This window comes from Numida meleagris, chromosome 1 (assembly GCF_002078875.1).
Source record: "Numida meleagris isolate 19003 breed g44 Domestic line chromosome 1, NumMel1.0, whole genome shotgun sequence".
Lineage (NCBI taxonomy): Eukaryota > Metazoa > Chordata > Aves > Galliformes > Numididae > Numida > Numida meleagris.
Window position 1 is genome coordinate 22,126,404 of NC_034409.1, and position 144,164 is coordinate 22,270,567.

Below are 144,164 nucleotides of genomic sequence, written 5' to 3' on the forward strand. Positions count from 1 at the left end.
TGCTCAAAATTTGTTTGATAGCCAGTGCATACAGCATGTCCTAACACACAGAAAAAAGGCACCCAGTTTAGTGTGCTGCTCAGGTGAGTGCAGTACCAGTGTTTCACAAAGGGGCTTATTCAGGAACAAATTATGTGCGTGTCACTGATCTCTGCAATAAATGTAGATAGTTTCATAGTGTATTTCATAAAACAATGTGACTTTGTTTTATTGTTCTTTTAACATCATTTAACTAAAATTTTATGTTCAGGATTGCTTTCTACGGTAAATGATAATGGAAAAGAAACATGGAAAAAATTAGATCTCTAGCAGGAAAAAGAATTAATAAAATGTGCTGGATGTAGAACTGATAGATGGCACCTGGCTCTGCATAGCTTTGGGTGACAGTTACATTATTCCTATGCAGGAAGGAAGGGAAACACGTCTGTGTCACTACTGCACTCATACTATTTTAGGGCTCCTGACATTGTGGAGTCTGGAGCTATTAGCTGTGTCTAAACCAAAAGTTAGTTCTCATTTCACTGTCACCCATGCCCCAGCACTGCTCCCATAGCCGGGAGGATGCTGTGCATGTAGGTCACATTACAGCCATCTCATGTGCCTGGGGTCAGGACAGCTGAGTACAGCACACCATGCCGCTCAATGCCCCGCAGCAAAGCCAGAGCACAACAGCAGCCTCCACTGCTCCATCTTGCAGGCAGCTTCTCAGGAGTGCCAAGAAGCAGAAAGCAATCCCAGTGTGGTCATACCACATCTTCACACCGTCCCTTCTTCTGAACCACACCTCATGTGGGACCTATACAAAGCACTATGCCATACACTACAGTCAGAGCAAGTGGACACTTGCAAGTGAGGGCACTGAGACCCCTCTGAGATTTGTGACCTTCTATGCAGATTTTCTGCAGTACTATCTCCAGTAGTCTAGAATTTTCTAACATTTTATGACCATATGCAGTTTCAGGAATAGGATGTCAGAGTTGACAGTCCATCCTTCCTGCAAAGCTATCGACTGTGACAGTAAACTCATCTTGAGTTAAGCCCATTTTGAAAGATGATTTGAAGGCAAGTCGCTGAAAAACACACAGGCTGCTTCAAATGCAAACAGCAAGGCCAGCGCCTGGGCTGATTTGCCTTAGGTTCAGATACAAGGTCACACAGTAGGAGAAAAGAAAAAAAAAATCAGCATATGCTGCATAATGAGATGATTTTAATAACAAAATCATTCATTCTCACTTCTTATTCACAGAGATTCATTCAATCAACCTGAAACATAACCTCTGTTCTCAGGCTATCTTGAGTTTCCATTGGTTCTTGGTAATGTATATACCACATACAGGAAGTTAACTTCTTCAGTCCTCTCTCACAGAAACACTACTTGAAGCAATACAAGGGAAGCATAGGAGCTACCACTGCTTTTATCACCAGTGCTCGTTCCAATCAACCAGCGAAGAGCGAGCTTCTCTAGAAACAGGACCTTGCATACCATGCTAGTATGGTGAAGGTTGCCCAGAGAGGTTGTGGATGCCCCGTCCCTGGAGGCATTCAAGGCCAGGCTGGATGTGGCTCTGGGCAGCCTGGTCTAGTGGTTGGTGATCCTGCACACAAGCAAGGGGTTGAAACTAGATGATCTTTGAGGTCCTTTTCAACCCAGGCCATTCTATGATTCTGTGATTATATGAGAGTATCGTCAAAAATCACAACTCAGGAAGGACATTGAGATCAGTGGTAGAGAAAAAATAGGCCCTCTGTCCATACTTCTGCAAGCAGTAATGCAAACATTTACAAACAATTGCAATGCCCTATCATGCTTACAGTACAGCAATCCTGTGACACTCAAGAAGGATTTTATCAAGGCTGTCCAGTTTTTAAGCAGCTTATCAGAAGCACTATCCAAAAAGCATTTTCAGACTTGACAAAACATGGTACAAGATTTGTATTTTGTGTTTTAATTACAAAAAACAGCATAAGCTACTTCTAACTTTTAATGCTTATAGCAGTTCATTAATCTATCACATCATCAGATCAGTATCTCAGAACTTTGCCCTCCCACATCTGCAAGTGTCCTTCAAACACTTGCTACTGAGCACCGATCTTGTCTAATTTTAAGTCTATCTATTATTCGTTGACAATAGCTTTAACAGAATTTCCAGACTCACAGAATTCTCAATAGAGTGCCTGTAAGTTAAGGTATTTGTAAGATGTGAGCAATGCATCAACATTTAAGAAGTGAATTGCTCCTTTAATCTGTTTGAGAGAACTAATCCTACTTCAGCACCCAGATATACTGGAAAGTTCTGCTAGATTCAGGAATGAAAGCAGTCATCCAGAAGCACACAGAAATCAGTTCAAGCATAACACTAATGCTTGGAAATACGTTAAGTTTGGGGGCAATAACGTCAGTTGGTCCATACAGAAAAACAGCAGATGCTCTCACCTGCTGTGTGCACTCTTCCCTCTCTGAGAGAGAAAAACTTCCACTGCAGCCCCTGAATCTTTCTTTTCCCAAGAGAGCAAAAGATTGCCTGGAATTAATTTTGATTTTTGATTCCCAAGGAATATTCGTATGGATCATTTATTTTTGTGACTGGAAAAACTAGGTAACTACAGATATATAACTTTGGAAATAACTTCTCACCGATCACAGTATTTGAAAGTGCTCTGATTAACAGCATTTTGTCAAAGAAAAAGTTTTTAATTATGGTTCTAATTGATTGTTTAAATTTAACTACAGGTGTTAGCAGGAGAAACATTCTGTATGAATAATTAAATGATACCTTCAAAAAAACAGTCATATCTGTTTCCACTGTGCAGTTTATTCAGTTTAAAATTAGAAAAAAAAGCAACCAAACAAAAAACACTATTTGACAATTCACATGCATAAACTCAAACAATTCAGTCCCCAAAAGCAGTAATTTCTTTCCATCTTGTATTAAGGCGTTCAGGAATTTCATCTAGGCAAATATCTGGATTTAAAAAAAAAAAAACTGAACCAAAATGCAGAGACAAGCAATAGTTTAGTTTTATTTCCATTAACAAATATGACCAAAGTGAGTCCTGGTAGTATGCAGCTGCATTCTTTTATCTTTTCAGTTGTATATAGCTGATAGGAGTCAAAGTGATTGGGAAAGAAGAGTTATCTTCGTCAAGTTTTCTTCAACAGTGTCTTGATTTGGAGTGCTGAATAAGCCACTGCAATGTTATGTCTGCCAGGATAGATAAAACAAAATGAAAATCTCAACAGCCTGTCTGCAGAGCTTAGAGGGACAACACAGCATAAGCAGGTTAATACAATTTTTTAAAAAAAAAGCAAATAAAGAAAACTCAGTAACCACAGGCCTTCATTCACATAATTAAAAATTAAATTAAATTTCATAATTAGAAATTGAGTACTCAAGACTCCAGGGTTGTTCTTCTGCTGTTTTTCATTTGTTTTTAAATTATGTGCATTTTTATATTCCTAAAATATGATGACAGGCATCAAAATCTCTAAGTTACAGATAAAGAACTGTTGGAAAGGTAAAGATTTAAACTGACCATAGAATGTACTGTAAAATCCAAACTGGAATGAAATGCAATATGAGAACAAAGGCAGAAATACATGACCAAAAGAAAAGGGCAGGCATCTGACAAGACATTAAGAAGCCATTTAAGTAGCTTCTAGGAGTCCAAGGTCTCTGAAAGACATGGAACACCAGAGTAAAATTTGACAGCTGAAATTGGTCCCCCTCCTGATACTAACTGGGCTTACTAACTTACAAACTGATTCATGAGCAGATCAGTTGTTTTTGCCTCGAGGCAGTAACATCTGTTGGGGTGGTAGGAAGGATGCCAGGAGGCAGAACAACTGTAGCCCTCAGACTTAAATCTGTTGCCCTATCTGTGCTAAATTCAGGACAGCACTCCAAGAATATCCTAGCAGACCAGCTTACGCACTGAGAGTGCAGACAAAAGCATCCCAGAGCATCCAAAGCTAATAACTATGTACTAATCTTCCTCAGTCTCTCAGGACACAGAAACTGACAGCCTCACACAGGCACTCCCTGATGAGGCTCGTTAGTTAGCTTACAGTTTGCACTGAAAAATGACTCTCTCGTTCAACTGCACTGACATCAACCAAAATGCAGAGCAAGAGGACAGCTCCCACTCTTCTCCTCAACAGCATAGTAGTTTCATCACATTAATAAGCTAAATACATTTTCATTACAGTTTTTCCATCATAAATGATATCTCCTGGTCCTTAGATCTCCCCAGGTTATTGCTCAACCTCTTTCAGTTTCCCAGGTCTTCCTCAAAAAATGGCACAGGAAAGAACACTGTGTTTGAGTAATGCTCACACAGTTCCAAATGCATGTGATACACATCATCCAGTCCATTTCTTTTTATTTCTCTATGCAAATACTCAAGAAACCAGATCAGCTTTCCTAGACACAATATTACACTGGAAGATACTTGACTGATTCTCAGACAGGACTTGTTTGTTTTCCCTATCTCTACTCTCAGGACTTCCAGAAGTAAATGATCTTATATTGTTCTACATTAGTGATCATTCTTTCATCAGTTTCCCATTTGCAAATTTTAGCATAATTTTTTGCATCCTTTTTTCCTCACAGCCATTTACAGTTTACAGTTACAATGTCACTTTGAGATCCTCCACTGCAGCCCTGATGATTTGATGAGGATCACATACTGCATTTATAAAACCTGAAGGCGAAGATGGTACATAGGTGAACTGGGGAATGTTTTCTGAGTTTTGAACAAACAGCTTACTTAACTGGAAGCCATGTAATTTCTGGAGCTATCCAGTTTCTGGTGTACTACGCTCTCAGTCTTTAATCTCTTGCCTACCCTGTATTTTACTTTCTTCATTTCAGTGCTAATTTAGGCCTGCCTCCAATTCAGTCTGCCCTTCGCTTCTGCAGATATTCTTCAGTCTATACTTCCCAAGTTTAACAATACATTCTGTGTATTCCCCTTACTCAGAAATAATGGTTACAACCCAAGCTGCAGCAAAACCAGGCCTGGTCCCCTTCAAACCAGTGCGCCCAAAGCCTATGCACCACGTCCAAGGGAATATATAAGTGATCTGCCTGACACTGCCTAATACACCCCTGCACTTAGCCGAAATCTCCCTAACTCTCTGAAGATCAGGTATGGTAGCATAGTCACCTCACTACCTCCGCTAACTGGTTCTCCCTGCCTAAAGTGAAAACTTCCCCTGCTGCTGAGAGAAGCTGGCTGCCCTCCCATTTTCACTCCCACTGTCTCTCACTCAGCTGAGTCCTGCAGAGCTGACCAGCGCTTCCAGCAAGCCTATCTTCCTCAAGAAGCAGCTAAAAATATCTGCCAGGACGTACGTCTCCCAGCAAGCACCACCTCTCTCAGTATTGCGCAGGGAAGATGGGTGGCATGGGCCACGCCACTCAATGGCTGCCAGTGCCAGCCTGGCCTACCTTCCCTCCCGCTCACTGCAGTGGCGAAGTGAGCTCGACTGTCTCCACAGGATAGTGAGGGGATAGGGAAAACATGACAGAGGGCAGGAACAGGAAAGTGAAGAAAGGAACAAAGAGAAAGGCAAAAAGCAAAGGTTAAATGAGACAACTTCATGTGGCTTTTATAGGTCCCCACAGACTTTAGGATAAATTCAGCATGCCTTCAGTAGGACAAAAGCACTAGTCACTCTATTTGAGGAACACCACCATAGTCATGTGCATCTAAGGCCTGCTTTAAAAGTAAGACCACACATGCAGAGAAACACTTGTTAAAATTTATTACATACCACCTAATAATTGGAAGGCCTTCACATCCAGTTACTATTTCTTTCAAAAGTAACACAGTCTTTGTGAGGGGTTCAGTTCATTTTGTACTTAAATCTGCTTTTCCAAGGCCCTTGCCAAATTTATTTCTAACTTCTTAGGAACTCAATCACCCTACAAATGATTTTTAAATTACATATGATTATATATTAAAAGGTACACCACTGAAAGCGATATTTGCAACGAAGTCTTTCAAAGTAATTTGAGATTTTCAAGCATATATGGGAGCTAAATATTCAAATCTCACTAATGTTTCTAAACATCTGATCCAAAGTATACAGTGATGAGGCTATAAGAAAAAGAAGCTTACCGATGTTATCCTTCTCTTTACAGGAAATAGAATAGCAACAGATTTCTCTGTCTTGAATAGCTGAAAGGTTTCTACAGAACAAAAAATATTTTAACGTCACAAAAACTGGCAACAGAAATTTCCTGCCTTTTATTCAGAGGGTTAAATTCTATTCTCACATATTACATTTTTAAAATAAGCTATAGCATATTAAATTATTATTTTTTAATTATAAAGACATTAAGGTTATAAAGTCATTTCAAACATTCACATTTCTCATTAAGTCAATGTAATAGTGAATAATAAAAAAGCAGAAATCCATGAGCTGACAGTAACGCTCTGTGCTGAATAACAGCACTTGGTTTAGTGTTCAACTTTTACTTGTTCAAAACTTTTAGCTCTATTAACTCTTGCAATCAAGCAACAGTATTCAGCATTATTCTTCAGGAAGCTTACTATATCATATACAAAGATATTGGATCCAATTCTTACTGAAAGGATGCCTCTACAGTTAGGAAGACGCTGCTTCTTAATTTACTTCAGTTTCATTATGGGAATTTCCCTATTCCTCCACAGCATTTCTGAACACTTTCCTGTTTTTTTCATTTGTTTATCCTCACACAAGTGAAAGAAACATGCAGGAAACAGATGATACTCATGGAGCAGATGGCAAGTAGAAGCACTGAGAAAATAAGAGTCTAAAGTTCTGCACAAAAGCACCAGGGAGTTCAAGCTGAACAGGAATCAGCAATGTACCCTTACGCAAAGAAAGCCAATGGCCCTGTGGCTGCATTAGGAATAGTGTTATCAGTAGGTCAAGGGAGGTGACCATTTCCCTCTACTAAGCACTGATGAAGCCAAATCTGGAGCACTGTGTTTGGTTCTGGGGTCCCAAATAGGAGAGAGACATGGAGCCACTGGAGAACCTCCAACAAACAGACAAGAAAATTATTAAGGGACTGGAGCTCCTCTCCTATAAGGAACAGCTGAGAAAGTCAAGGCTGTTCAGCCTGAGGAACATAAGCCTCAGGGAAGGCAGGGAATCTTATCAATGTGTACAAATAACTGAAGGGAGGCTGTAAATAATATGAAGCCAAGTTCTTTTCAGTGGGGCCCAGTGACAGGACAAGAGGCAACAGGCACAAACAGAAGCACAAGAGATTCTGTCAGACATCGGGAAACTCTGTTTTATTCTAAGAGTAACCAAGCACTGGAAACGGTTGCCCAGAAAGGTTGTGCACTCTTCCTTCTTGGAGATATTCAAAGCCTATCTGGAAACGATCCTGGGTAACAGGCTGTCAGGGGCCTGGCTTGTGCAGAAGACCTGAACTAGATGATCTCCAGAGGTTCCTTCCAAACATTATGTGATTCTGTTTTCTAATTCGCCATTGCTTTGCCTTTGGACCATCCTTGTATACTGAAAGCTTTGCTTCACTTCCTGATTAAAATTAGGTGATCTGAGATACAAAAACGTATTCTCCAAAATTATTGCTATACCATCCATTTTTACAAAAGTGTGTACTTCATTTAAAATTATCCCTGCAATGCAACAATTTAAGTCCGTTTCAGTTATACATGAATATATGCTTAAGATACATGTCAAAAAATATCCAAATTGGTCACATTTATAGACAACAGTTTGAAAAGATTCTGTTGTAATGCCCTTTGAGCACTGAACTGCCACTACAAAGTACTTTCAGAAGTGTTCCTATTACTATCTCTAGCGGTTCTACCTTCAGCAATGGGAAAACAAGATTATCTGAAACAACTTCATACAACTGAAATAATAATCAAGAGAGGTTCAAATATCCTGCAGTCAGTTATTAGCCTAGATTGCTATTTTAACTGCTAGCAGCTCTTGAAGTGGAACATCTGAGAATATAAAATGGAATCTCTTACAGCTCGCTACTGCCACAGACTACCAAGGACTTTCTCATATATATCTATCTTACCTCATAGAGATTCAACTTTTTATACAGGCCAGCTACTTACAATTTCTCAATTAACTGCTTTTCATCCAGTGCACCTGGGAGGTCTCTTTTATTTCCAAGGACTAACACCTGAAAGAAATAATTCATATTTATGTTAATCCATGGGATATAACAGTTTATTTCTATATTTTGCCACCTATTATTGCCAATATTTTGGATCTTGTAGCCTAATATGTATATGCAGCATGCAATAACTGACACATTCATATTGACCAATGTCTGCGTGAGCAACTTGGAAACACCGTTCCCAGTCAGGTACGTATCCTCTGAAAACTGAATGTGCCCAATCACCCGTGGGTGCATCACTATCAGAAGTTCCCTACATGGATTCCTTTAGTGTGAAACATAAACTTGGAAGAGAATATGCAGCAGTGCACACAAGCCACCAGTGGACATTGAATCTACAGGACCAGATCAAAAGTACGACCCCCGTAGTAAATGTTGAGTCCTCAAGACCACTTCATATTCTCTAGTTCTTCCCCAGTTCTTAACGTAGGTATACTAGTCAGGCAACCAAACCACAGCTCACCCTTACCCCAGTTAAATGACTGACTCCAAAACAGCAACCATTACAAATGAAGTCCGAGAAATGCAGAAAATTTACTAAATAGATGCTCAGACTTAAAATTTCCTACACAATACACTTAAAGCATCAAGTATATTTAAAGTCAGATGAGTGATTTGAGTACATCCTAAGATAAAGTAAGCAACAAAGGTTTTTTTTAATTACGGTTTCTTTATTGTTTTACAGATGTGTTTCAATTCCCAGCCAAAGTAAGCATTGTCCCATTACTTCCCAGGCAACTGGAACACATAAAAACCCATTACTTACACTCTCAGATTAATAAAGTTATCTTACAACTTATAATGCCAAAGCCTAATTAAAATAAACTGGAAAAAGTTTAACACTAGTTACTACCTACGAAATAAACATTACTGCACTTCAAAAATGACTGTGCTGGTCAAGCTGGGCAAATGAAATGTGGTATCATAACAAATAAAAGCAAAAGAATTTAATTAGGTATTTCTGATAGAGACCTATTCTGTCAAACAAGGGACACTGAAAATTAAAACAGGATGTGCAGACAGTACAACAAAAAGACATCACCCACCATGACTGGTCTGACTGTAGATTTCCAAAGGATTTGTTCAATATGTAAGTAACACATAAAAACTGAATAACAGCAAATTTTATAATAAAGATTAAGAATCACTTGAAAAAAATCTCAGATAAATACATTTGCCTTATTTTATTCTCTCGGTGATTTGATGTGGACTCCGTGTTGACTTTCTGTCCACTCACTCCTCCACAGATGACTTCAAGCATTTGAAGTGGGGCTGAGCATCCACATACTTGCTTACAAACAGGGTGGAAGCAAGAGCCATTAAGCTGTCAGTAAGCTCTCCCTGATCTGCATTATCAGTTTCTTTCTTACAGTCAAACATAACTCGTTTGGTGATGTCAGCATTAAGATCAACGCTAGATTGATTCATATCAGGTCTCAAATGACAGACTACGTTATTCACTTATTCACTGAATCAAAGAATCATGGAATGTCTTGGGTTGGAAGGGACCTTAAAGACTATGTAGTTCCAACCCCTGTCATGGGGTTCAACCTCACCGTTGAAGATTAATCTCCAACTCCATAATTCCTCAGGACAATTTCAGCAGGATTATTATTTGACACCTCATACTTGAGAACCATTATATTTTTGCATTTTTTTCTAACATTTTTATTTTAAAAATCCAAATAGTCAGGAAAAAGAAGTGAAAACAGAAAAAGTCGAGTTCCTCCACAATCTCTGGGGAAAGGGGTGACTATGTTAGCATCTGACAGCCTTCAGAAAGACAAATCTCACACGTCTTAAGATACTGCCAAAAACATATCTAGGTCAGTGGTTTAAACCCAGCCGACAAGGGGACTGACTGGAAATAATTATTAGCTGATAATGCCACATGTGAAAATGAATTTCTTCCAAATCTCTTCTGACCTTTAGACTAGAAATGTACAAACACACTGCAGCACTGATAAGATGATAAGTCCTGTGAAAAAAATATTACAATGTTGTATCAAGGCTGCATCAGATTTAAGCTACTATTTTCAAGAGTCCAGGAGAACCCATTCATATGGATTTAAGACTACACCATCTACAGTCAGGTAAGAAATAAAATAAAAATCAAAATACGTACTGGAATTCCATGCAATTGTGGTTTATCTATCAAACTGTGCAGCTCATTCTTTGAAGCTTCTACTTTTTCCAAGTCTGCTGCATCCACCATGTAACTGCAGTGGGAAAATAGTTACTTATGGTATTGTCTTCTACTTACAGAAAGCTGCATTTAAACTTCGGAGATGTGACAAACATGTTCACACTGACAACAGCATTAAACCACCCCTGATTTGTATAAACCCTGCATTTATTAATAGGGGAAGACACAAAAGTGGAACGTACAACTTCTTATATACCTGGAACATAGGATGTATAAAATACATTACTTGTATTGTGTTGGGTCCTGTCTCTGAATAGTTTGACAGATCTAAGCATCCTATCATAGACTTTTCTAGAAGCATCTGTTTCTAGTGGCAGTATTTTTTTAATCCAAAAATATAACATCAGCAAAGTAGTAAAGAGTAATGGACAAATGGATGGAGAGAATGGACTCTATTAAATACACTTCTATCTGTACCTATATCAAATACTAAGAATCAACAAGAATATTGCAAGCATATGAAATAATTTTCTGCCAGCTGCATAATGTAGTATCTTTCATCCAGATGCCAGTGAAGTCAAGACAAGTCATTCTAATGCGGTAAGTCAAGTAACTCACTATTACAATCCAAGTATTCTTTTCTTGAATTCTGCTTTATGCTGCTATAGTAGCCAGCTTCCAAAAGGAAGGCTGCTGCATATTTTATGCTTCCTTCTTGTTTTCACGTTATCACCAGTTCAGTTAAACATCTCACCATAAGAGAAAAGCAGCATAATTAGGAAATTGGTAAGCGATGGAGATAGTGTGCAAGCATATCCATATTAATAGCATGTATTTTAAGATTAATTTTATACAAGTGTACACAAGAAAACTTACACAACTGCATTGACTCCTCTGCAATAACGCTCCCACATGCTTCGAAACCTTGGCTGCCCTCCAATGTCCCATACCTGGAAAAAATAAAAACACACCAAGCCCAAAACTTTTTTTGAACTGTGCAGCACTAACAGAAAAGAGCATAACAAAAGAACTCTTCCATGCAACATGCAGGTTACTTTTACACTGCCTGAACGTAGCTCCTAGACTGTCCTCAAGAAAATTATATTCTCAGCTCCTTCTAGTCAACAAGTCAGTCAGTCCTGTGACCGTAACAGTTCCCAATGTCTACCTGGACACTTCTGCCCTTTTCCACTAATTGCAAAAAAAAAAGTCTAACTCAGATACCAAAGTGAATTGTTCAAACACATGGTCTACAACCCACAAAAAATAGCTTATTTGAATGAAAACATTTATGGAGTTGCATTTTTTATAGGGCTAGGGAGACCTGAGATAAGAATGCGTCAAGCCTTCAGTGGGGTAAAGAAGGATACTAATAAAGAGTTGGTCAGAGAGTAGAGCAAGTCCAGGGACTTGTAAAGGACTATGTACTATAGGGAACTCCAAGACCTCCACAGCTCTCCCACTTATTCATTAATTGTTAATTAAAAGGCACAGGAATTAGCTCATTAGAAGCAGAAAAGAAACAGCAGTGTAAGGTAGGCCTGAAGTGATTAATAAGTGAATCTTAAGAAAAGGAAACATAATTTCTGCTTGGGATTTTATAAAGCTCCAACCCTGCAAATGCTTATGCCCACTCTTAACATCGGACAATCACAGTGAATTCTTTATCGTTAAAGGGATAGCACATCAATTTTCTGTACAGGAATTACTTCTACTTTGCTTGCAAAAAAATTAGTATTTTTGGTAGATGAAAATAAACAGAACTATTCAGAACTATTTCCAAGATCAAAATAGCAGGGAAAGGATCTAAACTGCGGATGCAAGGACTACATAGTGATGCAGCTGCTGCAGCTACATCTAAAGGCAGTTGTATTAAATGCAACACACCTATTAAAATATTGATGAATACTGAAAAATAAAAGGAGTGGATTTGCTCCTATACCAAGGACTAAGAGAATTACCCTTATTTCATCTGATTTAGCTATCAAACTTACATGTTCCATACATCAAAACTAGGAGGCACATCAATTACTGCCCGAATTGAATTTGCAAATAATATGCACAGAAGCAAAAGTTTATGCCTTCCAAATTTCCTTAGGACTTGCTTTCATAATTATGCTTTCTAAATCCAAACACATTAAAGCTGCTGTGACAATATAAAGACTTGCACTCAACAGACAATATACCCTTGAAATAAGGACTTTTTCAATTAATGTGGACTTTATTTTTCATTCCACAATCCATAGATCGCATTCCGTGACTGATTATCTTACCACTCCTCTTGGCATAACATTAGTATATCACATAAATGCACACTGTCTTTGATCCCTCTTATAAGATTAAGAATTTTACACATTAAAGAGAGTTGGGTGAACATGAACTGGCTATCAATTATGATCTGCACTGACATCTGAGGTGCTGTTTCAGAAGTCTTAATAAAATAAACCTTTTAAAGCTTGAAAGAGATAAGTACCCTGTTCAATATTATATAGTTAGATGACAAACCTCTCATCAACACTAATTATTCTAATAACTCTTCAGGACCTTGAAACTAACTGTAGCCATCTGGTGACATTTGCATGTCTGGAGAAAGAAACTGAATTACTTTCTTGGTAGATCAGAGAAGAAAGAAGGGGCAAAAGGACAAGGAAGGCCAGTAATAAGATTAGATTTCTGGAGACTGATAGCCATTATTCCCAGTAGCCAGAAAAATCTAGAAGACAATGTGGCCTGGACTAATCACAAAACAAATACAAGGTAATGAAATACTGGTTTTGTCCTTGTTTGATGATATACTGTATGTATAATGTATTAAATTGCACTGCAGAACAAGTGTTATTCTCATTAGGAGAAAGAGTCACCTTGAAACAACAGAAAGATAAGTCATTTCCAGTTAGTTTCCCTCACAAGGCTTACAGCTATTCATTAAAGTGCAACATGAAGGACATGAGAGAGGTGTTTTTAATGGCACTTGCAAACCAAATTTCTATGATAAAAGTTATAATTATCTTAATTAGAGAAAGAAATTTAACTGATGAAGTAAAAAATTATCTCCGTATTTATGAAATTCAAACATTGCTAGGACTAACTTTCTAATAGTCTTTACTATACTGAATCTCTGCCCTAAACCGTTTTCTCTGTAAATGACCAAACAGACAGAACTGTAAGGGGCATCCTTACATTCAGGAAGGAAAAAAGGAATGTGCTGGTATTACAGATGTTTTCATGCATGAGCTCTGCACGCTTTGTACGTTACTTATTTTCGTATCCCAGTATGTAATACACAGGTGAAACATCTTGGGAGAGGTGGGAGACTACACCCTAACAACAGAATATCAAGTTAGCTGTAAAAAGAAAAGTTCATTTTGTCTTCCTGATTTTAAGAAGAGACTGGACTTCAATTTCTCCCGCGGTTTTTACTGATCCCCCAGGAATAAAGTTTTCACAACGTATAATAGGTAGCTTTATCCAGAGATCAGCTGATGTTAAGAAGCACAAAATGCCTACAGAATGACCAAAACAGATAGAAAGCTTCTTTGATATCCAGTGCCATTGTCTCAGAGGAGATTAACATCTTAAGTTGTTCTTTAGGTTAAATCTCATAGGTATATACCCTATTCCTGTAACATTTTATACATCACGACTTTATTTGTTCCTGTCTACACCTGTAGAACAGTAATTCCTACCACGCTTGCAAGTCTATGCTCTCATAAAGAAATGTTTTAATTTGTAAACAAGATTAATCACTGTACTTCAGAATCACCATTTACCACAGTCCTTGTAATTACCTGTTCAGTCAGCCCATTTTAAAACAGGAATCTCTTCGGGTACGTCTCTTGTTCATATGGCTCTAAGGCTCCTTACTAAGACTGCAGATATCAACTATGTTTAAGGAACAAATATTTTCCTTTTGCACAGAGGTGTATCACGACAGTTGAGAAAAAATGCAGTTATGGAATACGTTCAAAGGTTTTCAAAAGCTTTTCAGTTATGGGGAGGCTCATTAACACTCTAGTTGTGCTTCTTTTAATTATATTGTGGGAAGATTTGACAGTTACTGAGAAAGATGCAGGAAAGGATAAGTAGTATTTTCTAACTGTCAGTTTTTCACAGCTTTTTTTTTTTCCTGACACACTGGGTGGGATTTATCCTGCAGACAGAGATGTGTACAATGACACATTTCTGCCTTCGTGTCAATGCATGGGCAAAGTACCTAAGACCTCACTGTAGGCTGACAGCTGTTCAGCTATTCAGCTGACCAGAAGCAATGTTTTCTTTAGGATGACAGTATTTCACTCTAGGCTTGCCAGTACTGACTAGAGCTTTTTTCAGTATTAAAGGACCTTAATCCTCATGCAGATATAGAGTTGATGGCATTGAACCTACTAATTTGCAAGCTGAATCTGACACTATTCACACTTGAATTTAGAAGTATATATTTCTGATTGGATGTAGTCAGAAACTATCAGCCATAAAACCTAACCTACACAATACACATCTAAATACAGAAAAATATTTGGGCAGAATAAGGTAGCATCAGCAACACTGAACAACATGTGGTACATAGACAAATCCAGGTATACTGACACAGGATTTAAAGAGCTCACACATATACAGCAAGCACATTGACAGCAATCACAGCCAACTCACTGTGAAAGGACAAGGAGTAACTGGAAAGCAGGGGATTTATTTCCTGCAGTACACCTAAAATGTAGGCATCTAATCCAAACTACTACCATCTGTCCATGGTATCTGAAGCTCCCTGAGGGCACGTAAAGCAGAAAAAGATGTCATTTGTCTTACCCACCTCACCTATCAGGTGAACCATCCTTGCAAAGCACCCACTGCCTTCCACTGCATTTACGCAAATGGCTCAGGTTGGCTTCCTCCCTTTCACCTAGCCAAGGTTAGGGGAGACAAAACCTGAATAGTCACCTATTCTACAGAGGAATCTTCACTCAGTAACATTCTCCTTTCCTGTCTAATAAATGGGATGAATAAAAAGAACTAAATCAAGTACATCTTTTAATAAACTGCCTTGTGGATGCACAACAATAGAGCCTTTCTTGTAATATACTAATCATGTAGTTCATTACAGAAGTGAGAATACACTTACAGTTCCATTAATTGTAGTTAGTACCTATCTATTACCTTGTATTTTGCAAACATCTTAACAGTTGCCTTAGAGCTGGAAAAAAAAAAGGCACATGGCTACAGTTTCTGCAGGCAATACTTCCCAGAACACTCTGTTCTCTGAAATCAGCCCTGGTCCTTCAAAGAACCCTGCTGTCACTCCTCCCTGGTGATAAAGCCCAACTTTTAAACATTTTTGCAATTAGGTAATTTATTTTAGTCATGCCAGGCAGAAAAAAAGAAGTACCGTATGCACAGTTCACACTGCCCATAATTAATTTAATCACAGCACTGCACTTTCATGGAGAACTAGAAACAGATTTGCAGCAGAAAATGGCTGAAGAGGCAGAAGACACAGTGTCTGATGCATTTTAAACAGGACATGGAAGCAAAATCTGTTCTCAGCAACCATCTTCTGAATTTAGTGCTGCTTACATCTGCACTGTGTTCTAAGGCAGGAGGGCACCAAGGAGCTCAGGTTTAGAGATAAGACTGCAGCCCCCTTAATCAAGATGTCACACATTCCTAAATACAGAAAGTCAATCCATCCTGGCCTAAAAACTGTGTCCTGCCCCAAGCAGAAAGCCTTCATGCAGGGTGATCACAAACAGACCCCACATGATCACAAACCAGACTCCAGACATCAAAATACAAGAGATTCTGGTGAAGGTAAACATACAGAAGCCATAAGCTATGAGCAGAACCTGCATTTGGAAGATTGACAGTGAGGAGCCCAGAGACAAGGACACTGCTACAGCTCCTAACAGCCGATCGATAACTATTGTAGTAATTACTAATTTTACTTGTTCTTGAGGAACATATAACCATGATTGCAAAATGAGTACATGCTCAGCAGCAAAAACTATTGAGATGCATGACAGAGAATACAGTTGAAAAACTTACTCTAATATTGGCAGACTAGACAATAGGACATTCTCCCATGCCAGCTTTAACTCCATTGAACTCCCACTGTCTGCCCCCCTTGCTCTCTTACCTCTGGAATCTGAGCAATTATGACAGATTCTCAGCATGCATCAATGAGACAAAGCTGCTGAGGAGAGAACTAATCAGAGGCAGCATTTATGGTCCCCAGGCATCCCAACAGTATGTTGGAGTAGAACATATGTTTATGTAAGTTACAGAAAACTTCAACCTGGGAGTGGATAAAATAAGTTCAGAATTCTAAATTACCTGGACCAATTTGAGAGATGGTTTGAAATACAGCAGCTGAGATTTAAGACACACAAGTTCAACATGCCACATTCAGACAGAAGGAACCAAATGCACCAACACAAAATAGGTAATGACCAGGTAGATCATTATAATGTTTCCCAAGAACGGAAAAATGGGCAGCGTTCTTTACGGCTGCCAGACACAGAACAGAAGAACAAAGCAGCTCAATCTATGATGACAGCAGATCATTCTACATGCTACGAAAAAGCTTTTTAACACTGAGAGTGAAAAGGCGTAGTATAAAATAGGGTATAGCGTAGAAGCCCCTTTATGTTACTTAAGTAACGGTTATTTAGAGATATCTGGGTAAACGCCTGGCTCACCTCAGAGCTCAAGGCTGGTTTAGACAACTGAGACAGTTCCCTGAGATCAACTGTTAGTCCCCGTTTTTAGGAGTCCTAACAGTTGCTCTGAATGACTAGTGAGATGTTCAACACCATCTATCTTGAGGACACTGTTTTCTGGTCCTATGTGTTTGCCCAACCAGTGAAGCTCCCTCAACCTGCTGGCAGTATTTCTCATGTAGCCCACGTACCACTGTCCTTCTTTGTGGAAAAGACACACTGCTGACTCATGTTCAATTTGATGTGTACAGGACCCCCATGTCCTTTTCCACAAAGCTGCCTTTCCGGTTGGCTGGTCCCCAGCACGTCCTGGTGCCTGGGGTTGTTCCTTCCCAGGTGCAGACTTGGGACTTACCCCTGTCAAAGTGTACGAGGTTCCTGTTGGCCTGTTTCCCTAGCCTTCTGAGGTCTCTCTAAATGATGGGACAACCACATGGTGCATCCACCACTCTGCCCAGTTTGGCAGCATCGGCAAACTTGCACAGGCTGCCCTCTGTCCCATGAGACATTAATGAAGATGTTAAACACCCCCTAGTTACTCACTAGTGACTGGACTTCCTGATGTGGTGTGATCCTGACTGACTTGGCATCAGCCCAGAGATGGTACGGCCTTTTCAAATGGACCCAAACCATATGGAATAGCCAGTACTTGCAGAGAATCTGCTGGAGCTGTACTGGCAGTACACTCACAGGTTTGTATTACAGCACGATATGTGAGATGGTGTAATAGCAGCTGCTTTTAACTGTTGTTGAATAATAGCATGAAACATTAAAAAGCAGGAGGATTATGTATCTCTGAGGAAACTTGAAAACAGCTACTTAGAGGAGGAAGGAACACAGCAATGAAGGAAACAAGGGAGGAACACACAGAGCTGGGATCCTTCTCCTCCATCACATCAGAGCAAACAGCAAGCAGCAAGGTGCCTGGCTTTGCCCTCAGGCACTTGCCCAGGCTGCAGCTGCCATGGAAGGAGGCTGGCCTCTAGCGGTGGCAACTGGGGTGACTGCAGTCCGACCTCCTCAGCTCGAGTTCTCTCCAGGCTCCACTACCCGGTGGAGTGCAGAAACCAGCTGGTGGATGCATTTTAAGACAGTAAGTTTAAAGCACAATGAAAGGGCAAAGAAATGCAAGTTGCTTTTGTTTGTATGCATTTCTTGCGTTACAATATTTCTTTTTTATTTCTCACTCTAAAACTCATTCTAAGATTTGCGAGAATCGAAGGTTGACTAGTTTGAGTTTCACAAACATTTAAGATAACAGTTAGCAATATGTGTCTTCTTAGTCTCTCAAAATGCGGTATGTTAAACATTTTATCCATTCTCTAGCTTATTGAACAGAAAACCTCACTAGAGCAGAAGTATCAATAAAGTGCTGAACCAAAAACAGAGCAATACCACAAAATCAAATCACTCAGCAAATGACAAACCTTGTCTGGAATTAAAACCTAAAATTATTTAAATCACACAGTTTTTATCAGGGAAAAAAAAAAGCCATCAGTTTCATTATGGACTTCATCAGAAAAGCCTTAACAGATCCATAAGTTGCATACCTTACGCATTTTGATACTGGAATCCTGTAATTTAATACTTTGACCTCAGCCTTAAAATCCATAAAGCTTCCTGCTTGGATTCTAAGTGGTGTCTGTTCAAACATTTCCTCTTTTCCTCCCATTTTGTTTAGGAAATAATAGGTGAGAGGTTTTATGAAATACTTTGCCACACTAAGTTTGGCAGTACATGGTAAGAGCTGAGAGCTTTACAATTTTGATCACTCTCAACCACGTGAGCCACATTACAGACCACATGAAATTGGCATCTCTCTATTCTTTGAGCCAACATAAATTGGTGTTTTTCACTCAGTGTGGTTCAAATAAGTACTCATGTACACAAGTATGTCAGTCACCATACTTTCACACTCTAAGATGACTGATTAAATATGAGACTAATTCTGCTGGTTTCTGGAAAAGACTCAAAATAGGAACAAAGTAGACTGCAGGATCCTTAGCTTTTTTTTGTCTTCTGCCACTGTATGGAATCTAGAGAGTGAACTGCAGTCAAGAAATCAGACAACGATGCTGCACGAGCACAGTATTTCCTTCTTAGTGGCTTAAATGAAAATACGGCAAAAACACATTAAAGATCATTACCATCCACTTTTTGGTGGTGTAACTTCCTCTTCCTAAAGTGATCAGTCTTTGCCTTCTGGAATGCCTTTTTCTCCCTTGATGCCTTTTTGACCCAAATAGTTACTCAGCCTCACTCTTGTGAGGTTGAGGTTTAATTTCTTCTTCTATGCACTGTACCGAGACCTTTAAGAAAGGTTCTTGCGTCCAACCTATCTCCTTACTGTGAATGTTGCTCCTGCCATGTTTCAAGGACTTCACAAGTTTGTCAAAATAATGTTTTATCCAAGAATTTTCATAGTAGCTGATGGTTGTATATCACAGTCTTTTGGTGCTTGAGAAAAATGATCTACTTTGTTGCTGACACATCCCCCTCAGTATTCTCCAGTCATAAACTTATCAACAAATGATGTCATTCTTCCCATAGTAAAATAATTTTACAAATTTTATCTAGCAATTAGTAAAATTTTAACAATTTATCTAAATACAGGAATAGTGACTTGTAAGTACTTCTTGACAGGCTTTTAAGAAAGTAAGCTTTTAAACAGAAGAGCCATATCCTCTTATTTTCCCTACACACTGTTGTCACAGAGAGACCATTATAACTTGCTGGGATAAATTATTTTCCTGTGCGTATTGGTTTCCAAACTAAATACTGTTTTCAAATCTAGTGAATTTTTAATGATTTTAGTATTATCCTTTTATTCCTACCAACTGTGTTGTAAAACCTTTCATACAGTATGACTTTTGGAATCAGGCACAGTTGCACAGAAACTCACATCTCAAGCTTGCATGATGCTGATCTTGCCGCATCAATTCCAGTACAAATAATTAGTCATTTTTTTCACCTACTTCAATTATCCTGGCTCAAAAAATACTTCATTTTGGAGACAGTTTATTTGTAAAATATTTTGTCAACAACTTTCTCATTTTCTTATGTCTGACAATTCTGTAGTAGCACCAGTATAGCACTCCAACTGTCCTTATATTTTCTATGTATAAACACCAAATCATGGCCTTATTGCTTGTTGTGAATAAAAAAGAAAACAACAGAACTAAAAGGCAATTCATACTCTTGGATTGTTTATCCTACTGAAAACCTGTTATACGTTATTATGGCTTAATACTGGAACTTTTTATTGACTGTGACATTTGTGGACTTCTTTGGTAAGTGGTGTGACAAGGCAGATGTGATGAGAAGAATATAAAATGGATGTTCAGGAGTAATTAAAACAGAGAATCCTTTCCTGGATAAATTCAGAAGCAAACCTAAAGCTCAAGTGAAAGGTACTGCTTCACTATAAATGTACTTACTCTTCTGAAAACAAAGGGAAAGCTTATGCAGGAAGACAAAATTCCTGCATGCCTGAAAGAACAGTAAGAAAAAATTACCTGTTTGAATAAGTGAAAACTTAAAGACAGTTTGACTACTGAAACTAGAACAGCTTTTACTTGTGTGTCTGCATTTGCTGCTTCATACCACAGTATTAATCACAATTTTGTCACTGGTCTAGACCAGTACACACTGGCTACTGATGGTTAAAAGACTAAGAATGCCTTAGGATGCACCTGCACTTGTATGGGAGTACCTCTGATGTTCTTGTTGTAAATACATTATCTTGATTTGCTATCATAACTAGCGCATGTTCATTTGTGTATAGTAAGTAGAATCTTGGAGGAGAAAATCTATACAATTAGCACATCAGTCAGACTTTTGATATTGACAGCCACTGACTTCTCCAGAAATTCTTTTCTATAGCTAATACAAATTACGAATTAATCACAAGGATTAGAAAAGTTTAAAAGCATTAAAAGCTCATAATTTCTAACAATATACCATTAAACATTTATTTTAAAAAAATATTGTCACAATTGTACAAATTCACAGTCTATGTGTGCATACTGAACACACAATTCTGGCTCTAGTCATAGTCTGTTAACTGTACTTAAGAGATTACAGCTATTAGGGTGGAAAGAGGAAGGAAAATGTAACTTTTCTCAGCAACTGAAAAACTGCTTTATTCCTCTCCACATTCTATGCTCTAAACATGGAGCTCCACAACTAAGTCAGTCTACCCAGATTGCCCACACAATGCATGTCTGTACCCTGCTTTCCCATATCACAGTGGCAACCATGTACAAGAAATACAGTTTGGAAAGAATTTGGAGCCGAAACGAAAACTATATAGAAGCTCTGACTTTGATTAAAAGGTTTTTTTTTTTTTTCTTGGAGAGAAGATAAGCACGAATGCATTGAGCTACTATTACATTTAAGTATGTTCTTTCTACATTGGAGCTCAAATCTCTGCTCAGCAATAGTAGATGGCTATTGGGAGACATTTAATTAACAGAGGCACTCAAGACTCCTGGACATTTGCTGCTTTCTCTTGAATTCACAGGAGCAGTTACTTTGAGGAATGAGGAGTTTACGGACTGACCTTTGTGAGTATGCACAATGGGATGAGTCATACAGAAACAAAGCAGTGAAAGGAGGGAGCATGTCTAAGAGAAGATAATGACTGGTAAGATTTGGAAGGGAAATTATTCTGGGAGTTACTGTAAAATGCCTGAAAGACAGTGCAGTCACTGATCACAGCCAACACGAGGGCTAAGTCCTGTTTAACAGGACCTATATGATCTCCCTATATGATGTTACCCACCTAGTGGACCAAGTGAAACCAGCTGACAGGGCAACCCTGGATATATATACAGACTAGGGGACGAGTCTGGAGAACAGCCCCATGGAAAGAGATCTTGGAATGCTGGTTGACAGCTAGTTGTGCCCTGACAGACAAAACAGCCAGCTGCACCCTGGGGGGCACCAAGCCCAGCACCGCCAGCCGGGCGAGGGGAAGGGTTGTCCTGCTCTGCTCTGTGTAGTCTCATCTCCACCACTGGGTGCAGTTATGGAAACCACAATATAACAAGGAAACTATGAGAGAGCATCCAAAGGAGGGTTACAAAGATAGTGAAGGGTCTACAGGGCAAGATGTATGAGGAGCAGCTGAGGCCCCTTTGTTTGTCAAGCCCAGAGCAGAGGAGCTGAGGGGAGGCCTCATGGCGGCTGCAGCTCCTCACAGGGAGTGGAGCGGCAGCGCTGAGCTCTGCTCTCTGTGACAGCGACAGGGCCCGAGGGAACGGCATGGAGCTGTGTCAGGGGAGGGGCGGGTTGGATGTTAGGAAAAAGTTCTTCATCAGAGGGTGGTCGGGCACTGAACAGGCTGCCCAGGGCAGTGGTCACAGCACCAAGCAGCCAGAACTCAACGAGCATTTAGACAATGCTCTCAGAAATATGGTTTTATTTTTGGATGTTTCTGTGTGGAGTCAGGAGTTGGACTCCATGATCCTTGCATGTCCCTTCCAATGCAAGACATTCTATGATTGTATGAAACTCTGTAACAAGGAAACAGAGGAAACAGCGGTCTGCCTATCAGTGTAACTTCTTACATATCATGAATACTGCCCTATTCCAATCAAAGATGTTTCTATACATTGAAATTTCCCCTTACCAGCCCTACCTTACTTGTAGAGCAAGCACTGCCACAAGCAGTGCTCACTACAGATATGAACTAGCTGATATGAGGTATAGTTTGGATGATCTTCTGTATACTGTGACTACAAGACAAGAATATCCAAGAACAGAAGTTAAACCTCATCATGGATGAAACAGAGCATTCATATGAATTGAAGCAGAAAGCATCATGAAATAACAGCCTTCATTTACAAGAAAAAGCTGCATAATCGTTATTCAGCAAAATGTGCATCTTATGCACTACTTCTGTCTGAAGTTCAACTGGATTTCATCACCATGATGCCCTTAGTTTCTACATATTTACCTCATACTAAGCAGCAGCACATAAATATGAGGGCTTGCTAGACGCATTAGTAATACTGAACTCCATGAAAAATAATGAGAAATCTGATCTTTAGGAATAAACCATAAAACCAAGAGCCACTGCACAGTCGAATTTCTAGAGCTCTCAACTCATACGTGATTTCTTACTTACGTAAATTCTTTGAGACAAAAATTCTTTAAAGTTTTCTTTCAAAATTTCAGAAAATTACTCTCATGTAGTTCCTGCTTTATGTGCTACAATATTTTTTAATAAAAATATGATAAAGGTATAATAATTCATATTTATTTTATTAAATTGGACATTGCTTCCTGCCATCACATATTTTTGTGTCCTGTGATGACATACTTCAAAGGGCTTGGCCACCCCAACACTGACTTTTGCAGTGCTCATCACACAACAGATTGGTTTTCTTAAATCTGTAAATACACAACCACCATCTCTACTTAAAAAAAAAGTTTAGGCTTCTATCAATCATATATCTTCCAGGAAATGCCAGAATTAAAAATACTTCAATGATTCTACATTGCTTTCCTGCTCTACCTACTCTGTGATAAGAGTACGATCAGATTCTCCCTCAAAGCAGGCTGTACTCATGTATCATACTGATTATGTACAAAGACATAAAACATAGGTCACCACAGCAATAATGATTCTTCTCCATTTTACATTTTATCCTATTTTACATTTTACTCCATATTACTTTTAAGCCTTTACAGCCTTTACTGTGACCTAGTTTTAAGATATTCACCATCATTTATTTTTGGTTTTCTGCCAAAATGTCCTGGGGACTTAAAATCAGATCAAATTATGAATAGTATTCATCCAAAACTGATGTGAATCTCAAGAGGGCGTACTGGAAAGCAAGCTGGAGTGCTGCAAGTAAATAACTGTGACATTAGATCATTTTCAACAGATTTCAAATGATTGGTTTAACTTGGCATTATAATATATAGGTGGTTGAGGTGGAATATAGTGATTATGTCACACGCGTATAGCATAGAAGTAAGTACCCAATTTAAATGTTCAGCTGAAACGTCCTATAGTCATACGAGATTTTGAAAAAGTATACCAAGAGAGTAAGACCAGAAATGGACAGACAGTCACAGTATCTACATCCCTACGGTCATTTTAGGTTTTGGATGAGTATTTTACTTCAGCTTTAACATCTCCCAAGCAACAGAAGTCAGTTACCCCTTTTATTACCCTTTACTTGTTCATTGTTTAAAGTGAGCGGGTAGATAGTTTACAACTGCTTATTTTCACATTACAGGTGATTTTAGAAAACCCTTCCTGGGTACAAGAATCATACCAATCCAAAGGGAAAAGAACACCTTCAGAACTGCAGAGAACCTTTAAAAATGAGAGAAAATGAAGGAAAGGAAGGGAAAAGTCAAGGTAAGGGCAAAAACCTACATTCTCTACACCTAATTTTAGATAAAAGTTATGAATTTGTAGACTAATCAACCTGGCTCCCTTTGTAATCAAACAAGAGAGACTGCCTTAATGCTAGTGATTTATCTGTATTTTGATGCCTATGCTATGAATCAGAACCAAACTGGTAGCATCTGTATCTCGCCATACCTGGAGGCGTAAGAAGCACTAGGAGACAGTGCAGTGACAACTGACTTAGATTAAATGTTCTATTTCTTGATAGCTAACACAATGTGAGCTAAAACGCATGCACCACTGATATTCAAAAGTTAACAGGAAAGTTGCTCCAGATTACCTCTAGATTTGCGAGAAAGGAGGAGAGAGTAAAAGAAAGAGGCACCTCCACATTGTGAAGTTGGCTCCCTACGTATCCCTGAATTTTATGATCTTTCTAATCCAATGGAGTGCCAGCTTCCATCTGGCATGGATATCATGAAATAATATAGATTACTGTAACACAGAAATATATGACTATATGCTCTTAAAAGTATTTCTGAACTACAAAAACAAATAGGTGATCCTTTATCACCTGAAAAAATAACTTTCTATACAGTTTCATTACAAATTCTTATCACTCCGTCTTTTAATTATCCCCTCTACATTAATGCAAATATGCACACCTACCTTTATGGTAACGTTTCCTTTTGTTATTTTTCTCATATTGAAGCCTACTGTAGGAATCATATCTTCTGTGAACTGCCCTGACTGGAATACAAAAAAAATTATACATATTATAAAATAATTGATACAAAGCAGATGAGTTTCTCATTTGCAAAATAAATTTTTTATTTTAGAACACAGTAAAACACCACATTAATTTTCCACAAGAGAGCACTGGCCAGCACTTCAATTAATGCATTGTCACACCAAGGAAGACTGTTATTTCAGTCCCTTTAAATGATCTTTTATCCTCCGCAGTGACAAAGATCATCCCAGAAACCACGAGACTTCAGATAATTCCTCATCTGATTCTTGAGCAAATCAGAAAGCAGGATTGTCAAAATATGATAAAATTCTCTATACAAGAATTTTTCCCCATCATTTTCACTACTATTGCCACAGGTTTAACATCAGATGTAACAAATGGTGAAGGAGTACTCATTTAATGAGTACTCTGAGCTTTTGAATTGGTGAAGCAGTGAAGTTCTGCTATGGAACCTAAAAGAATGTCACTGAGACTGAAAACTTCAAAGAACTAACTCAGCATACCATAAGCCACAACAAAATGTTGAACGCCTATCTCCAACCCCCAGTAAAGACAAGTATATCTTTATTTGTCTTCTTCTGGAAGACAAATACTTGTCAGTATGACAACGAAACCTTACAAAAATTTACCCACTGCAGAAGATAGCTTTCAATGAGAAAGGTGAAACTCACTCATTCTTCCTGTTCAAAATGTATCATTTATAAGGGATTGTACCTCAACACAACTGGTGTATTAAGATATGACCCAGGTTACTTAACAACTCTTCTACCCAGAGGTCCAGGCCCTGTCTGCAATGCACACAGTAGTCCTGGTTTTCCAGTCACCCATAGAGAAGGAGCATGGTACTTTCTGGAATTGCCACTGCGCTTCTATCTTCTCACATTCCTTTCATTCACCACATCATCCTTTGTAACCTTTATTTTTTCAGAATGTGGGTATACAAATGAGGCAAGCAAACACTCTCCAGCAGGTCCCTCCCAGTTGAGAGGTGGGGGACAAGAACTGCAAGGTACAGAACAGCAGCAGCACATAGAATCACAGAATCATAGAATCACTCAGGTTGGAAAGGACCTTCAAGATCATCAAGTCCAACCACAACCTAACCATACTACTCTAACAACCCACCACTAAATCATGTCCCCGAGCCCCATGCTGCCACCAGCTATTCCTAGTGCTACTGCTGGTCACTGTACGCTTTCTGCAACTTCTTTCCTCACTCAAGGCAGATTGAGAACACACTATACCTCCGGACTGTGCTCATAAACGAAGATTATTTTTAATTTGGGATTAAAAACCTGTGTAGCCTTTGTCAGCTATCTGCTCCTCTCAACGATTTGAGGGTTTGGAATTTGATCCCTTAGGCAAGCACCAAATTCCATCAATTACTTGTTCAACCTTACCTATGGGAACTTCAGTCCTAAATTCTGTACTACACATCATTCTCATTTTCTGTCGCTGGAAGTCTCTTTTTCTTCACTTTCCTTGCTTCAGTGACTTGTCAGCAGCAGCACTGAAGACAAATGTACCAGCAGTCTCCTACAGATCCACACGTCCAGCAGTGACAAAAGTTCTTAATTGGACACAGTGAGACAAAGTCAATCACTACCAACCTGCTGCAGTGGGCTCTGGCCTTATTTCCTAAAATATATAGTACATACATCTATGGATGACAAACTTTGTGGACATATACACAGCTCCTAGCACATAAGCCCTGGGGATGTAGTATCACTATTTAGGAACTGGAAAGCATGGAAAATACAGATACCCAACTCAGCAAGTTATTGTTTAAGCAAATGTGTAAAAAGGCAGGATTCCATTTTGATCGCAAAACATATACCACACTCAATACACTGAACTGGAAGATAAAAACAGAAAACAATCTAGTTTGGAGGAGAGAACGCAATGTATTAATGTCTCCCTTAATGCTTTTAATCTAAAAATTCTCAGTTACGGTTAAGTGGATCCAGCTACAAACTATGTATTATGTTCACAGTTCTTCAGCTTCCCACACAACGAGAAAAGGAAATCAGTATTTCTAATCTTTTCCCCATATTAGTGCAGAAACACTGATTACTGTGCTCTGTTTCAACTGTCATACACACCACAAAGTAAAAAGTTTGGTTTTGCTTGCAAACAAAGTTTTACATGACAAATGAACTATTTTCCTGAACATTCAAGATGTACAATTTCATTGTTATACCTCAGTAAAAGAGATTGCATCCTAACACAATTGAAAATAACGAATGCTAAGATTGTAATGTCCTTTCTAAATGCTAATGAATATTGAATTGACAATGAATGCAGTCATTACACCTTACTCAATGAAAAACGACGGACCAGATTCACTTCAAAACATCAGTGTGCATCCACAGTAAGAGGCAGTGAACTTACCCACAGTTTCCACTGGTAACAGACAACTAAATATGGCTCTATCACAGAGGAGACCATTCTAAAGCATGTTTATTGGATGGCAGCATAAGAGGAACTCTGAATACTACTGCACAGTGGGAAAAATAATTATTTCCTATCATTTGTTTTTATGATTCACTGAAGTTTGCAATGAGTTCAAGTACTCAATATTTTGTAATGGTTATTTTTCCCTTCTCGCATGCTAACCACATATACACACACACCATCAGCAATCTGTCTGCCATCCTCCTATCATCTACCGCCTTATCCTAAATCATTTATTCCCAAATTCTTCAACCACCCTTCTTTGGTGTTTATCAGGGCATAGGAACTCCAGATTATTAAAAAATCCAAGAACTACAAAAATCTGTAATCTGTGACATTTCTCAAAGCAGGAAACATGGGTGCCTTGCACAATACTCTTGAGAGAGATGCTGACAAAATCAGACCTGCAGAAACAGGGAGTGTTATCACAGCTGGGTTAGCATGAGAAAGACACACATGTATGATGTCATTCCACAGACATAGTATGAACGAGTGGGCATTTACAAGCATAAAGTCTAACACTGCACACTACTGTTAGAGCTCTGAGGTCTTTGAAATGCTGTGTTCTCCCCCGCTCCCTTTACGAAATCAATTCGAGAAACAATACAATCTATTATATCTTCTTCAAGCAAAGCCCACTGCTTGGAGCATGCTTCCAGTGGATAATGAGAGTACAGAGGTTATCATGACCACCTGAGTAAAAACTAAAATGTTTCAAGTATTTTTTGTTTTTTGACAGATGTACCTCAAAGCACACCATCATTGTTAGCTGCACTTTCCCCATCCCATTCCTTTTTAACCTTCTCTCAACTTCTTCACTCACGCTAATTCACCATCTCCCTTTATTCCCCTTAATGCACATGAAGGAAATAACAAATGCCCTACGCTCGTGTTCATCAATGTCTCCATATCTCTGACTGCAGGCCTACTCCTTCCAGCCTGCTTTTGTCCAACATTTGGATGCTCCCACCTCGTGGCAGGTGAAGCTGTGATACAGCAACGAGCTGATGACCTCAGAGAAAACGGCACCGTTGACAAGCTTCATGATCAGCACGAACCCTATGTAACGTGCATTTCTTTGCATCTTCTGATGAAAAGCTTTAGGGTGGATAGGAGGGTGTACCAGAAGGGTAGGCAGCACAACAGCCAAAGATGAGAGAGTACTTCAGCATGAAGACAGAATGGAAAACGTCACAGCAGATGTCACTGCAGGAGCTGAACAAGGCAGCAAGGCCATCCCATCATTACAGAGGGAAGGGAATGGTGTACTGGACTTGAATGCTAGGGAAGGGCTGGCCATCAGGGAACTGTGGATGTGATGCAGCTGATGGAAGGGGAGAAACCAGTCAAGGGAAAGTTAAGGCCCTGGAGAAAGCACAGTGTATTACTAATTACTTTGGAATATACTGATGTGAACAGTCAGCTCTCACTGACGAGCAAGAGACTGGCGATCTGATTTGCAATGGTCACGCTGTGCGGTCACGACACACGAGGCATCTTCCTCCTCTCCCGTGTAAAATGCCACCCCCATCCGAGCCCGGCGTAAACGCTCGAGGCTGCAGAAGGCACTCGGCCCCCGACGGCCCCACCCGTCCCTCTCCGCCGCACACAACTGCGGGGATCTCATGCCAGCAGACGACCCCGCCGCGGAGGCGAAGCCCGCACTTGTTGCTGCGGAAAGCGGAGCGAAGGGGCCGGGGCCGAGCCCAGCAGTGCGGCCAGACCTCCGCCAACTGCGGCCCTCAGGGCGCTGCCGCTCCCCGCCGCCCCCCGCAGCGCCCGCCCGCCCCAGCCCCTGCCCTTGCCCCGGCCCCTGCCCGGCGGCGGCGGGGAGCGTACCGCCAGCACGGTGAGCAGCGTGGTCTTCCCCGAATACTGCAGCCCCACCAGCGTGAGCTCCATCTCCTCCTTCCAGAACAACGAGCGCAGCCACTCCAGCACCCGCGCCACGAGCGCCAGCATCCCGGCCAGCGCCCCCGACCTGTGGCAGGCGCCCAGCCCCAGCGGCACCGCCTCGCTGCTGGGCATGGCGGCGAGGGGCGAGGCCGCGGGGTCGCGGCGGGACGGGAGGGGCCGGCGTCGGCGGCGGACGAAGCGGCGCAGGCACGGAGCGCTCGGCGGGGCCTCACGTGATGGCAGCGCCGCCGCCCTTCTCCCGCTGCCACTTGCTGCAGACGGGGGAGGGGTTTGGCCGGGGCCCAGGGGGGCTCGGCGGGGAGGAGGCGGTGGCAGCAGCCGGGCTGGCGGTCGGGGAGGCGTCAGCAGCGTGGTGTGACGGGGCCCGCCCGCAGCGGGGGCAGGGCTGCGCCGCGAGATGGCGGCGGGGCTGGGGTGGGCCCCGGGGGGGGGGTGAAGGTGCGGGTGGGGATAGCTGCGAGGGTGACAGGCGGTGGCTTCTGCGCAGGGGCGTCCCATGGGGCCTATCGAGATGCCGCCGGCTGCGGGTTATCTGCCCGGCACCATCCGAGGGCAGATGTGCAGCACGTATGTATGAGAGCTGGTGGGCTTATCTCTTCACAGCTTCCGTGCTGTAGGTCCATCTCTCACGGTGACAGTTCCCACAACCTTAGTACTTCCACTCTTCCTGTGAAAGTCTGTTCCTTTTCCTTTGTATGGGGCTGGATTTTAAGTTCCAAGGCTTACCACATCTTTGTTAGGGTTCTCCTCTGTCTGCTCTCTTCGCATGCTTCCTTGCCTCAACAGGAGATGCTTGGTTGGTTGATCTGCGTAGTTGTCGGTGACAGGATACTCAGCGTCACAGGGAATTGTCTTTTGCCTGTGCTGTGAAAGTAACATCTCACACCTTCCCTTTTCTCACAGCACTGAAGAAAGGCTTGTTTTCCACAGAAATACGGAGCTAACACTTAACCTGCATCCCTCTGCCAAGCTCAGAAGTTGTTTAAATTTTGCATGATGCTCAAGGAGGTTCCAGTTCTGGGTTCATGGGTATACAAACTATGCACTTACAAATTTAATATGGATATTTCCATTTTGAAACCTAGCGTTTTCATCAAACTGTTCAGAATGTTTTTTTCCAGGCTTTTGTAGAGACAGATTTCATCATTTTAGAAAATGCCATTTGTGACAAAGCTCACTGGTTATGTCTGCCTGACCACAAAAACTTGGAAGATCTGGTGACGTAACTGTCAAGAGCAGCTGGTCTGGGCTAGCTGTAAAGGTGAAAGATTTTTATGTTTTTTCATGCCCTGATTGTACATACAGCCAAAATAACTCATGGTGTTATTTCTGTGATTTTTTTTTTTTTAGATACTTATTTACCCATGTAAAACTTAATTAAACATGTGAAGAAGAAAATGGGATGGAGAGCTGGCCTTGCCTCCCAGTGTTAATGCTAGGGAGTTGTTTTTTAACTGCTTCTTTTTATTAAAAGTCTGGAGGAGTACAGACATTTATTAAGAGGTGAATCCCAAGCAAACAACAGGAGGCTTTTTTTTTTCTTTTTTTTTTTTCAACTAACCTAAGGTGCTGCCCTTGATACAGGTAATCCCTTTGTTTCAAAGCTATCCCCTAGTTACTGTTGATCAGCCATCTCGGGGGCAAGGTGCTGGGCTAGAAAGAGCAATCATTGTATCTGCTACAATCATGCTTATGTCATTGGGAATTGCTATTTCTAATGCTTATTTTAATGGTATTTTCATGGCTTTGTATATTTATGAACTAAATTATCAAACTGGTGATTTGTTTCAGCAACTGAAGCAATTGTTTGCTCATACCTAAGTCTGACTATAGTTAAGGGTTTTATAATTTAGTGTTTTCCTGAATTGTGGAGTTTTTATTAGAGATTTGGCTGTTGCTTTACTTATTTCTATTTCTTCTTTTTATGGTAGTCCACAGGTCTGAATCCTTCATGCTAGATCAAAGATCAAGGTAAAATGGTAGAGTGTTAGCCTTAAAGATTCATAAATCTAAATGAACAATATGGAAGTCATGGAAGGAGCTTACAGAATAGAAGCAAAATTGATCTGTAAGAACCAACAAATATATAACTTTAATTATTTTTCTTAAATAGAGTTGTGTTCTAAGCAGAACAACTAGTGAATTTTGTTTCTTAACTAGCTAAGAACTGTAAACTTTTCTGCAGTAACTTCCGTTTTCGTCTTTATGTCTCCTGTGCTACCTTCCTGATCCAGAGCTATACATACACCGAAGACAAACTGCCTTCAGCAAACTGAATGCATTATGTCCAACTAGTTGGCCCAATAGAATGTATAGTGGCTTCTTGTTCCCTCAGAGAAGGGACTAATTCATGTTCCTCCCTCTTTTCAAGCCACCACCTCCTCTTAAGTCTGTAGAAACTTGTTAGGTGAAAGCTTCAACCCATGTTAATTAAAATTCTCCTGAGGTTTTAAAAACACTATGAAAATGGATGGTCATACAGAACCAGAAGACAAAACAATTTCATGAGTCTTTTTTCCTTGGGTAAGGAATTAAGTTAGAAAGTGGTGAGCAGTTAATTTTCAAACTGAAAAGATGAAAAGCTTTGGTGTTTCTGGTTAAAGCTAGAATTGTGGGTGTCACTCTTAAAACTGAAACAGTGATTGTCTGCAGGCAATTTCAGGGCATGGTACAGATCTTGGTAGCATGATGAAAGGGAGCCGCTTGATCAAGTCCTCCATTGAAGAAGAGGTCAGCTGTTTTACTTGCTTCTTGGTAGCAGCAATTGGCCATTCAGTATACACATTCTAGCCTCAGCCAGTAGTCACAAGTTTGCTAGCTGATTACCGTTTACTGTAAATGTAAGTGGGGTGATCACTGGAGACATGAGTGGAAGAGCTGGGGTAGGAAATAGATTATTCTTATTCTGGCTGGATGGGTAAAAGTGTTTCCGGAAATAATTTATAGGCAAACCACTGTTCTTTGCTTTTCTGCTATGTATCTTGTTATATTTAAAAACTTGTTTCAGCCAAAGCAATTATTGATTTTTTTTTTTTTTGAATGACTAGATTAAATGTTTCTGGCAGCATCAAAACTGAAAATCTAAGAATTTCTCCCATATCGACGTATCACCCAGCTGACAATGTGTGGAATAAAGACAGGCTATTTGTACAAGTAGTTTCTGAGAGTGAAGTGGTTCTGATTACTGTGGGGGAAAACACACATAAAATAAAGCAGTCAGTATTTTTGCAAGAATTTGTAAAATTCTGGAATAGTGCTTAAGGCTCACAGTTAAGCTTACATAAGCAATATATTACAGATATAGTAGCATATTCTGGAAAAGAGTATCCTCATAAAAGTCAGCTGAGGATAGGCATTTAAATTTTAAGACTAATTCAGTTACATACTGACTGAAGTCTTTCACAGTGTTTAGTTCATCAAAATGTAATATATTAAAAATTCTTGGAGTGTTTGTCCAAGTTCAAAGTTCTGTTATATTTAAAATCTGTTACAATACCCATACTGTTGTGACAAACTATGGGACTATGACAAGCAATTCCTTAGTTTACAGACTGTTTGATGATAGGATATTGTATGAGAATATTGTACGTGAAAGTATTACTACCTTGTTACAGTTAGCATCTCCAAGGATATTTGTTGTTGCTGTTGAAAGCCTGACCCAAGACACAGAAGGCCACCATTCGTTATTCCCTGTGACTCTAGGCAAGCTACTTAATCTCTCCAGGAAACATTTAACTGCTGATAAAATATTTCATTTTTCTGTCTTGCCTATTGAGATTTACACACTTTGGGACTGGTTTAGCTACGCTGTGGCAATACATAGCACCTGGTATAGTGAGTTTTTCAAGTTCTCTGTCTGTGAAGTGATAATAAAGCAGCTTACTATATTGTGGAGACTTGCTTGTGTTATTAAAATGATAGCAGCTGATACTACGTTTCAAATGATGATGATGGTGATACAGAAATTTTTTACCTGAACGAATGCATCAGATCCAAACATTTGATCAATACAAGATGATGGAGACCCACATGCCTAGTTCTGAATATTACCAAAGAGATCAGATCAGATTGTCCGTATCTTAAGCACGGTTTTTAGTGACAGCTGTAGATCTTAATGAAAAGAAGCCTTCAGCTGAATGAAATCAATCTTTAGAGAGAAGAAAAGAAGTGATGTCTCACTCTGGTATTTTCAAGTTTGTCCTGATATACCAGATCTTTGGAGAAAAAAATAAAGTAGAAACTATGCATCTTTTCTGCTACCGAGGCACTGCATTGCTAAGACACTGGTCTTGCCTTTGTAGGCCAGAGTTGAGCAGCTGCTTTGCTGACAAGAGAAAGGCTGTTTTGAAGGTCTCCGTGAAGGCATTGTAGTGCACCCCTTGGTGTCCGTGGGCATTAGTTGTGCCCTCTGCTGGCTGCAGCCTCAGAGATGAGTGTGCCTCTTGATAATTTTTCTCATTCCAGGGAAGAAAAACGTGAAATAGGATTTAGGTATGGGTTGTTAGACTGACAGAGTAGGGCAGGTTGAGCAAGAACTCTGTTTTTGATACCTATGTTTGGTATATTTAGCATGAAAACTGAAACAGTGCAATGGATGTACAGACAGGCAGTCTAATTTCTGCACATTATTAGTCCAGTGCCCTTAAGAACTTGTTTAACCCAGTATTAAGGTGCTTCATAGTTTGTTGTGTCATTAATATTATTGTTATGTGACTGCAGGCTGCCCTTAGCATCCCTTTAAATGGGTGCCTGCCTCAGGAAATCACCACTATACACTGGCAAGCTATCATCATGTCTCAACCTGTTAGTAGCTTGCGGGAGCAGCGTACTCCAGCAGGAGATTGCCAACATATGGCATATTTCTTCTGCAGGATCTTGAAATTCTCTTGTATAAATGTATTTTCTGAGATGGAAACAAAGTCAGAGAAGGGTGACCGCATATTGTCTGAGGTCCAACTGTGGAGCAGAAACAAAATATTCGATATTCAAAGTAGTGGCTCACATTAATCTTCATACTGTCTGTTTGTGTCTGATTACTAATCAATAAATACCTTATCAGTTATAAACTAAGGGATATACAAGCATATACTGGAAAATGTTATCTAATTACTACTGGCAAGGAAGAACTGTAATCAATAAATAGTGATGGTAGGAACACGTCAGTGAACATAATGATATCCAAAGTTAATCCCTTAGGGATGCTAATATCGATGGGTGTCCTTTACCTCCCTGCCCTTTGCTTTCTCATATATGATATGGGGAAAACAGATGCAGGAAGTTTTTGCAGTCCTGAGTGCAGCTGACAGTGAAAAGTAGCTGCTGAAGGTTCAGAACACCCACATAAAATAACTGTTCTCTGAAAATCTAGATCCTTGACTGACAGACACAAAAGCTGAGGATTGCCTTGAACACTTCATGTTTACATAATTTTTCCAAAAGAAAAATATTTCAGTGGAGTATTTCCAGCAAAACAGAAGGGTTTGCAATAGCTACATCGCAGGAAACATTTAGAAGTGGCAAGGGATGAAGTTAGATCAGTTAACCTTTTGAACCCATTCTAGCCACCTGTACACTGCTTTTCAGCCAGTGTGAAAAGGCTTGCACAAACAGGCTGTGAAAACCTTTCAAATATTTGTATTCTGTATGATTGAAGGAAATAATTTAGTTGTCTTCTTAAAAATCTCATTGGTGCTTTGTAACTGAATATGTTTTAAAATTATGTAACTGTCTGCTGTCTTGTTGCTTGTATTAATATTATGATGGATAGATACCAGTACAAATCTAGTATGTGTCTAGGAGTTGTCTAGTGCATATTGTACTGGCTTGAAATCTTTGACACAATTCTTTTCTCTTACATATATACAGCAGTGTTTTCCAGTATGGCTCAAGGATTAACACAAATTTTCCTGGATGCTTGGGATGCTAGTCACATCCTAGGTTGTTTGCAAAGTGGTCCTACCGGCCCATCTCTCAAAATCTCTCAGCACATTATAAGTTTTCAAACAGAGAAGCAAGAAACTGTATGGTAGGGACTGGACTGTGGTTTCACTTCTGTTCAGATTCTCTGAAAGCCAACAGCCATTTCTTGTGGAAGTGCCAGTATCTTTGGGTGTCCCACAATAAGCAACACAATAAGCCACATTCAGATTCTTCAGATGAACAGAGTTTTAATGAAAATTTTAGCAAAATTTGTACACACTGAAGAGGGGCACTGAAGGCAGTTGAACGTCTTTCATTTTTTAGACCTTTTCACCAAACCCAGTTTAGCATTCCCCATTCCCTGAGTATTACCAGCCTGAATTCTGCCTGGAAGGAGGAAGTACAAAATAATGAATGGTAATCAAAGTGAATAAATGCTCATCTAGTATTTAATCTTTTGAAAAATACAAGAACATTAAGGGTCGTAAGGAGGATCCGGGGAACTACAGGCCTGTCAGCCTGACCTCGGTGCCGGGGAAGGTTATGGAGCAGATCGTCCTGAGGGAGATCACGCGGCATTTGCAGGACAACCGGGGGATCAGGCCCAGCCAGCATGGGTTTGTGTAGGCAGGTCCTGCTTGACCAACCTGATCTCCTTCTATGATCGAGTGACCCGTCTGGTGGATGAGGGAAAGGCTGTTGATGTGGTCTACCTAGACTTCAGCAAAGCCTTTGACACTGTCTCCCACAGTATTCTCCTGGAGAAACTGGCAGCCTGTGGCTTGGACAGGTACACCCTTTTCTGGGTAAGGAGCTGGCTAGAGGGCCAGGCCCAGAGAGTGGTGGTGAATGGAGTTAAATCCAGCTGGCAACCGGTCACGAGTGGTGTTCCCCAGGGGTCGGTGCTGGGGCCTGTCCTCTTCAATGTCTTTATTGATGACCTGGATGAGGGCATTGAGAGCACCCTCAGTAAGTTTGCAGACGACACCAAGCTGGCTGGAAGTGTCGATCTGCCTGGGGGTAGAGAGGCCCTTCAGAGAGATCTGGACAGGCTGGATCTCTGGGCTGAAGCCAACGGGATGAGGTTCAACAAGACCAAGTGCCGGGTCCTGCACTTTGGCCGCAACAACCCCAGGCAACGCTACAGGCTTGGGGCAAAGTGGCTGGAAAGTTGTATGGAGGAAACGGACCTAGGGGTATTAGTCAACGCTCGGCTGAGCATGAGCCAGCAGTGTGCCCAGGTGGCCAAGAAAGCCAATGGCATCCTGGCTTGGATCAGAAATAGTGTTGCCAGTAGGAGTAGGGAAGTCATTCTCCCTCTGTACTCAGCCCTAGTGAGGCCCCACCTCGAGTACTGTGTCCAGTTTTGGGCCACTCACTGCAAAAAAGACATTGAGGCCCTGGAGCATGTTCAGAGGAGGGCGACAAAGCTGGTGAGGGGTCTGGAGCACAGGCCTTATGAGGAGTGGCTGAGGGAGCTGGGATTGTTCAGTCTGGAGAAGAGGAGGCTCAGGGGAGACCTCATCGCTCTCTATAACTACCTGAAGGGAGGTTGTAGCGAGCTGGGGGTCAGCCTCTTCTCTCTTGGAACTAGTGACAGGACGAGGGGGAATGGCTTCAAGTTGCACCAGGGGAGATTTAGGCTGGATGTTAGGAAATACTACTTTTCTGAAAGAGTGGTCAGACGCTGGAACGGGCTGCCCAGGGAGGTGGTTGAGTCACCGTCCCTGGAGATGTTCAAGAAACGTTTATATATAGCGTTGGGAGACATGGTTTAGTGGGGTTGTTGGTGGTAGGTGGATGGTTGGACTAGGTGATTTTGTAGGTCTTTTCCAACCTAGCTAATTCTATGATTCTATGATAAGAAACTGAAACTATAAGGCTACAGAGACAACAGTGATTACAGGAAATGCAATTAATGGAAGGTGGTGTTTGTTTGTTTGTTTGTTGTAGGAGAGTACAATTTTGGCTTTGAACATAAGGCAGTCCCCAGCAATAGAAGGAGTAGCTGTCCTTTTCCTTTTCTCCTTCCTTACTCCATGAAGACTCTTGCTGACTCCATGGTGACTCTTTGACATAGAAAGAGGAAAGACAAACATAATGCAGAACACCATACTGTATTTGGAAAATAATTATACATGTCAGTATACACGAATCTCACTATGGTAAGAAGTTTGTAGGATTTGAAGCACGAATTTCAGATACGTGTATGTAACATACAGATTCAAAATGAAAATTCAAAAGGTGCTTCGTAAAGCATTATGCATCAGAGCACGAGATAACTACTTATGATGGAGCTCAGGAAGACACATTTCTGTGGAGAGTTTATTGCCATGGTTTGCTTTCCCCCTCACTTTTCTTACACTTTTGTTATCCTAGCTGCTCTCAAGAAAAAATTAGGTGGGATCAGATAGATGTATCTAATCTAACATATCAGTTACTGTGTTCTTTTAACTTTATAGTGGGCATTGGGTAAAGGTCATCTATGTTAAATACCAAGTAGATAAAAACTGTGGTACAGAAAGGCTGATCTGTCCATATTCCCTTCTGCTTCACTCTTTCACTGCTGCAGTTCACTTCTTCTTCATCCACTGGGAAGTCTTGGATGCTCTGTCCTAACTCTTGTTTATCTTTTCTTTCCTACTTCTTCCCTTGGGATTTCACAAGAAATGCTCTGCTTGCTATTACTTGGTTGATAGTCAGTAATGTTTATGGCAAGACTTGTAGGTTTTGTGATGCTGCAAGCTCACTTATCACAAAGTAATACAAATTCAGTGTCTTGAAGCGAGCTAGATATTTACAAAGAAGCCTGACCTCACAAAACTTTTCCAGTACGTGACTCAACAAAGCTATGCAGCCTTTGAACTAAAACTCTATATGCCAACAGAAAGTGTTAGCCACGTTAAAGGGTTCTGCTAGAAAAAAGCAAAACTTAGTAGAACTCACACAATGTATGCTAAGACATTACCAGTGAAGTTTCCAGGTTTTAGAAATCCTTGGATAATCTCAAGCTCAGCATGATGCAGGGAGACCTCAGATGCAGCAATAATGCAGAAGGGTACCATGGCTTTTGTTTACCCACGGTTAAATATCCATTAAAAGTTGGGAGTGAAGAAACTACATTTTTACAGAAGTGATCAAAACCTGCTGGCTTCTTTTGTTCTGGATGGTTTGCTACAAATATATTTTTTACTTCTTAGTCTACTTGTGTCATTGATGGCAGGAGTAACTTTGACTTGTGGGCTCAACAATGTAAGTGCAGTGAGAAAGCCATTACTTCCTCTTAATAACTTGGTATCCAAAAGCCATAAAACATTGTTTCTTCTTCTTAAATCTAAAGTCTTCATCTATTTTTCTGCGCATCTGTTATGACTGACAACATGAACATTTGAAAGCATTAGATCTAATATGCATTTTCTGCTAGATTTAGGCATTAGGTTTTTGCAAGTAAAGGGCTACTATATTGAAATGATAAATCATTCTGTTATGTTGTATCTATGGGAGATGGTGATTTATTTATGCAGTTCATGCCTAGCTCTATGGAGACATTTTCAATCTATCAGTGCCAGCAGCCACTCTACCCATTAGAAGTCTAGCCTTTTATTAAGCTTCTGACTTAATAATTTGGAAATATTATTTTATCAAATGGACTGCAGTTAGTTGCTTCTGAATGCTTCAACTGGCTATACAGAAATCATAACTGGACTCCTGATGTGAAACTGGGAATGATTTTCTTCTGACGTATATATGTGACTTCAATAAAACAATATTAAGGAAAAATAATCTTACTGTAGCTATGCAGATGCTATTGTAGCTACACAGAGTGAGTATTGGCAGATTGTGGACTTGAATAACTGATTTTCTCTGAATTTCTTCTGAATATATCAGGTTCTTTCATGTCTCTCAAGGAAAGCATAAGCTGCCTAGCCTCTGCATGACAGCTGAGCATCTGCAGTGAAGTCTTAAATTGCAACCCACAGTTCTTGTGTGTTTGCTATTTCTGTTCAGAGCTGAAAGAAAATGGTTTCACACCATGGCCTTCCCTGTAGTGTCCTGGATGACATGCTTTTTGGTGTCTGTCTTCCACTAGCCTCTTCTCCAGACAGGCATATTTCTCTGTTACTATCTTTCCTCTCAACTGCTGTCTGCTTTCCTTCCTAGGTTAATGGCACTCACTGACTGCTCTCACCAAGAGAGTATACAGGGCACAAAACTTCCTGCATGCCAGGGGACGTAGTTTGGGGTTTTGTGAGCAGAACAGGTAAAAAAATCTGAGATTATTGATCAAATTGACTGGAAGTGAAGAATGAGAGTCCCTGATCCCCAATATCATATCCTCCACTGTTCAGTTTTCCTACAGAACAAACTATCTTCCACCAAATCGACTGACTAGGAAATAATCAGTATAGAAAATGTCCTATGCGCTCAGGCTGTTGTCCAGATGGCACAGAGACAGTGTCGTATGCACTTTCCAGGGCTTGCTGACCAGAGAAACCAGGACTAATGACCAGCGCCAGTAGGGACTGAAGAAGCAGATCCGATGAGTTTTGAGTATTGGCCAGACAAAACAATGGAGAGCCAGTAAGAGGACTTCTGAAAAAGGGAGAGAGCTTGGGAGGAGAAGAGGAGAAGAAAGAAGGAAAGACTAACTGCTACAGCTCAAATTTTGAATAATGAAGTTGTATTACTTAGAAGTCAATATTTACATTAAAATTAGTAACTTTTGAAGAGTTAGGGGTATATTAAATTAAAAGAAGAACCACAGTGTCCTTGTGGATACTGTAAAAAGTAAAAAAAAGAAAAAAAAAAGAAAAGGTACATTCATCAAAGAAACATTATGTTGCAAAGTTCCACAATATAAAGTTAAGCCAAATATTTTTAATAGCTAGTGTTCAGATGGAATGAACACAGAGCATTAAGCCTGTTAACTGTTGAGAATGAAACACAGATTGAGATGGATTTAACTGACTTAACTTGAAGTCTACAAAATGGTATTATCAACAAATACGTTCTTCAAATGCAACTGTTAAAAATGTCAACTATTAAAAAAAAAGCGTTCCTCATGCAGAGTTTTCCTTTCATAGGTATAATCAGTATACACAGACCAGTGTATCTTTGGCACAGATAGTAGTTTATAGAACTAAACTGGAGAAATACATTCAAACTGAAGTGTTACCTAAGGAATAGAAAAGGCTACCTGATACAGATAAGACCACAGAGTTGCGGCTGTTGTACACCTTCTAGAAATTATTTCTCTGTGCAAATTAAACACAGCCAGGAAAAAATATTCTCACTTCTGTGAGTCATTTACATCAAGGTTCTCAAAATTAGAATTAAAAACAATAGATTAAACACATTTATCTTATAGGGTGTAGAACTACCAAAACTACAAGTATCATTTGCTTCTACATCATATCTAGTGGTAGCTGTGACAGTGTTATATTCTGCAGTTGTTAGATGCAGTATATTATTTCCAGTGGCAGACTGGAAATACTCTGTTTCAGGATGTGTAGATAATGTCACCTTACTCTGAGAGGCAAGTGGATATACAGTTCTGTTAGACAAGTTCTTTTCTTTCGAAGAGTCTATATTAGAAAATGAATTTGAGGATATCTGAATGCAAATTTCTTCTGAAATACAAGCACGAAGGTAATGGATGTCATTGATATCAACTCTAGGTTCACAGTTGTGCCCTGCGTAACAGTGGCAGTCAAATTTTTCTACGAATGTCTGCAGATCCTGAAATGCTGGTTGCCCTTGCAGGGTGTATTTTCCATCCTTTGTCATTTGAATGACAATGTTCTCTGGGTTCAAGTGAAGATAGTCACTGGAATTCCATTTTTTCCGTGCACAGGCACCAGAGTCTTGGCATAATACCTGGCTGCAGATTCTGGCTGCCATTGTGACGTTGATGAGGTAAGGAGTCAAAGTCTTCCTAAGGTAGTTGTCCAGAGTCCTACAGGTGTTCTGTAAAAAGAGCATCATATCTGAAAAGTTTAGTACAGGAACTACTAAAATGCTGTTGTTATAGTAAGAGTACTGTAGTGGATATCTAGAAATGCTTTTCTTGAGGTTTTGATAATAGTTATGACTGGTTGCTGGAAGCAGATTTATCAGAGAAGTTGCTGTGTAATTCAAGGATCACAGTAGATTTATCTTAGGTGGTTATTGGAGATGTTACTAAAAGCACTTCTAGAAGAATGTAGATGACTTTAAGCTTTCATTTTATCTGTGTGAGATTCCCTGTAGCGCTTTGGATCAGATGCATTTTAAAAAGCTACATGAAGGATCAGTTCCTTTTTATGCATTTTGAAAATTTTGAAGGTATCTTGAGGGGAAAAAAAAACAACAAAACCAACTCACAAAACAATTCTTCAGCCTAAGCAAATAATTTTTCTGTTAAATCACCTTGTGATAATCTTCAGTTTTCCACTGAGTAGCTAGACTGCAGGAGCAGGGAGTTCTTACAGCGTTTTTGAATGGAAAGCATTTTGGGAAGATGGCCGCATTAAATGTATACCAAGAGAGCATCTAATTGATCATGAAGCTGTCATATATGCTGTATAAGCTTGTCAAACCAGAGGTTTGGGGAACTCTGTGTTTCTGAAGCTATGTGTTCTTAGGGCATTTGCTTAATACCATAGATCAGTAGACAGATAAAGCTAATATTTACATCTATAGACATCATCTGAGTGAATCTGAGGTATATGTAGTTGTTTGTTTTTCTTTTACAAGTATGTGAAAACCCTGCCTAGGAAATTTTGCTTGATGCAGTTTGTGCAGTTGCTCATAGCCAACACCAAAAGTTCAAAAAATTGAAGTCTTATTCCGAGTAGTCAGTGGCAATCTTCATAAGCCTCAAATGGGCTTGGTTTTTGGTTAGTGAAAACAGTAGATCCGCTGACAATATGGAGTCATCACTTTTAAAGTAGAAGATATGATGTAAATAATTGTAATCCTTTTCTGTATCCTTTTCACTTTATTGCTCTTTAAAATATCACATAGTAATTAACCTGGCATACCTTACTTTGTGTTAAATTCATATCACCCCAAATCACAATTCCAGAAGCACCCAGTGCAGCAGACTCTCCAATGGTATTTACCAGGTCATCCTGAGAGTAAATGAGGAAAGAATCGTACCAGCGTAAGTAAGCCTTAACATACAGGCAAAAGATAAAATCCATATAGTAAATTACATTGCCAAAATAACTACTATGAAAACAGCAAGCAATTACACACGATGCAAACATTCTGCTCACAATTACACTGTTTTGTTCCAGGATGGAGTTGAGCAGGTGATGCTAGAAAATATTGCCAACTGTTTCCAGTGTATACAAGGGCTGCTCTGAAAGTAATGCCTCTTATTTTATTATGTTGGCCCATGACATCAGAGGCAGATGTTGGAGGTATGGCAGCAGAGATTGAACCTTCCCACCAATATCCCATTACATGTTGTTGCTGTGTGACAGATGGCAGCAGAGGGGCAGTCTGACAAAATGGTGTCTGACATGGACGTGCATGTGAAGCAGAGTAGTGTCACTGAATTTCTCCATGTAGAAAAAATGGCACCCGTTGACATTCATTGATGCTTTCTGAGCGTTTATGGAGACCAAACAGTGGATGTGAGCACACTGAGGCAGTGGGTGGTGCATTTCAGCAGTGGTGACAGTGACAGTGGGTCACCTCTGCTGGTGCAGGTACTTACAAGCTCAGCATGCAGGCTCTTGTTCATTGCTGGAGTAAGTGCATAACTATTGGTGCTGACTATGTTGAAAAATAGTGTTTTGTAGCTAAGAATTTGCTCTATCAAATAGTGCTATCGCGCTCTTTACATCTGTTGTAGTTTCTGTGGAAGTAAATAGGAAGCATTACTTTTGGAGCGACCTATGTATATGGTTAGAAAAACAAGGCTTTACAACTGAGCCAGTGGTTAAGCCCATATACTCCACCAACCATTTTAACTTTTATTTTGCTGTATTGTCTCCTGACTGCTCAGAGCTGGTGGTAACCAACTTCAGTAATGCTGCCTGAAGCACAAGCTAGAAAGCACAGATGTAGGATTTATTTTTTTTTTTCAGTTCTGAGAAAGTGCTGGAGCAGAAAAGTAGCAAGAAAAGAGCTTTCACCAACAGGAATCTCTTTTCTCAGGAGAATGCCTCTGACCTTTTACAGAGATTGATCTGGGAAATTTGTTTCTGTTCAGTTCTCTTTCTAAGGAGAGATTAGCCAGCCCTAACAAAATCTTTAAGCCCATCTGGAATGAGAGAGGGCTATGAATAGAAAAATAACAAGGAAAACAAAATCTTTATGAGGGGCACAACATGAAAAGGCAATGTGTGAGTGTTAGAGGATTTAAAGGGAGTTACCAGGAACTCAGCAGCGCTCCTGCTGACAGAACCCCCTGCTCCTCACAGGTATGCTCGGAGCTGGGAGCAATGATCAGCAGTGCTCTATCCAGGATTTGGGAGGGTACCAGACACAAGACAGTCGCCAGGACCACAGCCTCTAATTTCCCTCTCCCTGTGGCCTGGAGGAGGTTCATCAAATTGGTGGTATCTAAGATAGCACAGGTAAATGAAAAATGCTCAGGAAAAAGTGTAGCCAGAACTGTAATAAGATGATTAGAACTTGATCAGAGCCTATCCTTGGCAGACATGTGATATGCTGAAATGCCATTTAGAGAGCTAGCATAGCGTACCTAAGGACAGAATTTCTTCACTAGCTTTAAAACTTATCAACCAAAGAATGAACTAGCAGTCTTATGTCCTTGTTTTGGTTTTTACAAATTTGTTTTTTTGCATCAGTACTTCAAAGTCTTAGGCAAGGAAGTTCTTCAATTCTGGAGAACTAATTAAACTATATCATCACAAAACTCAGATAACTGGGAGTGGAAGAAGGGTAATTTACCATTTAAGAATCCCTGCAAGAGAAATTATTTAGTTTAATATGCACTATGGAATTTCAAAAGAAGAAAAAGGTTAACATTTTGGACACGGAAGTGATTGTTGAATGACCTCTCATTTTTCAGCTGGAGGCTGAGGAGTGGGAGAGAGATCAAAGTATGAGAAGATCTTACAGTAGTCACCCGTAGGGCCCCTCCACAGTCTTCTAAAAAAGCCAGGAGAGATATACCTTATATTTATCAAAGGGAAAAGCAAAGAGAAGGAAACACTTATGTAAGAAAAAAAGAAAGAGTTGATTTTCTGTTTTTTCTTTTAACTTTAAGAAGCAGAAGTTAGGCCAGCCCAGTTTTATTAATTCTCTTTGGAAAAGGTTATTCTCTCTTCTGAATTAATGTACTTTAATATGCTCTCTGGATTCTAATATTTTCCTGCATGTGAGGACTGCTCAGAGAGTAAAACACAATTTGATAAATATCATGAGGAAGGTTTGAAAATGCACCTCTTACTGTTCAGTTTGCTCAAACGTAGTTGATAGATTTTTATTTTTTTATATACAAAATCTAGACACTTTTCTCCTGATACAAATTCATATCTTTTGCGCCCCTTGGTAATTTCTATTTAAATTTGAAATATTTAAGGTGTAACTCCACTCACCTGAGAGAGATATTCCTCATAGAGATCTGTGAATACTGGTCGTGTATATACAAAAACTGGAAGGGGATGAGTGGAATTAGATACATACGAAACTCTGATGGCTTCTCGAACTCTGTTGCGAACAAAAAGCTGGGCATTTCTGGACGATCTTAAAGCTGTTTCAAGATAGACAGATGGATAAAGTGCTGTGCTTTTCTCCCACAACCAATTAAGCTCATTATTTCTTGCTATTTCAATATTTAAACAGGTTCCCGTATAATTATGTGGGTTTTGTTTGTAATCATAGTTATAACAGTCTGGGTAAAGGTAGTATCCCCAAAGACGGTTTGGCTTCATTGCTATGCCTAGTTTTAAAGATTCCAACATAAGAGATTTTGCTGCAGCTTCAAATTCCATTTTAGCTATAGTCCTGGCTTCGGCTTCTGATAGACTGATGTCTCTCTGCTGAACCAGTTCAATAGATTCCTGCCTATAAATGTCTTTTGATCCCCAGTTCCTTATCCATACAGGTCTCCAATTTTCCCAGTCAATGACAGCCAACCCAAACTGTTCATCTGAAGGAATATAGAACTGGATATCCTCTTTGGCTTTTTTTAAATGATTTTCCAGCAGTGCGAGCTGAGGGATTCCTCCATTGAATGCTTCTCCCGTGACTTCATTTTTGTATGGATAGTAACCAAGCCTGTCTGGATAGAATAGAGTGATGTTTTGCCCAATGGATGTCTTCAGCGTGCTTCCAATGAGAGAAAAAAATGACATGTCCAGCTGCACTCCAGTCCTTTCAGTACAAAGTTCTGTAGGAGCATTCCAGATGGAAAGGAAAGGTGAATTAGAAAGAAGTGGACGAGCTCTTATGTTCAGAGATGAACAGCAAGAAACTAGAATGGTAAACACCATGCCAGAGGCTATGGGGTATGTACAAGTAACACAGATACCAAAATTTTGTATTTGTCTTAGAGTTTCCATTGTAGAATGTGCAGTGGCATTAGATGATTGTGATCAGACAAAAATTAAATGCTCTCTGTGTTGTTGAGAAGTTTGGTAGTCTGTCATAAGCTTTACCATGCAATAATATTCTTCAGGTTAAAGCTATTAAGCAATATTCCTGAGGTGCAGCATGGATGTGTCCTTTATGCGACCCTCTCTATCATTTCTGACTGCGGGAAACTTCTCAACAATTTCTAAGACCTAATGCAGAAAAAAAAAAAAAAAGGGAAAAGCAGATAAACAAGAGATGATAAATATTTATTTTCTAACTTTGAAACAAACACCATTTTTGGTTTTGAATATATTGTTATCTTTGAGTAAAACCCTCTTGAAGGAAAAGCACAATGGACAATCATAGAAGAAATAAACTTCATAAGAACAGATATAAAATTGTCAGTGAAATGGTACCCAATGAGTCATGGATCAGAATGCATATGCTCGATAGTAGTTTTGATTGTGGCTGTGACTGATGTCTGTAAACGTGAGCATTCTCACAATGTCTTCTCTTAATCAGCAGTAACTTATAAGTAATACTTCTCACCTGTATCAGAATAAAGTTTTAGGTCTTAATTGATTAATTTTACAGAGCTCTTAAAGGAAGATCCAAGACAACACAAAATTGCAACCAGAACTTTGGCATGCATTCAAGAAAACAATCCATATAAACTCATTTAATTCAGTGAGGTATCTGAAATATGATAGGCACTCTATCTTCTGTCCAGAAGTTTTTAAACAGATTCAAAAGCTGTGTATCATCTTGGCATATGGCCATCTATATGTTTTTTGAGGCTGTTTCAGATTTGGAGAAAAAGTGTCCAAAAGGCCAAGTGTTATCAGGAACATAATGCATTAGGAAACCTGAGGTCGTACATACGTACACAGTGAGCAGTCACTCTTTTAGTGAAGAACATAATGGTAGTGGTGGTGGTTGTGCTGGTTTCAGCTGGGATAGATTTGATTTTCTTCACAGTATCTGGTATGATGCTATGTTTTGGCTTTAGGAGAAAAACAATGTTAATAACACACTGATGTTTTAGTTGTTGCTGAGCGGTGCTGCACAGAGAGAAGAATGTTTCTGCTTTTCACACTGTCCTGCAATCGAAGGGACTGGACGTGCACAAGGAGCTGGGAGGGGAGAGAACCAGGACAGCTGACCTAAACTGGCCAAAGGGATTTTCCATACCATATGACATCATGTGGAATTATAAAACTAGTGGGGAGTTGGCTGTGGCGGCACCCTCATCATTAGGCCATAAAGTATCTAAAGCATATAAGAGCATGGAGGAGAGTAAAGGAGGCACCATTAAGCGGGCACATTGTCCAGATAATTAATGAAGATGTTAAATAGTTCTGGATGCAGACTGAAAATTTAGCATACATTGCCAGAAAGAGGCCTCCAGCTGGACTTTCTGGCACTGATCACAAACCTTTGAGCCTAGTAGCTCAGGTGGTTTTCAGCTTAATTTTTCATATAACTCGCCTGTATTTCATCAGTGAAAATGCTATGGGAGACAATGTTGAAAGTCTTGCTAAAATCAAGATCAGCAATATCCACTACTCTCCACTTGTCCACTAAGCCAGTCATCTTATTATAAAAGGCAGTCAGGTTGGGCATGCATGATTTCCTCTTCATAAATCCATGCTGACTGCTTTCAGTCACCTTCTTGTCCTTAATGTTTTGAAGCATTGTCCAGAAATGTTTGCTCTGCCTACTTCCTAGGGATCAAGGTGAGACTGTGCTGACAAGCCTATAGTTTCTTGGGTCATTGTTTTTTGCCCTTCCTGATGATAAGAATGACATTTACTTTCTTCCAGTCCTCAGCCATTAAAGATTGTCAAGAGTGGCCTTGCAGTGAGACCAGCCAGATCCTTCAGCACTCATGGGCACATGTCATTGTAAGCCATAGACTTGGGTATGTCTGATTTGTCTAAATGTTCCAAAAAGCTGATCTTCCTCCACTGAGGGTGAATCTTCCATGCAGTCTTTCTTATGAATGTAAGGAGCCTGAGATCCTAGAAGGCCAGTCTCTCCACTAGAAATTGAAGTGGAGAAGGCATTGAGTATCTTGACCTTTTCCATGTCTTTTGCCACCAGATCTCCTGACTCACTCCTCAGTGGATGTATGGTTTTTCTTGTCTTCTGTTGTTGAAGATGTACAAGGTCTTCATGTTGCCCGTCACACCTCTTGCCAGATTCAAGTCTGGGTGGGTTTTTGGCTTTCTTAACCCCATCCTTACACACTCAGACAGTATCTCTGCATCCACCCTCAGGTGTGCTTCCTCTTTTGGATTTAGCTTTTTCAGAGCTCCCTGTTTATTCATGCAGGCTGTCTCTTCGCTTGTTTTCCTGTGTGTTGGGAGCATTAATGAGAAGGAGATTCTTAAAGATTAAACAGCTTTCCTGGATCTGTCTTCTATCTCAGGCTGTCTCAAAGGGAAGTTTCCAAGCCAGTCTCTGAGAAAGCCTAAGTCTGCTGTTCTGAAGTCAGTGGTCCTGAAGTCAGTCCTGCCATTTGCCCGCTTCTCAGGATCCTAAATTCTACCACCTCGTGGTCACTGCAGCCAGTCCCCGAGCAGCGGCTGCAACCCCCAGCCTTCACCTTCCTTGTTTGTGACTATGTCCAACATTGTCTTTTGTTGCTGACTCTTACATTAAAGTTATGTTTCCTGACATGGTACAAACTGATGCTTCCAGGACAAAATACAATAATTCCACAGAGAAACTCTGGACAAAAATATTTTCCACTTACGCAAATACAACTTAATAAAATGAAATGAAATTATCACACATAAAAGCTGATCTACACTGGCATTTGCCAAGATAGTGGATCCTTCATGTAATAGACTCTGCCATAACAAAGTGAGGTCACCTAAAAAAAACAGCTGTAGAGCAGTTAAGCTTTCATTGTGTCTCTGTTTCTGGTTATGAAAGGTTTCTTGCTTCCATGGAAGTCAGAACTACAGGACAGAAATTCTTGTCTTTGTTCCTGTAAGCTTTTTCATAAGTGGCTATCAATAGCAACCCACTGATAAAGAGGAAAGTATCACTTTGAATATTGTATTTACTGATTTAGCTACAACCCATTTATTACTGGCTCTTCTTACACAGTTTGGTTTAACATTGTTGGGAAATAGTTATTCTCCAAATCCTGCTGTAACGTACTCTGCTGAGTATAAACTGATAGATTAGTTTATGTGATGGCTTCCAGTTAAAAGGATTGCCTTTGGTCCAGCCTAACGATGACAGCTCTAATAAATGTTACTTTTTCAGTCCCCTCGAATGTCAGTCTAAGTGAGCTGAGTAATAAAGCTGCTCTTGTCTTTGTCAAAAAGTCAATATCTTTACAATATACTAACACTAATTGCTCTGGGGCTAGAGCTATGTACTAGAAGTACATACTGATGGAGCTAAATGCCCTTAGTCTAGGGAAATAACTTCTGCTTTAGATTTTCCTGAATTTGGCATTTGTAAAGGTTACATATTAGAATCACAGGAATTTTCTTGGTTTAGTTATTTTATCCTTTTTCACAGCATAAACTGGACTGCAGAAACACACACTGTTGAAATTACAAGTGTGCTCCCACAGTTTGGTAGCTGCACTGCCATAGATCTGAGCCGTGCTACACGGTCCTGTTTAAAAAAAATGCCCCACTTGGCCAAAGACAGTTAGAAAATAAGAGGAATACCATATCCACGCTTCAACAACAGCATGTAAGTATAAGCCTGAGATCATCAATATAATTATCTATCATTTTGGATTATAGATAACATCATTTTCAAGAGCTTATTATCTGTTTCTTGCATTGCAAACATGTATGTTATTGAATACTAATTAATAATATAAAATAATAACAAATTATTGATATGAAAATCATTATTCTCCCTGTGCTGAGAAAAATACAGATAGGAGTCTGCATGCGGAACTGATTGCTCCTGACAGAGCAGTGCTTGTCTTTAAATCACTGTGAAGCTGTGGTGGAAAAAAATGTAGTCAAATACAGAGATGAGACCAGAGTATTGTATATTTAGCTCCTATTCTTTCATTTGCATTATCAGAACTCCTTAAGATAGTGTGACAGTAACTCCCAACAGTATAGAGAAGATAGAGTTCTTGACAGCAGAGCTTTTTAAGTGCTTGGAACAATTTGCTTTGCATCTTCCCTTATCTTAACACTGTGAAAATAAGAAGTTGTCTAAAGACTAACCTCAAGCTTCAGGGAAGAAAGCACCACTGAGTAACACTTAAGTGGAAGGAAATTTCCATGACTCTTAAGTAGCAGAGGAACTAAGAAGCACTAAGGATAAGTTTAATTTTGTGTTAAGGTATTTAAAATTAGAACCTGAAGTAGAATACAAAGCACTTTGTTGTGTTTGTTGTTGTTGTTGTTGTTTTGACAAACTAGAAAGTACCAGCAATACCAATGCAGTCCATTGACTCATGGTTCCCTGAATAGGATCAAAGCAGTTCACGCTGTTAGCAATTCACACTGTCAACTTCTCTACTTTTGAGGGATCAATAGAAAATACTGAATGTATTTGAAATTCCTTCTGCTCTGTTCTTGGATGCCTCAGGTAGTGGTGTGAGAAGTGGCCCCATTGTCTTACTCTCTAGTCTGGAGGAGTCCTTTTTCTGGAAGAAGGGGAAAGTGTATGAGAGCAACTGCTCTGCTGGAACTGTGTCCTAGAGAGGATTTAAACACTTTTAGAGGTGCATATTCTGGGTAAGAGGCTGTTCGCTTATCACAGGCATACATCAGAGACATGCAACTGCCACAGAAGAAAAGGGAGGATAATCCTGCAGTTGCCTTGCACTCCTGAGGTGAATCATTTTGGCATTTTTAAAATACAAGACAGTGATAATCAATTAACACACACACACAGGGGTTGTGAAAATAACACTTGTGAGGATTAGGTAGCTCCTCAGAAAGAAGGTGCAGCTCTGGAAACATGAACTATATGTGCTGCACAGCTGACGGGAAATTTAATGGGATCAGACATTAAGCATGAAGCCTTTGCATAGCAGGATTTAGCCTTGTTAGGAATGTATTAAGATACATTTGTTTGTAAATTCAGAATCTGGCAAGCATTTATTTTCATAATAGTTTCTAAAACTCCACCTTCACTTCCATATAATCTTCTCAATTGAACTACAACTATTTGTGGGGCCACACAATGAGTCGCTGAGGTTAAAAATGCCTCAGCCAAAAGAGAAGAGAGGAAGGGTTTTTTCTGACTAAGTGCACAAACCAGCAGAACTGGCTAGTTTAGCCAGCACCAATGATTTAAGAAGTGCTTGTCAGACTACGCCCCAGTGCTGTAGCTGTCCTTATCAGCAATGACTGACGAACCAGCTCTTTCGTGATTGCTTACTCTCATTCTTGAGTTCTGGTTTTGAGTACAGGGCAGCGCTGCATGAGGACCTGTAGCCCGAGAAAACCTCCAGACAAATTTCTGTGCTGACATTCCCAGCTGAGAGGAGTTTAGTTTGCCCGTGGAAGAAATCAAAATTATGTTGATATTGTTAAAGGTCAGTAGCTGAGCATCCAGGTTGTAGATAGCCTGCCTTAAAAATGTGTCTACAAAAGTCTTAGTCAAACTAATATTGGATTATTTGTGTGATTCCACTATATGTTTTTGCTAATATTTCCAATTAGTTTTCGTAGTCCTACCATGACTGCTCCCGTGTTCCATGACTAACTTAAAATGTTGGGAAAACTCTTTCCTCCTCTTCATTTCTCACTTCTTTCTCTTGAAAGTTCTAACTCCCGATTCTGTAAAGTTCTGTAATATCCTAGCAGCTTTTTTTTTCTGATGTTCTAATTTGTTGGGTTTGTTTAGTGAGGTAGCCAAATAAACTGTCTGAACACATTTTCAAGACTAGTTGGAACATTTCGTTTGTTGTATTGTGTATAATTAGGCTTGGCAAAACTCAGGCTCTGTAATGACAGTTTCTATTGCAGGGAAATCAAGGACAAAATAAGAATCTGTCACTTGTCACTTTGCGGAGAACTCTGTAGCAGGCTTTGAAATAATTAAAAATGTGCAGTACTAGTCAATATCCTATGAAAAAATTATATAGAATACTGGGCAAATCACAGCCCCATTTCAAAATGCAACAAGTGGTTTTATTTGGCCTATTTTTAGTTAAATATTATTTGCTACATCCCATATCCCACTGAACCCTATTGAATAACTAATTAGAAGCCTTCAGAGTAAAAGGTCAACTCATTTGCTCTGTTTTAGCCCATGTATTCAACCCGTTCTTCCCTCTAACTACGTGACAAGGCTGTAGGTGTAATTTTCATCGATTCTCCTCCTATCCCATGGGGACACAACTGAGTAAATCAAATAATCTTTGAATACTTTCATCAGAATAATGCTTTGCAATTCCACCTAAGATGTCCAATGTCTTCTGGTTTGCAGCTGAATCCAGTTTGTATTCCAGTATCATTTTAACTGTTTTGGACAGTGGTTTTTACAAGAAAGCTGTCGTGCAGCTGGCCATGTACTTGGAGCTGCTGTACAAAAACAGGCTTCTGAGGCAGTTTACTGGATCTTGCAAGTGAGCTCTTCCAGACAGGACAACATCATGTCTACAAGTTCATGGATAGTCTCAAAGGGAGACAACAGTCTAGAGGAGTATAATATGCCATTAATAAACATGTATGTTCATCATCTCTGATAGGAATATTATTTTGAAAACCAGACATCTGAACTGAGCAGAAAAACACATGATATTCTTTCCTCTTAAGTGTTCCGTGCAGCATGGAAATATAACTACAGTACACTGCTGGTCAAAGCAGGTGGCATTTCACATCTGTGTTAAGAATATTTTCCCCCAGCAAATCATTACCCTGTCCTAGTAATTAATACAAAAAAATGATCTGCACTGTACAAAAGTAGCTGTGCCTTTGAAATAGGTGTTTGTAGGTGAAATAGACTGTTGCAGACATCTCAGGAAGAGACAGAATAGGCTTTCATTTAATCCGTGTTAAGCAATGCAGTATTAAAATTACTACAGCAGCCAGTTCAGAATGTGAAACAGTTTCAGTCACAAAATCATGCTGTTTTTTAAAGAAGAGGATCTTACAGGAGAGACGATAGCGGCATTCTTTTTTGAAAGCAGGGGAGCAGATGTACCCCTGGAGTGAACCGTACCTGAATGGATGAAATTGTTCCCAGATTTTGGTAACAATGCTTCATAACTAGAGCCACAGGAGGGAGAAGTAAGGGGGTCCTCAAGTGAGAATTAGCCTTGGAATAAATATGTGTTATTAACCTCAGCACCAGTTTATAGGTTAGTATCTGTCTTCACAGTATGTGATTTCAAGATCTCTTGTGCTATACCTAAATGCTCTCTCTTTTTAAACTTCCTCTTCTGGGACTGTAACTCATTCTGTATTATTTTATTCCATATGACTATGTATAATCTGAGGAAAATATGAGACTGCAGTAAAGAAATGAACCTTCCCACAAGAATAATTTATTTCCTGCTGTTCCATACTGCGTCTCCTTTCACTCTGTTTCTTCCCAGTCCCCATGGTCTTTTGTTATTTTGATAAACCTCCTAATACCAAGGAGCCAGTGTAATTGCCACCCATCCCTGGAGATAAGTGAGAGAGATGGTAAGCAGATGTCAAAGTCTCAAAACAAAGGTGAGTACAAAGCTATGCAGAACACCGGTGATTTTATAAAGGAGAAATTAGCATTATCGAGCACTGTTTGGGGAAATGGTTATGCAAAGAATTAACAATTTTATCTGAAAAGAAAGAGAAGGCAGTCGGACCTGCCTGAGTGAGCACATTAGCATAAGCCTTAGAGAAAGACTAAGAAGAGGGATTTACAGTAAGGGAGCTGGAAAACAGAGGCTTGCAGCTCTCCATAGGCAGCAATTTGTTGATCTTCCAGTGCTAGGGAGGTTAAAACTTGTATGATTCTTGGAACCAAACAGGTAGGGTTCCTGACGTCAGCATCAGTTTTTCTTCTAGCTGAAATAACCTGCAAACTCTTAAAATCCTGGCGAAGCGGAGAAGTTAACAGACATAGTGTCACTGCTTTTTAGGATGAAAGACCTAATGTCTCACATGCTGAAAAAGTCAACTTGGACCATTTGCCACAGGGGCTATGACCTGGATGGCCCAGGCCATGCAGGCTTTGCTCTCAGTGTGGAGATGCCCCCACCTCCATGCCGCCCTCTCTGGGCTTTCTCCTCTCTGGTGGCATCAGGGAAACCCACGAGCACCTGTACCTGTGCAGGAGCTGCCCAGCGCTGTCTCTATTGTTCATAAGCAGCTCTGACTCAAACCTGTTGCCTTTGATATTTTGTGGTTTGCTTCACTCACCTGTAGCTGCATATAAAAAATAACTATTACACTGCATCGTATCATTTACCTGAGTTGAGTGGTTAAACACATTAAGGTCCCATCTCTTTTACCTCTGAGTAGAAACATTCACTACGGACAAATAGATCCTTACTAAGCTTCCCCAAATATAAGTTTATTCCAGTCGACTCAACATTCCATGTTAGCATACACATCTGTAAATGAAATCTATTCCTACCACCCCCAAAAAAATTGCCCAGATTAGCAACGTAACCTAAAGAGTTTGAAATTTAAAGTGAGATGGTTTTAGCAATTTTGTTGATATGTACACACAGATTTTAGCCAAAGCTGTGACAACTGTATATTTACTGCTTATAGGTAATATTTTGTATGTGTAATAGTCAAGGAATCACTTGGAATGAAAATATCAAAAGATGCTGAGAGAAAGCAAGCTGATAGTAGCACACAGCAACAGTTCAATACATGGTTCATCACAGCGGTTAGGTTGCTATGTGTCATGATTCCTCACAATCTTGCTGGAAAGTACTGCTGAAATTTACCTTTCCTTTATGGAGATTTACATTTCAAAATACTAAAAATCAAGCAACAGAGAAAAAAATAGTAAATACTCACCTACGTGGTACCACAGGTCAGGACTTGCTGGAATGAATGAACAAGTGAGTTGACATTATAATGAGCCTTGTCTGGAAAGGCAGGGCTCTGGCCCAGCCAATTGGGATTTGTCATTTGGTGTAAACCTTAGCATAATTACAGGGTAGCTGATTAAAGGTGTCTTCTGTCCTAGCTGATCGCAGTAACTACTGGGACAAAACATTACCTGTCAAAGGTCTTACAACTAGTTTTGTTCTATAAAATTTCCAAAACCAAACAATTTGAAACCTTTTATTTCCTAAAGTAAGAAATACTTTATATTTCAGCTTACTCTTACTTTTGGATGCACCCGTGGTTTGACCGGTGGAGACAAAATATTTTTCCTGGGTTTGCTATGCAGAAATGGGGTGGGAGAAGAGAATTGCATTCTCTGGTGCCCAAGTGTAGAGAACCAACAAGAGATGCACGTGTGGTGTGCGCCAAACAAGGCAGCAGGGGGAATTAGCCACTGGGGAGCAGATGCCAAGGTTGCTAGGCTGGGGATCGCCCAACTGAGCAGCACAGTGCCCTCTAATTGTTCTCACAGAGATTGAGGCAGGAGCGCTGGAGCATCCCTGGTGGATGCTGATGCAGAGCATGTTACCAGCCATGTGGAGGTACTGAAACAATCTCCCACTGTGTCATTAAACTCCTCGCTGTGATGACACTCAGCCCTGCAGTCTGAGGGCTCCCCACAACAGTGGGGTTGCAGGTGGTGCCATGGGTTAGAGCCGGTTTGAGCTGCAGAGGAAGTGTGGAAGTGAAGATCTCATTTCCACTAATATGGAAATTTAAAAATGGATCCATTTCTCCCTCAGCAGAAAAACAGTTTTGCCTCTGGAGTTGATTTCAGTGTCAAGATTTTTGTTTCAATATTAAAACATTTCAAACATCATATGTACTGGTTTCTTAGCGTATTATATTTTACTGTTTTCTGTACTGCATGACATATCCTTCATAAATGTATGAGTAAATAGAGCTAATGATAAATCCCAAAATGATGACTCAAAATACTCCATTATTTTATACAATCATTAAAGTCATCCACTATTTAGTACCAATATTTTTACATTGATTTTAAATAAATGTATAGAAGAATAATTTAGAAATTACAATTTAGAAAATAATAGTTTATAACACCATTGTAAAATTATGAGAAAAAATATTTTAAAGCATAGAGTTTCCTGTGATGAAGGAACAAGATGGAATAGAATTTACATAAATATATATATTCATGTTATCATTCCTTAGTAATATGCTACTGTACATTAGATAAGAATTTTAAAGCAATATTAATTGGTAAAAGCCTTGAAAAAAATCAAAGGTTCAGGTTTTTAAATGTTTATTCTAAAATTTGTTCTTGTCTGGGTCGAATTTTGTAAAAGAAAATATTTTCCTTCTTCATGGAAAATATCAAGCCAGCTTGGCATGTGAGATGAGCAAGGAAAATAAAGATACACAGTAATGAGATCTCGTAGGTTAATTTGCTGTTGAGAAACTCATGGTAAACCATGGTTTCAAAAACCCGCTGCTATTTCAGCCCAAGCTACAGATTGCAAGGCTCTACCACTTCACCTGTAGTACTGGTTTTCTCTCCTCCAGCGCTGCATCTTTATGGTACAGGATCCACTTCACAGGAGCCTTACAGCCAGAATCTCAGCTTGCACATTCACTACCTGTCTCATTGTCTACCATCCATTACTTGTGTCAAATAAGAATTTCATCCCAGAACGGGGCTTTCGCTGGCTGCAGTTTTAAATAAAGAAATGAAGTACCAGGTAGTTCTCAAAATGGGAAGGAAGCATTGGTATGCATGGTGGAAGTGATCTTGTGGAATAGAATGAAAGTCGAGGAAGCTGAGGAGACATGGAAATGGTTCTGCAGGACTATGGGAAACAAAAGTTAAGGAAGAGCTGCAGGGAACCTTGCCCAAACCATTTTTCACACCTCATTAACCTACTAGTTTGTTTTTTAAGACATTCAGTTACATCCTCTCTGCCTTTTACCATCAAATTCTTTCAAAGCAAGACACTCAGCTGCCGATACAGAAGGTTCCGTCCCCAGCAGGGGTCAGCAAATTATTTACTACAGTACTCCCGGGCTTCGCTATGGCCGCTGCTGGGTGTTACAGACAGCCCCACAGCCGCTGAATGGGTCAGCCCCCCTGCTGAGGCTGCCAGCAGAAGTGTTAACGCCGTTTGTGTTTTTATACTGCGAACATCTGTCCATTAGCAACTGGAGAAAAGCCACCAGTGTCACGCCCCACAGCTGCCGGCCAGTCAGCAGACACTCAGAATTTCCAGTTGCTACTGAATGAGCTGGATTCAACCCAATGACCCGGTGATAAATGTCTCTGTGCCCCTCCAAATTATCCCAGCGTGGCTGTTAGGTGGCTCTTGATTTCATTTTGATATGACACAAATTGCAAGGTGTACGTGCTGGCTGTGGGACAGTGGAAGAAGATAAAAAAGCAGGAAAGCGACAGCTGGTAACCAATAAGGGTGGAGATGGCTGAAGCCAGATGGGAGGAGAAGCTGGTAAAGATATACAAATCTACCACACAGTCTATATCATTGAATGCTACAAATAAAATAATAGGATATCGTAGAATTACAGAGTCATAGAATGACTTGGGCTGGAAGGAACCTTAAAGATCATCTAGTTCCAACCCCCTGCTGTGGGCAGGGATGCCACATGCTAGATCAGGCTGCCTAGGGTCCCATTCAACCTGGCCTTGAACACAGGGATGGGGCATCCACAGCTTTTCTGGGCAGCCTGTGCGACTGTCTCACCACACTCACACACCCCACGTCCTTCTCCACAGGACTGCTCTCAAGGAGTTCTTCTCCCAGTCTGTACACATATCTGGGATTGCCCTGACCCAAGCACAGCACCTTGCATTTGGCCTTGTTGAGAACCCCATTATGTTCATGTGGGCCCACTTTTCAAGCCCGTCCAGGTCTCTCTGGATGGCATCCATTCCTTCTATTGTATCAACTGCACCACTCAGCTTGGTGTCAGCCAACTTTCTGAGGGTACTCTCAATCCCACTGTCTATGTCATTTATAAAGGTGTTGAATAGCACTGGTCCCAAGACAGACCCCTGGAGGACACCACTCATGACCAGCCTCCACCTGCACCTAGAGCCATTGACAAGAACCCTCTGGCTGCTACCCCTCAAATCTATATCTCTCCAACTTAGAAATAAAGGATGTGGTGTAGGACCATGTCAAAGGCCTTGCAGAAGTCCAGATATGTAGTGTGCAAAGGCAGAAGTGGCCCAAAGCTTTTAAACAATGTAATCAAAACTGAACTCTGCTGCCTTAAGAACAAATCACTGACAAATTGATTTTTCTCCTATTATTGATTAGAGACAAAACCCCACATTGTGACTGGCAGAAAGGGTTGCAGGGCTAAGGACAGTTGGTGGCTGAAGAGAGGCAGAGGGCTGAGATGAGGATGAGGTGTCCCCTTGTGCTCTCCAGCCTGTCAGATCAGATGGGGTCACATTGAGATGAAGCTATTGTCAGCGTCAGTGGGATCACACTGAGATGAAGCCAGCCTCCCTTGCACCTCATCTATCAGCAAAGCAAAGCATTAAGGCACACGTAACCCATTTCTCAGCAGCTGCCCTCTGACCCTCAGCTATAGATCAGATCCTACCCTTTATACACTACGATCTCTTTTTCTAAGCCCACCCTTCAGTGAGGTCCCCTTCACTTTCTCTATTCCAGCAAAGTTTGGGACCTCCACCTCCAGTCTTCACTTCACCAAAGTGCCCATTGTAACCTTCATCTCCTCAGGAAGAAGGAGCTGCTATGTAATACCATCTCCCACCAGCTCTGTGATATGTGCTTCCATTTACATCAGTACTCCCTTCCCATCAAGTCAATGTGGTTCTCTCTTCCATAATTCATATCCTCTGTGGAGGCCACAGAGTTTTGGGTTTTGCTTTCCCAGTCTATTGTAAATACAACTTTGTCATGTGCCTTTGCCACAATTTACCATTTGTTTCCCTTTAGTCTTGATATTCAATATATTTTCCACACTACTTTGGTAGCCTCCAGCATTCAGACTGCTGTTTGGAGAACTGTTCCTTTACTCCACCCATGCGCCTAGCATGTATTTAGCTGCTCATGGAGCTGGGCTATCCATCATAGTTCCTGCCACCTGCTTTCTCTTCTGCTCAACAGAGCCACTTCAGGTGCTTCCCTAAAACTATAGGTTTAAAATTTTTTAGGACCTATGGGTGTGAGGCTGTGTGAGATCCGATCAACAAGTGTATGATATGAACATCCTGAAATCTCACTTTCTGAGCATCCAAGTCAGAGATTTGACCTGAGTTTATATGGTTTCTTTTGGCCTTTGTCACGGGTTTCCCTGCCACAGAAACCAGGGCACTGGGGAAGAGCCATGGAAAGCAGTGCATTTCCATTCCTTGCCCCAGGTTGTAGGTGACACATATAACGAAAGCAGGGATGTTGGGAGCTCACTGTGATTTAAACTGAGAAAATATTTTCCTTCATATGCGTGCATAAAATGTCCAGGTGGAAATGCCTCTTGAATGCTGGCAAGTCAGGTTGTCTAAGCACCAGAGCCCTCTATTGTACTACAGCAGTTACAGTCATTTTGAAAACTCCCAGTGCTTGAGTGTCTGCATCAAGTAATGCAGCCCAAAGAAGAGTTTCCTCTGTTATTTCCAAACAAGACAGTTTACCTACACAGCACAATCCAGTGCACAGACATGAGCCTGGGTCCTGAAAGCAGCAGAGCAGATTAACACATCTCACCTTTTCATGTGTAGCATTGTTCTAATTTGGAACAAAACGGTTTTAATTTGTCTGGAGTACTTTTAGGATCTGAGCAGCTCACTTCACGTGACAGTTCAGCACTGCACCTCCTGAACCTAAAGCTCCCATGAACTGAACTGGCAGGTTACTGTCCCACGCTCAGCGCTGCAGGACAGTTGTACTGTTGCTGCCTCCATAGAACTTGTATTTGGGAACAGCACCACATTCCCACAGTTTGGATTTTTCCTGTTCTGGGGCTGGCAGGTTTGCACGGCCAGTCTGCCTCGTGTTCCTCTGTGCAGGATGAGGACCTGTTCTGATGGGCAGCACAGCACTCCCCCAGCGGTTTGCACTCAGTGCCCTCCTGGACTTAGACATAAGCTGTTACAGGCCGCAGAGAAGGCTATTTTGCTTCCTTTTCTCAATTTTGCTGGAAATTAACTAATTTTCCTTTGAGAATGACATTTCTAATTTACATCTTTCTAAACCCTTGGAAAGCTGCCATGACAATAGGCACTATAAAAATTAGTAAATAAGAATTTTCTTATTTACCTGATTGCCTTTCATGTCTCATTGTCTTTTATGTCGATCTATGCCAAGCCACTTTCAAGTTGTATCTTCAGATGTGGAAACTAAAAGCAATCTAAATGAAATGGTTTTTTGTCAAGAAATATATACTCCCAGGGATCCTCTGTACATATTGAAAGCCGCAGCTTTAATAAGGAATTGTAGACAGAGACACCCTTTCCTTACCCATCCCAATTGCGAAAAGGGTTGGGAAACTCAGCTCCAGCTTACACCAACAGCATCAGCGCAAGATCCTTCTGAAGTGTATCCAGTCCCACATTCTCACTGCTGAAATTCACCGCAGTGCACTTAGCTCTCACGCGTCTGAGCACTGATATCAGCGTGCTCACATTCACTAGTATAATGGGTGCTTGGGATTGCATCTTTAGCAAGAATAAACCCACTGGCCTGTGCATTAACATGAGCATGCAGGAAGTGATCCTTTGTATACAGACTGGCTCAAAGCATAGGTGGAAAGAAAGAGAAGCAGACAGCTTCATTGCCCTTGCAGAGAAAAGGAGATACACCCCTATGGATCCTTTCCGTTGAAAAGAATGGAGAGTACAGAGAGCACTTTACAGTTTTCCCTACGCTCCTAAATCCTTGCCATTTGGGATACATGCATCACTGGATCCCAGTAAATCCTGCTTTTCACTATCACTTTACTTTTTGGTGCTAGCATGCATCTTGCAGTCCAGAACATTTCCCCTGTTATGAACATATGTTCCACCTGAAAATCATTTATGTGTAACATGTACAAAATCCAAGTTAATTTTCTCTATCCTCATCTTTCTAAAATCTTCATGTTCTTGGTAACCATGCTATAGGTACTGAGAATGCCATGGAGTAGGACGTATCACACGTGATCCTGACCGGGAACAAACCATTGTTGAGTAATACTGACCTCCACCCCAAACACGGTGACATCGTTGCCCCAGGCAAAGAAAGCAGCAGAGATGGGTAACACAGATGTGGGCAGCGTTCCTCAGCCAAAATCATCATCAGCACCATCTCACCATAACACAGCAGGCCCTCTTGAGTTGCAGCAGCCAGAAAGAGCCATGCAAGTGTTGCCATGGCATATTTCAAACTGTGAGAACGACTAGGTAATGTGCACATGCATAAATTTCTTTGAGAAAGCTATGGTTGCCATTTATTTTTTTAAACAGACTGGAATATTCTTTAAAACAAATCATCAAATAATTCCCATTCAGCAGTGCTACACAGTGTGTTTGATTGATAGGTTTTTGTTCTCTTCACATTTGTATGTATTGAACTTGATTAGGAGTTTGATCTCAAGGATTTTCTTCTGAGACTTTACTGCAGTTAAATTAGCTCTTTCTCCTGAGCATTCAGAACTTCCCTGCTGAGTCTGCTTTTTTTCCACCCTGCCTGTGAAGTCAAGGAGAGTAAAAACTCATTAAAGCTTTGCCATAACTATTCATGCACTGGAAGGGAGTTCTGAGGTGTAGGTACTAAGAGGTCCTAATTAATCTTTGTGCTGTTTTAAGAGAAGTTCAGGGGTTTCACAGGCTTCCCCCTCTTACTGTTTTATTTCACACGTAACTTCTGCAGAAATCAGATCCATTTCCAACTAGATCACTATGGAAGGGATCTATCTGGCAAAAGTTCACCAAAGGATATTCCTGATTTGCTTCCGCTAGGAGAGAGGAATCAGACCCAGGGATCTTTGCCTTATAATTTCTCTATTAAGAACAATACCAAAAGCAATTACAAATTCAGCCTGATTAGGGCTTTATGCACTTGTAAAATAACTTTGAAAAAAAAATTATTATTTCAATTAATAGGAATCTCAATTTACTAGGAGGCTTGAAGAAATTGATCCAGCTGTCTGTTAACTTCAAAAAAAAAAAAGTCCAATTTTCTGAGCCTGCTGAGAAAAGTGCTAATTAAAGCAGGTCATAAATGTTCTGCGTCTTAATGACTACCTGAATTTGAATTAAAGAAAGAAAGAAAGAAAGAAACCACGAGGCTTTTCACAGCGGCTGGGACAGGAGGTTGCTTACCAGCTACCTGAAGCTGTTGAAACAGCAGTGACTTTCCACACCTTCGAACACAGCTGGAATGCGGCCTTAAAGAGAATCTGGATTATAAACTGCCTCTGAAGTCTTTCACCTGCCTGTGAAGCGAATTTAAACGACTTCTAAAAGCTGCAAAGGTAGCAGTGCATTTGGATTGCTAAGCAGGATAGAAGCAGTAAGTGTCTTCTCAGGCTACTCATCTACATATTAAAGACATAAAAAGAACTACTTTGTGTCATAAAGACCAGTGCCAAAACAAATTCAGGAAGATCCATGGCAAGTGAAATGGTGGTTTTGGGCAGCAGTGTGAGCATTCAGGGGTTATTTATCATACGCAGTCCTAAAATACTGTTGAACGATATAAAAACTACACCACAGTTTGACATGGCATTGCCCACAGTTTATAGGCCCTGAAGGAAAAGCTTTAGGAAATGGCAATTTCATATCCAGACTGCATTTCTTCTTCCAATAGTTTCATTCCTTGCAATATAAAAACAGGTTTTCTGAAGAGTATTTTTGCTATTCTTCAACAAGTCATTTGAACACCATTACAGTTTCTTCTGTGCTCTACTTTGCTCTGCTGTTGCCTATATAAAGATGATATATGAACTTCCAGAATGCTTGTATAAAATGGAGTGAATCCATTATTTCCAGTTATGTCTTTCAGATCCCAACTACAGAGATCTGAACTTACTAACAAAACCATCTGTAATTCAGTCATTATGAAATAAACAGAATGTGAAGCTTTCAAACTTTTTAATCTGTAGAGTTGCTGTAGATGGTGGATTTCTTGCTGTTTTCTACCTTCTGTGTTGATGAAACACAGAGTAAATTATCTACGACAGATGTTTCTGTGAATATAAAGGAAACAATCAATTTACTGAAAAAGGATGATTTTGCAAACTTGGGAAGTCTTGTAGGAATTTCACCACGAGTGTTTGTTGGGATTTAACCCAGCAGGTGGCTCAGCACCACACAGTGTTCACTCATTCCCCCCCCTTCCCAGGGGGTTTGAGGAGAGAATAAAAGAAAAACCACAAAGTGTAACTCGGGGGTTGAGATAAAACTATTTACTAAGATAAATGAAAAGGATAGTTATTATGGCAAATATATATTATATATACGGCAAATATATATATTTATAAATATATATACATAAATATATATAATGAGCGATGTACAAGCAATTGCCTGCCACCCCCCAACCAGTGCCCAGCTAGACCCCTGAGCAGCAGAAGAGAGCAAGATGCCCTCCCATCCCTTTCAAAAACTCCTTCTCCATGATGTCATAAGGTATGGAATATCCCTTTAGCCAGTTTCAGTCAGCTGTCCTAATTCTGTTCCCTCCCAGCTCCTTGGGCCCTTTGCTGGGGATGGCCTTGTCTCCATACAACACTGCTTAGCAGCAACTGTAAACATTGGTACATTATCAACAGTGTTTTTCTCCTAGAACCAAAACATAGCATTATACCGGGCACCCTGAAGAAAACAATTCCCTCCCAGCTGAAACTAAGACAGTCTTACATCAGCAGTGCATGTATTTTAGAGGAACATCTCTTTCTCTCTTGTCACATTACTACCAAATTCACATGTTGCCAGACAAAGGAAGACCTTGATGATGGATTAGAAGATCATTAAAGGCACCTGTTTCTTAAAACCTTTACAGTGGAACTTTATTGTAGTAGTTTTTCAAGGAAAGATTAGAGAAATAATCATTCATTTTCAAGTTATTTCACGGATATCTGAGCCCAGTAAAATGAAGACCACTATAGGAATGTTTTTGTGTAACTTGAACACTTGTCTCCTCGATCTGCATTGTTCCTCTGGACCTTCTTCCACCAGAAGTACCACAAGAGTCAATCACTTCCTACTTCCATAGAATACACAACCATTTCACTATATTTTTGGCAGTCAACCTTTTATTCACTACTTCAGACAGTTTTGTAACTCATAATTATCTATAGCACAATGCTGGATACCTCAGGAATGGATTTACACTCAATTATTATATATCTTGCTGTGGTCCTCTGTCTGCCTTGAATACCCACTGCAGCTTAGCACAGGAGGAGGTGCTTCCTTGGTGGATGCTGAAGCATGCAGCACTTCGTCTACAGCAGCAGGTGGCACAGACAGGTGAGTCAAGACTCAAGGTCACTTTGTAAGAAATTGTCTGGAGCTACCAACTCAATTTCTGTCCGCTCAACCTGTGTCAGTCTCTTTGGGCTAGAGTAACGGTTGTGAAACCAAGATGTGCCACTCATTTCAAGTATGAAATTATTAATTTACAGCTTTCATTTGGCCTAGAACAGCTGCTTATTGCTTGTAAATATTTCTATGCTGATTAGATACGAGCAGAAAGATTGTGCTGAAGTAATCTGTTGCCAAAAAAAACCCTCACAACTCCACACTAGAAAATGATCAGAAAAAATAGTCAGGTACCAGAAAGATGCAATAAAGCCCCCGCATTGAGGGAATGAAGAATATTTCTTTAGTCTTTAAAAGAGAATACTGGGAAAGCGTGGTAATGGTTGTAATAGGCATGATAGCAGGAAGTACTAAAAAGCCCCTGTTGTCCATGTCTACTAGGAGTTAGACAAGGATTAATGAATTTCAATCAAATTAACAAAGACTTAAATTAAATATTAGAAATCTTCGTAACAGTAAGGGTAGATAAACCATGGAATGCCATGCCTTAGAGAGTTGGGAAATCCTTCCAGAAATTTATAATTAATCCTACCTTTGTAAAGCAGGGGATAATCAGACAATCTCCAAGGAGCCCCTTCAGGATTGTATTCTTCGAATTCTGCAGTATTTAAATATCTCTGACTTAAAATTCTTTTTCTGTAGATGGACCGATGCATAATGCCTTTTGGCTACAGATATGTCACAAAATAATAATGCAAGAGATAGATAAGACACACCACAGGAATATCTGCTGGATGGAGCCTTTAAAGGCTGTGCACTTTTTCCATTGGAAGTCAGTGTAGAGATAAGGGGACTGAAGTCCCTAGTTCCAAAGCTGCCCACCAGTTTCTGGTGCCACATATTTTTTCTAGAAGCATTAAAAGCTCTTTACAATGCCTCAGCCATTCAGAAGATTTACAGTAATCTTAAGGCAGGTACTTAGACACTGCACCAACCAGAATTAATAACTATGTTTAAAAATACAGGCCCATTTTTTTTCCAGCTGCTTGAATTAAAACATCACTTTTAATGCCGTTTATTTCCTCCTTGAGCAAAACCAAACTGAGTTTCTGCACACTGCAGCCACTAACACCAGAGTATGGTAAACTTGAAGCTCACTCTTGATCTTCCTTCTGCACTGAAGAGTGCATCCCAGAGCACATCAGCCAGTACTAAGCCACTCCTCCAGCGCCGGTTTGTGCAGCCTTGTGAGGAATTTCTCAGTGTAGCAGCCAGCTGCTCACACTTGCATGAAATATGATAACAAAATCACAAGGATTTTTAAAGGACTTTAAATTCTATAAAAGCAAAGACATAGAAAGCACTAAAAATCCATTGCAGGCATTATTACAAAAAAATAGGTGATCAAGGCTTAAGAAATTTAAAATCTTCCTGAAACTTGTAATCTTTATCTTGCATTTAAGCTATACTGGTCCTTTCTCTCCATCCTTCCTCTTTAAGGATTCAAAGTATCTACAGTGAAATCTATGTTTTCTTCTATAGCATCATCACAACAAAGTTGAAAGCTCAGCTCCACTCTGTCCTGTTAATATTGTAGCTTCCTGCTGCATTACATAAAATTAGTATAGTGACTGTTGAGCTCTCTGACATAAAATTTACAGTACATCTGAAAGTAATTGAGTTAATGGCAATGAAGACTGAGCTATTTTCCCATCTTCTGGCAAGTCAAAGACTAGTAGCTCTGAATGGTTCTCACAGAACATTACAGGGAAGTTTGTATCCTGCTGTCTGTTTTATCCTATTGGGAAGCTAAAAGATTACTACAGTCTATTGAGCTGCCAAATGGACACTTTCCTTTCTCACTTAGGAAGGGATTTCTGTCAGACATCTAAAAGTTAGGTGACTACTTCAAGATAGTCACTCCAAACACTTTGTCATTGACAAAAAAAGAAAGAAACTGCTAAAGCACGATTCATCCCATCTATGTATGATACCATCTAGTAGATTTATCTTTGCCCTTCTCCCTCTGATGACTGAATAAATAAAGGACACATAGCAGGGTCCCGAGACTTAACAGATAAATGGTTAAAACTGCAGAAATTAATTACTACAATGCAGTTTACCCAGGTAGTTTTGGGTGTTTAGCAGAGGTGCCTACTGGAGGAATGCAGCCATCCCAGATGGTCTGCAGGAACCTCTCACATTCCTCTCCAATCCCAGACAGTGGGTGATGTGGGAGGAATCACCCTGCAGAAGTGCCTGCCTCTCTCCATTGGCTGCAGATGAAACCTAATGAGAGTGGGCCTCTAATTAGTGCAGGAGAGGTTAAGTATGTAGATGAATTCAAATGAAAATAGTTATTCATAAAGAAAATGAAAAGCAATTTCTCTTCCTTGGAGATGGAAGCACTTTCTGCACTATATTGGTGTACTTAGGATGTAATAAAGGACACTGTGAATATCATCATAAAAAAATTACTTGATTTGAGAATTAGTGCACGGTCTGAAGGTGTTCTAGGGACCCACTGTGGCAGAACTGTGTATTTTAGAAGCTCACCAACATTTTCTCTAAGATACAGCATGACTGAATACTTGCTGTATAGCCTGAATTTCATTAAAACTGTATACATTTTAATAATTACTCACTTAAGAAGGGTAAAACTACAAGAAGGAAAATAACCATGGATACTAATGACTTTTTCAAAATACAGACAGCATTAGACAGTTTAATCAAAGCACAGCCTGTACCAGGTTAGTTCTAAGGGTGCCTACTGTATAAGCAACAATGTATATACTACTGTATATATCAACTTGCTGCAGTAATACACTGCACAAGGTAATTCAGTAAAGAACATATGAGGCGTATAGTCATCATCAATGGGATCTGAGCAGCAGCCACAGCAATTTCAGTAAGGAGTGACTCAAATAATCAATGCAGACACCACTATCTTCAGGATATAGACACATATAAGCTGCTCAGTTTTATTTGTTACAGCAGCGGAACTAGAAAATGGTTTTGGAAAATCAGGAATGCTATCAGGTCCCGAGTGTTCATTTGTGCCATCCCCAAGCACTTCTTCATTGCCCCATACCACGAAATAATGGAACAGCTCAAAACTAGTTCACATTACAGATTACCCAACGGCAGTTTTAAAATATTTTGCAAGCAAAAGAACTGCCTTCTTAACTTGCTTTCAAAAACAAATGTCAAAGCAAACCAATGTAAAGGAGCTTCCCAGCAGAAACCCAGCAGCAGGTATCGCCCTTATCTATTTGGATGGCCGCCCTTCCAAATGCCTGGCTGTGAGATGTGAATGAGCGCACATTAGGTCAGCTGCTCATAACACAGGGGGAAGAGGAAGGGAGCCAGGAATTCTTCAGTCCCTTCTCTGCATCACTGCAGGTGGAAGTGTGTCTGTGAGAAATCACCCTGGTCTACTACCTATGATTTCTCAGCAGCATTTGAAAACACAACACACATTTCCTGTAATATATGTTGTATATTGCAATGAAAGAATATATCTATAAAGCAGTGAGAAAAAATACTTTTTTTTATTATTCACCTAAGCTATAAATTGCCATTTGAAGTCAGACTCATAAAATGTAGGAAAAGAGGTAGTGACAGCAGGCAAGCTCAGGAAGAAAAACTGCTTGCACCATCCCCAGTGCTCCCAGACTGGGTGCCGGATCTCAGCAAGGTGCAATCTGTCTGGGAGCTGTGGGAGCACACACCACTCTGACAGCAAATTCTTCCTTTAAAAATTAACTCTCTACCCTGGGTTAACAGCTGGCACTTAGCAAATAGTGTGTATGCTCTACTGATTTTACTTCCCTTATAGCTTCTCTGTGACTGCCCTTGAGTTAATGGTTACATCATGCATTAGTGGGATAGCGCCAGCCATTCATTTCCCAACACAGCGAACACCGTCATGTGCTGGATGGTAAGCAGGTCTAAGCCAGCCTAAGTCCTGTGTAATTAACTTTGGCCCAGCACATGGAAGTGTGTTTGACAATGCACATCATTCTCCCATCGGTTCTGCAGTGGGAGGATGGGAGGACTCAGATGGATGACACAAAGCAACCTGGCATCTTTCTGCAGATAATAGCACTACAGCTGCAAGGGAATGTCTCTGCATCACACTGCAGGGATTAGAAAACTGCAGAATGAATTGTGATGGCCTAAAATACATCGGCTCTTTTCCCGTGCATCCAAAATAATTCCAGCAATGATAATTTACATATTAAACAAAATATTATGCATTTTACTTTTGCAGAAAGAAGGTCAACCCCTTTTACTGACAGTATCGATGAACTTGAGGTTAGTGAAATTTCGTTCTCTGGATGTAGCTGTGCAAGAGAGATGAAGTTCACTACGTCAGTCAGTGTGTTCCTTAATAACAGATGTACATTCCCTACTTCCCATATTCTTTACAAATAATTCTCACAGAGCAAACTACAGCTTATAACTTTCATTTTAGCCTACTATTCACCAGACATTCTCTCCTCTCTGTTTTCTATTGTTGGCTTTTTTTTTTTTTTTAACAACCTTTGACTCCATACAACACGGATCCTCCCTTTCCTTGCATCTACAGAGATGTTTTAGCCGTCTGGGATTTTGTCCTTTCTTGCCAGGAGTCATTGTATAATCTATCATTTTTATCTTTTTTCTAATGTGTACTGTGATCTCTTCATTTCTTGTTCATCTTCTTTTCCCCTAAACTGATCATAATGCTTAACAGATTTTTGAGGGAGAGTCCTGCTCAGAACAGTGGGCAATATTGCAGATGCTGGGATACTGCTTCATGAAGTCACACTGCTACATAAAAACTAGATTTTTTTTTTCTTTTTGCATGTAGATAAAGCCACTATTTTGTCAGCCACTGATATTTGTTATTCTCTTTTAATATTTTCTTTCTTAAATGGGTCTCTTTCACTGAGCCAGTGCTTTATATTATTTTCCTTCAACTATCTTTCCTTCCCTGAGGGAGAAAGATTTTTTCTTCTGTGATTGTTACCACTAAGTTTACCTTCTAATGCCCATTGGCCTATGAAACTTGAGCAATTTACTACAACAAATCCCCTGAGAGCAGCTACTAACTCTGAAAATGTACTCCTGTGCCCGGTGAATAAAATTTACTTAATTCAGTGGCTCTTATTGTCTCCAAGGGGAAATCAAGCAGGGAGATATCTTTTCTTGCTTAATTTGTGAATATCTCTGAATTTATCCTTGCAATGGAAATTTAAACACTGCAGAACAGAAGCATAGGTTGAAAAGAATCAGCACCTTCTGATGCCTAAAATTTTCTGATGCCACATATTTCCTTAATAAAGGGGAAGAGGAAGAGATCTCAGCCTTACGTAGGATAATTCAAGGAAAAATTGAGAAATAGGATGGAGGATAAAAAGAGCCAGCCAAATGGTAAAAAAAATACAGGTTGCTACTGGAAAGGAACAAACAAAAGAGATGAAATTTATATTGACTGAGGAGGTCAACTAATTATGTTTAACTAACTAATTATGCCTCACCTAAGGACTCAATCTTGTGCCACCAAAACTAATGTACTTTTTTTCACTGACTTTAATACGAATAGGACCAGGCTGTATAGCTACGTAAAGCTTTAGGATCTAGAGAATTTAATGGGATGGGGCTGCTCAGGTGGCCGTGAGCTGAGCGGGAGGATCGCTTTGTGAATGGATCACGGCAACAGTGATGCAGTGGTGCTTTTCTCTGGTGAAACTTGGAGTGAAAATATTTTCAGGAGCCACAGGAAGGCAGTGTATAACAACTTGATCGAGTTTCATGTCCCATATCTGAGGAAAGGACGGGTGGCATCTATCAGCTGTTCTCCCTGAGCTCAGTTTAAAAGCTGGTCAGATATTTTTCAGTGGCACATTATTTTCAGGCAGAAAATGCTGACTTTTGACTTTTTGCTGAATTCTGACCTTCTCATTTTGATTGCTACAATGTAAATGACTGATACAATGTACATTTGCATGTAAATACTCACAGAGGTGTTTGACATTTATTACATTTCTATCATCAAAGCGAAGTCAGCCTGCTGTGAATGCCCTGAAGCAACTGCAAAAATGTGAATTTAGGTCAGTAGAAGATGAGATGTGTCAGGCAGCAAACTGCCTGAAGCCAGAAAAGTTCGAGCATCTCTCGCAGCCACAACGGCTGCCTGCCCCTGAGCAGGGGGGACAGGGATATTTGCTCTTTGAAGTTTCTTCACCACAATCAGGAGCTGCCCAGGACCATGACTGCCAGCTTCAAGCACAGCTAATGTGGGCAGTAAGCAGTAATTCAGAGTCATAGAATCATTTGAGTTGGAAGGGACCCTTAAAGGTCATCTGGTCCAACTCCCCTGCAGTGAACAGGGACACCTACAGCTAGATCAGGTTGCTCGGAGCCTGGCCCAGCCTGGCCTTGAATGTCTCCAGAGTTCCTTGCTCTCCTTTTTGGTGCCATGTTTTAATAGCTGGGTGCTCAGATCACAGATCCAGGGTATTTGGGGTGACCTGTAATTGTACTCCTTTCTGTCCCTTCAGAGGAACTGGTAGGCAATGGGGGTACACACACACACACCTCCTCACCTTGCACGCAGTAGAGCTGCAGACAAAATCCCTGTTCTTTCCTGCCCTTTCAGAAACCAAAGAGGAGGATATTTTGAAATGAACCACTCCAAAGCTGCTTGAACTCCTCCTTTCTGGTTCTGTCCTTTCTGACTCCTCTAATTTTGTCATTATCTCATCTTTGTCCTTATGGATAAGTCTAATGGGAGCTATTAATCCCCTGATGAGCAGTGCATGATTTATGTTTATGCAGGGAAGCAGTGGGGCACTGGTGTGTAAAGGACCCTGGTAGAGGTCCTGAGGCTGGCAGGTGTCTGGAGCAGGGATCAAACCTGTTGTCCTGTCCTGCCCATCATCAGCGCTCACTCTGTGCTTTATCCACCTTTAGAAATCTGCCCCTTCCAGTGTTTGATCCTGAATGAGCCGGTTTCTCTGCACAACTGATAACCACAGCTCTGACATGTTTGAATGCTAATTAGTAACGTAAAGGTTACCATGTAAAGAATTCACAGTACTTCTGGATCCTTTGAAAAAGTTTCCTAATGTTTGACCTATGTTTTTCTTTTGAATTGCTGTATTTCCTTACAAAAAAAAAAAATGCAAATTGTTTCCCCCCACTTGAGCCCAATAATCAGCTGTTTTTGGCAATAATTATATGAATTTCTATGTATTTTACTACTTCCAAAGGGATTAATGTATTTTTTTTCAAGTATTATTTTCCCAAGTTAATTAGTTAAAAACAGATTTTTCATTATGCAGACAAGCTTACAAACCCACTAGCTACTGTGACTCTACTTTGTATTCTTAACAGGCTTAGTCCTGCAAAACAGACTCACACAAAGTTTTCACCACAAGAAACAAAACCGTATTATACTGCTCACCTCACAGAGATATATCCCAGCCAAGCAGACTGTGTTTGCCAATGGGTGAATGTCTATCACTGAACTCAGCTGGATATAACCTCTGGCTAGGGAATATGGAGAATTCTTGCAGAAGTAAAGCAGATGATAGAGAGGAAAGAAGAGTTTTGCTGTAGTAGTGGGGGATAGCAATGTTTTTCAGCTGTGTTATAGAAAGGAACAGCTGGCTTGTGACCCTTAGAGAAGTACTTTGAGGTTTTGCTCTTTTAAAGTGCAGAAAACTAACAGCATTGATGCCCCAGAGGGTAGAACCTTCAATTCTGCCCAAAGCCAGTAAACATGGTTTTTGTTTTTGTGACCTTTTAACATGACAGACTTACCATGTTGCCTAAATTGTTGTTTAAACAATGATTTAGTTATATACATATATAGTATATTAGAAGATATTTATATAAGTAAAAGTATTAAAAAATAATGTTTTCACGAATAAAAGAGAATTCAGAGACCTAAATATTCAGCAGGTTTGTCCAACCTGCAAACAGCTATCCAGCAGTAACTGAAACTCACAGAAATTTCCTGAACCAGACAACTTTCCTAGGTGAGGTTTTGTAATGCAATTGCCAGTAACTTCTCTGTTCATGAGGTTGGTAACATCATCAGATGAAGGCTGTTTTGTGGTATTTGTTAGTACTTCTATTTCCAATTTTAAAGGTGAAGTTATTGCGAGGTGCATTAACTGTGATGGGCTGAAAGAAAACTCTGCTATTTTCCAGAAGTTCAAATTTAGAGCTTTTTAAGTTTTGGGCAAAGATCACTAAAAGGCACAGGTTGCTTTTACTGAACCAGCTTCTCAAGTTCTTGCTCTAGTTCAGGTGCTATTTCCCTTTCTATTTTCAGTGCTGTAACTCCTGAATTATCATTATCAATATAGAGTGAAGGGAGTAAGATTTAGGTTTCCTGAACCACTTAAGCATGTAGGCTGAAAAGCACTCCAAAGCCTGAGTTCTGTTTGAATCAGTTAGAGCTGGTTGGTAAAATACATTCTTAAACATATCCACAGTGTAAATGTTAGGAAAAATATGACCACTGCATGTTTATTTGCATTCTAAACATCTCTGGCTTTGAGATGTTAAACACTCTCTGCACATATGGAAATGAGCAGATGATATGCAGCATTCTGCAGAAAATGTCTAATATATGCTTTAAAGAGTAGTTTGACTAGTATTTCAAGTGTGAGAGGTAGAGCTGCTAGAAAAGCTGCTTTGCATTAAAAAAAACACTACTTTTAATCAAATATAGTTTTAAGATGTATTAAATGATTTACTTTTTGTCCAACATAAAATTTGAAGCTTGAAACGGTCTGGAAAAAAAAGTTTGTCATTTGAAATGACTTTTCATATTCATGTTGATATTGTATTTAGTTAGAAGTTAAAAAGCTGAAGGCAAAAACGTCTGTTGAAATGAAACAGCTATAAAGGGATTTTTTCATTTCCTGACTGAAAAAAACAACACACTTTGGAGTCTCTAAGGTGATAGCCAAAGAAGCATCTGGGTTATATTATCTGAATCCCTTGGAAATAAGAGGACATAACTGCTGGAAAATGCAGTTGAAAATTAAGATCTCTCTCAACTGTTCCTAACCTTTTTTTTTTATTCCCCACCCCCCAAGGCCTTGCTGGTTGCTTGCGGGCTTCTTTCAGAAGCCCTGGAGCTGCCCTGGCTCTGAGAGTCAAACCTGGCCAGCAGCAGTGACATCTCCCCAGGCAGGAGGAGGCTTGGCTTTTCCACCCGGATACTCCTCTGCAGCTGGTGGCTGCTCATGGTTACCCTGTGGCTGGATTGCTTCCCTTCTGGGGAAAAAGCAACTGAAATCCTTACCCATAGATTTCTACTCTGGCTGCCCATGGCCTCCGTCCAACCTGGCCTCGAGCACTTCCAGGGAAGGGACATCCACAACTTCTCTGGGAAATGCCTCACCATCCTCTAAGTAAAGAATTTCTTCCTAAAATCTAGCCTAAATCTGTATTCTTTTAGTTTAAACCATCACCCCTTGACCTATTACTGCTTATGAGCAGCTTTATTCTGCTTACATGTTGAACTAATGGTAAAAAGTTTACCAGAACCAATGGCCCCCCAACATAATGATAAACAGGGATACAACAGGCCTTACTCTGGCACTGTAAGATGTTTTTCTATTTTAAAAACAGGTGTCATAGCAGCAGAAAAAAACTATTCTATTTTGTATAAAATCTTTTTATTGCCTTTATTTACATATTTTCAAGAGAGAGTACTTTATTTATTGCCATTGGCATGTGCAAACACAGTGAGGTGGGGGAGATTCATAGGCTCTACCATGTTGTACCAATTGAGTCTGTCTACCTGCCAGCATCACATTCTTTCCCTAACTTTGTCTCTCTGAGGAGAGAACATGACTTTTTGGAATCTCACTACCATTATACTGTCATTAATGTCGTGGGTAGACAACATCTTGAGTATGTGTCAATTCTGAGAGTTATTTTTAAAATTGTATCGCCCACTTATGTCTGTTAAGTAGCTATTTTACCACATATACTGCCAAACCAGTGGCAATTAATGTACACAATAAAATTCAGACACATAGTCTTATCAGCTCTGTTAAGACTAGTAACCAATGCTATAGTGTTTATAGAAGGCCTGTCTGAGTAAGTGTAAATAAATTGACAGACAGAGCAGTATATTTGTGAAATGATGTTCAGTAATCTCCAGAACATTTTTAAGTAGGCACTTCTCACGCTGTTCAGCTATTTTTTCCAAAAGGGAGCAAAGTGTATTCTGAGTTCCTTGCTGTTTCTGTGCATAAAGCTCTTTGGTTTATTTATTTATTTATGGCTAGTTAGAATATTTGAAGCTTTGTGAAAAATGTGAAAAATGAATCAGAGGACTGTGCATAAACAAATGGAATTTCCTGGCTTTTAGATGCTAAGTGATTTGAAAGTTTTCTAAGCCTGTCAGTGGAGATTCTGTGTGCTAACTATTCATCTGCCATATTTAGCTTGTTACTAAAGGAGGTTCCCTCAAATCTGTTTTCATTTTCCTTGTATTTTTCTTTCTCTACATTCCTGACCTTTCTCTATTCAATTTTAAAATTAAATGAGGCAGACAGTGCTTTAGTAAATATGTAAATACCGGTCAGACAAAGAAATTTTTTTAGGAGTAATTGGTCTTTGTGTTTCTACAACAGATCTCATAAAGATGATGAATTAAGCAATTCTTTGAAAGTGAAAAACAGTCACAGACTTTCCTATAACCACAAAATATTTTAAGGAGAGAAGCAAGAGCAGTTCCAACAGATCATAATCCAGCACTTCAGCCATATTGTCAAATGTGACAGTGTTATGGAAAAACACCAGTGCTTCTGCATAAGGTTCACCTATCTGGAAAAGTGCTCAGAGGTGAGTTAATATTCATTGATTTAATGAAGAGGTAGTAACATCACCGGTGGTGGCTGGTGGGTAAAGTATCTGCCAAGTCCTTGTTACCTGAGGTGTTATATACACTTACTGGTGGTGGTGGCTGGTAAAGTGTCCACCAAGTCCTTGTTACCAGTGCCTGTGGCCAACAGAATGTCCACACTACTCCGCAGAGCAGGGGCCACGTATGTATCATTCACATAAGCAAGGTACAGCTACAGAGCAACCTCCCATAGGCAAGTTACAGCTGCGGGTAGGAGCCCAGGCCAGGGCCACCTGCTCACGATCCCAAGCTCCCACACTCCCTTATCATGTGCTAGTTGCAACTTTAGGCCATGATCTGTATTTTTCCACACAATCAGCTGTAGGTTTCAAAAAAACTCTCTTGATCTGCCTTTCTCAAAATAAACATCCAGCTAGGGAGCATTAGTGGGAGTTCAGAGAACCTAAGTCTTCTTCCTACTACACAAAGATTTTAGGACTGGTACATATGCCACAGCTTCCAGAGCTTCTCAGCATTGTTCATCTCATGTCAGCAGCCCTTATTTTCCATGTCTTGGTGACTGTTCCACAATAGAGGGTCAAACACTTCTCTGTCACAGCCCTGATGGCACTAATGGACTTTCTATCCTTTCCTAGCCTCACCTGGAACATCCCTCCATTCCTGCCTACGGCCTAGGACCCCATTTCTGCTCAAGCCAGGGCTGTCAGTTCTTAATTCAGCAAAATTACATGAGTGCCCACTTCTCCAGCCCCGTCCCCGTCTCCTGGACAAGGAGCCTTCCTTGGGCTCACCCTGTCATCTCTGGCTCCACCTCCTGATGCTTCTTACTGAGCCCCTTGAACAGCCCCTGGACTTAGCATATCATTTGCCTCATCTGGGGCTGTTGATGAAATTGGCTACCAGCATCCAGGTTGGCCTGCCACATCAAGCTGCTATGGGACTGCACCCTTCAGTGAGGGCATAGCCCATGCTGGGGTCACCTCAGCTTCCATCTGTCATGGAGCTGCTGGACCTTGCAGTTCTCTGACACTCTCATCTTTGGCTTTCTATTCTGAGCAACTACAGTCAACATCACATTATATGTATTAAGAACAAAAGCTCTTAATTTTTCTCATCACTGCAATGTTTCAGCAAAATTACTTACTTTGGGTCACTACATAAAGATCTGCTAAGCTTAAATATACAGTGGGTCTAGGTATAGGTCTCTGCTCCTAGACAAGATCAGCAAACAGAACTTTCAGATGAATTGTCTACAATATGAGGCTATTGAATAAAATGAGATACAGTTGACGTTCATCAGGATTAGCTGGCTCTTCCTCAGATGTCCAGAACATATACTCTAATGACACAGCAAATTATTATCTGGAGGTCAGACAGATGAGAATTCTAGAGAACCCCACCAGTTACTGAGTGTGAAATAGGTCTCCAAGTAACCATGTGGCAAGAGGAGACTGGTCATGATAAGAAATCATTAGGAAACATTGACGTGCAGAAGGAATGCAGGGGCCTGGAGAGCTAAGAGATACCCGAGTAGAGGATTTTCGGAGTTAGGTAACATCTACATGTGAGGTGTAAGCATCTTATCTCATTATGATTGCTACCACTGCACCTATTAATGAACCTAGCGAAACAAACCATCTTTGTGTATGTCCCAACACATTAAAACACAGCAACTTCTTGACTAAACATACATTTATGCAGACTGAACCCCAAAAACCAATTAACCAAACAAATCAACCAAAAAATATCAACAGTGGAAACAGTTGTAAAAAACCTATGGTGATGATCCAGTTGTATATTTACAGACATGTAGGTATTGCCCAGTTCTGTCCCAGGCATCCCCATGGGGTTGGCAATTATGACACAGGAAGTACAGGAGTCCCACCTCCCACTGGGGGAGCACCCTTAGCTTAGGAATTACCCAGATCGAACAGTAGCAGGCTTAAACCAAAACAGACAGATTCATGCAGAGATTTTACCTGGTTCTGGTGAGATCTGCTGCTAACAAGGCTCTGCAGGAAAGAGCTACCAGAACTACCTGTTCCCAAGTTACCTTAGCTTTATACTGTCTGGCTGAAATCCAGTTCTCCCCGTCCTTCCCTGAGTGGCACAGAGTGAAGTTTGTGGCACACCACTTATGCCCACATTCATTGTTACAGCATGTACTCTTTAGCAGGACAAACAAAGCAATCCCAGCCTCCCCATAGCATTTGCAATCAGGAGTAGGTGAGAGCTCTTAATAGGCAGACAGAAGCACTCAGAAGTTTGTAGAAACTCAAGTCCGTAATTGGGGATGTAAACAGAATGAAATCTGGAAAACTCTGCAAGCTTTTGAAATGTAGGCGTGAATATGAAGTCTGAAGGACAGCCTGAGGCTTGGTGTGAATCTGTTTATACTTTTTACGGGACTCTTCTTGAACTAGTGCACTAGGCCTCCATTTTCAAGTTAGTCATAACTGTCTGAAAAGCAATATCACATAAGAGCAGGGTGTGGGGATGCTTTGGCAACCCAGGATAATGTGTGAAAACCCTGCTCATATGCTGCTGCAGACCCAGTTTTTGTTGTTGTTGTTGTGTTTTTCTGATTACTTATGAGGAGCAGCTGAGGTCTGTGGGTTTGCTCAGCCCAGAGCAGAGGAGCTGAGGGGAGGTCTCATGGCGGCTGCAGCTCCTCACAGGGAGCGGAGGGGCAGCACTGAGCTCTGCTCTCTGTGACAGTGACAGGGCCTGAGGGAACGGCATGGAGCTGTGTCAGGAGAGGGGCAGGTTAGGGATTAAGGAAAAGGTTCTTCACCACAGCATGGTTGGGCACTGGAACAGGCTCCCTGGGGCAGTGGTCATGGCACCGAGCTGCCGGAATTCAAGAATCATTTGGACAATGCTCTTAGATAAATGGTTTTACAGTTAGCTTGCCGTATGTGGAGCCAGGAGTAGGAGTGGATGATCCTCATGGGTCCCTTTCTACTCGGGAGATTCTGTGATTACTCTGTGACACACCTCATACAACAGAAGTGGGGCAAAGCTGCTGAGGATCTGTGGAAGAACTGATCCTCAAGAGCCAAGGAGGTGCCCACCTCTGTCACTGTGAATGGGCCCTGTTTCTAATTCCCTCTCCCCGAATAGCAAGCTAATTGCTCAGATGAATTCAGTGTGTGGGTCCTGTTGGTGTGCTGTATGGGATCACCACAGTCACCCAGCACCATCTCACGAGCTTCCCAGGCTTCTGCCCCCAGCCCCACAGCTGGGAAGGGGCTCAGAGCCAACCAAAAAGCCAAACTGAGCACTGGAAGCCGGTACGTGGGACTCAGCGTTACTAGGGCAAATACTGTTGGAAAGCTTTTTGTTTCCTATTGAGTCATCTTGAAGAAAAAGTTTTGAATTGCATTGCATGAAAAAATGCTGAAAAGCAGGCTGGAATAAGGAAAGGCAATGTCACTCTTCTTTTTTCTTTCAGTTACCGGAAAGACTTACCTTATTTTGAAGTGGTCCTTTCCCAGGAGATACTAATAAAAAGTCATAACTTCCACTCTCTTTGGTCATTTCTGTACTATCAAAGCTTCTGCTGAGCAAAGAAAAGATCAGAAAGGTTGTCTGTCCCTGTTTTTCAATGCAATGAATTGATCAGTGCTAAAAAAAACTATTTGAGAAATTAGGTGATCAAATTCCTCTAGGCAGATTTCAATAAACTTGTGGTTCTGTTCGTGACCCTTTTCTCTCTGTTTCAAATTAATATTTTAATGAGCGCATTTTCTTCAAAGAGCCTCTTGAGGAAGCAGCAAATTTTGTTTCGGTTGATAGAAAATCTCTAAAAAGTAAATTTTATATTTTTCCATTAACACTTGCCTTGGAGCTTGGTTGAAAGAATTTGATTGATCTGGTCAGAGAGATCAAGTCACTCAGAAAACCTAATAAAATTGTGAATATTATTCATTAACCTACCCTGGAAAAGGGCAGAATATAGGAATGTAATGATGATGACATAAAATTCAAGTACTGCATTACATTCAACAAGTAGGCAAACCATGTAAGTAAAGCTTATCTGGTACAGATAAAGCAGATTTCTATTTCGTAGGTTCAGTGGCACTATAAAGAACTTTATTTTCACAGGCATAGTTCCTTTATGTTGATTTCTGTGTATACAGTATCATTTTCAGCAAGGAGACAGTTCTCACATTGCTTGTGCCTGTAGCTCAAGCTTTCAGACAGTGAACTAAATAAACGTTAACCAGGCACCACATGAGAGGTTCACAGCTCTTCTCCCAGTGTTGTCATATGCCCAAAGGCATTTGTCTGGAGAGACTTTGGTCCCACTGCTGAGGACTGGGTTATACAAGAGCAGCACTGATGACTGTGAACAGACTGTGAAACTGTGTCATGTCACCAATGCTGGTCACTTTACAAAGTGTTGAGAGATTTTTTTTTTTTAATGTTTCCTACTTGCTTTCCAGATCTTCAGCCCGAGGATCATGTTTTGCAGCTTGCTTCAACAGGCTCAGGAGTTAGTAATTTAGGATTTTCCTATTCAGAAGCTCAAACTGGGAGTGGACTGATGAGGAGAACTGGGAATGCTGCTCTAGGCCAGCTAAAGGTATTCATTTAAAATGACTGGGGAAGGAGTGGAAGAGGGTGCAGGTAAACAGAGGTGGTGACAGTCCTGAGTACCTCGTCAGCACTGCTCGCCACTGCCCTTACTGCTCTGCCTTCAAATCCCACCACAGCATACAATGCCACCTCTACAAAGCTGTGTTGTAAACGTGTTCTTCCAAAACTCTGGTATCTGCCAAGATTGCACAGGAACGGTCACACTGATGGTTCATTATAAAGCTCTAATATGCATTTAATGACAACATTTTTTCTGCAATGTGCATTGGTGTTTTAATAGCCCTAATAATAGCACATAGTAATGGCATTACTACTTGCTTGTCTAACACCCACCTTTGCTATGCTACGCCAGCAATAACTAATGAATGCACATTTTAGGAAATTCATCCACCTAGGTATGACTTCTCAGAGTAGGGTTTTAACCTCAGGGAGAAGAGATGTGAGTTCAGGGTAGGTAAGAGAGAGATTTGAGGCTCTCTTGGAGTTATATATCAGCTTCCAGATTGTGCTGATGCAGAAAACAGCTTAAAAATATGTAGTTCCACCTGGGCTATTCCTGTGCCTGCTGCTCCAGACTTAGCCAAGAACAGAAGACTCACTGCACAAGCCAAGCTGCCAAGAGGTAGGAATCCAAGGTAGGGAGATACCAGAGTGATATCTCTCAGATGGTCTTTTCTATCCATCCTGCATGTGTCTGTGAAAGTGGTTTGCAAGAATACATGAACAATATTACTGGGTCACTATATCACTTCTGGAGTGTCTAATGAGAGCAGCTTGCCAGCAGCCTCATATATTCACGCACTAGGAAAAAGTTGGAAACCAGCTCTAAGATTATTTTAAGACTTTTGTCTTCAATCATCTGCTTTACTCAAAATACCGTAGGCCTAATCAACCAAGTTGTCAAGATACAACTGTAGGACAACAGACAACAACAAAAGAAGATGAAAGCCAAATTCTTCATCTTCCTACTGAGGTCAGCCCTGACCCTTGTACAAATGCTATAACCAACAAGGCTACTGCTCAAAAGATAGTCATCAGCACCTCTGATAGGAGCCCATGTTCCAGTAATACTGTGGAATCCCAGTTAGGGGAGACATTGGCCAGCCTTGTGCTGAGCACTTGATTCGGGTTCAGCATTTATTTTCAGTCTGCTTGAATCATAAAATGGCTTAGGTTGGAAGGTCCCATTCAATCCGGCCTTGAACACCTCCAGCAACAGGGTATCCACTGTATCTTTGGGCATCCTGTTCCAGTGCCTCACCACAACCTGAGTGAAAAATTTCTTCTTAACATCTAACTGAAATTTCCTCTCCTTTAGTTTAAAGCCATTCCCTCTTGTCCTATCACTATTAGACCACATTAAAAGCTGGTCACCCTCCTGCTTACATGCTCCCTTCAAGTGCTGGAAGACTACAATAACATCTCCCTGGAGCCTCAACCTTTTGTCACAGGAGAAATGCTCCAGCCTTCTGATCATCTTCATAGCTCTCCTCTGGACCCACTCTAGCAGATCCACGTCTTTCTTGTGCTGGGACCCCTAGCCTGTACATAGTACTCCAGGTGGGGTGTCACAAGGGCAGCACAGAGGGAGACAATCACCTCCCTCTTCCTTCTGGCCACCCTTCTTTTCATGCAGCCCAGAGTACTGTTGGTCTTCTGGGCTTAAGAGCATACTGCTGGCTCATGTCCAGCTTTTCACCTACCAGGACCCCCAAGTCTATTTCCACAGGGCTTCTCTCAAGGAGTTCTTCTCCCAGTCTGTAGACATATCTGGCATTCCCCCAACAAAAGTACAACACCTTGCACTTGGCCTTGTTGAGAACCTCGTTAGTTTCTCATGGTCCCACATTTCAAGCCTGTCCAGGTCTCTGGATGGTATCCCTTCCTTCTGTTGTGTCAACTGTACCAATTAGCTTGGTGTCATCAGCAGATTTGGTGAGAGTATTTGCTATATCCTTGGTCCACACATTGAGCATCAATGCCTCTATGTCCTACATAGATCATCTTTCACTGTCACCACACTTCTTCTTGTTTAGAAATCTGGTTAGAAAGGCTAGTGTTAATTTTAGGCACTCTGTTATGTTGAGACCTACCTCAACTGATAGCAACTCCAAGAATGACAATAGAACATAATTTTTATACAGTCATCCTGGCCTCTTTGACTCTATATTGATAGTTAACCCTTTGACCTTCGTTACTCATCTGCTGAGAGAAATGAACCCAGCACACAAATCTCATATGGCTGTATTTCCATTTTTCTCCATTTCATGTTTTCCCTGGTTCCATCTCCTCTGCCCTGAAATATATGTGAAGCCACAGCAGGTGCTTTCAGCAGAACCTGTTGCCACTACCTGGGCAGGCATTAAAACTACTGAGGCAATTTTCTTAGCAAAAAATTCCTCTGGAAAAGCCAAGGATTGAACTGGAAGCTGAATACTGTTTTTCACATTCCAACTGAAAGTTTTTCCTATTGATTGGCAATTAGCCTGTTATGCAACACTCATGGTCAAATTCCCAGCTAGTATAAATCAAAGAAGTCCCATTGAATCCCTCTGATATATTTTCCAAATGGTTTAAAAATTCAGCAGGAGCTTTAAAATGCCAGTGTTAAATAACTGGCTAAAATTCACAAATACAGCATATTTTCTATAATGCTTTTTGACACTAAATATTCCTTATGGACTTGACAACTACAAGTGCTGGAGAGACATTCTGAATTTTTTCAAAAAATAAAAAATAGAAAAAGAGGGAGATCTGATGAACATAAATTTTAAAGATAAGAATCAAAACACGGAACCAAATTTGACATTTTGAGCCTTTGCTTTCTATCATAGAGGTGTGTTAGTTACCATAATAAATCTAATTTCAGTTTTGAGAGTCCTGTACTTTTCTTACATGAAAGTTTGACACTGCTGTCGTGGCGACTGGAAGGATTTTGCCAGCTTTCAGTGGGAGTGGACTGCATCCATTGTGAAGCTCAATTCCCCAGCAGGTGCAGATATTGTGTATGTGCAAGCTCCATGATACATTTCTACTCCATTTCTCTTCTCAAAACATTCAGCACATTGCCATCCCAGACAAGTGTTCTAACAAAACTTAGGGCCCAGGAGCTTAATGTTCTTGGGGGAATTTGGGTGGTGAATGAAGGCAAGGGAAGCTCCATATTCTGCATTTTCTCTGGTAGCAGACAAAGACATTGTCTTAGGAGATAAAAGATCATTGCCTGCACTTATTTCATAACTTCCGAAAAATCTAATGTCGGATTTGCCTCTAAGATCCACTTGTCTTAGGAAACGTGTAAATCATGTAATTCTGACTGCTGTTTTTCATATGCTTCCTTAGTTGCCTAACTAAGTAGAACTGGTTCAGGGCTGTACTTCAGGCTACACATCCTATTTCTGAACATTAGTACAGCCATACTTAGTTTCCTCTATCTGCTCCACCTTGTTGTGGAAGTGAGTCACCACTACTGAATTCCATATCATACTGAGAGAAGAACATGATCTATGTGATTTAAAGAGATGCTATTTCATTTTAACAGCCAGAAACTTTCATAGGACTCATGTAGATACTCATCTGAAACTCATGAGAGATGTCCCTGCCCATAGATTTGGGGGTGGACAAGATGACCATTAGAGTTCCCTTCCAACCTGTTCCCTTCTGTGAGGGCAACAGCAGGCTGTGAATGGCACTCGGCCTTGGTAAAAGGAAACATGCCATTCATGTTTTCTTTTATCTTCCACTTATTTAAGATATAACAAAAATCTTTTTTTATTTTTTGAAATCCTGTCTTTTAAACTAAGGACTTTTCTTTCAATGCTGAGCAGCCATTCCTCCTCTCACTCCCTGGATTAAACAAGCACATGTCCTATTTCTCTTAACACAGATTTTTCTTACAGTTACAGGAACAACTAGGAAAGTCTTTACCTTCCATACTGTGATCATTTCCATGGCCTACGCCTGAAGATCTGGAAAAAGTTCAGGCTTTTATTTTCTGGATAGCTCTGTGAGACTTACCTCAGATTCCCCATGCAGTAGGAAAACACAGAGCTGCTCCAGCCCTAAACAAATCTAAAGAGAACTAATTCTTAAACCTTCAGCAGCCACATGCAGTGAGGGTTAAAGAAAGAGCTACATTTTCCACAATTACATTGAAAGTGCAACTGCAGCCAGTCCCATCAGATTTCACTGTAATTTTGATCGTCTGCTGAGAGAGAATCCGTAAAAAAAACCCACAGATTTCAGGAAGAATTAGTAAGTGTCTTGTTCTCTGCTATTTATCCAAAACCCTAGCAGAAACTAGATTCAATGAAATCATTAGCACGTGGAGTTTTGCTATCTTTGGAATAACAGAGCCTTGACTTTCTATCCAAGAGGCTTAACTTAACTGAACAACAAAACTTGTTTTTGCTGTTCAGGATGAAGGATCAGAAACATGGTGTTTTGATTAGATGGTCATGGAACACCTGTATCCACCTATTCCTAAGGAAAGAACTTGAATCTTAATCTTCTGGCTTGTGTGTTAATAAGTGATTACCAGCTGGTTCATATTATATTTCTCCTTTCCCACCTTCTCAAAACGGCTACAGAAATTCTCAAAAATAAGAAGAACAGAAGTGTAGAACAATAGTTAATAAGTCACTTCAAAACACTGAGGAATTCACATGACTGAGACTTTGTTTTCTGTAGGGAGACTGTACTGTGTGAAAACTCATCTGAGTAAGCAATCCCATTGACGAAGATCACATAGCAAAGGAAAGCCACAGTACTTCTTAATCTGCTACACCTTTGAATCTTTTTTTTTTTTTTTTTTAATTTAAACTGTGCCTGTTTTCAGAGGGTCCTGCATTAGAGTGGGAATCCAATAGAGAATTCAGCTGCTAAGGTTAGAGCAGGTTAGAGCAAAAGGTGAATTAGGATTAAAATGTAACTCTGTAATTTTCTTAAAATGATATTCTTTAGACTTCCAGCAATCAAGAACAAAGTGGAAGTATATGCAGAAAGATACAACGTGTCTGTAGTTTGCTCCCTTATTCTCAAGACAATAACTACGATGATTAAATTATTCAACGTAAACATAAAATAATCTGTCATAACTGAGAGTGCTAAGGCTCAAATAGGTAAGTAAGCTTTAATCCCCTCTACATTAAAGTAATAATAATAGAAAGAAACATCTAACTGATTAAATGATTTTGGAAGTTCTATTCCCATCAGTTTCAATACAAAATGCAATTAAAAATGAATGTGTATTGCAATCTGTACAGTGCTTAAAATGCTGTATTTAATTTTTTTATTGCTATAAATTTAACCATCATTTCTGGGAGCAAAGAACCTGAATTATGCCAAGGCAAATCTATTTTGAACTTGACTGTCAATCTGATATGCAGCAAGGCCCCAGCATGGGATTAACATCAACATCCAGGCATCTGGAACAGGTTGAAAGATAATGAAAAATCCCTATCTTAAGATCAAGCAGCAGAACTGGGCAAGAAGGTGTAGCATTACCCTTCAGCTGCCTCCAGGCTAATAGGAGGAAAATAGCTTAGTACTGAATAAATTAATATGGATGACAAAATGTCTGCCTCCATCACATCAGAATTTCTGATTAAATTTGAAATATTAACTTAAACTTGCTGTTGTTTGGATCTTTTCCTTCAGAACAGAATTTCTGATGTAATTTGAAATGCCTACTTAACCTTGCTGTTACTTGGATCTGTTCCTCATAACTGGCTACACATGCAGATGGGGTTTGCCTGATTGGATCTAGATGAAGGAACAAGACCATGAATTTTACAGCCTCTTCACCGTATGACTGTAATCAGGTGCCAGCTTCAAACATCTGTCCTTTTCCAAGACAACACTAAATGGAAGCAAAAAGAGAAGATGTCTTTACTGACATAAAGCCGGTGGGAAATGTGGTACAGTTTTTTAATACTAGACATTACTATGAATGGAGCTTCCAAATTACCTGAAATTCAGAATCAGCGCCAGATTTCCCATTTCACAGTGATACTTGAAACAGCCTATGAGGGTCATCAGCAGCTGATAATATCAAAGCAGTATGTCCTGTTCTCATTCACAATTACAAAATCATTTCAATGAACGCAGTTGCCTCTGTGAAAAGACTAGATGTACTGAAAATTGTACACTGTTTCAGTTGTTAGTGAGACACATGCAGATTTTAGCTGACTGTTAAATGGTTGTTAATCTTTTGGTTAGTTGAAAGAACATGTTATTCTCATACCAACAAATATTGTTAAATATAAAATCACAGAGTATTTTCTAGTTATCTTAAATGCTTAGTAGCCTATCAAAATCTTGAACAATTTAGATAATTAAGAAGTTATTTTAGATGTTTCCAATATATTTTCTGCATTTAGTTAGGCCTACAGGGACATATTTAAAATTTGTTTTTGCTTGTAATGTGTGCCTTCATCTATCTAATTTACCATCTGGATATTTCAACATGGAAGAGGCACCCATCAAAGTCTCAAGACTCTTGCAGTGTAATTCCTTAGTAGACACTGAGCTCAGTGCAAGGCTATAGAAACCAAAGAAAGCCTAACATTGACTTCATATAGCTTTGGCTCAGACTATCAGCTTTCCTCTGATTTCAATTCTTTATGTTATTATTTTCATGTGCTACTACTAAGAAATGTTTAACCTCACAAAATATGAGAGAATCACAAATTCTACTGTAATAAGGGAAAGTATATTTGTTATAGTTAAACCATCCATTTTTGTGAATATACAGAGATTTGTAAATTTCGTCACTATCATTTAATGAGTAAAATAATATAAATTGATCTCTAATTCTCTCCAGAGAAAAAGCCTACAGCTAGAATAATTTGTTTGAGTTTTATTATCAGGTGCTGCATTATGTTCTACATACCACGTGTGATAGTTTTAATTAGGCAGCTGATGAGAGCCAAGGCACAGGTTCTCAGGGCTATTTAGGTGCCTAATTCCTGATATGGTCTATAAAGTAATTCAGTTACTGGAGCTCTCAGTTTTGGTGTGCCTAAATCTGAAGGGCATTGACACCAGAGAGGAACACACAGTCCGGAGCTTAAGCAGTTTCACTTTTTATTGGATGCTCTATGACAGTTAAGTCCAAGGCAGAAATTTGCAAATACTAGCACATCACTTGGGCACTGTGATACACGGGCCATAGAAAACACAAAGAAAAAAAAAAGTAGAAATCCAAAAAGTTATAAAACTGAAATCATAAATATTTCTTACAGGAGAACAGGAGAGAGGTGGTCTGATCTTAGAGAATTAGGTGATAGGAATTGATACCAGTTCTCACATAACCTGAATCTCAACAGGAGAGGGATGCTAGCAGAAGAGTCATAAGCTGGATCAGTTATTCCAATGAGAACAGATTCAGTATGTGGGTAGGGTAACCTGATATGATTTGGAAAGTACCTCATCACTGTACCATCCTGCAGGTGACAGGTGATCACATCACACATCTCTGACACTTTGTGCTCACAAAATCATCTGTGCTTCCTTTACCCTTTATGCAAAGAAAGAGAAATTGGAACTTGATGGATACTTCTGAAACAGATGAAAGCCTGACATTGTTGTGCTGGTCTGTGCTTTGCTGGTTGCCTTCCTGGGCTCGGGGGATCTTGGATATTCAGGTCTTCCTCTGACAGTGGAGTAGCTGGAAAACATTTGAAAAATTATTTGAGTCACTGAAAGACAAAACAAAACAAAGCAAAACCATGCATATATATCTCAATCACAGAATTATAGAATGGCTTGAGTTGGAAGGGATCTTAAAGATCACCTAGTTCCAATGACTCTGCCATGGGCAGGTAGCTGCCTAAAGAGAAAATAGGGCTCAACCACCTTTTTGGTGAAGAAATTTTTCCTGATCCCCAACCTGACCCTCCCCTGACACAGCTCCATGCCATTCCCTTGGGCCCTGTCTCTCAAAAATTCCACAACAATCAGCACTTTAATTTTAACAAACTGCATTTTTCTGAAAAAAAGTCATTCTATCAAAAAAAAAGTCAGTCAAAATATTTCTGCTTTTCTTCACTATCAGAAAAGTGCTTTTGAAAACATTTATTTTTTGAAAGATAGTCTGAATTTCATATGTGTATTTTTTATTTTAAAGAATGATCATTCTAAACTCAATTTATTTCTCATTAATCGGTTCTGTTCTAGTCACAGTCCCCCTTAATTTAAAAGGAATTTAAAATATTTCATTCTGCAAAGGTATTCTGTCAAAAAAAAAGAAAGTTTAAAAAAAGATTTTTTCACTTGCCTTCAAATGCTCTATTAACATAGCATTTATTCACCTTACACTAATTTGTTTGAAATAGCTATTATGACTATAACTTGCTGAGGTTAGATAATGTTTGAAGAATTAAAAGCTAGGAGTTGCAAAACCTTCCACACAGCAGACAAATGTCTCTGCCTTTATTTCTAGATCATCATTTGATCTTCCTCTTCTCACAGTGAGTCTGTGGTCTTTTGAGGCATCTGTCTCTTAGGATTCAAATATAGGTATTATAGAATCATTTCAGTTGAAGGAGTCCCTTAAACTCTCCAGCTCCCCTGCAACAAACAGGGACACCTACAGCTAGATAACATTGCTCAGAGCTTGATCCAGCCTGGGCTTGAATGTCTCTTGAATGACTCCAAGGACGGGGTTTCCACCACCTCTCTGGGCAGCCTGTTCCAGTGCCTCACCACCCTTACTGTATCTTCCTTATAGCCAATCTAAATCTCCCCTTTTTTAGTTTGAAACCATTTCCCCTTGACCTGTCACAGCAGATCCTGCTAAAGAGCCTGTCCTCTTCCTTCTTACAGCCCCTGTTAGGTACTGAGAGGCCGCTCTCAGGTCTCCCTGGTCTCCCTGAGACCTTCTCTTCTCCAGGCTGAACAGCCCCAGCTCTCTCAGCCTGTCTTCATAGGGGAGGTGTTCCATTCTTCGGATCATTTTTGTGGCCCTCCTCTGGACAGGCTCCAACAGCTCTATGTCTCTCCTCTATTGAGGACAGCACATCTGGATGCAGTACTCCAGGTGAGGCCTCACAGTACAGAGTAGAGGGGCAGGATCACCTCTCTCACCCTGCTGGCCACGCTTCTTTCGATGCAGCCCAAGATACAGTTGGCTTTCTGGGCTGTGAGGACACATTGCCAGCTCGTGTCGAGCTTGCCATCCATCAGTACCCCCAGGTCCTTTTTGGCAGGGCTGTACTCTATCCTTGCATCCCTCAGCTTGTATTGATAGTGGGGGTTGCCAGGACGCAGATGCAAGACCTTGCACTTGGATTTGTTGAACCTCATGAGGGTCTCCTGGGCCCACTGCTCCAGCCTGACTAGGTCTCTCTGGATGGCATCCCATCCCTCGGGTGTGTCAACTGCACCCCACAGCTTGGTGTCATCTGCAAACTTGCTGAGAATGCACTCAATCCCACTGTCAATGTCACTGATGAAGATGTTAAAGAGCAGTGGTCCCAGTACAGACCCCTGTGGGACACTTGTCACTAATGTCCATCCGGACGTTTAGCCATTAACTCCTCTCTGGGTACACACTTGCAACCACTTCCTCATTAGGGCTCTCCAGATTCTTTGTACACTTCATCCATTGCCTTGAGCAAGACACCTGCTGCACACCTCATCTGCTGCTGTGGTATTGATAACATAGGGCCCAACTTCAGGATCCATGAATTTTTGTACTTTTGTGCAGTTGCTCTGTAAATGGTAAAAGTAAATAATTTTTTTTATGAAACTCAACAGTCTATTTTTTTTTTCCTTTTTCAGTCTGAAAAATATGCAATATGTAAGTAGCCCACGTTACTGGAGTCATTCAGGCTAACTTACACGTGACTGATTTAAAGGACTGCTAGGAGACTTTACACAGAAAATATAACCAACATAGTGGATGTACAGAGTTCTACAAAGGGATTTATCAATTTGCATCCCCCAGAAAACACCACAGCCTGTAGAACTAGAAAGAAACCATGATATATGCTAGAAATGCAGGTGATGATTGCTGCCAGGCTGTGTTGCAGCCTGGGGGTCTGGAAACGATGAAGATGCTCCGGGGGCTTGCCTGTGTCATTTGACCCAGTTGGAAGGAAGTTCAGCCCTCCTATTTACACTGAGTCTGACGGAACCCAGGCTGAATATTCACAAGGGTTGGGCAAAGTAATTGAATTTGCTGAGGATAACTGAACACTTACCTTAAGCCATCCATTCTGATGCTGGCTGGGTTTTCTTTACTATCTGCCAGGAGAAAATTGGCCCAGAACACCTGCTTCACACAGCTCTAAGGACACATTCTTTTCTCCAGACAAAATCTGATACGTGTTTGTCTGAAAGCTCCAGGACGTGTTGGCACCTCAGGCATTAATCTCTGAGTTTACTGCGGTTAGGTCTGATATCATCTAATACAAAGCATCTCCACCTAATCTCACCAGCCTTCTTCACTTCAATTGCCCACACAGACACAAATAGAATTCCATAATCAGACACCTTGCTGGGCACCACTGTTATACCCTACTGACGGGCCAGTCGGGCTCTAGCTGTTTTTCTGGTGTTTTATCCAACTGGAAAGGAATCTGACCAGGATGATAAATATTGTCTTACTGAATGCCTATTATTAGCCATTGGCTTCTTTCCTTACCATGGATTGCTTGGCTTTGCTACACACAACTATGCTAGCCAGGAAGAACTGGATGTTTCATAGTCATCCTTACTGGGAGACAACAAAGACAGATTAAGCAGTCAATTCTGCTGGTACTGAACTGGTGCACTTTGTGTCTATTTAATAGGATAAAATGAGGATCTTACACATTACATTTAATTCAGGCACAGGCTTACCTTACAAAGTTAAATTCATCTCTCTCCAAATAACAATGACTGCGGCTCCCAAGGCAGCACTTTCTCCAATAGTGTTAATAAGATCTTGCTACAGTGTAAAGAGATCACTGTCAGGCTAACTCAGCATTTCACAGCCCTTCTGAAGCAATCCAATGGTTATATATGTATCAGGCCTTTGAATTGCATTTTCTTTTCATCCTGGTTCTTATAAACTATTTTTTTATTGTGGCTCAAGATTTACTATCTAGAGTACAAAGATTATTGAGCATAATTTGATTCTTGCAAACAGATACAGCCTAAGATGTTGGTAATAAGCAAGTGTACAAACACTGGGAAGAGTGCATTTTAATTCACTTTGATGCAGAATGTAATTGTAATTATTTGACATCTCATTATTACTAAAAACCACTAAAATCTTTTAATTAAAGTGGGATTTTTAACATGAGAATTCCCAGAAGCACTCCATCAGTTCTGTTTTTGCTGATAAGGAGGAGGGAGCCATTCTGCTATGTCAATCAGCTATTTTCCAGTCCCACTCCAATTTGAAAGCTGTGATTCCAAAGTCATGCATTGTTCATAGTGCTTTCCTGAGGAGCTCACAGCTTCTTATAAAAGTCTTAGAAAATGTTACTCTAAATAGTCACACACTACAGGAGGGGGAATGCGAATGCTGGCACTGTGCAACATTAAATGAAAGAGGAAATGCAGCACTTGGAAAATCTTAATAATTTCAAGTTTTCATGCTCTTTATGTGTTTGTTTCAAAAAGATGTTTTTCAGTGCAAATTGCAGGCTCTAAGAGAAGAGCATGTGGTGCATGGATCTTTATCCCTAATTTGACCAGTGATTTAGGATCAGCAACAAGTAAAATACTGTGCCACAAGCACTGAAGATGAAAGACCATTGATATGCAAGTGAATCCCTAGACACCACCACAGATTTAAGGGAAACTGAGGACCACATCACATCAAGATCAAAGTAGAAAAACTTCACAGGAATTAGCTGCTTAAGGGAAAAAAAGTGGCAGAAACTGGGCATAAAAGGAGTTAAACACCAGCCTGCAGCAGTTCTTGACACCAATCTATCTTTTTGCAAAGCTAAGGAAGGGTGAGCTGTATAAAACCAGCAAAGCAAGTGTCTTGATCCTTCAAGTCTAGCTAGGAGCCAGATGAGCAAGTAACTCTTCAGCTTTGCAGCATACCTCATCCTGAACAATCCACATCTGTCAGGTCAAGAAAGTAGACACATATTGGAAAAGAAACTCCCTAACTCAAAAGAATTGCCCAAGGAAGAGACAGCATAGACAGCCACAGGTGCAAAATAGCATTTTCTGTCATCACTCTGTTTTGTCCAGATGTGAATTGCATTGTTTCCATAGTCTGCCGCTTGATTGAGGTGTTGTACCCGGTAAATCAATAATACAACCTGTGGATGACCACAGAATATATATTAATGGCAGGTTTTCTCCTCTCCCCCAGCCCTATTCAGATATACAGTGCCCTATCTTTGTTGTGAAATCCTTTCTCATTTCTCCCATCCCCAGCAGACAACAAGGACATTGCCTCACAAGACACAAAGAGGCCCAAAGCCAGGTCTTCAGCAAAGGAAAGTCACATGCATTCTAACTGAAGTGTAGTGGGAGATGGCAATGTTAAGGGAGTAGTGGGACCTAATAGGGGGAGAAAATTCTCTTTCCCAGATTAGCTGCTGGCTTCAGATTCTGTACCTTGGCTGAAAAGCTGAAAATGGCCTTCAAAAGGTGATTACAGCTCATTTACTAAACTCTGAAAGACAGAATTTGAGACCTGCTGGTATAGCAGGAGAATGAAGCCAGGGTTGTAACAGAAGGGTTATGCTGCTTTTTCACACAAAACCTGTTGTCTTCATGGAATTTCTGAGAGGATGTCCATAATTAAGTAATAAAGGACTACGTTAAGGCATTAATCTTGAAATATTTGCATGTGTTTCAGCTGATATGAGCAGTAGTCCTTGCTTCTGGTGCAGTATTTTTCTACCCCAAGGTAGGAATGGAAATAAATGACATGTTTTTGAGATGGAGCGATGCAGAAAGGCTCCTGGTTTCAATATCTAACCTGAATAATTTTCTAAGCTGTAACAGTGAACAGGTTGCTAACATCTCTTCCTCAGTTTCTCTTCTATAAAAGGGCAGCTATCTGGGGATTAGTGATTGCATACCTGAGCAGAAGAAAGTACATCAGAGAGGATTAATGTATTAAACTCCTCCTGCATACTACATCAGATTGGTGAAATCCTTTCAATGCATTCAAATTCATGTTTGAGTATAGCATAGTGATGAACTAAAGCAAAAAAAAAATTATTTTAGACTGCACTTTTTCTTCAAACAATGAGCTCTTTAAGCATAGAGACAATTAACATGAACCAGCAGAGCTGGCTCAAGCTGGAGGTTTTCGATCTCAATGTACTGTCTGCAAGAATGGTTAAAACATAAATGAAGCCCACAACGTTCCAGCAAGAGCTTACAACAAATAGAAATAGTAAAGGTTTGTCTCTATAACCTAATCAAGTATGCACAAATATGGACAAAGCATAACCTTGGGGTGTCATGGAGAGTATACTTATGGATTCATCTGCTCTAAGCTGAGAAAAGTGCAAAAAGATGTTACTGTTTCCAAGGCATCATTGGCATTAATGCCAATGAAAGGATATAGGGATGCATTTCTATCCCAGAGCCAGGAAAGTTTATTTTCCTCAAAACTTCACTCTCTGGGCAGGAACTGGTGCAGTTCTGATCATGGAAATTGTAATTGTGATGGACAGGGTATGAATAATATCCCCACAAGCCCTTTGGCTTGTTTTCTATTCCTAATGCAATTGTTTCCCCATAACAGATTTTGCACTTTCTTCAAAGGAAAGTCTGACTAAATGTTCAACATCAGCTGCTGAAATATTCTCTTCCATGTCAGAAATTAATTTCCTGGACTTTCTCCTGTAAACACCGTCTGCAACCCAGTTGCAGGCCCACAGAGGTCTCCAGTACTCCCAGTCCATGGCTGCTGATCCATGGAAGTTCTTAGCTGGAATGTCATAGCTAATGTCACAGTTGGCTTTCTCCAGATATGTCTGAAAACAGAAGATCTGGGGTAGGCCACCATTAACAGGGATTTCCTGTGACACATACCAAAGATATAACCAAGCTCATTAAAATAAAACATGTTAATGTTCTGCCCTCTTGCTTTAGCCAATGTACTCCCAGTTTTATGAAACATTTTCAGGTTCAGCAGTAGGTTGTACCTTGGGGTGCACAGGCCTTTCAGTGTGTTCTGGGCAGTCATCAAATGTTTCTTCTCCAAAACCAGTGGTCAGACTGGTTTCGCAGCAAGAGAAGGCCAGATGAGTGTTGTGCACACTCATGGCAGGGGCTGAAATGTGAATGATGCATGATAGTATCCCATTTTCAGGCAGTATTTTATGACTTAGAAGACAACATTACACAGATCTTCCAGTTTGTCTATAAAATATACCAGAAGAGGCATGAATACTTACTCCATATATAGCTGTGTCTACCATGCTAACACTGAAAAAACAAATTAGGCACAAGCTAATTCAAACAAAGGGCTAGATTTTCAGATGTAGTACCTCAGAGTATGTGCATCAGCTTGTCTCATCAGCTTAGATCTTACTGAAATCACTAAGGATGCTACTATCACTCCCATGGGCCTCAAGATGTCTTAGTGGCTGGGGCTGTTGTAGTTGAAAAGATGGATAAAGAAATGGTTTTCTTATTCTTCAAGCTCTCTCAGTAATAATAAAGGCAACTATAAAATCTAACCTGAGCTTCTATCACCATCTTCATAGCTTTGTGAATGCCCCTGACCTGGCTAGTACAATGTCAGCCAGAGATACTCCAAATAGCTCTAAATAAGCATACATATTTCATTGTCACTGTGCAGTGCCATAAAGGGATACAAGTTCAGACCCCTGACAGCAATAAAGCAGATCCATGAAAGCTTGCTCTGAGCTATTTATTAGCCTGGCTGCACTATCACATTGAGCTAGTGCCTTCCAGACCAGCTGTGATAGCTCTGCACAGCACTGCATTGTGCAATGTGGACTTTGATGCCAAAGCCTGAGACCACTTTTATGAGCAGAATCATTAGTCACACAGTCATTGTTGATTATGTGTGTGTTAAGCAAGAAAGAAACCAGGCAAAGAGCAAAATAAGTATATGTAAGAAGGAGGGAGGGAAAGAGTGAGAGAAAGAGGGAGAACAATGGAGATCCCAATCAACCCATCAGAAAAAAAAAAGAATCAGCATCTGACTATTGGTATGCCTGGACTTAGATCAGTGAGCCTGAGATTAATACATAAGAGTATAAAAACCACAAAGAGCTTACAGACTTTTGTATGTCTGTACAGTTACAGATTGTTAAGCTGCAATAGTGTCTTTGCCTCTACTCTCTGTGATCATTTGCTCACACAGTAAATGACTTCTAGTGTAAAAACATGTCCCATGTACAACGAGAGTGTGAGCCTCTCTGTGAGGCTCGGCTTTGCTCTCTCACCAGGACAGATGTCACCCGCTTGCTCTTCTGCACTCTCCAACCTCAGGCTTCCTCTGTGTTCAAAACCCTGGGGAAATCCCATGTAGCCATACAACCAAGGGATGATCCTGGATTTGCATTTAAATCCTACTTCTTCTTCTTCCTCCTTCCTTGCCTATCTATTCATTCCATCTGGGACTGTGACTCACTGGAGGTGAGGACTGTGGGTTTCAAATGGGCAGTCAGATGGTTACATGTACTAATGGGAACAGCAAGTGCATTCCTACCAGGCAGCTGTGTTATCCTTTCTTAATCTCCATCTTTATTTTAGTTGCAACCCTGCACTCAGCAAGGGGGTTGAAACTAGATGATCTTTGAGGTCCTTTTCAACGCAGGCCATTCTATGATTCTATGATCTCAAACCAGAGAATCAATCAGATATATCTGTGTATCTGGGGTACTTTTATGGACCTCTCCACACTCCTATTTCTTTGGTATTTTAGGATAGGACTAGCACAATTTAACTTTTGGTGCCTGCAAAAAAAATGTCAACATCTAAGGCAACCTAGGTACTTTTAATATGCCATGGATGGTTTTAGGACACAGTCATCTGATGTCCTAGATATGCCTATTCCTTCTGCTGAATCCTGGCAGTCACCAGGACTAACACGGAGCAGAATTCAGCATTTCATTAAAGAAATCCCACCTCTTGAGATTTGCTGTGTGTTTAGTGAAGAGAAGGCCCAGGTGTTTGAAACAACTATTAATGTATCCACAAGCAGCGTATTGGCATTAATGGGCCTCTTGGAAAATGGCTTTAATGAAAATTAGCATAATTTGCGAAGTCTCTCTCTGAAAGTGTGTGCTAACCACAAAACCATACTCAGCAGGGCCACTCAGGGACTCTCAACATTAGAGGTCAAACTGAATTTTCTCTCTAGAAGGATGAATGGTAAAAGCTGGAAGATGATGGTGTTGCTCTTGCAAGGAGACAGCCAGCAGAACTACCAGCCTTAGGGCCAGCCTTGCTGCCCCAGAAAAATAGAGAGAAGGGACAGGGGACTCCTGCCAGCCCAGCAGCTCTGCCCTGTACCCCAGCCCCTGTCTGGGAACAGCAAGTGCTTCTGGCTTTCTAGGAGGGAAGCTGCAGCAGTAGTACCCAGCTGGGGCTAGTTGCTCTGCTTTGGCTCCAAGCAGCCAGGAAAGGCAGGGAAGCCTTCAGATCTCTGCAGTGTCCAGGTGCACCCCTCTGTGAGCAGAGACCTTCCTGCTCAGCACCATCTCTGAGCACTGCACTTGGATTTCGCAGAGAATCAGAGCTGCAAGAAAATCCTGCCAGAGGGCAGCAAAACCTTACAATTATTTTTTCTTGAATCGCAGCATGCAATTTTAAATGGCAGTTTTAATTGTGCCCTATGAGCCCTGTACCACCTCCTGCCCTTCTGCTCCCCTCCCGTCCCCACCTGGAGTGAGAGGTGTGGGCAGCAGGGCCAGACTGGGAGATGCGTCCCAGGTTTCAGCGGGGCCTTCTCACACAGGGCCTGTACATGCTGGATTTTCACAGGCAAAGTCATGGCACGCAGAAGAAGCATTTGCCGTAAGGGAGTTTCACGGAAAGATATTTGTGGCTGCTGCATTGTTAAGGAGGAAGCCATTGCCATTTCATATTCCTGTGTGAGCACATGGTTGGCTTCTGACTCCATCCCGTTGGCAGCATTCAGCCACCACAGGAGCACACACACTCCAGCAGGAGCAGGCGCTCCAGTCATTGTTTGCAGCACACAGAAAGGAAGCCCTGTGCCGGGGATCTTCTCAGTATTTCTCCCTTCACCCAGCCTGTTCAGATCTGCTTTTACTTGTCTTGAATGACAGCAAGCACTAAAATATTCTCCTGGTTTTTCTTTAATTTGTACGCATTCTAACTGACAAAAAGCAGGATGAGTGTATCCAGTCATACCCCTTCTGCTGATAACAGTTTCTTCTGTAAACTAAGCCAGTGCAGAGGCAGCCCATCCTGGTGTCCGCTTACTGAGTGCCCAGTAAGCAGCCCTTCCCAGCAGAGAGCAGAAAGTGGGAGATCTATGTCTTTATTGGACAGCACGCAGCTCTCACTAGGACTAGTGAAACTGGCTTAAAACAGGTGGTTCAGAACCAGATGGACATACAGGGCATTAATTGAACCAGATCACAGAATACTGCTGAAAATAAAGAACTGACTTAATGATAAAGAAAAGCATTCATCAAACTATATTAACTCCACATTTCTCTACCCCAGTTAATCTAGAGCTGAGAGATGTACTTTCAAACCTTGGCATTTGTCTTGTAACAGAAATGTTGCAAGTGATGTTATTTTATTCATATCAAGGGATTGGAAAAAGTACAAACGATGACAAAAGACAATGATCTTTTCTGCTTTCTGGTTAACATTGTTACTCAAGATGACATTGACTCAGCGCAACCTTGTTGGCTTACAGCAGGCTGTCTCAGCAGGCCACCAGTCACTAAACATCCTTATCAAAGACATGCATAGTTTATAAAACAAGTATTTTCACGCCTCTGAGATCCAATACACTCCCTGGATTTTTACAGAATGATCCTTTTGCTGACTTTTTATCAACAAAGCTCAAGCTGATGCACTCAAGAAGTCTGATGAGCTGGAACAAATTGTGCCTGCTTTAAGTCATGCTGTCAGAAGTGAGCCTTGCTTGCTGTGCCTGGTCTGGATTTGGAGGCAATATGCTCAGAGATGCCCAGAGGTCAGTGATGAAGGAGATGAGGGAGATGAGCCTGAAAGCTCCAGAGCTTGCAGCAGCCTCGAGGAGGACAGAACAGGAGGATGCATTGCTGCCGGCTCTTCCTTCCTTCATAAGGGTGGGGACTCATTAGACCAGTGAGTGTGTCCTTTGGCTATTTGCCTAGATGAGATTTTGCAGGGTATCTCTGGTCAGTAAAGGCAGGAGAATGTGCTGCATAATGATTAATAAAAATGGAGCAGGACCTCATTATCTGAGTGACTCAGTGGCACTGGTGACTGGTTGTAGCTGAGATTCAAACCTTTTTAGCACAGCGCTTCACTGATCCTGATGAAGGTGCTGAATCCTAAGTACTGTGAATGGCCATGGGACATTTTATAGTGTTTTGAAGCCTGGATAGGGCACCTTCCAGTATGAATATTGCAGCAGAGATATTTCCCACAGCACATTTGAGGAATAAGCTGAATAAAGCATCAAAAGCTCTAAGCCAACGTTGTAACACGCCTACAGCACATTGGAATATAGGTACTGGGAGCAATTTTGCACTAAAGTTTAATCTATTAAGAGGAAAGATTGGGACTGCTGGACAGAGGGGAGCAGAGCTTAGCAAACAAGCCACCAGCCTGTGTGGGGCTCAGCATTTGTCTGCACTGATATCTCAGCTCCTTTCGCCACCACAGTAGAACTTCGTTGTTATCTACTGTGAGAGCACTTGCATTCTGGCGGTCAGCTAGACAGATGGAGTCCTGAATATCAAAAATGAAGAAAGCTGATCAAGTGCCCACATATCATTTACTTTTCCTCCACTTTGTGCTGCATAGATGTCTCCCATCTGTAGGCAGTTACACCTGACAGTATTCCAGCCTGAGACACGAGGCTCATAGCCCTAGCAAAGAGGCAGCTGGTTTGATGGATTGATTTAATGGCACTCTGAAACATCCGTGTAATCAGTTTATGCTTAGCTCTGTGTTCCATGATGCTCTTGATGCCAGTAACTGGGTCCATTTCTGGCATATACTGAAATAATCAAAAGGCTTTTCTGGCCTAGGTCCAGCCTGGCTGAGCTCCCTTCTGCTTCAAGTCTAAAGGTTTTCAGTACCTCCCTTTGCCAAAGAGGGTAGCGTTTGCACTCAGAGCTATATTTTGGATGCTGATGTTATAGAATAAATTTAATGGCCTCAATCCTAGAATAGCCTGAGTGGTCTGCATTTCTATCACATTGTCTTCATGTGATAGTGCATTAGAATATTATAAAGATTATACCATGTGCAAAGCAAAGGAGTTTCACATTCTTTGAGGATACTTCAGCCTCTAGATGTGAAGACTGTGGTCAGACTGGGAGCTTAAACTCCTGGGACACCCAGGTTTCCTGTCACACTGCTCATTTGTGGATCAGAAGTGGTCTTCTTGGCTTGTTGTCATCCTCTTTTTCCTGTTTCTAACACTACTGAGAGGAAATAGCAAAAAAAAAAAAAGATGAGCGCTAACTTATTCTGAGTCCTCATACCATTTTGAACTGTGTTCAACTGATTCTTGTATGAAATAGTTTTCCTCTCTATTATCCTAATTCAATTGTAAGGTAAGTCATAACTGAAAGACCAAGCAAATAGTGCTTGATGTTCTGATCATTCTCACAGAAATTAAACAAAAGGTTACCCTGCACAACAGGAGGGAGCTAACTTTCCTCCCACCAAATTTCCTGCAAGCCCAGCAGAGTTCCTTTGCATTTGCACTGGGGTAAGATCAGACCCCTGGACTGTGCAGAACACCCCCACACACAGCAGTGATTACAGCTTGTACCCAGCACCCGCGGGTTCAGGAGACATTCCTTTCTTCCCACTCCTACAGAATAACTGTAATGCAACAGCAAGAATTTAAAAAGGCATTTGATTCATTCCCAACCCGCCCCTCCCCCCCAAGCTGAGTATTTCAAGTATTTCATTAGAACTAAATGTTATTGTTGGAGGAAACACAACAATTCAGTGTTGTCAGTCCAAGGGATTATTGCAATTATTTTAAGACAAGAGTCATGTAAACCTCGGTAAGCCTCGTGTAGGGGTTGGATTCGAACAGGGAACTTTGAACAAACCTAATGAGCCTCACTCTGTGGTGATGCCCCAGTGCAGCCTATCTATGATCTGCAGCCATATGACCTGCTGCTTTTTACAGTATTTTAAGATATCTGCTATTTTAAGGAATTACTGCAGACCGTCCTTGTAGCAGCTGGTGGGTGCTAGGAACAAATGGACCAGTGCCAGCCTGAAAGGAAAAATCTGAGGATGAACAAAGCACACATGAATATTTCATGTCTGGTTTTTAGCTACTGCAAATTAATGATCATACACCATCTTAAATCAGGTGGGGTTGTATCTCTGTAGGAGCACAACAAAATAAATAGGAGATTGCATTCTGGAAAATCACAGGTTGAGTACTTGCAATCAAAAGCAGGGTAATGATCACTCCAGTTAGCACCTTCACTGAAATCAGGTCAATTTATTATCAGGATTTGATCCAAGAGTACTCGAATCTGAGTATTGCTGCTGAGGTATGAATGCAGCAACATGTAAGTTCCTTCCAGACCAAGATATGCCAGTACCTGAATTGCTACAGGGGCCCAGGAAGAGTTTGACTTATTTCTCCCTCCTTCTAGGTTAAAAACAACTGCTGTTTGTCTAAATTCCACAAAACAAAGTTCAGTGCAGAGACTTAAGAAGAGTACTTGTCTGTGGCATTTTCACAGGGCTTCAGTTCGAGCATGCACAAATTAAACCCAGCGCAGTCAACATCACCTACTCAAGGACTTTGTGGGACCTTTGTGCATTACTCAATTCCACCAAGCCTGAAGACATGTGTGACAGAGCAGCAAGGTGGCACGTGTTAGCTCTGCCTCCATACCATGGCCAGCTTGTATCTGGCTCCCACTGCAGCCCAGTGAGGGTGATGAGAGGCAGGAAGAATGTCAAAGGTTACAGTTTTACCATGTCCTGCAGGAACTCCGGTCAGAAATGAAAGGCTGGACTCCCCTAGCATCGATAAATGTTTTGCAGCTCTCTTCCACTCTACATGGATAGATATATACCTCTCTAGAAGGTGAGGGGTGAGGGAGGGGGGAACAGTTTAGAAACAGGATTTGAAGGCAAATGTCAGCATGGGAAAATGAGCTGCCCTCCTTGTACATCACTGCCCTTACTGCTGTCAGGGACTGACATGTTGGTCCCATAGGGTTTCCATGGAGTAACACCCTCCTACCTGAGGGAAATATTGGGCAAATGGACCTGCAGACAAAGTAAGAAGCAACTTCATTAAGGACTAAAGAAAATGCTTTTTTTTGTCTGTCTCAAAGCCCAACATATGAAGGAGCAACGTAAAAAATGCTCTGAATAATCTGCCGTCTAATCTGCTGAGAAGTTTATTACTATCATGCAAACAAATGTCATTTTTCAAAAGCTGCCCAAAAATGTCAGACTGCTTGGCTGACTGAGGAGAAAAAGCAGAACCAATATTCCGGGCTGCTTTGCTTCTCACAGAGAGAAGACAGCGCCTTAAATAAAAACCAGAAGAATCTATGCTGTAATGGAAAAATGAGAAAGGAGCTCTGCCTCTCTCAGAGAAAACACATTGCCAGTGTGATAAAATACCACCTTAGACAAAAAATAAAGGTCTAAAAAGATCGTTTCTGTTGTTGAAAGAGGAGCTGCCGTACGAGAGAAGTTTAAAATATTGTCCCTTGAAATTACAGAAGTCTGCTTATTTTTAGCTTTTTAGATGCTGTCAGCTTCCTGTATAAACGTGGTTACATAATGGACATAATCTGCACCTCAGCGGGGCCATACGTGCCAAGCTATAAGGTTACGCAACGGCCTGCGGCTCGTTCCCATGAGACAGAGCACAAAGACTCGTGCCTCTCCTCACTGCTCTGCTCCTTCTGGGGCAAAGTCAGGTGTACAGACACGGGCAGACACATGTATCACAGCATGCACATACTTACACACGTTTGTATGTGTATTAACACACACATACCCCCTTGCTTTCCTCTTGCATGTTATATGGTATATTCACTCAGTTGTAGAAATGGTACATTGGAACTCTTCTGGTGACCCTAACAGAGAATATACAAATGTGCTGCAGCTATTAAAAGCAGCAAAGTTAAATCCCAAACACGTACTGACTTTCTGAAGCTACCAAAAAGTTCCCCCTTTCCTAATTTGACCTCCAAATGCTCCTTATTGCTGCATGCAGCGGTATGTGGAGAACATGCAGTGCCACTGCTGGGTGAGAACAAGCTTGTGGTTTTAAGCTCATTAAGCAGTGTGTGACATTGTTTTTCTGTGATTTTTTTTTTTTTAAGACTGGATTTTCACCTTTGAGAAGCTGCACGGTTCCCGGGCTGTATCATTCTTCAAAGAGTACAAAACTTTATCACTTCCAACTTATTTTTAGAGTAACCTGTGTTTGCAAATACTCCCACCCTATGAGTCTGGCACAGATTGACGGGAAATTACTTTTCCTGAAACGTAAACACAACAGGAGTTGTGCCTGCCACAGTATCTTAAGTCTATCAAAGGTTCTCTGGCAAAAAAATTTCATATATTTTCTTATTGCACGACATGCAATTTTAGTTCACTACCTACACCAACTGCCTCCAGTGCCCATCTGAGGTAATTTTTAATTTAAGTGTTTTTTCTTTTTTAGCTTTGTTTTAAGAAGGAGAATTTAACACAGAAAAAAATACACGTGCACATTTATTCATGCACAGCTTTCCAAAGCCAAACTGGTCCGAGATTTCATTGTTAGTTTTGTCTTTGAGGGCTTTTAATCTCTTTTTCTCTAGCATTATCCTTCCCTTTTTTACAGATCCACTGACTCCAGGAGAGTGTTGCATTTGGACAAAGCCAATGAAACACAGAAATGCTGGTATGGTTATGTTCAGCCTCTTCTGTTTTCATCTTAAAGACTCAGTAGTGAAATGGGACTTCAGAAAGCACAAATTAAATTTCAATTATTATTAAATTTAACATTCACATTCTCTGAATTACCCTGTTCCAGGTGAGGTTCATGCCCTGACTTTGGGATCTGGTGAGGCACCCACATCTGTGCTGGTCATGAGGAGCCCACAGTTCTGCAGGCCCAGAGTGTGCCCCAGCATCCCAGTGAACCTTTCTTGGGCCATGTACTACCCCATGTCCCACACAGGGTGCCTGAGCTGCTCCAGGAGCTGACGATGTGATGTGGACCTCCATGAGATGGGCTGGGTGAGCCACAGCTGGTGCTGCCGCCTTCCTACCGAGGGTAATTGTTCATGGTATATTGTCTTAAGTGGCAGTACTTCATTTGCAGCATTGCTACCACTTCCCTATTGGTTTTGCCCACTTCCTTAGCCTGGGCTCAATCACGATGTGAGTCAGATTGAGGAATTAAACCAGCTTTAAAAACATGCACTGTGGGGGCTATCTATTTTATTTGTTTGTTTTTGAGCTGGATGGCTTCCCAACCCAGACCACTGGAGTCACTCAAACAGAAGTAAGGGGAGAACACACGGTACAAAAATGGGAGGGAAAGAAAAGTTTGAGAGTGGGAAGAAGATGTCAGTGGCACCGGGTATTGATGTCATTGGCCCATCAGAATGGACTAGAAAAAAATGAGTCCCAACCTTTTCTTTAGTTGCTCAGAATGTGCAGCCACATTTTATAGGGTATAATACCCAGCTGAAGTAGCTCTATCTATTTCTTTCTTGTTATATGGCTTTCCCACTGATCATTTAAGCTTTGTAATTCAAAGGCTGGTGTTTGTTGTATTTCCAGATATGGAGAAGAGATAGCATACAGAAATAGAAAGCTCTTACAGGTGTCCTTATAGGTGACCTAAGGTATATTCACCAGTTGGGCTAAGGGGGTAGACTGCATCCCAGCTTTTTTCCTTCTAAACTTTAATTTTAATCCATCTTCTCTCACACCAAAACAAGGAAGATTTTACCTTCATTTTTCTGTTACCCACTGCAGTTGCATGCAGAAAATTAAAAGCTCTGTGGCAAACCTCTCCTGCAGCTTCTTAGCACAAGTCATTACAGAGCGACTCAAACACTATAGCTAGCTCTAAGGCCCATATCAACAGCAGAGCAGAAAGCAGCCCCAACGGAGCAGTGACACTAAGCAGCAAGGCAGAGGTGTAAGGCTGCCTCTTTCCCAAGGGCTCAGAGGAAAGGAGAAGTATTATCCCTTCATCTGCCTTTGCAGGAATGCTGCAGTGTGCCAGCATCTCTCCGTGCTCAGCAACCCCTGACCTAAACATGTGTATGTTCTGCTGGCTGTCCGCTGCTATGGGAAAATGACCATTTGACCCAGTGACTGTTAATTGCAGAGATTTTCAATCAAACTGTACCTTTGTTACTGGTGGCACAAAACTTACACTGGAAATACTGATACTTCTAGAAGTAACAAGATGCAAATCAAGCCTTAAAACACCAAAATACACATTCTGTGCAGAAACACTGGGATCAGTGAGTTGTGATGGATGTGAATCTAGGCACTGTGATGCCGCTCATGCAAAATGCCATTTGACTTCACCAAGTGGTACAGAGAATGATTTGGGCTCCTTGGTCTGCATGAAAACTCTTCCTCATCCACCTACATTAAATCATCCAGCCCCGGAGCAAAGAGGTTCTGGCTCCTTTTTTAAGTTTCTACGTGGATGATTCTTGGTGCCATGTTATTCAACCATTTTACTTAGGTAAAGTTTCCACTGGAGCAGCAAAAGCTTTATCAGCTTAAAATGTAAGTAAATGAACTGATCAAAAAGAAGAGGCTACTCAAAATATATTTAATTCCTGGAGCTCTTCCAGAAGGACTGGGACATGAACAAGACTGAATAAAGCTATTTAATCAACAACATCTTTGTAATAAAGACTTGCTAAAAGTCCAAGTGGCACCATTTCTGATTTCTTTGCACTGCCTCAGAAGAGTTTAATATGCAGTATAAAGGAGAAGAATCTGCATGGTTCCTAAGAGGAAGACATAAAGCTTCTGTTTTCTTGATCTGCTGAACACAATATGAACCCAGTGCTCCATTACAGTTTGGTCAGGCAATTCACAAAATATTCCCGTCCATCCTCGATAACACTGGCACATGAACCTCTGCCTCATGGCTTCTATGTTCTCCGGGCTGAGTTCACCAGTCACCTGCAACCGTGGGCCCCTTCCTGAGTGACGGGCTCGAATCTTAAAATCACTGGGTGGCAGATGTAGGTAAGCAGAAGAGTCACTGTTTTTGCGGATGCATCTTCCATTCTTCTTACACAGGACTTTGCTACAAAGTTTGGCAGCTGAGGTCACATTAATGACATAATGTCCTAAGGGTCCATCAATGTATTGCTTCACAGTGGAACAGCTCTCCTACAGGAAGTAAAGGACCATGACACATTACTCAGTAGCTAGCACTGTGTCTAAATTTCTTGTGTATAAGAAGATACTAGCACAAAACTGCTCTCAGCTGAAGTAATCTGTTGAGATAAACGTGTTGGATTTGCATGCCTCCATTGGTAACATTTGGAAAATACTAACCTTTACCATATCCTCTGTTTAGGACCTTGGTAGCAACATACAGGGTTAGACTGGGGATGAGTCCTAGCAAACAGAAGAGAGCTTACATGCTGATCTGAAAGTCACTAGTTCATTGAGTAAAGATTTCTGGTAACTGCTGACAAGGACCAGTGTGTGTGACTAATAGGTTTTAAAGCAATTATTGAGCCACTGCTTTGGTCCAGATTACTCCTACTCCTTCGGCTTCCTGGAAACAACATCATTCTCAGAAACCAGCACAGAAGTTGCAACTAGAAATTTCTACGTGGATCCCTCTTCCCCTGCTGAAGTCACTGGTGCTTTACCAGAGGCTTCAGGAGGAGGAGAGTAGACTATGCGAGAGGGAAAGAACCAGAGTCCAGACCAGGTTTAGATTCATTATTCCAGGCTGGTACAAATGACCTGTTTAAATCAATGTGCTCTCAACAACAGGACTTCTCAGCATAATTGAAGTATAGAACTAACAAGAGATGACAGTAATCCTGAACCACCATCAATAAAGACAGACAAGTGCTATGATGGTTGTGGTGGCACAGAAGAGGTACTGAGGTGATTCCTGAATAGTAATAGATCAGTGGAATCTACCTTTGAGCTGGCATATTGCATACTGCCCCAGAGAACAACTCCAGCTGCTCCCAAAGCCGCACTTTCACCAATGGTATTAACCAGATCAATCTGAAAGGAGAAGACCAAAGCAGACATCATAAAACCAAAGATATATAAGTAAAATTTAAAAAGTACTGGGATATTGGCATCACCTTTTCCCCCCTCAGAGGAGATCAGGTTGAACATTAGGAAATACTTCTCCAAGAGTGTGGTCAGGCACTGGAATGGGCTGCCCAGGGAGGTATTGGAGTCACCATCCCTGGATGTGCTCAAGAAACATTTAGATTTTGTACTGAGAGACATGGTTTAGTGGGAAATATTGGTGGTAGGTGGATGGTTGGACTGGATGATCTTAGAAGTCTTTTCCAACCTTGGTGATTCTATGAGTCTATGATTCTGTGATCACAGTTCACATTAGAAAGATTTTCTTTGTACCTCCAAAGGCTTTCACAGGGTTTTATTAACAGGAGGGAATAGTAAATAATAAAATCATTACAGTACATTCACAAGGGGTCCTCCAACCAAGCTAGTGGGGTAGGAATTGAAAGCTATGTTTTATCTACCAGTCTTTGAATGATCAGCATAGATACATAGGCACCATATTTAGCAAGCGATATTAAGCATGATCATGTGATTGAACTGCCCTCACAGAGCCTTGCTGCATTTGATAGGTTTTAGGCAGGTACCTGCCTTGTGCTGCTTTAGCCGTATCAATATACTTACAAAGCTGCTTCTCCTACCAGCATGAATGACATTATGCTGGGAAGCATATCACTGAAATACAAGCCTCTCTTTCTTCTTTTTAATGCCAATCTGGAAAAAACATACTTTAATATACTGTCTTAACCATGTCCATTAATACACCTGCACCAATGTGCAGTCAAGTTGTATTAATTAGCAGTAATGCAGCTCTACCAGAACATAGACCATGTGCAGAACAGGAGTCACTTTTCCAACAGCATAGCAATGTACCTTCCATGTATTAGGGAGTGAAGTTCTTCTTCCATTGCCATGTTTCAAGGCATGATCAATCACATCTGAAACCATTTATACCTACAATAATTGATTACTGAATAATTCCTGAACAGGATTTGCAGTGAAAGATTCTACACTCTTTCTTGATTTGGAAGAAAGAGTAGAAAAAAAGAAACAGTGAATTCCTTTAAAAAAGTTACAGATGGTCTTCAGTGCAGTCTTTTAATCTCTTATTGGGAGAAAACAATTTAAGAGACCAGACATATTATCACAGTATGGTGGTGTATTAGAAATGCAAACTCAGAGAATGGAAGAACTGTGTTATTATTGTAAATTGCTGCTATACGATTTATTTTACTCAGTAAGTGGGCGTGTTGATTTACCAGTGTATAGCACAGAGTTCTCATTCCTGAAACTTGTATGGCTTAAGCGACATAATAGAAGGCATAAATAAATGCATTGGAAATAGGAGATTCTGCTGAAATGTTGAAGATTATTACAGAGTCAGAGTAAGTGATTTTGACCATTAACTGGAGGTCAGGCAGAACAGTATAGGGAAACCTGCAGAAGTCTGAAAGAGCAGAGTTAGCCTGCTCTTAGTGTAGGGTTCAAAGTGATACAGAGTATAATTGGTCTTGCCAGAGGATCATGATGCTGATGATCATGCAAGCAATCTTTTAGAGAATATTACTCTTAAAAGAATATAGTCTAGTGCTAGCAATATAAAGGGAGAGTGGTGATTGCTGCAGGTGTTATTTTTAAGCGGGAAATTGTGATTTACTTCTTCTTTCCGCTTCTGGTGTTTGTGTGAATTTAAAAAGCAAGATATCAAATGTAAAAATAATATAAAATATAGCCTGACCTCTTGGTAATGAGGGTTCCTAAGCTGTTCTCATCTACAAAGCATTTTATGAAGATTACCCAATACAAAGGCTAGATGTTCGCCAGATGGTGGTTCTCTGATTTAGTACCACCATAGTTCAGATCTCATTAACAAATCAATGAAACCTTTTAGAACAGTCAAAATAAATAATCAATAGATAGCTAGCATTTCTGGATGGACTAAGACTTGAGAAAAACCCGAAGTGAAGACTTTAAGTAGTACACTTTGGGATTAGGAAGCTTGACCACAAGTCAGTAAATTCAGTTTTTACTCCCTCATATTCCACAGCTTTCTTTGTTATTTGTAGATTTCTTTTTTAGATTTAGAACCACAAAAGTGTTTCAGCACTTCATGTATGATTTGTATGGACATAAAATAATCAAATCCAAAAGCATGAACCTTGGAGTTCACCTAATCCTCTGGGTGTGTGAAGTTCACTGGCACTGGTAATTTCACAAATGAAATCCTGAAGCAACTTAGGGCTTCCACCTGTAGTTCACACCTAGAATCACCACTTCGCCAGTGCTGAGAAACTTAGCACTTTTTTCAGATTAAGGTCAAGATGTGTCATTTGACTGGAAGGTACGCTCCCTTACAAATACTTGAAAGACACTCACAGCACCTGCATAGCTATTAGATGCTGGAGAAAACAGTAGCTCCTTGGGGGAAAAAAATGAAAAAATCTGCACCACGTAGGATTTTATTTAAACAAATATTCCCTTATATTTCCTGCCTCTTCTTGTGTTCTTTAAAACAAAGGTCAAGTGGTAGAAGTCTTCTCCAGGAGGAAAGAGAATTAGGAAGACGTAAGCTGAATTTTTCTGTCTTCCTCATGCTTAAAAAATGCATCATCTCCAGCTCTGTGGGGATTATCTTCACCATGGGGTCACAGACAACACTTAGAAGGAAGTATTTCTCTTTCTGATGCCATTCTATTTTGCACCAATTAAATAAAGGCTCAAAGGAGAACAGGAGAGACATATGTGAACCTGACTACAGCTTATGATTAATTCAGAGTAATAATTACATAGCTTGCCCACAAGGAAGGAAATAAAGTTTCTGACTGTCATTTCTAGGCATAGCCATGCCTTTTGCTGAAAGACTGATTCGTGTGAAGAATCTCAAAAGCCCTTAGCACAGAATGGCTCTTCTTTGAATAATCTATGAACACAAGGTGATATCGTCTCTTTCCCTTTCTCTCTTCTGTGCTTGCTCTCTTTGGTCTTTCCTAGTGTCTGACAAGACTAAGAGGGTCCTGGATCCAGTCCAGTAGGCTGGGAAGAGACCTGAACTGAGAGCTCCTGCCTCACAGGTAGGTACTCTGACCCCTCGTCAGCTACACCACCACCACCCTCCATTGCCATAGAGCTGGTCAGAAAATAAAGCTCTCATCCCTCATTTGGATATCTGGAGAAAAAAAAATGGAATCATAAGTGTGATTCCAAAAACACAATCTACCTCTCACAGTAAGTGACTCTCATAACTGCTGAGAGTGGCAAACTGGAAGCATGATAGGGAGATGCCTCCCTGAAGCTCTGAGCAAGGCCCACACACTCCAGGAGGCCCCAAAAGCTTGCATCCATTCCGCAGCAGACCCGCTCCTGGATCTGAAGCTGCTGCTGTTCCTAACCCAGTACAGCTTGGCATCAGTGGACCTCACTGCCATGGCTTTTCCTTGTGAGTGTGAGACAAACAGGTGGACTGGTAAGAAGGCTTTCTGGCCTCTGCTACTAATCCCTCTAATCTTCCTCATCTGGAAGAAACATGAAAGTTTCAAAAATTCTAGTAATGAAGTTCAATATGACCATCTTAACACATTTCTAGGTGGGGAATCTTGTTTTACTCTTTCCATCAGATCCTCATCCATCCACGTTACAGGATTATGCTGAAGACACAGCTTTACAGGTCAGCTTCCCTTCGGTATTTTCTCCAAGTGATAAACAAGTGAACAAAGCCTATTCCCTTCTGATGCTTGTCCTGATGCTTGTTCTTCTTCAAGCTACTGAGGGCAGTGTGCAACAACCAAAGGTCCTTAAGGTTATGCTGAGCTATCTCCTAGTAGACAACTGATCTGGCACAGAAGAAGAGAGTCTAGTTCCTATCAAGACTTTTCCATTTTTTGGCCAGCCAAGTCACTGCACTGCACACGAGAAAAGCAGGAGGTGAGCTGTTTCCCTTTGGAGCCTGAGAAGAAGCAGAACAGTTTTTCTTAGCTACTTGCTGAGAAAAGGAAAACAAGTGTATCTGTAATCTTTCTTCATAATTATGAATAGTCTCGGTTTCAGACTTGCTTTCTTTATATTCAGGAATGGCAATGCAAGCCTTGAGTGGTTGTGGACAGTGCTCTCTGGACACTCTGATGCACATCTTGGCATCAGAGACTACCTGCATGTGGATGAGAGAAGTTGTCCATTTTTCATTATTTTTTGGTAGTCATCCTCCTTTATTCATGACTATTAGTCTTCTAGTCAGAAAGCACAGATGCCACTGTGTAACTCTTCTCTCCACATGGCTAGTAGTGAAATGTCAAGGCGAATAGTTTCTAAATGCCCTGCAGATAGCAAATTGCTTATATGCATTTCTAGCAAATACAGAAAACTTTCATAATGACTGGGATCTCAAATCACAATTTATACATTCCTTTGAAGAAAAAAAAGCAGGATGAATTTCTCAGCTATCTTATGCACAGCTCATCTGACTTCTGAGTACAGTAAGGTTGAAAGCTACAGCAGATATAGCTACAGCAGCTGTTTGGGACCTGTGCCTTTTGTCTTTCTGAAGGTCTGCTAGACCTGTGCCTCTCCCCTAGTGGCTCTGACTCACAACTGTAGTTTTTGCTTTCTTCCACTGTGATGTTTACTGAATTTATCATACTGTGTACAGAAAGCCTTATGCCCAAGGCTTGAATGTGTCACCAGTTCTTTCTATTGAACTACAATGTCACAACTCTTCCTTGGCTTGATGGGACAGGATGGTGGTTGTCACGGCCCAGACTTGTCAGAGCTCATGTGTCTGTAAACCTGCTGCCCCATTTTTCCCCTGAACGACACTGGTTCCATTTGTAGTTATATTCTCACCCGCCACTGCCGGGACTCAGGAGTTGCTTGGTTTGTGAGCTTCACCTAGGGGCATGTCATGGGTCAAATGACAAGCTTCAACCTAGCCTAAAATACAAACACAGATAAACATACTTAAAATGCCTTAGTGGCTTCAGTGCCAAGGAAAACAAGTTTATTTTCTCGGTCATTCTTATTTAGAGCTCCAGGCAGTCCCCAGGCTGTTCTTTGCAGACAACATGTATTCTCTGGGGATACTGCAGGCCCTGTCCCCTGCCTGCAGAGCTAGGTGCTGTCCTTGTTAGAAGGTATGGAGTACAGCACAACCCAAAAATGTTTTTCTGTCTCTGCATGGATCATCACTGGCTGCTGATTTGTAAAATGATCTTACAAACATCCAGCAGTAAATGTCCATATGCAAATGAAAAACTGAGTTAAAGAGTATAACTTACCAGGAATATTGCAGTATCACTGTACTGTTCAGAAAACAGCGTAAGGTAAAACAGTAGCTTCATAGCACCACAGATTTTGAACTCGTGTATACTCACTAACAGCTTGATAGTTTTCATAGCTTTTGGTAACAATCCTGGCATTTTTATATCTGTCAAGAGGCTGGTTTGTATTAAAAAAATGTATTATTACAGTCTGCATTTGCAGAATGCTCATCTATTTCATGGCCTGTTTTGAGTTCTTCAGTGAAGGCATTTTGGGTGAAAGCCTTCCTGTGCAGACCCCAGCAGCTCATTGCCTTCACTGCAATCTGGCTTTGCCTGTCTGTACATGGTCCTAGCTGAGACAGCTAGGACCTGCATCTTCCACATCACAGTAAAAACAGTTGCTAAAAGCAAGGGAGACCAAATTCACAGTTGCTCCTATGCACCATTTTCTTCCTAGGAGCACCCTGAAACATCTCTCGGACCATTGGGGCTCTTCCACCTCCCCAGTGCCAGGCTAAAGTCACATGCAGCTCATGGCCTACTGGGTTGACTGCTGCTTTTTTAACTTGTCCCTTCTTGCAGTGGCATCTATATACTCACTGCCCTTTGTCATTGGTTGAAGTAACATTGCTTGACTCAAAAACTTGGTTTCTGTGTTGGAAAGACATTAAACATTAAGTGTTTGATCATGAAGACCTGTGAATGTGTTGTGCCTCTGAAAAGTGTATGCTCATCAGACAGGAGTTGAGAACTCCATGCCAGACCAGTTTATTTGACTACTTTATTTCTATACTAATGAATTTCCACTTGGATAAGGAAACAAAAAAGCCCTGAGGTTCCTTTCTCATGAAAGTTTGTCTCTCCATTATACAAATTAGTTTTAAACTTCACAAAAATTGTCAAGTTAATTTTACAAGCTGTCCTGAAGAATTAAAATATCAGGATGAATTATTTCCTTAAGGAAATGATTTTTTTGTACTTTCTTTCTAAATTACCCTCATTGAAAATATACATTGTTATCCTACAGAAATAGACCAAAACACTGCAGTATTAACTACTGAAAGGAACGGTGTTTTATATTGTGTTTATAGCAGTAGCCTACAGTGAGTAGAGGAGTAGCCAAAGAATAATAGAATGGCTTGGGTTGGAAGGGACCTTAAAGATCATCCAGTTCCAACCCACTGGCTCAGGCTGCCCAGGGCCCCATCCAACCTGGCCTTGAGAGCCTCCAGGGATGGGAATCCCACAGCTTCTCTGGGCAGCCTGTTCCTGTGCCTTTTTCTGAGTTAAAAATTGAAAAATATCCACAAATGCTTTTATGTAAGTACATTTTCTAAGAAGTTGTTTCTAATCTCTACATTTCTAAAGACATTTGTGTGCTTACCTCTGTTAAAACATGAAAAGTATAGGCATAAAATGGTCTGGAGTAAACAAAAACAGGCAAAACATAGTCCTTTCTAGCAATCGAGGCAACACGTATTGCCTCTTTAACCCGATAGTGAACAAATTTTAGTGCATTTGGACTTGACTTCAGTATATAATCCAGATATATTGAAGGGTAGAGAGCGGTACTTTCCTTCCACAGCCAAAGAAGGAGATCGTTGCGAGAAGATTCAATGGCTGGGCATTTTCCTGTGTATGTTTGCCAGTGCTCTTTGTAATCATAATTGTAGCAGTCCGGGTAAAGATAGTAACCCCACAAACCATTTGGCCTCATGTGTTCAGCCAGAAGGATAGTGTTGTTCATAAAACTCTTGCCAGCATTTTCAAATTCCTCTTTAGCAACTTTCCTAATTTTATCCTCTGACCACTGTGGATACCGTTGCCTAACCATCTCAAGAGACTTATTTCTATAAATGCTTTTATTGCCCCAGTTCCTATCCCACTGGGGTCTCCAGTTTTCCCAGTCAATGACTGCAAGTCCATGAAATTTCTTCATGGGTATGCAATAGTCAATGTCAGACTTTGCTTTATTAAGATGCTTGATTAGACTTTCATTTTGAGGCACTCCTCCATTCACGGGGTCACCGTTATCTGAGTAGTAGGGATAATATCCCAAATGAGTGTGATAGAAGATTGTCACATTGGATCCACTCAGAGTCTCGTTGGTGTTCGATGCGATGTCAAAGATGCTGAGATCCAGGTCCACCTTGTACCGCAGCCGGCATTGCTCAGTGGGAGCATTCCAAACCACGACAAAGGGCTTGTGCAGAAGCAGGGGAACCTGTGCCTGCTTTGGAAGCTGGGCATCACTTGTAATCAGCACTGTGACTGCCAGCCATCTGATCCAAAGATCCATGGTGTGTTGTTTACTGGGAAATTGTTGTGGTGTGTCCTTGAATACAAAAATTAGAGATGGCATTTTATGATGTCTGACAGATAGGATGACAAAGAGATATCTTTAGGCTTGATTTTCTTTTGTTAATGTTATACTCTTTGCAAAAAGAGGAAACAGCAAAACTGATCTTGGAAAAAATAAGACTAATTTCAAATGTTCAGAAAGACTTCTTACAGCCTTCCCCTTCTGGAACTGTGGTCTGATGTTCAGTTTATCCTGCTTTCCTCTTCACCCAGAAACCTCATACACTTGATTCAGAACTCAGCACTTATTTTCTCCTTCATGTTTACAATAAATGAGTTAACAACAGAATTACTTAAAAGAACAGTATAGAAAAGGTCATGCTGCTCATTTCAAATGTCATCTTGGAAGCAAGTTCTGCTACAACCACTCTGACGTGCTTAGAACTTCATCATAATGGACTAAGGACATCTTTATTATTTGTATATACTAACGGTCATATTAAGGGTAATTTAAACAAAAACTGGACATGTCTTTGTCAAGTGGATTAATAAAAAGAACTTAGAAATGGCAATTTTCATCTGCAAAAAAAGTTTTGCTACCTACCCCTGAGTTAACTTTCATTTTCTAAATGAATGATTGCAAGAATGATAATCAATCGGCAGTCTAGAAGGGCAATACTGTTAATGCCTTAATGATTTAGTAGTTATTATACTGAAAGTAAATCAAATATCAATTGTGAAAGAAATAATTGTATCAAGCAAATCTGAGCTAGCCAGAAAAGCATGACAATTCTTGGATAAATAGGGAATTAATCTAAAGATATGGGGCCATATTAGTGTTATTTTTTTCCTTCCTAGGCTGCTGTTTCCCCTGGCTGTTAGGTACAATGGCTTAGGGACTAAGTTCTCTGGCGCTGCTGTTGCCTGCTGCACCCACATCCATGCTTGGCATTCATGGCGCAGATGTTCACCTGCTGGCTCCTCCAGAGCCTGCCCCCGATCCTGGCTCTTCCTCAAGAGGCACAGCTCTTTTCCATGCAGAGTTTGTGATCCAGTGCCTTTGCTGGGAAGTACAGTACCTATTCTTTGTACTGCTGTCCAAACACTTCAGAGGGATCATAGAATCAGAAAATCATAGAATGATTTAGCTTGGAGGGGACCTTAAAGATCATCTAGTTCCAACTCTCCTGCCATTGGCAGGGTTGCCAACCACTAGATCAGGCTGCCCAGGATCCCATCCAACCTGGCCTCAAATGCCTCCAGAGATGGGGCATCGTCTCTGGTCAACTTGTTCCATCACCTCACCACCCTCGGAGTAAAAATTTCTTCCTAATGTCTAACATAAATCTACACTCTTTTAGTTTAAAGCCATTCCCTCTTGTCCTATCACTATCAGATTATGTAAAACGTCAGTTCCCCCTCCTGCTTGTAAGCTCTCTTCAAGTACTGGAAGGCTGCATTGAGGTCTTCCTGGAGCCTTCTCCAAGGTGAACAAGCCCAAATCCCTCAACCTTTCTTCATAACAGAAGTGCTCTAGCTCTCTGATCATCTTCATAGCTCTCCTCTAGACCTCCTCCAATAGCTCTACATCTTTCTTGTGCTGGGAGCCCCAGGCCTGGATGCAGTACTCCAGACGGGGCCTCATGAGGGCAGAACAGAGGGGGACAATCCCCTCCCTCTCCTTGCTTTCCACGCCTCTTTAATGAAGCTTAGAATATTGTTGACCTTCTGGGCTGCAAGAGCACACTGCTGGCTCTTGTCCACCTTTTTGTCCATCAGGACCTCCAGGTCTCTCTCTGCAGTACTGCTCTCAGTAAGTTCTTCTCCCAGTCTGTAGATGTGTCTAGGATTGCCTTGACCCAAGCACAATACCTTATACTTGACATCAGCTTAAATGCATAGTTCATAAAAACATCTTCTCCTTATGAACATTACTGCACCTACACTGCAACATGGCTCATCCTCTCAGTTGTTACCTTTTGTCATTCACCTGTCCAGCTTATCTACTTCATTCACATTAAATACAATCAAGCTGCAGTCACTCTGCATTGTGGGTTCTGTTTGTCCACTAGTCATGTGAATTTGAAATTACATGAATCTGGATATTTAGCTATTTTTACATCCATTTTTAATGATTCTTTTCCTTGACTGTGATGTCAAACCAAAGTTATCCTACATTAATTAACCTAGCTTCACTTGCCCCTAGTATTTGCTCACTGTTATAATCAGTTAATCACTAATCTCCTAGATAATGGAAGCTCTTCACACCTACCTGTCTATTAATAAATCATTAGCTCACAGTTCTCTAGATCTCTAGATTTATTGCTTTCCAAATTTTCAAATACACCACTATAAGTGTCAGATGTGGTAGTACTCCTTGGATACTGTCTTTTTATCTGTGATGGGACGCCAAAGCTAAAGGGAGGCTGCAAGTACTCCTATCTAAGTACACCAGCAGACTTATTAAAGAAAAAACTTTTTCTATTGTTTGAAAAATTGCTGGCTCTCAGAAGTGGTATAATACAGAATTAGTCTCCCTGCCATCTCTCCTTCCTTCTCCAATTCTTCTCTCCTTTGCATCTGATACTTCCTTTTTCAATCTGCCACTGCTCTCCTGATATTCTCTGCCTTTCTCTTCAGTCTTTGAGAGAGTGCTTTGTCCTTTTATCTCCTACAGGACAATCTCTCCTCTATCCCTACCCTTGAGTTTTTCCGTCCTTATTCCCTGAAAAGGATTGAGTCATTCTGTCCAGTGGTCAATATCATATTCCTAAGAGGTGAAAGAAGGCAATTTGTGCTAAGTGATAGCTAGAAGTAGTGCACAAAGAGCAGCACTGCAAAAAGCCACAGTGCTGGATTTCCCAGGAGCAAACTCTCATTACAAAGCTAGAGATTTATTCTCCCATTATTTCCTCACTTGGTCTCCAGCTGATGGCTTTTCATGCCTAAGTACAGATTTAGCACCCAAATTTTAAAACTGTGCTCGCAATCCTTTAGATCCTATTAATGACAACGTCCTTGAGTGAACTTGGCCATTGCTATAGACCATCAAGCTGGCAGTATGTGCATGTGTACGCATTGGGAAAGGATGCTAGGTTATTTTCACTTCACTCTTCTACTGGAAGGAGCTCTTATGTTTGCGCTCTTTTGATGCAGCAAACTGATGCAGTACACTTAGGTGCTTTTTCATGACTGGAGCTGGATTGCTTTAAGAACAAGCCCATAATATAAACAAGGATTTTCATGAGAAGTGATACTTCAGATGAAGGAGGAAGAGCAACATGAGTGAATTTCTGTGGAAGAAAAGCTACAGGAAAAGATCCCAGCTGCTTTATCCTACAATCCCAATGCTCTCATTGTTTAATCCTGTGTTATTATGCATGTATAACTGAGTATTTCTGTCATATATTAATGACTAGCACATTACAGTTTTTGTCTAGGTATGACACTCATAGGCATTAAACATTGTTGATAATAAGCTCTGTAGATAGGCCAGGAAATGTTTAATATTGCAAAATCAATTCAGGTTAATTTTTAATTCTATGCCAATTTGTGTCACTGTCCTTGACAAGGCTTTAAATCAGAGAATCATGGAAATTGGGAAGGGTCTTTGGAGGTGACCTGGTTCAACCCTCCCCTGCTCTAGCAGGGTCACCAAGAGCGGGTTGCCCAGGACCATATCACTACAGGTAACAGAACAAATCTGCTCATCTCAGGATGCATTGAATAATTCTCAAGGGAATGTTGACTGCATTGACCAAATCTTCAGTGAAGTTCTGGAGGAGCCTGGACACCTTGCTCAAATGCAGACGTGCAGGTGTCTGCATCTGCAACTTGAATCCCAAGGTAAGGGTGAGAGGGGGAATCTGTGTAGTCCTGCTGAAGCTCTTTAGAAGTCAGGGATCTGGTTAAGAACAGTAATTCACGCTCCTCAAGTGAATAACGAACACCTTCCATGATTACTATGAATTCTTTATTTAGAGCTGTGTGGAATTAGTCACCCAGTTAGCTATCTCTGTTAGCCTAGAAAGAGAGTTGATAACTACCAAGATAACATGCCTTGCCTTTTAGACGGCTAAAACTGGAAAGCATCTCACTTTTCCTGCTACTCTCCATTACACACAAGAGGCAACCCTGTATAAACAATTCCTTAAAGGGGAGATGATTCCTAAAAAAAGGTCCAGTGAAAAAATTCCAATCCAGCTGCATTAATCTGTAAGTAATTCAATATTATTGACACAAGGGAATTTAACTACAGGTGCTTTCTTTTGCTTCAAAAAGTCATTTGAAACCAAGTGAAGCAATTTTTCAAAGAAACATGTAAGCCTTTAATTCTGAAAAAGAATGGGGAAATAAGTTATTTCTTGTTTCACAGGAGAGAACCTCTAAATAAGAACAAAACATCTTTTTATTGCAATTTCCACTGCTGTATTTTAGACTATGATTTTTTTTATTCTCAAGCAAGGGCACTAATTGGGCTGCTTTAATCCCTAATTTTTTAATGAATGCAGACACTAACGATTCCTTCTTGAAGCTCATTATCAACCTTGATTCAAATCCTCCCATTTTTCTGATTCAATGACACATTGTTATGGTTAATTTAACTTCCTAAAGATGCTCATAGCTTTCTGAGGCATTGTAATATTCTCAGAGCAGAATCTGTTCCCAGTGTTTCTGCTCTATATTCTAAAAACAAAAATGAATTCCTCACAAATGAAAGAACTGAGAGTCTGACTAGAAATCCATTGAAGTTGATGAGTTATTGCAGTAAAGTCTGGATCATGCTCTCACTGCTCTTTATAACATGGACTTTTCTATCTGCATCAGCCTCCTCCATGCAGTTCAGTATGAGGCATGTTATGGCTGATATTCAATATATCCCTTAAAAGGTGTCATGAAATATACTGCTTCATAAAACAAGTGAGTACATTTCTGCATACTCCTTTCCGCGTTTCTGTAAAAAGAAGCAAAAAAAAAATTGCTTTTTCCAAGCAAATTCTCTTAACATAGCCCGACTTTCATTATCACTGTGTTTATTGGCCAGAATTCCAGTACGTTTCCATTTCCACATATCTGATTGCTGCTGAACCAAACATCTTAATTGTACACTTTGGTTTCAAAATATACAGCTTAAAATTTATAAAGATGTAGATCTGTACCCTGAAGAGACCTATCTGCATAACACAGATTACAATACAGTCCAGCGGTGTTATCCAGATGGCAAGTTCATCTTTTCTGACATTTATTAATTAATATGGGGTTCTTTGCACCATAACATGCTACATTACCACTTGTATTTTAGATTATGATAGATGTGTTGGCTATATGATAGCCAGCCAGTGCAACTTTGTAATAGTTGACAAGTGCATCCTCTCACTATACTTCATATGATGAAATTTCAAGGCAGTATAATCCATACATTTAAGTGTAAAACCACTCTGCTTTCATCTTCTTTGGGGTTAAAGTGGTCCTGATGCCCAAAGTTTTTAGTATCTTCTGGATGAGAAGCTCATTTTTATGGACATATATAATATTCAGATTTATTTTTCAGGAATGCATTTTGGCAGTGTTTTGACACGTATGAGTTTAATGTCAAGGACAACAAAATGATAATCTGTTGTCCAACAAATAAGCAGTCCATAAAGCTTCATAATATTTTACTCTATACTTTCATTAATAGCTAACATTCTGGAGATTTATCTTTCTTCACTTGCGAGGCGAGAAACTAATGAGAGATCTATGCCAGTTTTCGTACTCTTTCTGAAGAAACAGGTATAATTTCTCCAGAGCTATAATGACAAAAAAAATGGCATAAGTGGAAAGTAGTTTTAAGCAGAAGTTGCAGTGAAGCAGAGACCTTATGTCGATTTAGACATATTTCAGATAGGATTTAAAGGTGTTTCAGTTGACATTTCAAGACTCAATAGTGCCTGTGAGAGGCTAAAAGGAAGCTCTGTAAAACGCTGTAAAGCTAATTTAAGGCACAAAGCATAACTCTTTCCTGTTAAAAGTTGGGAAAAATTACCTTTCCTTCATGACTTAACTGTACATCTTTAATAAATATTCTGGGTTTTAAATTGTATTAGCCAGACACAGGTTAATGAGGAAATCTGAAATGGCTCTTACTGTAGTAACCTTAATTTTTTTCGTCTTTTTTTTCCAAAGTGTGTACTAACACATTCTTCCTTGTCTTGCAACTACAAGTGTAACACAATTCTGTTTTTCACTGTAAATACACATTCATTTCAACTAATGTTTCTCATGTCTGTAGTGAGACATTTTTCTTGAGATTTTATTTAAAATATGACAACACTTGAAAAGAAATTTAATGCAACTGGATTATTTGCATTCTACTAAGGAATGGGCAAAATTGGCAGCTAAAAGAAATGTCCTTTTTTGAACACAGTCTGACCACATTTGGGGTAGAAATTGTTATTGTGGCTAACAAATAAGGACATTTCAACTGTATTTAATAAAAATAACAATAGAATCACATTTAAAAGTAGCATGGAAATAACTTGGAAAATCATGTGCATCAGTACTCTATTCTCTGAGATATGATTTATATGCACACAATGTGCATTTACAAAATACCATGTATTTATCTATACATGTATATGTAATTCTCTATCTTTTTCTGTCCTTATCTGGCTCTCTGTCTACTGTTATTTTTCTAATTCAAATTATGACAAAAGTCTTGCTTTTCTTGGAGTTGTGGGAAAATTTCTCGTACTGACAAGGTGGTAAGGTGGACACAGACTGCAAACTTATTGGGAATATGTTTATGGTTCAAAAGTGTAGAACTGTATTGTCTAACTGTCTTAAATATCAGCTAGCATCATTTTTTAGAGATAAAGAGTGTTGACTGTATCCTCACACATATCAGTTTTCAGTCTCTCGACTCACATCATCCTACTTCTTCAGCTTTCTTCCTCAGGTAAAGTTGAAACGTTAATAGAATAAAAATTAACACTAAATTTTTTGCAGTCTTCCTTACAGAGCAATAAAAGTACCAAAAGGAACATATATTTTCCTTTGCAATTTGTGTTAAAGTTCACTTCTAATAGGTGAACAGAGAGATGAGGTTACAAGGCGTGAAGTAGCATCCTTCGATTTTTGTGCAAAATGTGTGAAAAGAAATTCAAAGAGCAAGGAGATGGGGACTCAGGCCTATGCTATCCTTGTTATAACTGCTGACCTTTTGTAAATGGTGGTTTATTCGTGTTAAGGCAAATGCAAAACTCCAGAAGACATTCTTTCGTGCATATCACAGTTTTACAGCCAGTCAGATTTAGACCAAAGATCTGCTTAGGCATTTCCTGTTTAGCTTTATTGTTTCTGTTATTTGCAGCTCATATCACGCCTTCAATTGAGAGAAAAGGCTGTAAGGAATCATGGGAATGAAAGCTAAAATAATTGGTATTGAAAAGATTTTCTTCCCCCGGAACCCATCATTCTTTTGTTCTGTTAAAGTAACATCTTTTTTTTACTTCATGTGTCCTAGTCTACCTGTAATGTCTTTGTATGTCAGTCATTATAGGCCAGACCCACATCTTTACTCACATCTTATCATCTGCAAAGTCATTGCATTAGTGCCAAAACCATCTGAATGCTGTCATCATGGCAGCCTTCACTGTAGGACACATTTCATAGAACTACGTATCATTCCTTAAACTGCTTTCACACCACAGTAAATCTCAGTATGTTACTGAGTCACTAGGTGACTCATAACTTTTCATTTCCAGTTGTAATTTTTGGAGTGTGGAATGACTGAAGTTTAGGTCATGTTTATAAGCAAGAAACAACAGCGTAGGTTAGCAAAGGGCAAAAACTCCAGGCTTTCCTTCTTCCCCAGTAGCTGTGCCAAACCCGTGGTGCACCTCCATGAGATGCATTTATTCCTTTAGGTTTTGCCATCAAAAGTGTTCTTTTGGCTTTGAAATTAAGGCTTGGGCTCCTGGCCTGCCCAGAGGACAGCTTGGAGGGTAATTCCGGAGGGCAGAATTAGGTCTCTGACCTGAGAGCTGCAGATCCTTATCTCCCCGTGTTGTGTCCCTTCAGAGGAGGGAGCCCTGAGAAGCACAGGACCGAGAGTCTGCAAGAACACTGCGGACCCTCCTGCTCTTCACCTCTGAATGTTCTCCTCACAGCATAGGCAGTCTCATTTTGATATGAAGCCATGATGGGGATAGGCCACACAGTCAGGCCTGGGTGCTACAAAGGCTGCTGCGGTCACCTGCAGACATTGCAGACACTGAAGGAAGGGTCTGCATCTGTGTGTTGTCACCAAAGCCTCACTGGTAAATGTCCATCTGTTTATGGAGACCAAGCAGTGGATGTGAGCAGTGAGGTAGTGGGTGGTGTGTTTCAGCAGTGGTGACAGTGATGTGAAAGACAAGCCATGGTCTGGATGGCTATGCAGATTATTATGAGCACGGCGTCTTGTTCACCGCTGGCAAAAATGCACAGCTACTGGTGGTGACTACGTTGAAAAAACAGTGTTTTGTAGCTGAGAATTTGCTCTGTCCAACAGTGTTACTGTGCTCTTTCTAGCTGTTAAGTTTCCATGGAAATAGAGGTATTACTTTTAGAGTAACTTTCACAGTGCTGCCACATCAGCCCTTTGTAAACACTCCCGGATAACTTCTGATCACATTTTTGGAGCCAGTATCTTTTTTTTAACCACAGGGACTTCAAATTGTCTTAACTTTCTCCTGGAGAGGAAAACAGCCCGTATCTGAATGCTCGCATAAAAAACCTCCAAATGATTTACTAGAAAATCTTTTGCCTAAGGAAAAATAATATACAGACCATAGCTGTCATGTCATTTTAAGTCACCACAGATTATGGATGACAGTTTGAATACCAGGTAAAGACAAATTAATATGGTTTCAATCTGTCCATGCTGTACAGGGAGATTAAATAAATATGCACTATAAACAATTTTTCAATTGCTTAAAGATTGAGTAAAGCAAAGAGTATTTTTTAAGTGGATGACACTAGATAAAATCTGGAGTATTGTATTATTTTACATATCTAATACATGAAGTTATCTATTATTTAATGTATGAAGCACTGATCAAGTCACTGTTTTAAGAAAAAGCTTGATGTGTTGTCTTTGTTATTTTCCATCCACTTCTATTGCATTACAAACTGGACTCAGAAATATCTTAGAAAAAAAGAATTCTCAATATTTAAAATTGGCAAGTTGTAAATTCTATATTAAAAGCTGAAGTTTTCATAAGCCACTTTAGGACTTTTCTTACTTCTCCATATAAATATCTTGCAAAGGATAAAGGGGAAGAAAGAAATTGTATTTTTTTGTCTTATTGAGAAGCTATATTGATTGTAAGAGCTGTTAAAGTTTTAATTCCCTGAATAATTAAGACTAATGTCCTCAGCAATGCTCAGTAGACTGTTCTTCTGGTTGTGGCCCTTGATGGGTGAAAACAAGTGCCTAGCAACAGTATTCTGAATGAAAGTTCTTAACGGTTTATAGATTTTCCTTTTAATTTATTACCGAGTACTCTTAGCTGGAGATCATGAGCATTAATTGGCACTAACAGAATACACTCTACCTTCTGGAACACAATGTTAGTGGCTTAGAAGAATTTATGAATATACATTAAATAATACACGAGTTTACATTGTTGTGAAGCATTTAAAATAGTTTTGCTTCTTTCTCACCGTCTGCTTAATTCAAACATTCACTTTTTGAAGTGTTTATTGTTATTATAGTCACTGATAAAAGAGAAAATTAAGTCAAACTGATAACATGGGGAATTCCTACAATAAGGCCTTGGCTTAATCCTGAGAAAATGCTGTAAGCTAAATTAACTTTTGCTCTATCAGAGATAAATTCTGCTTTCAGATGGTGTAATTGAAAAAAATTGAAAATAATTGAGGGGTGTAAATCTGGAAATGTTCCAGTTGAATTAATGGAGTTTTAAGCGTTTATAATCTTGTGAGTGGAAAAATGTGTTCTTCAATCATCTAAAAATCCCCAATATGTTGGCAAATGGTTAAAATATTTCTCTATTCCACTGTAAATCTCTGCTTGCAATAAGTAACTGCTATTCTTTGGATAACACAAAATGAAATGTTACACTTTGCCAAACAGAAACTCGGGACAATTTGAAAATACACATAAAGTATTTGAGGTAGCATTAAATCTGGACTTTATTTGCATGCCAGTACCCAGGTTGTCTGGGTAAAAGCATCTCACTCTCTGCTAATACCCAGGACATCTTAACACAAACCATTAATGGACAGAATTCATTGTCATGCAACTAATAGCATCCTCTTTGGAGCTACTTTTGAGATTAGTTTAAAACACAATGATTGTATGTGATGGAATGCCTTCAGGCAAATCTCTGAGTTATCTTGAAACAATTACACTTGATATTTTGTTTCTAGCGAAAAAGGCATATTTTTATTTTTCCATACGGAATTAAATATGTGGCCAATATACGCTTAGCTTCCTTCTTGGTCTGTAGTGTTGTACTCATAGCCTAATGCACCACTTTGCATACTAAAATAGTTAATCATATGCTAAAATACCTTTCAAGTCAAAACATTCCTCCTGCTTTTCAAATGCGAATTTTATTCACAGACAGCTTTTCAAGATCAGCTTTCTCATCTAAAATATATATTACAGAGTGTAAATCATGAAGTAGCTATTTAACAGGAGAAAACAGAAAGAAAATATAGTTCAGAAGTGACATGCTACAGAAGATAACCCAGAAAGCCTTCCTAACTGGTAGAACATAAGCAGAAGCGAAAACTTTGTCTTTACAGAGTATTAATTGAGCAAATAACGTGGCACTTACCTCTGTGAAACCAGTGAACAGCAGTAAACTTTGGCGGAACAAATTACAACAGCTGATGTGTTTGTCTGGGGAATTTGCTCTTCCTAATGAGTGGGTTTTTAACTAATGAGAAACTGAGAGGATCTGAAGATACGCGTAGATTTTTACTTAAACACTCATGATGTCATTGCAAAATAAGTAAATAAATGCACAAAAAAAAGTTGGCCATAATACTTGCAAGCAGCCTGGCTCTTGTTATAATAATTTTGTATGACCAACTTTTATGGCCTGATAAGGGAATGACCCGATTAATGTTTGCAGAGAATGAATTTTGTGAGAGCTGCACGCTCACTAGTGAGAAGCACTGACAGCAGTGACTGTGGGGCAGGGAAAAGCAGGGCTGCGTGCAAAACAGAGCCAACAAAACATTTCTGGAAAAGCTTTTTATAGAGATCCTTTGGGCATAAACCTCCATAGAGTGTTCAATCTTCACCATTCCATGACCATGACATCTACAACCAAGGAGCACTGGTGTGAGCACCAACCAGCACAGGGCAGGAAATAGCAGCACCCAACAGCACCCATGTGTGCACTGATGGACCAGTTAAAAAACTACCAGATGTATAGAGTTGTACAGAGGGAGACCCTACATACAGTGTCATGGTCAAAGTTATTAGGCTATTCTAACAGTGTGGAGAGGGAGCTCAGAGAGGTCCACATCCCTACATGGGAACTGTGAAGTGTAAAAGAAGGAAACTCCACATTTCCTAATCTTGTCAAGCATGACTGTGTTGCCATTTAAGTATTAAACGTGAAATAAATACAGGAAACAAGTACAAAGGACTACTGGAACAACTATAGACGTTGTTGTTGCCATACTCGGTCCTGACTTTGCACAACTAGTTGTATTAAATAGGAAACAAGTAGCTCCCTGAGCCCTGGAAATAATACAGGCAAGCTTCCCGTAGAACAGTGTCTCATCACTGACTGAGCACCAATTCAAATTTTTCCAAGGTCGAGACATTTACAGAGCCTTGCTGCACTGGCTTGCAGGGCAACCCCGGTGCACCTCAGCCTTTGGGTTGCTCTCTTGTATTTACTCAGCAAGCTATTTCCATTAATGGGTAGAGATGTGATTACCTCTGAGATCTGAGCCCCTCCTATGCGTCTGGCTGATACTTTCTTTGAGGAAAGACAGTCAGTTACACTGACAGAAAGACAGGCAGGCAGACAGATGATGCAGATGATTCACTTAGTTCAATCAGTTCAAATATATAATGTGAAGTATAACTTTCCAATTAAATATTATTACATTCGTTATTATGTCAGAGTCATATATATACGTGCTGGGCACATGTACTTGGGCTACAGAGATAGAATCATAGAATCATTTGAGTTGGGAGGGACCCTTAAAGGTCATCTATTCCAACTCCCCTGCAGTGAACAGGAGCACCTACAGCTACATCAGGTTGCCCAGACCCTGGTCCAGCCTTGCTTTGAATGTCTCCAGGGATGGGGTTTCCTCCACCTCTCTGGGCAACCTGTTCCAGTGCCTCACAAGCCTCACTGTAAAAAACTTCTTCCTTATATTCAATCTAAATCTCCCCTCTTTTAGTTTGAAACCATTTCCCCTTATCCTATCAAACATTAAATGCATAAAATCTTCAATATAGATGATAAATAGACCTGAACATGTTTAAAATAGAGGGCCAGTGTGGATAAAACATATTAATCACTGAAAACTATCTCATTTCTTTGATTATTACAGTGGGTAAGAACAACAAATTTCATACAAATGGTTGGCAGCCTACCAAAGTACCACCCGCTCCAGGGGTTCCCTCAGAAGTGCACACAAAAGTGAATCCTGAAGGATAAGCAGGAGACAAAGAGAACTCAAAAACTTCTTTGAGGCATCATAATTCGTATGGGCAGTGCTCTGAACTGCTGGAGTAAGAGAAGTCCCTCTAACCCTTGAGGGAAAAAGGCTGGCAAAGAGCTAGAAGTGTGTGTGCAGAGTGATGAAGCAACCACAAATGTCCTAGAATAAAAGAAGTAAATTTGATAATAAGTAGTTTCTGTTTTATGATACTACTTGATGGCAATACAAATATGTAATAAAAATCAATAATACATCCCACAAAGGTTTTGGGTTTTTTACTTCTCTTTCTACCTCCACTTGTGTGGGCACTAACAACTCAGTGTCTTTATTGCTGTTGTTATTTTAACTTGATATTACAGTTACATTTGATATTTGAGGAATGGAGATCATGAGAGAGCTGTAAAAATCTCTATGAGTCAGTAGTTATTGATTCCTGTAATTTGACAAAGGGAGATGTGAGTGTATATACATATATAGATATAATTCTGGCAGGGAACAATGCTAGGATTTGCAGCCTAGCTCCTGCCAGCCTCCCTCTGCACTGTACAAAGCCTTTACTAAACCTGAAAGCCTGGAGTAGCTTGAGACATTTTGGAGGGCAATGTCTTACTCTTGCAGGATCTTCCCAAATGCAGGTGCTGGGCATCTCAGTGGGATCCACCACAAGCTCTGCTCGCTGGTGGCAGATGGGCATCAGCCCCTGCTGTGCTGTAGGAGAGACAGAATATGTTCTCTGGGACAGAAGGAAGGATGCTCTGCATCAGGAGGCAGGAAACTGTAGGGACAGACTGCTGGGGGAGTAATTCAGAGATACTGAATTTTATTTGAATTACAAATGAAACCAAGACCTTTAACAGATGAAATATGAGGGAGAATTCTGTGCTTTATGGAGAGGTGTTTGTTTAGAGCTCAGCTGTTCCCAGGCTATTATTATATGTCTAAAAATAACGACATTCTTATTTTAAATATCTAACATATATTCTATGTATCCTATAAATATAATCCAGCTTCATATGAATCAAGAAATGCCTTGGGAAATCACAGTATGAACATACATTGTCACTTGAATAAAATGTTGTCTGCTTTTAAATACAAGACTTGGATTGTTGGTTTTTATTTTTTCAGATAACTGGCAGAATAATTAGAATGTATGCTTCCTAATTGATTGTGCAGTTACTGATTTTAGTGTTTAAAGACTGCAAGAAAAATGTGAAGTCCTGCTGTACGTTGAAGACCAGATTCTATTCCATGTCATAAATGCATTATAAACGTAAATGCTCCTAAAACACTCACAGTTTATTAAACAATTGGAAAAACGTAGTGATTCTATGAATAACATGCATTTAATATCAAAATTTATTTGAAGAGTTTCTGACAAAATAAATTCAACATGAAACACAGAACAACATATGCCTGTATCTAGGGGGGAAAAAGGTTGAGAAGAGAGGTTGGAATAATCAGCTTTAGACTGAGTTCTAATACTGATTTTTCAAATAAATTTTGCCAAGTTCATTAGATCTGTATGTATAGACTTCATTTTAAGTCTGTACATATATCCTGAGCTGAATTTCACCCCCATCTCTATTTTATTTAAAGCTACCATTGCATAAGAGCGCGGTTGTATTTCCACAGCACATCATTGCCCAAAGATACAAACAGGCACCTACTGGTTTTGCTAAAGGCTCTTACACTGATTGGCCTCATAGGACTAAGGGCTCAAATGTGCAAACTTATTTAAGTGCTTAATTCCTGTTTATTACTGATTTCAGTGCAATCAGGCATCTAAGTATCTTTGGGCATCGAACCAGCTTTATTACTTTTGAAATTATGATTATTAGATATTTATCTGCCCTTTAATCCAATGTATAATTTTATAAATCCATACCTTCAAGGGTTAGTGGTTAAAGAATTAGGTCTCTCTCTTACATTTCTGAACACGTTTCTTCATAAATACTGGGTATTTGATTTTATTGCTAGATGAACTAAAAATATAGCACTAGATAACCATGAGACAGAATAAAGTGTCTCTCTCAGGACAAGTTTGCATTAGGATGTCTGTCCCTTCTGTTTTTGTCAATACTCATCCCTGATTTGTTTTTGGGGAACACCACCCCGTTGTTACAGAGTTTCAGTGAAAATATGAAAGCTTTGGCTCTTCCTGTATTGGCTGCTAACATCATACTAACATCTCACCTGGAGGATACCAGAATGTCTACTGTTGCATTGCCAGTGCAATCTGTGATTGCCAGACTGTATAAAATCTTTTTAGGTAGGATCATCTATGATAACGTATGTACAACCTGTGTGTGAGCAGCAAATCTGGAAAGGACAGCAAATGCACGCAGCCTTAGGGCAGAATGAAGCCCAGGCCTGTGAATATAAAGGCAACTACATATCAGTCAACACCAACACAAAATTTGGGCTAGTTAGTTGGTTTCGTCTGAAGAAAGATCAAGATTTAACAGTGTGACAAAGAAATTTTGTAACAAGGTTAGAGCTTCTGGCCAAGGAACACCAAGTGTTCCCTCTTAGTCCAACATAGAATATAAGAAAATGAAGCTAAAAAGCCTTTACATTTCATTGTGTTTTCTAAAGAACCTAGAAATCCGTTTTAGACACACCAATTTGTAACAAAGCCTCTGTACTTCTGTAAATATTTAATTCTGTGGATAAATGCAAAATTATGCTCTTCACTAACATTCTCTGAATGTATCCAGAGGCTTGGTTGATCTTCAGTTTTAAGTAGTCTTGCAAGAAGCTCGTGAGAATGCGCTATGCATACCAAGCCCTTGCACTGAGAGGGCAGAGATCTTGCACTGCTGATGGTTATGTTTATGATATGAAGATGGAAAATATATGTTTAGAGCTCAAAACCTGCAAATGTTTGTAATCTTATCATACTCAGAACATAATTTTGGAGTGAGAAGTTATTTAGCAGCCACTCTCACAAAATTAGGTCTGCAGTTCCCCAACTCTCAGAACATCTGTCAAATAGAGACAAGCCAGGCTGGCTTGCTGAGTATGTTTCTCTGAAGTCTCCAGGTCTGAGAAGCTTTACTCCAAGACATTTTCCTACTTTTTCTGCGATATTGTCATTACTGCAGCACTCCTTTGGAAAAAAAATGTCATGCCTTCACTTTTTTTCTGAACTTAGATGAGTTTTTGTTGGCATACCAGAGGAGGTTGGTAATTTCATCGCATGAGAAGAGAATAACTAACAGACCTCATTCCTAGCTGAACAGGGCAATGAAGTTATATCTAAAGTGTAAGGAGGAAGAAATGGAATTTATTGTTCAGCTTCATGCAGGGACGGTGCTGACTCACAGGCCTGGATGGCTGATGGTACTTTCAAACAACAGCAGGAGATAAATGAATAAAGAGAAAATAATGTCAGTGTATGCTTGCTGAAGAGGAAGCTTAAGAACTGCCATGACTTCCCACATACTTCTGCAGAGCAACTCTCTTCTGTTTCTAGTGTACAGCCAGAAAGAAGATGCTGGATCCTGTGGATAAATTGTATCTCCATGATTTTTGTAGGTATTCTATCACCATATGACAACAAGGAGGACTGTAGAAAACTCATGAGATCAAGTTGTGACTGCCTAATGAAAAAGAAGATTTTTCACTTCCACAATAAAAATTCATTTTCTGGATGCTAAATGAAAATTAGGCAACACTTGAGAAAACACTTTTTGTGAGAAATAAATCTTTCCTTATCTAAAAGCTATCTTGCCATACACAGAAATCACAGTCAGAAACTTACTGCTCACAAAACCTCCATCATATGTTACACTCATTATCTAAAAGTTAATGCTGTAAAACAGACCTCAGGTAGGTGGGAGGGTATTAGTAAGCTGCTGATAAAACCAAGAGCTTTCTTTTTGCTTTGTTTTATTTTGTTTTCCTGAAATTTTTCATCCGTCTTCCTCATCAACACTCAGGTTCACAAAGTTTTGTCCAGAAGTTGTTGACACAACCAGCAGAAAGGAGCCGCTCTCAAACCCAGAAGTCATCGTCACTGCACTGAAGCACAAGCAAACTCTAAAGCACAGAGCAAAAAACACTGAAACAGAGCAAACCAGCATTGTTTAGGGAAAGGCTGTTGATGTGGTCTACCTAGACTTCAGCAAAGCCTTTGACACTGTCTGCCACAGTATTTTCCTGGATAAGCTGGCAGCCCGTGGCTTGGACAGGTACACTCTTTGCTGGGTAAGGAGCTGGCTGGAGGGCCAGACCCAGAGAGTGGTGGTGAATGGAGTTAAATCCAGCTGGCAACCGGTCACGAGTGGTGTTCCCCAGGGGTCAGTGCCGGGGCCTGTCCTTTTCAGTATCTTTATTGATGACCTGGATGAGGGCATTGAGAGCACCCTCAGTAAGTTTGCAGACGACACCAAGCTGGCTGGAAGTGTCGATCTGCCTGGGGGTAGCAAGGCCCTTCAGAGAGATCTGGACAGGCTGGATCTCTGGGCTGAAGCCAATGGGATGAGGTTCAACAAGACCAAGTGCCGGGTCCTGCACTTCGGCCACAACAACCCCAGGCAATGCTACAGGCTTGGGGCAGAGTGGCTGGAAGACTATGTAGAGGAAACGGACCTGGGGGTGTTGGTCAACGCTCGGCTGAGCATGAGCCAGCCAGTGTGCCCAGGTGGCCAAGAAGGCCAATAGCATCCTGGCTTGTATCAGAAATAGTGTTGCCAGCAGGAGTAGGGAAGTCATTCTCCCTCTGTACTCAGCCCTGGTGAGGCCGCACCTCGAGTACTGCGTCCAGTTTTGGACCCCTCACTGCAAGAAAGACATTGAGGTTCTGGAGCATGTTCAGAGGAGGGCGATGAAGCTGATGAGGAGTCTGGAGCACAGGCCTTATGAGGAGCGGCTGAGGGAGCTGGAATTGTTCAGTCTGGAGAAAAAGAGGCTTGGGGGAGACCTTATCGCTCTCTATAACTACCTGAAGGGAGGTCGTAGCGAGCTGAGGGTCGGCCTCTACTCTCTTGTAACTAGTGACAGGACGAGGGGGAATGGCCTCAAGTTGCACCAGGGGAGATTTAGGCTGGACATTAGGAAGTACTGCTTTTCTGAAAGAGTGGTCAGGCACTGGAATGTGCTGCCCAGGGAGGTGGTTGAGTCACTGTCCCTGGAGGTGTTCAAGAAACATTTAGATATAGTGTTGAGAGACATGGTTTAGTGGGGTTATTGGTGGTAGGTGGATGGTTGGACTGGATGATCTTGTAGGTCTTTTCCAACCTAGCTGATTCTATGACTCTATGATTCTATGATTGTTTGGAGTTCCCAGTCCCCTAAAGTTCTGTGCTGCAGGGCACGCAGTGCTCAGCAGCCCTGGGAGCTGCCATCAGTGGTGGTGAGGCAGCCATCTTACGCCTCTGACACGAACCCTTCCTAATAGCCATCCCTCTAATGCACGAACTTCCCTTACACCTTCTTTGCCCTCTGCACTACTTTTTCTCAATCATTTCTGTCTTCTGTCTGTGTAAGAATGTGTCTTAGCAAGGCAGATTGTCTTAACCCCAGCACACTTAGTTCGACTTAACAAGCTAAAAACTGGTCCCAAATGGTCAGATCTAGTTCTAAAAAAAAAGTTTTCCATGAATTGTAGAGAGGAAAATAAGAGCAAAAAGGCAAATGTTTTTCCTGGCCTGAAGAGCACAGCCAGGATCATGTGCTCCAAAAGCTACCCAGATACAGAAGCTATATTTTCCTGCTTTTGCTATCCCTTCCTTCTTCCCCTTCCTACCAGAGTGCTTTGTTTTTCTTTACAAGGAAATATGATTCAATTTTAACTTTGAAACACAAAAGCCACTGAAATCAGCACCTTTTTTCACAGAAGAATTATTATGACTTTAAGGGCTACCAAATGAGAGCATTTTTTCCTCTAAAATGTATATGATCTAATGAAGGGGGAACAATTTAGAAATGTGATGCATTGATGCTGCTAATAAATATAACCCAAATTATATTATCTTCTTTGAAAATATTACCCTTAATTTTGAACATTTTGTTTTCCTTTCTCCCTTCTCTTTATTCTTCTTCCTTTTTTTGGCATTTAATAAGAATGAAATATAACTTTCCTTCTTATACAGCCAGTAAAAACTAAGTGCCTTTCAACATAACTTCAAACCCAGATTTTTGTGCAAATCAAGGAATCATTTTCCATGAGAGTTTGTGTCTGATGTCTAATTTTTCTTTTTCAAGCACAGGCAGCACATGCACATGGGGAACTCTCATAAGAAACCAGATTACTCAGGCATCTGAGAAACACACTGTATGACTTGGGCTGGATGACACCATTTGGCCTGCAGCTAACCTGAAAAAACAGGTATGGAGCTGTCATACCTCCATGAGTCACACAAAATTTCATACTTTTGCAATGTGAAGTAAGCTGTGACACCCAGGGTGGTAACATGTTTCAGCTGTTTTCTCCAGAATTAGAGGTTACCATATGGATGACAGTGTCACTGGGGCCAGAAGACGCCAGGATTTTGAGAAGGGGAATTACCCTGAGACAATGACTGTCTTCATGGCTTGGAGGTGTGCTCATGTCTTGTCATCAGCTGCTAATATTGAGGTTTCTACAGTTAAGAAGAATTAATTGGGCAATAAAAAGACTGAAACCATGTTAGTCATTCGCACTGCTGTCCTTACCATGTGAATGGAAGCAGCTTTGGATTGTACTCTCAAATGAAACTCTTGAGACTGTATGAGAGATGTAGGAGCTCCTGTAGATGTGTTTCGCCTTTCAGCAAGTCATCTGAATAAAAGGTTGATTTTTCTTCCTCTTGGTTTAAATACAGATAAAGATTGCCATCATAAAACACAAAAACTGTCTTCTATGCTTAATGAAAAACATATTCCCATCATGCATTGTCATAGGAGTGCATGATAGTGCGTGGAGACACAGAGCTGCCGAGAGACTGCCTCCTTTGCCATCCCCTATCCTTTTGGTATTTGATTTGAAGATATTTTACAGATGAATTTTTGTAGAAAACCATACAGTGGTTTCTTAATCTTTTAGGTCTTCAACTTTCATCAGGTGAAAATAATATTAAGCAGCAGTTGTCATCCCAAAAGATCTTCTAACTGACTCTGTTAATGGTATTGTGAGTGTTATACTTTACTTTTTTCATGCATTTAGTTTAAAAGAAAAGTGGTTGTTTTTTTTCCTAATTGCCAGCTTGACAAATGAGACACCAACGTAAAGGAAAGCTGGTAGCTTTCCACCCAATTAATCATCCCCAGCAATGAACACTCTCAGATGTGTTCTCAGTCACACATTGGCAACCCCATTCTTTTCACATTGCGCTCTTGTTTAGATCTGTGCAGATTGCCTGTCTTTGGTATATTTCCTTAGATATAATGCTTTTAAATTTGGTAAACGTTTATTTTTATGATGCACAGGTAGAAACAAAAACCCACTCAGACTGAGCTGTGTGGCTCTGAAGAACTAGCAGGGACAATATGCTCTAGAAGGTTATTTCTGTCACTCAGATTAGCAAACACGTCCCTGAACAGGATATAACTTGTGCGGAGGGCCAGCATAAGGATCATATGTCATTGAAATCCCAATGAAATCCCATTTTAAAGGCATTGGTAGGACTCCGTCACACTTTTCATGGGGATTAATTTCATAAATGTAATTTTTTAATGTCGTTTTCAAGGGAAAATTGCGCTTTTAATTGAGCAAGTGGCACCATCTTGTGGGTGAAAATGAAAATGTTTTTCTCTGGTAAACATAGCAGCCTTTTTCACTTCTCTCTCATTTATTTTTCTGTTTGGTTCTCTTAACTCTGCAGAGAAGCCTCTTGAGTCCAGAAAATAATCATTTTGGATATCTGACTGTAGAGCAGAGCCCTGCTCAATTATGCAACAAGTGCACAATATTTTAATAACTTGCCATGCTGCACAGGTTTCTGAGACATCGGGTAACATCAGTGAACGACTTTTGAAAATCCACGTTAAGGTTGGCCTCAAACTTTCCAGAATAAATACTTAAGAAATCTTTTCTAAAAATCTGAAGTACACCTGTCAAGGAAATAATGGCTACGTCTGCTTTGGTAATGTCTTTCTCCCAAGAGTGACTCGAAACTGTTCAACTCCATATATGTAGAGCATTCCAGTTGGCTTAACAATGGAGCGGAGTGCCTTCTGCGGATATCAAGACCGGCATGCTGTGGTCTTCTATGGATTGGAATGGTAGCCAGGACCAAAACTGAGAGAGAAGAACATGGCCCTTGTGTTGTGTCCACATGGAAAGCAGCAAGCAGAGCTGACAGGTGGAGATTCCGGGTCAGACCCGAGTCCCCTGGCCCCAGGCAGGACAAGCCCAATGTGGAAGAAGCTCCAGCCATTTTGGGTTCTCATTTTTCTCAGTTCTTTTCATTTCTTTTTTGTCAGTACCTTGATTTCTTTCACTTTTAAAGGACTGATCAGACTTGTCAACAACTTACTGAGGAGAAAAAAAAAAAAGACTAAGAAGGTTGTTGATGACAGAGTATTATAGGCTGTCTGTATGGAGTTAGTATGCAAATAGCTGTAGGGCAAAAAGTAACTGTGTATTGCTTGGGCTCATTTACTCACAGGCATGCCTGTTATTACAGTCAGTTATCTCAGTGGGGTTATCTCTCTACAGTACCACCAGTAGGGGTGCCTAAACTGGTCACCAAGGCTCTTTTCGCAGTGACTGGGGAGAAATAGTTGCTTTTAGGGTGCAGTTCATCAAATACCGGATATCTGAAATAGATCAGCTGACTCATACCCTTGAAGTACTTATTTCTCTTCTTTGGTTATAAAGAGAACACGATGTGACTAGAGTAGATGCAGATAGTTCCTGGAGCGATTTGCACACAGTCAAATGAGTCCCACCCCTTGTGTCTAATTATCAGGGTTTTTTGAGACCTGCGGATGGTATTTAATTCAGTACTCCAAATGACTTAATAAAGAATATCTTGAATATGGATTTCAAGAACAAGTTCTAAAGATTAAAACTGAATTAAGACCTGTTGAAACAGCTTAATATATGGCTGTGCAAGCTGCATCAAGAGGTTGGCATGATCCTTTGTGGTGAACCTGTGAGGAGAACTGTATATTATAGCACTAGTTGGTTTTCATTCAGAGGCTTTTTCATTTCTTGCCTTTGGTAAGTGTATGTACAAAGTGACGTTAACTGTGTGCAAAGTAACAATAACTGCTCTATTTAAACACTGAAATACTAGTTAACCCTCAGATATTTGTTGTTAATTGCAACTATTTTCCAAAATTAAAGTGCCAGAATAGAAGCTAGGTTGTAAAGCAAAACCTAGCACAAGAGCTTTCTCCTTCCAAAAGCAGACAGTCATACAAAGAATTGCCTTTTTCCCTTGTGAGGAGAGTTCAGAGACTGTTTCCTCATCACTGAGCAGAAGGGTGAATTTCTCAGTGCCCGTGGGACTCAGGTCTTCCCTGTGACTCTGCCACGGGACTCGGGGGCCTAAGACTGCTCTCTGCCCCTCATCCTGTTGTCACAAGTTCTGACTCTCTTCCCTGATGGAGATAGGAGCCTGACTGGACACAGCTGACACCCACATGTTTCTGGACACAGCTCTTGGATCTCCCCATTCTTGAAGGTTAAACTGCTGTGGATGTTATTCATACAGGTTAAACTGCTAGGGGTGTTGTTCATCTTGGCTTTCTGCTGTGCTTCACGCTCATGGAGATAAGGTCTCCATTTCAGAACTGTTGACTCAAGAAATTTTAGATGGGGATTTTAGATGGGGTATGTTTTCTTGAAGGTCTCCTTCCCATTATCTTCTCTTCAGAGGGGTTATTTCGGGGCACTGAATGGATGCATGTTGTAAAATAATGGCAGCATTTAATCAAGAAGAACTGTACAAATATAAAGGTATACCAAAAATTGAAATATGTAAAAAGTTGTGAGGGTAAGTTATTAGAAAATATTTCCTCAAAATGTTACTTAGCAAGGCATTATTACCTACCTGTGAGTTTCGTGAGATTAAGCAAGTCATAATAAATGTGCAAATTGACAGCAGCCCAGTTATTGACTCAGTGTGGAAAGATACCAGATTTTAAACAATAAACAGAGAACTTAAATAAGAATAACAGTATAGAGGTAATTTGGGTAAGATGCACTGTCTAGAAGTCAAATGTCCAGTGTTGGTCCTTCTCCAACACAACATTTGCTCTTGGCAAATATAGGACTTTGCCTTGACTCCCTGGCTCTGCATTTGAAGGAAGCATTTGAATAGACCAAAATCATTACAGAATTACTGCCTTAGGCAAAGCAAGAATCTGGTTGACCCTTTGGCCTGTTCTTCAGTCTGTCTCATTCAGGGGCTAGCCACCCCATCCAGCTTTTCATCTCCTGCTGTGTTTCTGAGCTGGGAACAACATCAAGAGCAGAAGCTGCTCCTGTGTCTCCCCAGGCCCAACACTGAGCATGGTGCAACTGGAACCTGTTCCTGAACCTCTTCTTGTGCCAGCTGCAACCTGTGGTTGCAGGCAATTTCAAGAGAGCATGCAAAATCATTTCAGCTTTAAAATTTGACCCATCGGTGTGAAGAAAATTCAGAGTGAGACTGAAATGATAGGTGTTGTTGAGTGCTGAACCATAACAGCTGTTTGGGCATATAAAACTGTTCCCATTTCACTCATTAGTAAAAACATAATTTGAAGATAACATTGCAGATAAGATTACATACTGGAGAACCATTCAGGTACTCAATGCATTTGAATTTTCATAGCTCTACTGAATTCACCCTGCACCCACTACAGATCTATCTGATGTATTGTAAATGTTTACCATGGAAGGAGATTGCATGCCAGCTGCTCTTTAAGAGCAGGAGGCTTTTCCACATGGTTTTTGATTCAACTTACCTTGTATGACTTAGCAACAACTTCAAAAATCCATGTGAGAAAGCAAAGCTATTCAAAGCTTTCTAAGAAAAAGCTATACATCTTGGAAGCCCTATCCATCCTCAGGCAATAATAGCACACGCAGAGGGTACGGCCCCATTAAAAGTCCAGTTGGAGTCTTAGCTGGTGCTCTGTAGAGTTTATCACAGCTGACTAACTTTAATGTCTGCATTGGCTAAGGGCAGATTCTGTTTCCAAATATTTTAAATCTCTCATTGCTTGCTTAGAAGCACGTGTTGAAATGCATTTCACTTGTGTAGAACATTTATTGCTTTTTGTTTGTTTGCTTGTCATAACTTTTGGCATAATTTTAGCTAGGCAGTTTCATCCAGTGCAGAGGAAGTTCAGCAAAACACTAACTTTGAGCTTTGCTTAGTGACTGCGCCTTTGAGGAAGAAGGGAAAGTCAGACCAGCTGACAAATCACTGCAAGCTTCCAGTGTTCTAAACTAACAGAAGGAATAACGTGTAGAAATGGAGACTGTGAAAAAAATTATTGCTGATTGTCGATATTGTAAATGCGCACTTAGAATATGAAATTCCAGTAGCAGTATTTTCTAATGGTGGTAGAGCCTCTATTCATTTTTCTTCTTGCTCTTCTCTCTCCTGATAGGTGCCACTCCAAACCGTACAGGTTTTGTGCCCCCAAGTACAGCTCACAGTCACCTTGAGATGCCCTCCCCCAGGCAGCTAACAATAGTGCCACATCTGAAGCAATCTGGAAGTTGTGATAGAGGAAGGGTGAAAAAAACATTTTTAGTTCATTTGCATTTTTCACTTATAAGTTATCCAGGGGTTATGAGGGTATATATGGCCAAATTCTGCAGTTACGTGAGAGTAAACTCAGCATAAATCCAAATTTATAGTTACAGGAGATACAGTAAATGTTGATGAATCCATGAAGTAAATGTAGAGGAAATGGTTTTTCTAACTTTTGTATGTTTAAAATAAACACCAGGCGGTATTGTGATAGTTATTTGCATTTTACTGATGCTCTTATTTCAAATGAAGCTGGCAAGAAAAGAATCTTTCTCAAATGGGATACTGAAAAAAAACAAACACCACAGTTTTTTACTGATGTAACAGTTGCTTTACTCCTGTGGGCAAACACCATGCAGATAATTGCTGCTGGCTGGTGGGTGCTGTACCATTAGATATCCCATCTTTCTGATGAGATGCTGGAAGTCCTAGCCTGGCAATCTCCAGCCTCATTCCATTTGTGCAGCTACACGGATTCTCTACAAGCTGTCCTCTGAGATACTGCAGCTTACTGCCTCCGCATCCAGAGGAAGAAATCTGCCCTTCAGCATTTACAGAAGTGTATTGTTTAATAGGATTACATTTAAATTTCTATAAAGGTTGTCAATCCAACGCTTATGACTCAGAATGGAAAATTCCTCTGAGAAAGACTTCATTTAACCATTGACCTGCAGATACAGAGTGTGAGCAGAACACTAAAGAGAGGTTATAAACTTTTTTAAGCTAACCAGCCTTCCATTCTGGCTGCAGCAGTTTTCTTACCTTTTATGAAATGCAGTAGAGACCGTCTATTATTGGAAAGTGCTAAATAGAATGAAAAAACTTTTTGTCAAGTCCCATTAGATGTATTTTGACATGTATTTTCTATTCAGAGCAATTCTACCACTGCAGACTAAACAAAGACTTCAATTAATATTGGGCAGACTTGTTTAGATGCTACTGTCCACTGTTCTCCAATAGATCCCAGATCGTTTATTACTTTCATACAACTTAAGATGGGGGATTGTGAATTCATCCAATGACTGCTTTTATTATTACTTCTTAGATGCCTGCAAAACTAATAAGAACAGAAAATGTAAAGAGATTTTCTGAATCACTGAGTTCAATCCTACAGTCTTAAAAGCAACACTACAGAATCCCTTAGATAAATGTCTCAAGCTCCAGGTTAAAGGCGGTTTCATTCTTTTGCACCTACTTAATCCTGCTGGAGAAATGGTACAGACTGTCCTCGCAGTTAGGAATCTGTACATTTCTGTCTAAATGTATTTATTATTAATTTCCAAACATTTCCTTTTGAACCAATACTGCCCTTTTATTTCAAGAAGGCATTTCTTCCCTGATATGTTTCTCATGAAGTCTCTCAGCTGATATACAAGGATGCAGTCAGCATGGATTGTTTAAAAATTACATGTATCCACAGAATGGATATGTGCATAGGCTGCTCCAAAAGTAATGCCTCCTATTTATACCCATGGAAACTACGACAGCTACAAAGAGCACAATAAGACTATTTGATAGAGCACATTCTCAGCTACAAAATTCGCCTCCTTGAAAATGGGCAGACAGAATCATATGTATTATTTCCAGTCAGGTACATGAGGGCCTTTACAATCGTACTAACACTTCCCTGTCTTTAGCAACAATCTCTCCCCTTGAAGTCCACATGGTTTGCATTTGCCTACCCAAGTCTCCATGCTGGCAGCTCTGCACCATGCTCACTTTCCTCAGCTGAGACACTTAACCACAGCACTTCTTCCTACCGAAATTCATCTCACTCCTGTGACTCATCCTCAAAGCCACCGTGTTCTTTCTGTCTGATGTTCTGATTCTCCTCGCATGTGAAGACAATAAATAATAGATAAAGACAGCTCATGTTGCAAAATTAAACAGGCTGCAGGTTATGGATTGCAGCACTTCTGAAATAAAACACATGTGATTATAGAGACTTTGGCAAACATTCTGTATATTCAAGAACAATATTAAAAACTGAGTGTGTCATTGTCTTGTCAAAAACATTTTTCAGCATAAGTACGAATTGATTTTGTCTTTTCTTTTGAAGGTTTAGATTTTTTGCATTTATTCCAGTCAGTCTACTTTATAGCATACCTTAGGCAACCAGCTAACAAGGGATTAGCATGAAAGAAGTCCCCATATGACAGAGACCTGCGCAGGGCTCTCTTTCAGCCTTGACCTTGCACGCAGATGTAGCCAGAGAAGGAAGCACAGGCACAGCGCAGCAGCTGAACACACCTACGTCTGCTTTGGACACTGCGATTCAGGTGTATTTGGTTAGATATTTTGAGTGATAGAGCACCACAAAACTCATCCAACTGAGTTATGCTGTGGTTGTAACCATGAACCTAGAAAGGAAAGTGTTTTTATTTCTTATGATTATATACTGGAATCCAGATGACCTCCACTAGCAGGAAAATGTAGTGACTAAAGGCTGTCTTCTCCTCACACACTAAGTGTAACATTTCTCACATTTTCTAGCTTTGAGACATTTTAGAAATGATCACTGTAGCTAATAAAAATCAAAACAAAAACCTACTGGAATGTGGTATTATTAAAAATGATACTGACCCTTATTCCTTCTGATTTGAACAGATGACTTTCTACCACAGTTAAAAAGAACTTAGTTGCTAGCAAGTTGAGAGCAAAATTAAACCCCTCTAAAGCAAACACTGTGCAGGCTATGCTTATGGAAAATCATTCTCACAGTAATCAGCTGTACACGCTGACACACTTGTTCTTTTCTGGTTGCCTAGTTGTCTACCAACCTCCCCTGGCTCCATGCCATGACCTCTGTGAAGGAGCTGCTACAGCAGCACCAAGTATTTTCCCAGAAAGCCTCATTAACTGTGCTGTGGCTTCTAGCTCTCAAATAGTTCCTCGTCTTATTGCAATTATTGTGAAAGTGTTTTAAATGAAGATACTTGGTTTCATTTTTAAATAGATACAAGAAAATCCAAGGCCAAGAAACTGAACGGGACAGAGCAGGTCAGCACTGCATGTTATGCAGTTTGGGCAAACACTGAAAAGTAAGTCTGGAGTTAACAGTTTCTAACACATGCAGTCCCAGCCCCCTTAAAATCCACAAAAATACCTCATCAGATGAAAAATTATAGGTCTGAAATAGAAATATATTTTTTTAACAAGATTGATGGTTGGCTTGAAGTACTGTGGCACCTGCAAAAAAAAAAAAAAAAAAAAGTGGTACACAGACATCTTCCAAAATGCATTTGTTGCAAACAAGTATAGGAAAAAAAATGATTTAAAGAACGTAAATAAATGTCTCTACTTCAGTTTGTAGCCTACAGAGTCAGTATTTATCCGTGCTGGTTAGTTTTCAGAGGCAAGATGCAGATGTTCCCCTCAAAGTTTAATGCCTTCTCCCTTGACACAGACGCTGGGTTCTCATATATATTTGCAAGGCACTGAGGCACCAGACCAGGGCAGGGCTTCAGGCACTACTGTGCTACAGACACAGCAAGATTTTAGTTAGCACTCACTAAAAGAAAAAAGCGACTAGTTCCCATAAAACAAATTAGCAATCTCTGCTTCTTTGCAATGAGCATGACTTTGTTGGCAAGCATGAATAAAGTGGCAGATACCCATGTGACACGCTGATACCATTTCTATGAACCACCTTAATATAGCATGGGAAGAGCCCTTAACTGAATGTAATAGTAGGGTAGACAGAAAAATACCAGTCAGAATAACTTGTCTGTCTGTGCTAAATTCTAGGTATTCCTTAGTTCTTATAGAAATTTGATTAGATTTACTTACCAAGATGCATTCAAACATAAAGATTTATTTCTAGGCTCCTTACTTCTGTGGTGAAAAACTAGACAGACTGCAGGTTGACTTGCTGATGCACCACATTTGCAAGCAGCAGTCAACTGCACATAGTTTTGAAAAACAATTTGATGGTTTTCACCCATCTTCTCATGGCAGTTTGTTATACTTTCCATTTCATTTTGCATATATATTGTTAAGCTTCTCTATTTGTTAAGTGGGTTCTCTTTTTCCTTCAAAAACAATTTGGGTCACTACACCAGAGGCTGTAGTTGGCCTGGAGCTGACATAAATAATCTTGAACGAAAAAATCAGGCTGATCAAGATATGCATGTTCTCAGTTTTGCTTTATGAGGTGGAGCAATAAGCCTTCAAGAATGCTAATGTGTAAAGACTGCCGCTTTTTTTTTTTTCCGTTTTTTTCCCCCTTTCAATATTTGCATTAACTAGCAAAACCACACAGGCAAGATGATTAAAGAAGCTTTAATACATCAGAGACGGCTTGAAGCAGCGGTGAAACCCTAGGTCTGGATCCTTCTGCCAGATGAAGGCTGATCCTTGATGGGATCTGGCTCTTTGACCTTGCTGGAGGGCAGCAGCAGAACAACATGGCACACCCCAGAGCTGCAGTGAGGATCTTGTCTTGTAAGGCCCAACACAACACCCCCAGGAACAAGGTACAGTTCATGCCTATTCCTTAGGGCTGTTCAGTGCAGGACACAGAATTAAAGTAGAAAAAAAGGAGTTAAAAATGAAAAGCTACAAAAAGCTAATATATCATCCACCAGGATCCAAACTGCAACTGTTGTTGAGTTGCATTACATATTTGACAGTTGTTTAATGGCATACCCAGTGTAGAGCACTGATCTCGAGCTAGCTATTAGAGGGCAAATATGAACATATTTAGCACTGCCAGTGCCAGTAAAAAGGATGGATTTCCAACGCATTTTTCTTCCTCTACCCTCAGCTCAGAAAGGATGAGGCTTTCTGATCACAACCGTGCTGGTCAGGGTGGGAGGTCAGTCACACTGCAAACAATCTGACATTTCAAAGCCAGAGCAAGATTTCTGTTGTTAAGGAAATGTACAGCATGACTGTACAACAGTAAGGAAAGAAGGCATTTTCCTATTCCTTTTTTTAACTGTTGAGGTTCTTGAGCTGTAATGTGGCTGGTTCATGGCTGGCGGGAGATTTCATTACACTGAATTTAAAAGCTATCAGGAAACTTAGAGGAAAGAGTGAAAGTTCTTTTTAATATCTGCAGATAAATCAAAATAAACTCAGGTACTCCAATCACGTTTATTGTTGGGTGTAAAATTCAGGACATATTTATTCTAGGGTATAAGCCAAGCAAGAAGACTAAAGAGTGTTTCAACAAACCCTGCGGCGTACTGTTTTGAAGATGAGCTATGATGATAGCTAGGCTGGAGAAGGGAAAATGTTTTCTTCTAATTTTCAGAGCAGCCACAGAACTTTTCCACTGTTACTGCAGACAATGATCAATATACTTGCAGAATAAAGAGGTATTAGAAGGAAAGAAGGGAAGCCTCACATTCCAGTTTAGTTCTTCTACACAGCCCTGAAAAGGACAGTAATACTGTCCTATCTTTCAGGTCATTAATTAACTGTAGATAAGCTCAGAAAAAGAGCTAGAGACTGGTAAATGTTTTCAAAGTGTTTTTTTTAAAAAAAACAAACAAAACAAAAAACATCAGTATCTGGCACCAGCATATTCAAAATAAAACTAATGATACATTTGCCGAGCAAAACAGAATAGCACAAGTTACTTTCCTTCATCCTCAATAAAACAATTTACAGTTGAAAAAGAGGTCTAGAGAAGATACAAGAAACAAAGACTCAAGTAACAGGCACTACAAGTGAAGAAAAAGTTCTAGCTGGCACCCAAGTCAGCATTCGTGCAAGAAAAGAAAGAACACATTGTCCTAGTGCCTGGGTTCTCAGGCTTCATTCTGCTCACTCTAGCGGCAAGGATGCTCTTCTGCTGGCTGGCCCTCAAATGGAGGATTCTTCTATCAACACTATAGTTCCATATTTACAAGGAGTTAGCAGAGGCTCTA

At 40.4% G+C, this 144,164-nt stretch overlaps 4 protein-coding genes across 6 annotated transcripts; all 4 read right to left on the bottom strand.

The window, feature by feature from the left end:
- LOC110392544 (ADP-ribosylation factor-like protein 8B) lies at positions 2,794-30,647 on the bottom strand. Of its 3 annotated transcripts, XM_021384783.1 has the most exons (7): positions 29,426-30,577; positions 25,051-25,131; positions 11,182-11,255; positions 10,285-10,378; positions 8,095-8,162; positions 6,124-6,194; positions 2,794-3,203 (listed from the first exon to the last, which is right to left on the bottom strand). In XM_021384783.1, exons 1-7 carry the CDS (start codon positions 29,999-30,001, stop codon positions 3,154-3,156), a joined length of 1,014 nt encoding a protein of 337 aa, XP_021240458.1. In that variant the 5' UTR covers positions 30,002-30,577; the 3' UTR covers positions 2,794-3,153. The 3 variants fall into 3 exon arrangements, with proteins under 3 accessions (XP_021240458.1, XP_021240459.1, XP_021240460.1); XM_021384784.1 differs by lacking the exon at positions 25,051-25,131 and having other exon boundaries at positions 29,426-30,647; XM_021384785.1 differs by lacking the exon at positions 6,124-6,194 and having other exon boundaries at positions 29,426-30,613.
- On the bottom strand, positions 37,266-77,557 carry SPAM1 (sperm adhesion molecule 1). The gene is made up of 4 exons (XM_021384786.1): positions 77,348-77,557; positions 44,980-46,167; positions 42,445-42,534; positions 37,266-41,389 (listed from the first exon to the last, which is right to left on the bottom strand). Exons 2-4 carry the CDS (start codon positions 45,943-45,945, stop codon positions 40,730-40,732), a joined length of 1,716 nt encoding a protein of 571 aa, XP_021240461.1. The 5' UTR covers positions 45,946-46,167; positions 77,348-77,557; the 3' UTR covers positions 37,266-40,729.
- On the bottom strand, positions 88,351-94,128 carry HYAL4 (hyaluronoglucosaminidase 4). Its single transcript, XM_021384758.1, is given in 8 exon segments — positions 88,351-88,470; positions 89,526-89,684; positions 90,808-90,903; positions 93,317-93,469; positions 93,472-93,542; positions 93,545-93,676; positions 93,679-93,978; positions 93,981-94,128. Coding segments are annotated over 8 exon segments (1,179 nt in total).
- LOC110392602 (hyaluronidase-1-like) lies at positions 105,051-113,921 on the bottom strand. The gene is made up of 3 exons (XM_021384873.1): positions 113,007-113,921; positions 106,251-106,340; positions 105,051-105,479 (listed from the first exon to the last, which is right to left on the bottom strand). Exons 1-3 carry the CDS (start codon positions 113,919-113,921, stop codon positions 105,051-105,053), a joined length of 1,434 nt encoding a protein of 477 aa, XP_021240548.1.

Excerpts from the sequence above, each read along its gene's own strand:
- LOC110392544 (XM_021384783.1), bottom strand. The coding sequence starts at position 30,001 with ATGGGACGCCCCTGCGCAGAAGCCACCGCCTGTCACCCTCGCAGCTAT. Across the intron at positions 10,379-11,181 it reads AGAGGAGTCAATGCAGTTGT|TTACATGGTGGATGCAGCAG; the intron begins GTAAGTTTTCTT and ends TTCCCACTGCAG. Across the intron at positions 3,204-6,123 it reads TAAAGAGAAGGATAACATCG|ACATAACATTGCAGTGGCTT; the intron begins GTAAGCTTCTTT and ends CTATCCTGGCAG.
- SPAM1 (XM_021384786.1), bottom strand. The coding sequence starts at position 45,945 with ATGGAAACTCTAAGACAAATACAAAATTTTGGTATCTGTGTTACTTGT. Across the intron at positions 42,535-44,979 it reads ATGAGGAATATCTCTCTCAG|GATGACCTGGTAAATACCAT; the intron begins GTGAGTGGAGTT and ends ATTTACTCTCAG. Across the intron at positions 41,390-42,444 it reads TGAATTTAACACAAAGTAAG|AACACCTGTAGGACTCTGGA; the intron begins GTATGCCAGGTT and ends CTCTTTTTACAG.
- LOC110392602 (XM_021384873.1), bottom strand. The coding sequence starts at position 113,921 with ATGGATCTTTGGATCAGATGGCTGGCAGTCACAGTGCTGATTACAAGT. Across the intron at positions 106,341-113,006 it reads CTTTTCATGTTTTAACAGAG|ATTGATCTGGTTAATACCAT; the intron begins GTAAGCACACAA and ends TTCTCCTTTCAG. Across the intron at positions 105,480-106,250 it reads TGCAATATGCCAGCTCAAAG|GAGAGCTGTTCCACTGTGAA; the intron begins GTAGATTCCACT and ends TACTTCCTGTAG.